Here is a 120,872-nt window from a genome sequence, read left to right on the forward strand (position 1 = left end):
ACTGTGGGGAGGGCACCCCACCTTGGCTCTTCATGATTATTTACATTTTTGTTTTCATTTATTTAAATGGTCAACGGCAACATAGATCACAGCACTGTTGGGTCAGGCACCTCTCTTAGATTCTTCAGCTGGAATATCAAGGGTATGGGCAATCCTGTTAAGAGATCTAAGGTTTTTACACATTTGAAACGTTTACACTCAGATTTAGTATTTTTACAAGAGACCCATCTTCGCATTAAAGATCACCGTCGGCTACATTGCCCATGGGTAGGCCAGGTTTTTCATTCCAACTTTAACTCAAAAGCGAGAGGAGTCGCCATTTTAATTAACAAAAGAGTTCAGTTTTCATCCACCGACGTTATCGCTGATAGGAATGGCAGATACCTTATAGTTGCTGGAACCCTAATGGGGAAAAAGGTTTTGTTGGTGAATGTTTATGCCCCAAACTTTGATGATGTGGAATTTGCAAATAGATTGTTGAGTAATATCCCATTTATGAATACCCATATGCTGATACTTGGAGGAGATTTCAATTGTGTGTTTGACCCGACCTTGGATCGGTCAAATCCTCGCAATCGGAATCGATCTGCTATGTCTAAAGTGTTTTCTGATTTTGTAAAACAGAATGGTCTTGTTGATCCTTGGAGATCTCGTAATCCCTCTGGTAGGAAATTTTCTTTTTTCTCTCAGGTTCATCATTCATATTCTAGGATTGATTATTTTTTTATTGACAGTAGGCTTAATTCAAGTGTTAAATCCTCTGATTATTTAGGTATTGTTATATCCGACCATTCACCTTTATTATTAGATATTCAAATGTCTACCCATAAACGCAGCCTTCCACATTGGAGATTTAATTCTCTTCTCTTGTCTGATAAAGAATTTTGCAGTCGCATTTCAAATTCTATTGATGAGTTTTTGTCTTTTAACCGAAATGAATCAACTTCATATTCGTTGTTATGGGAGACACTCAAATGTTACCTGAGAGGCCAAATTATTTCTTACTCTGCTGTTTTGAACAAAAGGATTAATACTAGACTTAATGAACTCACATCAGCAATTAGTAACCTGGATTTAAGGTATTCTCTGAACCCTTCTCCTGAACTATTTAAGCAGCGTTTTGATTTGCAAGCAGAATTTGATCGAATTTCAACCACAGAGGCTGAACGTTTGTTGTTACGCAGTCGTAGCTCGTACTATGAACATGGCGACAAAGCCAGTCGTTTACTAGCTCACCAGTTGCAGCGACAGGCAGCCTCCCGTTTGATTCCGAGTATTAAAGGGGACATATCATGCTAAATCCACTTTTTTAGCCCTTAAATGCATTTTGTTGTATATTTAGAGTGTTTAGAAGTACAGAAAAGTTCAAAGTAGTCTCTTCAGGTGCTCCGTTGATATCTTTATATTCTGTTTTGGTCATATTTTGCGATCGGTTTCGATTTTTCTATTCTCTATTACGTTTTTTGAACAATGACGTCACAGTATTCTCAGCGGAACTGCCAAATTAGGACATCGACATTTCGAGCAATCCGCCATTTTTGTTTCTCGCTGCGATTTTGTAGTCCAACCGAAGTTACGAGAGGATAAGTCGAAATGTTCGGTTGTTGGATGTAGTAACCCACAAGCTTCGTTACACCGTCTCCCAGCATCAGAACCTTTTCGAAGTGCCTGGTTGAGTTTTATTTTTCACAGAAATGTACCCACATCTGTGGGTAAGGTCATTTTTGTGTGCGCGAATCACTTTAAGGACGACTGCTTCAGCAACCTCCGCCAGTATAAAGAAGGATTTGCCGAAAGACTTCGTCTGATTGAGCGGTCAGTTCCTTCTATCTATGGAGACGACGAACAGAGCACTTCGGTAAGCTGTATATAACGCTAAAAAGTGTGATAAGACGTCCCTGTCATTGTTTTGTTAGCATTAGCAGTTGCACCGTCTTCATATGTTAGCGCTGTGTGCTCGTTTTAGATTATAATGTAACTTCTGTGTTAAATAGTCGTTGTAATACAGGCAGTATTGTAGTAGTGGGCATGGATGGAGAAGTTAGTGTAAATATAGTAACACACCATTGCGTTACATCCATATGAAGACGTTGTTCTGTAGGTGCATCATCGTCATTTTCATCTCGCTCCGCCGGGTCCGACTCTGGCTCCAACATGTATGGCTGGATGGACAAATCTTCCGTTGTTGACATTTTGTAAATAATGTGTGAATATAAAGTTTCTGCGCCGCTAGATAATTGTATCTGTTCTATCAAACTACAAAGATGGCCGAACAGGGTGACGTTGAACCGAGTGTCACCTCTGCAACCTGGAGAGGAGGCAGGGTATGAAGTGTGTCATTTGCATTTGAAGAGACCGCCCCAAAACGAGTTGCTCTCAGAAGCGCATCAGAAAAGGGGTTGAAAAGGGGCCTGTGGAGCTCTAATAATGAGGAATTCAGACCCAAGCATTGCAGTTTCGCGTTGTATAGACCACAACTGTATGATTTATATGTAAAAAGGAAGGATTTAAAAGCATGATATGTCTCCTTTAAGGACTCACATGGTAATACCATCACAGATTCCATGGAAATCAATGCTACTTGTAAATCGTTTTACGCTTCATTATATAAATCTGAATTCCCTAAAGACAAAACTAAAATGAACAAATTTCTGGTGAATCTTTTAAATCCTGTCATTGATACTCATATCACTGAGCAACTGGACTCTCCACTCTCCCTTGAGGAAATATTAAAAGCAATCAAAGCCATACAGTCATCCAAAGCCCCAGGCCCCGACGGGTTTCCTATTGAATTCTATAAAAAATTTATTGATAAACTTGCTCCACTTCTATTATCTGTATTTAATGAATCCTTTGATATTGGTTCCTTACCACCAACCATGACACAAGCTACCATTGCTCTTCTTTTAAAGACTAGTAAGAATCCAACCTCCTGTGGCTCTTACAGACCTTTATCGCTGCTCAATGTAGACGTTAAGGTGTTGGCTAAAGTCATTGCATTCCGTTTAGAGAATGTGCTTCCGCACATAATATCTGAGGAGCAGAATGGTTTTATTAAGGGACGTCAGTTGTTTTTCAATACACGTACACTTTTCAACATAATTTACTCAAAACATTCATCTGAATTTCCTGAATTGGTGATCTCTTTGGATGCTGAAAAGGCGTTTGATAGGGTTGAGTGGGAGTACCTGTTTGCAGTCTTGAAGAAATTTGGATTTGGTGATATATTTAGTTCCTGGATTCGTCTCCTTTATTCATCTCCCAAAGCCTGTGTTCATACCAACGATGTCTATTCAGATTATTTTACTCTTGAACGTGGAAGTCGCCAAGGATGTCCTTTGTCTCCTTTGCTATTTGCCATCGCTATCGAGCCACTCTCTATTTCATTAAGATCTTCCCCATTGTTTAAAGGAATCATCCGTAATGGAATTGAACATAAATTATCACTGTATGCGGATGACTTATTATTATATGTAACTGATCCCACGCTTTCGATCCCTGCTGTTTTGGATATTCTGGAGAACTTCAGCACCTTCTCAGGTTATAGATTGAATTTAAGTAAAAGTGAGTGCTTTCCCATTAATTCTACTGCATGTCTTCTTCAACAGTCGGACTTACCTTTTCAACTCAATCCTTCAGGGTTTAAATATCTGGGTATAAATGTGACCCGTTCACTATCTAGCCTTTTCTCAGCTAATTTCACTCCCCTTATCTCAAAGATCACATCTGATATTCAGAGATGGGGTAACCTCCCCCTCTCATTAATCGGCAAGATTAATGTGGTGAAGATGAATATTTTGCCGAAATTGTTATTTTTGTTTCAGTCAATTCCTCTTTTTCTGCCAATACATTTTTTTAATTCACTGGATAAGATAGTTAGTTCTTTTATTTGGGGTGGTAAACCACCTAGGGTTCGTAGAACTTTACTGCAGAGATGTAGACTAAGTGGAGGACTGGCACTACCTAATTTTCTGGCCTATTATTGGGCTTCTCATATCTCTAAACTTTGCCACTGGTTAAAATCTCCCGGTCTCTCCTGGTGTAATTTGGAACCATCTTCCTGTAGGGGTTCTTCTATTCCCGCTTTAATTTATTCCTCGCTTCCTATAAAACCCTCTCTATACACTGATAACCAAGTGGTTCTTAATACATTAAAGATCTGGTATCAATTCAGGCGGCACTTTAAATTTATAGCTACATCTTCCTCTGGTCCACTAAAAAACAATCACTTATTCCCTCCTTCGCTTTCAGATCCGACATTTACAGTGTGGCATGATAAGGGTATTACACAGTTAAAACATTTGTATGTTGATGGGATTTTTGATAGTTTTGTCAATCTTTCATCTCGCTACTCCCTACCTAATATTCATCTGTTTCGCTATTTTCAAGCCCGCAATTTTGTTTCTAAATGTTTTTCTGATTTCCCCTCTTTACCTCCGGATCACCAGTGGGAAACCATGCTTTCATTTGTTCCTAATCAAAGAGGAATTATTTCAAAGTTGTACAGTATTATTTTGGATTTGAACAACCATTCTACTGACAAACTTAAAGGTACATGGGAAAAAGAGTTAGGAATACAAATACAGGAGGAATCCTGGCAACAGGCAATAGAGAGGATACGATCTTCCACCTCTTGTGCTCGGCTTGGACTTATCCAATTTAAGGTGCTACACAGGGTGCATTTCTCCAAGTCTAAAATATCTGAAATGTATTCAGAAGTGGAAGACAAGTGTGATAAATGCCATGGCTCTCCTTGTCACCTCAGTCACATGTTTTTTCTTTGTCCTGACCTAAGGGCTTTCTGGGCAGGTTATTTTTCTATTTTGTCTGCTGTGCTTGGCTTAAATCTCCAACCTTCTCCGCTGATTGCGGTGTTTGGGATTCGTGACCCTTCACTTACACTTAATTCAATGCAAAAAGGCATAATAGCTTTTACATCTTTACTGGCAAGACGTTCCTTATTGTTGCACTGGAAATCTGCTAAGTATCCTTCCGTCTCCCAGTGGCTCAAGGATGTTGTGTTTTTTTTAAAGCTTGAAAAAATAAAATATACATTGGGTGGGAGTACGGGGAAATTTTTCCAAAAATGGCAACCATTTATCTCCTATTTCACAGACTTACAAGTATTGCCCAGCTGATACCCAAACTGTATGTGCCTGTTATAGCTTTCCGTTATTGTGTAAATAGGTAAAATATTCAATAGGAGGTGTGTTGTTGAGCCAAGGTGGGGGGGGGGGGGGGGGTGGGTGGGGGTGTTCATTGTTTGCACAGAAATCTGTAATCTAATATCATTTATTTGTTTTACTGTTTATATGACTGTTCGTGTGCACTCATGTTGTTGAAAAAGCAAAAAAAATCATTGAATTGTATTTTGTGATTAAAAATTGGTATTTTTCAATAAAAAATCATTAAAAAAAAAAAAAAAAAAGAAAAGTTTAGCATTCACAGAGCATTGTTTTTAAAATGACGTCTCTTTACACAGAAATGGCAGAAACACTGAAAATGATGTGGTTTTCCTGTGAACCACTAGTAAGTGCTGTTTGTTTTGTAATGAAACAGAGAACAATATGCAATAAACATTAACAACGGCAGCAAGTACACGGACATTCGCATGGACAGACCAGAAAGTTGAAGTGCTAATACAATGACTCTCAACTGTACAACTACCAAGTCCCAGGAGAATATTGACTGGGAGTAATGCCAGTCTGGAGGCAAACACTGTTGTTATTGTCCACCGACTCGCACATGTGCACAACTATTTACTATGGCCATGTTTTGCATGAGCAGTATCAGCATTTCCTCCATCTACACAGAGACGGAGTCAGCGCGTTTTCAGAAAGTTGCGTTTTTCTGTTTCCACAGAGGCACATTTTTCATCAAAATGCAATGAATGTCTTCGCTTCCATTTGAATATGTGTGGTATGCAGGCCACGTACTGCCCCCATTGCCAATTTCTGAACATTCTTACATTGTTTCACAAGTGTAAAGAGAAGATTACAACCTAAAAAAGAGATTTGATTGCATGTGAAAATTGTTTTTCCCCTGGCGTAAACATTTAATTATTGCCAACTGTTTCTTCATCCATAAGCTGCATTTCTGACATTATTCACTAAGAAATGGTATGGAAATAAACTAATGAAACAATTTCTGTTAATTCTTTTGATTCCCAATCAGCACAACACTTATAAATAATAAAGACCGTGTTGAAATTCCCATAAATTGCAATCATTACCTTATAGCCATGCAATACACTAGCGCAACTGTTTACATCCGCTTCCGGACTACAAAAGAACGGCGCATGGGCGAAGTTTCCGCTCAATGAAGCTGTCATGGCCAACTGGGATTTGTAGTCCTAGAGTCACTAGCAAAGTTTTGACTCACTTTTTTGTCTTCCAACGCATAATAACTTGTTCGTTTTTACACCATTTCTCAAAAAATAAACAATGTAGTAACAGGAGGTGTGCATACCCAGACCTGTTGTCTCCAAGTCGAAGAAAACTAGCAGTTTTCGGACGCTTTCTGCTCCCTCTGACTCAGTTTCCATAACTGCATACACACCGCCGAGAGAAACTTTGTTTTTCACACACAAAGCGGAAAGACGCTCATTCCAAAATAAAGAGACGAAGCAAAGCTACTATTAAGACGTATTTTGCTGAAACGATGCGTTAATTCGAGCGATAAATACCTTGACACTTCTCCCGCCGAGTTTTGGTATTTTCCAGGAGTGACCGGAAACTCAATAGTTTCTTCTTCTTCTCGTATTCCGGCTGGCTGTACGCCGTACTGCATAATGCTGCCCCTCACCGACCAAACAAGATATTACACCATCAACTCAAATCCTACTTATAACCCAGAGGAGTGGAAGAATTCTAACACAGCCTTCCCAATAGAATCAGATTTTTTCCCACACTATAAAACCATTTTCAGGGAAAACATCTCCAGATCCGACAGATTTACAAACAACTTCTGCCTATGGCAAGAGTATAACTTACAAACAAACAACACATGAACCACCGTCTCTGATTCCCCACACTCACACAAACCATTCAAATGTTTACCTATCACTTTTAAACTACTTGCCAGACAGCAATGCCCCAATCTGAGCCTGGTTGAAATAATGTCATCCCTCAGAACCGCTGTTAAATATACAAATAACATCAAATGGCTAATTTCTTTAGCACATTAACGTGTGCCTGGTCATTTTCCAAAACTACCAAACTGTTCTTGTGCTCAGCTGAAGCTGCAAAGAACTTAGAACTGTTAACTTGGATCTGCAGTCATTGCTCACAACAAATGTACTTTCAGTCACAATAAAATGAATGAATGAAAGATGGGAGAGGGAGTATCATTTTTTAAAGATTTTATTCCTGTTGTCTGAAGAGAGCTGTTGACCTGTTTTGACATCATTACTTAAAAAGTTAATGCAAGTTGAGGTGAGGAGTGGGCCACTGCTGTAATTTGTGTTTGACTGTTTACATTTTTCTGATACTAATAATGTTAATAATACAGAGCTGGTGGAGAGTCGGTAGTTACTTCAGTGCCTTTTCAAGCTTCAGAGAATTCTGTTTGTGTGTTTGCACCATTTTTTGTACGGGATTGCCAAATCTTTATTTGTATAAATATCTCTTTATTCATTTTTCTTTATTTTAACTTATTTGTCTTGTTCAACGTTGAATTAAAGTTCAGCTGTTGATGGCTGTTACACGTCTTGTGTTGCTTAAAATACATTTACATTTATTTAATGCATAATAATCATGATAACCTGCGTGATCATCAACTGCGTCGTTGTCATGGTAACGGGCCGCTGCTGAGTATAAAAGGCCAACGCGTCTTTCAGATTCACCTGTCTGCCCCCATACATTGACCCACTGCGGAGCCCAAACCTGCTGCGGAGGAAAAGTGCTGGAAAAGACATGATATCTACTAGATCGGTGAAGCCGGAGACTCGAGATGGATTTCAACGGAGCGCCGGAGGAGCCGCACCTGCTGAGAAGAGACGCTGCTGGTATGGAGCTCAACTTTTCCTCCACCCTTTAACTTTGACTCAACATCCCACTGACTAATAGAACACTGCCGAGTTGACTTTGTGCTCAGACAGTTAACGCCATGTGTCAAAGTGTCGGATTTGATGGAATCACACGTAAAGAAAAAACACAACAAAGTTTTGTACACAGGGATGTGCTACATGCAGTTTACAGCCCAATATTAATTTGAAAAATGTATTTTTATTGGTGTTTGAGTGAGTAAAAACGTTCCTAAAGCTGTTTATGATTTTATAGAATAAGTGGAGCGGGGTTAATCTAAACAATGCCAAACGGTTATTTGGTGCGCTGGAGGCGTTAAAACACGCAGGTCTAATCTCTGCAGCAGGTGGTCATCAGCCTCACACTGTTTCAGTGCATGAAGCCTTCAACTGAACTATTACAGACTGAATTATCAGGAAACAGCCGTCCTGGATGCGTCCTGGATGTCTCCGTCTGCCGCGCGCAACGTTTTAAACTAGAATGCCTGTTCACATCGCTTATTACGGTAAAGCCCACAGCTTCATGGTGCGTTCACGTGCACCTCAGTTGTAAGTTTACATAATACTGCACAGACTTATTGTGGCACATATTCTTTATTGGTTGTGATTGGTTGTGCAGCTGCCTGCAGGTGAACATGTTGCATTTTGTCTGTTGCTGTACAGGCAAAAAATAAATAAATAAATACAGGGGGAGCAAAATCAGACACCTGAAATTTGCTGTTTCTGTCTGGTTTCCAACACAATTTAAAAGAGGTAACGTTGACCTCAGACTCTTCCTGAACATCTGGAAAAACTAAAATGACATACGAGACATTCCACAAAAGTCTGACTTATAAAAAGAAACTGAAGTAGATGTGACGGGCTTGGCTGTAGATCATATGTCATTTAAAAATTCACTTGTTGAGCGTTTGATGTTCCAGACTCCAACAAACCAAAATAGCAACATGTCACCAATTTGTTGAATGAAGAATTGTTGGATGTGGGTTTGTTTAGTGCAGAGATGAGGCAGATCATTTCTCCATGTTTCACCAGTGACTCAACCAGGTTCTCCCTCGTTCACGTCTTCTCACCAACTCTTTTTGTCTCTTGCAGAGCAACCTGCCGACTTCAGCGCCAAGAGGAGTCGCGAGGAGAGCCCAGGGTCTCAGGTGAGTAAGAGAGCCAGGTGGGAGTCGGGCACTGGTCCAGATGGTGAAAGACCTTCATCTTGGGCCTCGGCTCTTTCATGGATGAGGAAGGAGGATGAGGATGAGGATGAGGAGGTTGATATTGAGATGATTGAGGAGGTTGAGGAGGAGGATGTTGAGACGGTTGAGGATGTTGAGAGGGAGAAGAAGGAGGATGAGGAGGATGAGGAGAAGGAGGAGGAGAAGGATGAGGAGGTTGATGTTGAGACAATTGAGGAGGTTGAGGAGGAGGAGGAGGAGGAGGTTGAGATTAAGATTGAGTTTGGGGTTGCGTTTGAGGATGCAGAGTGCTATCAAGCCTTCAAGACTTTCTTTTCAGTTTTATTTGGGGAATGAAGAGGAAGAACCAGACAGAGCTGTTGTTGTTATCTGGCATGATGCAGGTCAACCATGGCTGCCATGTCCTGAAGACTTGGAGGAGGAGGAGGAGGTTGAGGTTGAGGTTGAGGTTGAGGTTGAGGTTGAGGTTGAGGTTGAGGTTGAGGTTGAGGTTGAGGGGGAGGTTGAGGAGGAGGAGGAGGAGGAGGAGGAGGAGGAGGAGGAGGAGGAGGAGGAGGAGGGGGAGGGGGAGGTTGAGGAGGAGGAGGAGGAGGAGGAGGAGGAGGAGGAGGAGGAGGAGGAGGAGGAGGAGGAGGAGGAGGTTGAGGTTGAGGTTGAGGTTGAGGTTGAGGTTGAGGAGGAGGAGGAGGAGGAGGAGGGGGAGGTTGAGGTTGAGAAGGTGGAAGAGGAGGAGGAGGAGGAGGAGGAGGAGGAGAAGGAGGAGGAGGAGGAGGTTGATGTTGAGACGGTTGAGGAGGTTAAGGAGGAGGAGGAGGAGGAGGAGAATGCATTGGAGGAGGTTGAGGTTGAGACGGTGTAGGAGTAGAAGTAAGAGGAGGAGGAGGAGGATGAAGAGGCAGGCTGAGGGTTTGGGGAAGGAGAATTCCTGGTTATGAAAAATGAGCAATGGACTTTAGCTTGACGCTAAAGAAGGAGATTTGTTTTTCAATGATCTACAATGAATTGATTATTTGATTTGCAAACACTGATTTTCCAAACTGATCTAGTCTGTCCCAGTCTTCTGCTGTGCTTCTCCTGTGTTCCCCCTCCTGTGTTCCCCCTCTGTGTTCCCCCTCCTGTGTTCCCCCTCCTGTGTTCTCCCTCTGTGTTCTCCCTCCTGTGTTCCCCCTCTGTGTTCTCCCTCTGTGTTCTCCCTCTGTGTTCCCCCTCCTGTGTTCCCCCTCCTGTGTTCTCCCTCTGTGTTCCCCCTCCTGGGTTCCCCCTCACCTTGTGTGTCTTTGGTGGGCGGAGTCAACATGTGCTGCACTGGAGCTGAGCTGCACACCTGAGAGCTTCATCATCATCATCATCATCATCCTCCATAAAGTCTCTGGATCACTCTACTCTCGTCACCAGATCGTCCGTTCACCCAAGTGGTACTTTGCTCGACCAGCTCAGCGTTTTGGAAAATAAACTTTTGTGCCCTTTTGGACCTCGTTTTGCTGACTCATGTTTTCCCTCCTCTCTTCAGACTCAGTGTGTGCTGCTCCGTTTTTGGATCTCCGGTTCTCGACTCCAGCTGCCTGACCCCCGCCAGGCCTCTACCACTCTGGTGGAACCACCTGTTCCAATAAACTGTCTTTTATTCTCTGCAGTCCATCTCCTCGTCAGCTTTTGGGTCCGACACTCACCACAAACCGTAACACTGATTGAGGCTCAAATCAGCTCAATAAATTAGAACGCATTGCTGTAATTGCCTAAATAAATAGCTAAAACTACTCAAATGATAATGATTTCAAAAATACAATAAAAATAATTCAACTAAAATCATTAAAATTTCAACCAGAGGTTTTGTTTATGGAAAGAAAAAGGAAAATAGGTAAAGGAAGAATGAGGAAAAGAAAAGTCGAAGACAGAAAGAAGAATTAGAAAAGTATTGCTGGTTTAGTTAAAACTGCTCTGAAGCAGCTATAAAGAGTTAAATATCTAAAGCAGCTGGAATTGCCCCGCTGCTTACAGTTTTAATGTAAACAAACAAATATTCTCCTCCTTGAATGAGAGGCTGCCAGTGGGGAATCCAAATGGGCCGACAATATGGCGGCTCCCGAGAGATCGCCGCCATATTGTTCTGCCATTTTGTTCTGAATCACCACCACAGCGCCACTCTCGGTGGGAGGCGGTAGTACATGAAATATGGCCGCTTCCTGCAGGTCGCCGCCATTTTGTTCCAAAGCACAATCACAGCGCCACCGTCGGTGGGAGGCAAGAGTACATGATCCGCAGTGCGACCTTGCTTCTCCAGAATTGAAACTCCGCCAGTGCGGTATCAAGATGGTGGCTTACGGGCGCTGACATACTTGTTTGCGGGCGCTGACATAGTTGTTAGCGGTTGCCGCCATAATGGCACACGGTCAGCGCCATACTATTCTCAAAATTGAAACCCCGCCAGTGCGGTATCAAATAATGGCGGCGTAAGGGCGCCGTCATACTTGTTTGTGGTTGCCGACATGCTTGTTTACGGTCACCGCCATACTTGTATGTGGTCGCCGCCATATTTAAAAGGCAGAAGGACGTCAGTGGCTAAAGTTGCTTCATGGGTGATGTCCAGTTCTGGGAAGCACTGGGTGACAGTCTGAGCACTGTCACCCAGATCACATCGCACCAATTAAGAACCTTTCTGCAGCTGGTGAGCCCACGGGAAGGTGGCGCCTGGCGTGGGACACAAACCCACTACCTAGAGAACGTTAGTCTCATGCGCTACCAACTGAGCTAGCCGGGCAACCATCATATTCCACATTCAGCCTAGAAAGAAAAGATTCACTCTCATGATGAACGGGGAAGAATACTTAGAACCAAAAAGTATAGTGAAGGAGATCTTGAATTTCTTTAGATACCTGTAGGATTCTTCTTATTCTAAACGAAATGCTGAATTACTTTAAATCATTTATTACTGTAAATGATGAAACCTTTCTGTGAGGAGGATCTAAATTGAAGTATCAGCATGAAAACAGCCTCTGACTGATCTCCAGGCTCAGATGGAATCACTACAAACCTTCTGAAAAGAAATGAAAACATTGCTATTTGAGGCAAAAATGTATGACTAGAAATGAATTATTGACAATGAAACAAGGTAGAATTATTTCAGGATGTCTATTTGTCATATTTCCTTACCGTCAGGACAAAATAAGAAAAGTGTCACAACTAACTCCACTCTGCTCTATTCTAAATTCTGCTTTACATTTACATTTCACTTCACTGCACCGGTGTCATTTTATAGCCCAAATTGTTGGCGAGCCATGTAACATAAGTTTATTCTGTATACACCTGCTGCGTACATGATTGACTAAGTTGTCTAACTCTCTCTGAGCCTAATTCAGCAACACACTGCAGCTGTAACCACAGTGAAGCTCAGGGTCAGAGGTCAGAGGTCAGCTGTAACCACAGTGAAGCTCAGAGGTCAGCTACCAAACTGATCTGCCTCCTTCATTCATCCAGTGACAATGTGTGGCTGCATGAAGCAAAACAAACGACAAGAATGGAGAATAACTGTAGTTTCTTCAGCAGGAAAGGAGGAAATGTCCATGACAAACCTTCAACAAACACCTATGACACCTTTAAAAGAATAAAACCATCATAAAGCATGTCATTGTTCTTTATTATATATACAATCACTGGGCACTTTAACAGAGAAAACCCAACTAATCCACGTGAGCATGCATGAGCGACTGTGGAAAGGAAGAACTCCCTCTAACAGGAAGAGACCTGCAGAAACCAGACTCAGAGGTGGAGGCTTCCTGCTGGCCGGGTGGGGGGAGGGGACAGAGGAGAGGACAGACAGATAGATAAGAGAGAGATCCACTCTGTGAAGACTGATCAGGACAGGAGGCTTCAATCCACCTTCAGCTCCACTGTCAGACATCCGGCAGAGAGGTTGTGAGACAGACTACAGGAGAGAAAGGCAAATGTTAGTGACATGTAATAGTGGGGAATAAAAAAGGAAAGAAGCTCAGTTTAGGTCCTCCAGCAGTCTGAACCTCTGGCAGCTTAACTAGAAAATGGTCTCAGGTGTCCTGAAGCAGCTCTCACTGTAAACTTTCATAGAAAAGTCTTCATCCTAACCTTCAAATGAGAGGCTGTGTCAGACTCTTTAACTGAAACTGGGATCTGGTTCCACATCAGAGGAACCTGAAAGCTGAAAGCTCTGCCTCCATTCTACTTTTAGAAAACCTAGGAACCTCCAGTAAGCCAGCACTCTGAGAACCAAGTGTTCTGGGGAGATATGGGACTAGCAGTTCTTTAAGATCTTTTGATTTAGTTGAAGACTTTTTAAGCAGTGACTTGGACCCCCTGATAATAGGGAGTTACAATCGTTACTCTGGAAGTAAATGCATGGATTAGCTTTTCAGTGTCACTCTATCAATATATTCTTGATTTTAGAGACATTATGCAAATGTACAGATTCCAATAGATAAGATAGTGTTGAGCGACAGCAGTGCAGCTTCACGCTACTATCAGGTGAACACAGGATCGTATAGGATTACTACTACATCACCGGATGCGTTCAGACTCTTGTTCATCATGTACGGTTGGTTCCCCTGTGAGAACATGTTAGAACTTTCTCCCTCTGGCTATGATGACCTCTGCCTCAAGCCTTGTAGGACCTTCGGCCATCAGGATGTTGATGATCTGAAAAACATTGACAAGGTGTATGTAGATAGCTTTCCAAAAACTCAATATATTGAGCACTCTACTTCTATGATGTCCTCCATTCCATTGGTCATCTTACTTCAGGGAGCAAAACATCAAAACGTATCGGATGAGTCTCTGGTCCTCCTTCTGGATTCCTGTGACTTCCTCCATCTCCTTCAGCATCTCCGAGATCTGCTGCAATACAGAGGAATAAAAGTAAACAAATCAAGCTTATGTTATGTAAAAACTCTCAAAGTTGACTGATGAGATGTTTTCTTACCTGCTGGTCACTGAAAGGAAACCTCCTCAGTTTGAGCTGCTGCTTCAGGGAAAGTGATGCTGACGACATCTTCCAGAGGTTTATTCTGTCTGAACAGACCCTCGACTCCATGAGATCATCATGTAAGATCTGAAGACAAAGAGCAAAGAGAGAACATATAGCAGCACTAGAGAATAGAACCACTAACAGCACAGTTAGTTTCACTCACCTTGATCAGCTCTCTGGAGAATACAGTCAGGACCACCCCCCTTCAACACCTCAATGATCCTGCAGAAAAATAAAATGAGTTAAAATGAGATAAAAAGCAGCACCAACTGTGACATTTACACTTTGATTAAAGTCAAAACTACTGGAGTTTATTTGTTCCTGTCATTTAACAAAAGGAATCAGCACACTGTTGAATCAGCTGACATGTTGCTTTCACAACATGATCATCAAACTGTTCTATTCAACATAAAGGAGTGCAGCTAAATATGTCAGCCAGGTGTTTCACTCATTTCTGCCATACCACATGCATCTATTGAACTACTGAACCAACTATTGGAGTACCTGTACTCTCTTTTTGGGGGTTGCATCCACAGCTGAATGATGCTTTGGGAAAATTTGTGGATTTTCCAGCACAATGGACATGAAGCCAGCCTCTGCAAACTGTGACCTCCACCCATTCTCCACCCATTCCAGAATGTAAACATGTAGATATAAAATCCTGCAAAAAAATAATAAAAAAAAAAAAAATCATTTCCTTTATGTCTTGTAAATAAAGAATCAGAGAAAAAAAACCGTAATATGAATTATCTGAATCCTACACACACACACACACACACACACACACACACACACACACACACACACACACACAACACACACACACACACAATGAACCAATGGCTGAAGACAAAGCAATACTCTAACATCATTTCACGAGGCAGAGGCTGAGGAATCAGATGGATTAGGTGTGATCTTTTTATCAGTAGATATGTAGGTGGATGAGTGATGGTTCATGTGTGTTACATGTTGTTAGTTCAAACTAAAAGCCAACAAGGCTGAGCAGAGTCTGGCTCCATGCTGGCAGCCTGAGTGATGCTGTTGAAGGAGTGAGAAGGTCCTTTTGCCATTTCTTTTCATTTCAACAAACAGCTTTTCAACCCACATTTACTTCAGCAAGTTTTCTTGTGGTAATAAAACAGGTTTTTAATAAACCAACACATGGAACAAAGATCGAAAGAGCAACATAAACATTCGAGCTGATCTTACGTGCATTGCTCCTAACAAAACTATAAAACTATTCCTACTCTCATTAATACTGATATAACTACAGCTACCATTTCATTCTTATTAGTGCAGGCTGATATGTTCTACATAGACAAGAAAGCAATTGTTTACCTTAACAGAAGAAAATCCTTTACTCTGTTGAGCTTCGAGTACACGTGTGAAGAATCCAAAGACGAAAAAACAAATGTGCGCCGATTTAATTTAGGTCGAGTGGGTCTCACCACGTCACTTCCGGCATTTGCGTGTCGTCTACGTAACTTCCTGCATGTTTGGTCCGCACGTCACTTCCAGTGGGTCGGCTTTCCTGTACGTATCTTCCTTCACGTTAAGTCCATTTCGTCACATCCTGTGGGTCGGCTTCTACATACGTCACTTCCGGCGCGTCATTTTGCGTCATTTCCGTCCATGCTTCCGCATAGCACCATTTCAAGATGGCGGTGACCAAGAAATAAATATGGCGGCGCACGCAACACCGCCATCTTGGTTTTCCCCACTGGCATCTCTTGGGTCTGTTTGACAGAGCGCGCCAAAGAAATATCTGCGTTTGTCACACCCGATGACTTCCTTCAGTACAATGTGATGGCTTTTGGCATGTGCAACGCGCCAGCTACTTTTCAAAGGCTTATGAATGCGGTGTTGTCTGGTTTGCCTTTTTGTGAAGCCTACCTGGACGATGTAGTGATCTGCTCGTCATCTTGGGTGGAGCATTTGGAGCATTTGGGCGGAGTCTTCCAGCGGCTGCGGGAGGCCAACCTGACTGTGAACCTCTCGAAGTGTGAGTTTGGCAAGGCGACTGTCACTGACTTGGGGAAACAGGTGGGGGGAGGTCAGGTGCGACCGGTTCAGGTGAAGGTTGAGGCGATTTTAGCAATTCCGCCGCCTACTAATCGTACGGAGCTCCGCCGTTACTTGGCTATGATCGGTTATTACCGTGGCTTCTGCAAGAACTTTTCAGCGGTGGCGGCTCCTTTAACTGACCTTCTCAGCCCAAAAGTTGACTTCTGTTGGACTCAGGCCTGTCAATATGCCTTTGACCAGACCAAGATGCTGCTTGTTACCGCCCCTGTGCTTGCTGCACCTTGTTTTGACCGGCCCTTTAAGGTTGCTGTGGACGCATGTGACTTGGGCGTAGGTGCCGTGCTCCTGCAGGATGACTGTGATGGCGTCGAACATCCTGTTTCGTTCTTTTCAAAGAAGATGGATCGGCACCAGCGGTGGTATTCCACCATTGAGAAAGAAGCGCTGGCTTTGATCATGGCCTTGGAACATTTTGAGGTTTACGTCGGTGGTTCAAGTGTACCTGTGGTCATTTAGACGGACCACAATCCTCTGGTGTTTCTTGATCGGATGCGCAATAAGAACCGAAGGCTGATGAATTGGTCATTGCGCTTACAACAATTTAATCTTGTGATCACGCTCTGAATAAATTGAATGTGGCCGTTTTTTTTGGTTTCTTACGGCCAATATTCATACTTATTCAGTGACACTGGGTGGGGGTGTTAGGAATTAGTCAAGGTTTTTTGTATTATTATTCTACTTGCGTTGAGAGGTCAATTTATTTAGTTATATATATATATATATATAAAGTAATATTTTTCGGCGGGAAGTAAATTTATCTCTATATCCCCTTGTTGGTTTTCTTGAGGGATTATTTCAGTATTTGTTGATAGTTATTATTTTTGTAAGATTCGTTAAAGCTATAAATAGGCAGTGTCTAAGGGGTTGGGGGCTCCTCTCTCTCGATCACTCCCATTCGAACACGCAGCCAGGCGGCTGCCCTCTTCGGCTCTTCCGCCTTCGTTGTATGTGGGGGTTAGCGCAGATCCTTTTTCCCTGGTGGGACTGGTGGTCCTGTTTTCGTTTTTGTTCATCCTTCAAAAGTAGGTTGGGGTTTTCGTTTGTTAGATTGGGTGTTGGTACCGGCTCCTACGGCCCTGTACAGGGTTGGCCCGGTACCGCACCTGTTTGTTTGTTTGTTTTTGCCAGCCCACCAGGTACTTGTTCTTTTGATATTTTGTTAGTTTAGGACACGGGTTGGTAATGGGGTTTTGTCGGGTTCTAGTTTTTACATAACCCGCTTGCTTTTCAGGTTCAACACTTTTTTTTAAATTGAAAACCAACAAGCGTATTAAAAGAAATTTAAATAAAAATGGTAAAAATCCAACCGTTTCCCTGTGTCCTTCAAGGTATGTTCCGTCCCTCCTCGAGGTGTAACAGCAACCAAACAAAAGAGCAGAAGTCAGGAGAATTCAGTTCAAGTTTTCCTTTCTAAAAGTTCAATTCTCCAACAAACAAACATTTTTTGAGCTTTCTGACGACACCAGTTTCTTTTATTTGGATCTTTATGTTTTGTATGTTGTGTGATATTTGGGTGTGACATGCTTTTGAAAAGAACTTTTTGTCACTTTCCACCAAATAAAATCCACAAAACATGTTCATCTTTTTAGACTTTTAATAGTTTTTAGTAGATGTGACTGCTTTTTCAAAGCAGGATTTTCAACTGTTTGAACCATTTTGAGCCTTTTTAAGTGTTCCTCACTTTCCACATTTTCTCATGGATTTGAAGCAATTTTTGCAATTTTGAGCAGTGTTTTTCCATGCTGGGTTTAGAAGGTTTGCCCTTTTAGTGACAAGATAATTTTTGATAATTGGTGTCTAAATAAGAAAAGATAAAACTCTTTCGCACCATAATATGCAGTGAAAGCCACAAATGGTGGCTGTTTTACTTTACTCTTCATTTATCTGCGCCATTATTATTGATTCATACAGCTGGAGGTTATTTCCATTTGAAGAAACACGCTTTCTTGTGAACGAAAATAAATCCGGCTGGAACAGTTCCTTGATGTCTTGCGCCAGGAAAGACGGGCAATCTGAGCTAAACATCTGCAGTCTTAAGTCAAACAGTGAAACAACTGACTTTTAGGAAGAAGTTGATGAAATCTGATGAACTTAGACGGATGAGATTGCTCCGTGTTTGCCTGCGATGGACTGGTGAGCTCTCGAGGGTTAAATCATATGAAAAATGTGAGATTTCCACTGTATTGTAGTTTAGTGGAGATGTTTATTTCTCTCCCAACCGACTGAGGACACCAGACACTGCAGCTCAACACACCATGTCCCAGATCTTCTCAGGACTTCTGTTGAGTTGAATCAGTTTTCCCGTATAAATCCACATCCAGAGTGTTTCATACGACTGCCTCGTTGCTTTCAATCTGCAGGAGAACGTTTTCAATGTATTTGACTCGCTGCTGAAGCCTGATCTCTTTGACTGTGGACCGACGGTGTTCTGGTCTCTTTGTGCTTCAGGTTCGGACTCTGGAGTCCATCAAGCATCAGGCTCAGCAGCCTGACACGGCTCACCTGTCGGACACAGTCCAGAGGCTGGCGCTACAGTCCCGCACCTGAACACCGGCCGTCTGGCCGTTTGGAGAAATGTCGTGTCCATAAAAACACAAATTATCTTGAAGAAATGTTTCAGAGCCCTTTTAGGTTTGACAGATTCACACACTTAGTTGAGATTGTGATGAATAATAAACTAATTGCAGCCACAAAACGGCTGATTTTGTTCAACATTGAAGCATTTTGAAACCGTTTCCAGTCCCTTTCATTCTGGTCAAGAAATAAACTTTGATTAAAGAAACTAAGAATTGTTTGAAGTTGTTGGAGAGTCAATCTTTTCAAACTAGTTTTATGAAACTCCGAGTCGAGGGTTTGTCCTTGTGTGTTTCAGGAGAAAAGAGAAGAAGCTTTATGGCTCAACCAAGAAAACGTCATTGCTTTCTCACATCAAATGAGCTGAAAGATTAAATAACAACTAAGTGCTTTTTGATTAATGGAATTCAAGCTTCTGGTCATTTTCTTCACTCTTCAAACATTCCTTCATGTTTTCTGTCTAAACAACAACAATATATAGACTAATGTTAAAAAGTCAACGGTCTGGAAACACTTTTTTATTCAATCAGTGTTTGATCAATCAGTACAGAAAAGTACATTTCATCAACTATCATCAGACCTTCCTTATTGGACTTTTAGGAAATGATTCCAAAGATTTACAAATCACATTTATTAACCTTTATAAAAAGACTAATCAGGTTCTCTCTGAACAAGTTTATGAAAATTATATTCAATAATTCATTTTTCAAACAATTATGTTAATCCCTCACCCCGAGTCTCTCACACACACACACACACACACACACACACACACACACACACACACTACAGCCGAGGGAAAACACAGACACACTACAAGATATAAATCAAAGACATGATCACATGCAAATGTCATGAAAACAAACAAGAATCCAAATCATCCAGAGATCACAACAAAAATCTACTACCTGCATCAAAATAGAAATAATTGTAGTTTCAAATAAAGAAATAAAACTATGAAAATGACCAACTATTCCCCCATTTGTACATGTTGCTGCTTTCAGATTAACAGATTACACCTCACACAAGATGACTGACAAAACAAAAGCGGATTCAAACTTTAACAACAGAGCTCCACACTGCACCAACGTGACGCCTCCTCTGGAGTTTATCTGCATCAAACAACATCACAACTCAAAACAAAAACCCTCTTTGCATCCAGACTTGATGAAAAGTTTCTAAAACACAAAGAAATGAATCTCTGTTCATGTTTCTGTGACAAAGCTGTGAGAGACAACTTCAGTGTGGAGAAGCTGCAGAAACAAACATCAGCAGAAGAAGAAAAGATGAACAAGTGTTGATGATGGCTGTTTGATTGACACCTGATCTGTGTGCAGTGTAGAAAGAAAACTACAAAATAAAAGCAAATCACTGCACCTGTTGTGACCTCAGTCTATTTCAGTCTCATGAACTCTGCACTGCTTCCAGAGAAGAACCAATCATCAATCCGGACTCCAGCGAGGAGCGGCTGAGTGAATGTGGTCTGGACTCTGTGGAGGAGAGTCATGGTTTCAGAGACGCTGTAGAAGGACAGAATACCTGCTGTGTGATCCAGGTACACTCCCACTCTGGAGGAAGGACGGCCTGACACTGGAGTTTCAGCATTGTTGTGATAAAAACTAGAGCTGCTGTCAGAACAAAGTAAAGCCCATGATTTGTCATTATAACCAAATGAACTTTCAGCCCTGCCTTCTCTGCTGATATTTTTGTATGAGACTGCTACACTAATGTCTCCTCTCCTCTCCACCTCCCAGTAACAACGTCCAGTCAGACTCTCTCTACTCAGAACCTGATAATATAAAGTGAATCTGTCTGGATGTTGAGAAGAAGGCTGTTCATTCTTCATTAATGTGACTTTTCTGTTTCCCTCTGACAGTAGCAGCCAGGTGTTTACTGTGTTTGGATCCAGTGTGAGTTCACGAGAGTATTTGAGGAAAGCAGCTCTGGTCGTTGGCTCTGGTTGAGGCAGTAAAACATCCACTTCAGTCACTCTCAGTGAGATGTTTGTCCACGTCTCACTCAGGACGTCCTGTAGTTTCTTTGGGACTTCTGACACAGCTGCTGTCACGTCCTCAAAGTATCTGAGAGGAGCCGTCTGGAAGCTGGAGGAGTGTGTGGACTGACTGAGAGCAGACAGTGAGGGGAAGCTGAGCAGGAAGTGCTTGTGGTCCTCTGTGTGTTCCAGCTGCTCCAGCTGCTCGTCTTTCCTCTTCAGCTCAGCGATCTCCTGCTCCAGCTTCTCCTGAAGCTCTCGCACTCGACTCGCCTGTGTTTGCTGCTGGGATCTGACCTGCTGCTCCACATCTCTGCTTCTCTCCCGGATGAGACGGATCAGCTGGCTGAAGATCTTCTCACAGTCCTCCACTGTCTGATCAGCAGAGACGTCCAGGTTCTTCACCTCCTGTTCCAGCAGCTTCACGTCTTTCTCTGCGTCCTGGATCCTCTGCTGGATGATCTGTCGACTCTCCTCCAGCCCCCTCTGCCTCTCCCTCCTTTCTGCTGCAGCTGACACGATGTCGTGGCCTTTGTGTTCGTCCACGGAGCAGAGAAAACAGATACACTGCTGATCAGTGCGGCAGAACATCTTCATCACCTCATCGTGACGAGAGCACATGTTCTCCTGCAGCTTCTTGGAGGGATCCACCAGCTTGTGCTTCTTGAATGCAGCTGCATCATAATGAGGCTGAAGGTGCTGCTCACAGAAAGAGGCCACACACACCAAACAGGACTTGGAAGCTTTCAGTTTCCTTCCAGTGCAGACGTCACAGGCCACATCTTCAGCTCCAGCATAGCAGTGATCAGCAGGAGCAGCTTGAAGTCCGCTCCTCTTCAGCTCCTCCACTAAAACTGCCAACATGGTGTTTTTCACCAGGACAGGCCTGGCTGGGAACGTCTGCCTGCACTGAGGGCAGCTGTGGACTTTCTCCTCATCCTCGTCACCCCAGCAGCTTTGAATACACTTCATGCAGTAGCTGTGTCCACAGGGAATAGCCACCGGCTCCTTCAGGAGATCCAGACAGATGGAACAAGAGAAGCTCTCTCTGTCCAGCTCAACTCCTTTCTGCGCCATTTCTCCTCTCTGTGGCTCCGACTGTTAGTTTCACTTCCTGACAAGAGAAACTGCTTTGAGAAGTGATCTCCACGTCATGTGTTTGTTCAATGCCTGGAGCCTATCAGCTGCTGCTCCCCACCTCTGATGGTTCCGCCTTCCAAAGAGATCTGAAGGGGAGGGAACAAGGTTCTATGTGGAGGGGTGGAGCTCATTAGTTTAACTTCAGTCTGGATTGAATCATGTAATTACACAGAACAAACATGTATATAACTTCACAGTAACAATACATGATATAAATGATATTGCTCAATCAATTCAAAACTCTTTTTTTTTTAATTAAAGATGAAGCTGATCAAGTTGTAGATTTTTAGTTTTCAGTTCAAAAACTCAGCTGCAGCACCCTGCGACCCTGAACTGGATAAAGCTGTATAGAAGATGGATGGATGTCTGTTAGGTTATTTATAAAGGATTATCTCTATGATTTAGAACTACAAGCATTTAAAACAAAGCTTGTTTACATATTGTACATTTTGTTTGAGCTGCTTAAATGACATTGTTTAAATAATTAACTGTTTTTTTTTTGCTTTGCTTATTTTGGCAGTTTTCATTGATTTGTGCTCTGTTGCTTCGTGGCTGAAATAACTGCACAACATCTCAAACTTACGTTCCCTCTTTACTTATCTTAGTGAACAAGGTACAAGAACATTTCTAGAGTCCAGCTTCTTCTGTGTTTCTAACTCTGAACGTAGCTTTCAGTAGGTAACATTAGGGAAGGTCGCCCTCTACTGGGCAAACCTTGTAACATGTTTACATTATATTAACAGCCTTAATATTCAGTATTCCACATGCTCTTTGACTCATTTTTATCCAGTTGAGCTGTTTAGTCATTTCATAGTTTCAAACTACCGGTATTTATTTTTGTTCTTACTTTTTGGCATGGTCCTCATTTATTTGATCTTTTTACAAACTGTTTTTACATTCTCACATTATTTCCAGTGACACCTTTGACAACATTGGTAATATTTTGGTTTATTGTGCTGGACTTTTCTTTGGACTCCAGTGTTTCCTCAGTCGGAGCCCCCTGCACCGGGGAGGGGGCTCCTGGTTCTGTCCCGGGTGACGCTGGCTCGGGGTCCGCTCTGCCCTGGTGAGGTGGGAGGTCCTGGTCCTGCCATGGCCTTCTGGCGGTCTGGGCTCTTCCCCTGCACGGGTCTGACCAGGCTTCTTGTTTGGCCCCCGGGTGGTCCGGGGTTCTGTTACTGAGGGCCCCCATGGATTTGATCGTGTTTCCTCTCTGGTTCTGGTGCTCAGCCACATCTTTCCATTGATAATAATCATTTTTGTAATGAGCTTTGTAACACTTCTGGAGTCATTACAGTGCCTAAGTCAGTACTAGGGTCAGTGCTAGGTTCGACTACTTTAGCAGTAATGAGTACCACATACTTCAATGACCACAGACCAGAGAATAATTTTAATTTTTGCCGGCTTAAGTTTATAAAATTAAAACAGAAACAGTTGACATACAATTAACAACAGTTGACATGTAATTAACAGACAGTTGACATACAATGAACAAGTTCCACTTCCCTTTTTTAGAGGAATAGCCCTTTAGGGCTTTGAGATACTAGTTGCACTTGGATTAGGTTATTTAAATTCAAGGTTTGTCTTTCCCTTTTTATTATTCGAGTTAACTCATGGTTTATTTGGAATTTTAGTTCATTTCTTTAGTTCCAAAATTCTAATTCCAGTTGATTAAGGTTCGTTTCAATTATTAACCATTTCAGTTTTTGCACAGAAATTACAACCATAGTTCATTTAACACCATTTTGCATTTCATGTATGATTGAAAAAAAAACAACTATGAAAATCACAACTCAAACTAATTCAGCAAACGACTGAACAATCAATTGTCTCTTTTCCTTCATGCATGAATCCTGTGTTTCCCAGACCGCTGCAGGTTGCAGAGAAGTGTGGAGAAATACCAGGTTTTGATGAACCCACAGAACCTCCAGAAAAAGGGGGTTTGCTTTTCAGGACTCACACACAGTTCAATGGATCCTTAGGTGGCTCGCCATCGGGTTTCCTGTACCTGGAGTCCAAATTCTGACGGAATGTCAGTGTGACTGACCCTCGGCTCCCTTGTTGGGAGTCGTGGGCACTGTTTTCGTATTGGATGTTATTTGGACAATTGATTTTGTGTGTTTGAGACAACTCATCCCTGCAGTTACCTGTAGCTTCCACTGGGCATCAGGATTCCTTGTCGGAGCGCCTAAACTGCATGGGGTTGAGGACCCAGCGGCACTCTTACCTGTGCAGGCAGAATAAAGGGGGTGTCGAGCGGCGTTTTTTCCTGGTATGGAAAGTAATGGGAGGAGCAGCCAGCGCGAGCCTTCAGATCGAGCTGTCAGAGCGAGCTGTCAAACAAGAGCAGTGCGCTCAGAGGCAGCGTGATTCGTGAAAGTGGTGCATCTACAAGTCGTGGCGCTTTCAAATAGTGGTGCATCTACAAGTCCAAGACAAGTCCCCTACACTATGAAAGACTCCTTTTTTCTAACGCCCTTGGTGCGCGGAATGAGGTACGTAATGCAGTATCTTATTTGACCTCTTACTGCAGGTGAAGCGGGTTGTGTTGTCTCATCTTTAAATACAGTTGTTGCATTTATTTACTCCGTTTATTTATTTAATATTAAGGTTTAATGAATGGTACAATATTAAAGATTGACAGTTACTTGTGTCTGGTTTTACAAAATTGAAATGGTTAAATAAAGTATGTTTATGAATTGTTTGCACTGTATGAGAATTTTTAATTAAATAACTTGTATTTTGTATTGTCTTGTAGTTTTCACGGTGCTCAGCTATGCTCAACTGCGAAATAAAAGGGGCATTGAGAAGCATCAGTCGAGACTCCAGCGTCTTGTTCTTTTAACCCAAGGGCCGTTATAGGATTTAAATGTCACTTAATATCCAAGATGATAAAAGGCTACCAATTCCCCTGCACTCTGAAGAATCGTAGTTGTTTATTTTTGTAATAAAACCACAAACACATGCAATATGCTATAAAGACTAACAATGGCGAGCTGCACAAACATTCAACGAAGTTGGATCATTAATAAAGTTGATTTCTCTGACTCATTGTTGCTGAGATGGAGAGCCGGTGAAGCAACTGAAGAACGGATGTGATGTGTTCATATTTGCTGTCATCAGGATCCAGGCAGCTCTGTTCTGAATGTCGGGGCCTTTTTAATAGAAGTTTAATCTGGAGGAGGAAAAGGTGAGTGCCGCCAATGAGCTTTGTTAACTTTGCCAGTATTTGTCTTTATAATCCGATTTTTATGGTGGTAGGTGTGTGTGCACTTTGTGCTGCATTTTATTGTATATAAAGTACTCTGTACATAAAACTTGTTTTACTTCAGTTCATCTTACAGACTTAATAACCTAAACATGACATGAGGCCTTCATGTTTATCACTTTTACCTGCTGTGATTCTTCCCAACATCTTAAGATCTTCCCACCTGGATGCAGAAGATGCCTCTTTGCTGTAACTGCTCACAGTTCCGGGGGCTCCTATTAATATTCCTGGTGTTGTAAAGCTGCAGGTAGCAGCGATAGAAACACACAACATGATGGTAATAAACAAACAGGAGACGGTTTAGGTTTTTTTCCCAGACATTCTCAAACTCTTCACTGTTGTACTTTATTTACTCGGTTAGTGAATTGTTGCAGAGGCAAACACTCTGATTCTGTTCAGCACGTGATGATACAGTCTGCTTATCAATACACACAGAAGTGCCATTGGTCACCAGATACGACACAAACAGAGGTATGACAATACTGCTCCTACTTCTTAAGGCAGGGGTGTCAAACTCAGTTCCTGGGGAGGGCGAGCCCTGCATGTTCTCCATGTCTCCCTGCTTCAACACAGCTGATTGCAGTGAGCAGCTCGTTATCAGGCGTTCTGTTGAACTCGGTGATGGCACCATCATGACATTCACGTGTGTTGAAGAAGGGAGACATGGAAAACATGCAGGGCTTGGCCCTCCAGGACCTGAGTTGGACACCCCTGTCCTAAGGGCTCACCAGTCAAAGGAAGGAAGAAGCAAAGCTTATTTGATCCTACCTCTTCTTCTATATCTCAGATACAATTCAATATGTTCCTGAAGCTTATAAAGTCTGTTTGTTTCACTGCCTAGAATATTTAGTCAGCAGTTACATGTTGAAACCAAACTTCTGCTGGTATTTTATACTCGCAGGATAGAATCTTACACACCAACATGTGATCCAGATTTGATGGGTCAATTCTTCAGCTATGCAGTGAAACTGTGCTTCTTTGAGTCCTTTGCATGTTTTCCCCTCCGTCCTGCAGCAAAGCACACGGCGCCAAAGCGCCTTGGCCTTCTCCTTGTTCGGCGTCCTGCTGGCTCACGGTGAGCTGAGGAACAACAAGCTGAGCCAGCTGGTCGTCAACTTGTGGAACCTCAGCCACAAACACGGACACTGCGAGACTCCGATGTCTGTGAGTTGGTGTTTCACTTCTTCTGTCCAGCAGCTCAGCCATGCTTACCTCACTTATAGTCCAGAAAGTACCGTCCTCTCCACACGTCGGTCTGGTCCTGTAATGGCAACCTTTTTCCCCACATCCGGTAGTGCTGTTGAGTCGCTGCAGGGGGCTCCAGGTCTCATTAATGAATCGCTATGTTTTAAGAACAGTTCACAAAATGCAACCAAACAAAAGAGCAGAAGTGAGGAGAGTTCAGTTCAAGTTTTCCTTTCAAAAAGTTCAATTCTCCAACAAACAAACATTTTTTGAGCTTTCTGACGACACCAGTTTCTTTTATTTGGATCTTTATGTTTTGTATGTTGTGTGATATTTGGGTGTGACATGCTTTTGAAAAGTACTTTTTGTCACTTTCCACCAAATAAAATCCACAAAACATGTTCATCTTTTTCAACTTTTAATAGTTTTTAGTAGATGTGACTGCTTTTTCAAAGCAGGATTTTCAACTGTTTGAACCATTTTGAGCCTTTTTAAGTGTTCCTCACTTTCCACATTTTCTCATGGATTTGAAGCAATTTTTGCAATTTTGAGCAGTGTTTTTCCATGCTGGGTTTAGAAGGTTTGCCCTTTTAGTAACAAGATAATTTTTGATAATTGGTGTCTAAATAAGAGAAGATAAAACTCTTTCGCACCATAATATGCAGTGAAAGCCACAAATGGTGGCTGTTTTACTTTACTCTTCATTTATCTGCGCCATTATTATTGATTCATACAGCTGGAGGTTATTTCCATTTGAAGAAACACGCTTTCTTGTGAACGAAAAGAAATCCGGCTGGAACAGTTCCTTGATGTCTTGCGCCAGGAAAGACGGGCAATCTGAGCTAAACATCTGCAGTCTTAAGTCAAACAGTGAAACAACTGACTTTTAGGAAGAAGTTGATGAAATCTGATGAACTTAGACGGATGAGATTGCTCCGTGTTTGCCTGCGATGGACTGGTGAGCTCTCGAGGGTTAAATCATATGAAAAATGTGAGATTTCCACTGTATTGTAGTTTAGTGGAGATGTTTATTTCTCTCCCAACCGACTGAGGACACCAGACACTGCAGCTCAACACACCATGTCCCAGATCTTCTCAGGACTTCTGTTGAGTTGAATCAGTTTTCCCGTATAAATCCACATCCAGAGTGTTTCATACGACTGCCTCGTTGCTTTCAATCTGCAGGAGAACGTTTTCAATGTATTTGACTCGCTGCTGAAGCCTGATCTCTTTGACTGTGGACCGACGGTGTTCTGGTCTCTTTGTGCTTCAGGTTCGGACTCTGGAGTCCATCAAGCATCAGGCTCAGCAGCCTGACACGGCTCACCTGTCGGACACAGTCCAGAGGCTGGCGCTACAGTCCCGCACCTGAACACCGGCCGTCTGGCCGTTTGGAGAAATGTCGTGTCCATAAAAACACAAATTATCTTGAAGAAATGTTTCAGAGCCCTTTTAGGTTTGACAGATTCACACACTTAGTTGAGATTGTGATGAATAATAAACTAATTGCAGCCACAAAACGGCTGATTTTGTTCAACATTGAAGCATTTTGAAACCGTTTCCAGTCCCTTTCATTCTGGTCAAGAAATAAACTTTGATTAAAGAAACTAAGAATTGTTTGAAGTTGTTGGAGAGTCAATCTTTTCAAACTAGTTTTATGAAACTCCGAGTCGAGGGTTTGTCCTTGTGTGTTTCAGGAGAAAAGAGAAGAAGCTTTATGGCTCAACCAAGAAAACGTCATTGCTTTCTCACATTAAATGAGCTGAAAGATTAAATAACAACTAAGTGCTTTTTGATTAATGGAATTCAAGCTTCTGGTCATTTTCTTCACTCTTCAAACATTCCTTCATGTTTTCTGTCTAAACAACAACAATATATAGACTAATGTTAAAAAGTCAACGGTCTGGAAACACTTTTTTATTCAATCAGTGTTTGATCAATCAGTACAGAAAAGTACATTTCATCAACTATCATCAGACCTTCCTTATTGGACTTTTAGGAAATGATTCCAAAGATTTACAAATCACATTTATTAACCTTTATAAAAAGACTAATCAGTTTCTCTCTGAACAAGTTTATGAAAATTATATTCAATAATACATTTTTCAAACAATTATGTTAATCCCTCACCCCGAGTCTCTCACACACACACACACACACACACACACACACACACACACACACACACACACACACACACACACACACACACACACACACACACACTACAGCCGAGGGAAAACACAGACACACTTCAAGATATAAATCAAAGAAATGATCACATGCAAATGTCATGAAAACAAACCAGAATCCAAATCATCCAGAGATCACAACAAAAATCTACTACCTGCATCAAAATATAAATAATTGTAGTTTCAAATAAAGAAATAAAACTATGAAAATGACCAACTATTCCCCCATTTGTACATGTTGCTGCTTTCAGATTAACAGATTACACCTCACACAAGATGACTGACGAAACAAAAGCGGATTCAAACTTTAACAACAGAGCTCCACACTGCACCAACGTGACGCCTCCTCTGGAGTTTATCTGCATCAAACAACATCACAACTCAAAACAAAAACCCTCTTTGCATCCAGACTTGATGAAAAGTTTCTAAAACACAAAGAAATGAATCTCTGTTCATGTTTCTGTGACAAAGCTGTGAGAGACAACTTCAGTGTGGAGAAGCAGCAGAAACAAACATCAGCAGAAGAAGAAAAGATGAACAAGTGTTGATGATGGCTGTTTGATTGACACCTGATCTGTGTGCAGTGTAGAAAGAAAACTACAAAATAAAAGCAAATCACTGCACCTGTTGTGGCCTCAGTCTATTTCAGTCTCATGAACTCTGCAGAGGAGAACCAAGGATCAATCCGGACTCCAGCGAGGAGCGGCTGAGTGAATGTGGTCTGGACTCTGTGGAGGAGAGTCATGGTTTCAGAGACGCTGTAGAAGGACAGAATACCTGCTGTGTGATCCAGGTACACTCCCACTCTGGAGGAAGGACGGCCTGACACTGGAGTTTTAGCGTTGTTGTGATAAAAACTAGAGCCGCTGTCAAAACAAAGTAAAGCCCATGATTTGTCATTATAACCAAATAAAGTTTTACCCCAGCCTTCTCTGCTGATATTTTTGTATGAGACTGCTACACCAATGTCTCCTCTCCTCTCCACCTCCCAGTAACAACGTCCAGTCAGACTCTCTCTACTCAGAACCTGAAAATATAAAGTGAATCTGTCTGGATGTTGAGAATAAGGCTGTTCATTATCCATGAATGTGACTTTTCTGTTTCCCTCTGACAGTAGCAGCTGGGTGTTTGCTGTGTTTGGATCCAGTGTGAGTTCACGAGAGTATTTGAGGAAAGCAGCTCTGGTCGTTGGCTCTGGTTGAGGCGGTAAAACATCCACTTCAGTCACTCTCAGTGAGATGTTTGTCCACGTCTCACTCAGGACGTCCTGTAGTTTCTTTGGGACTTCTGACACAGCTGCTGTCACGTCCTCAAAGTATCTGAGAGGAGCCGTCTGGAAGCTGGAGGAGTGTGTGGACTGACTGAGAGCAGACAGTGAGGGGAAGCTGAGCAGGAAGTGCTTGTGGTCCTCTGTGTGTTCCAGCTGCTCCAGCTGCTCGTCTTTCCTCTTCAGCTCAGCGATCTCCTGCTCCAGCTTCTCCTGAAGCTCTCGCACTCGACTCGCCTGTGTTTGCTGCTGGGATCTGACCTGCTGCTCCACATCTCTGCTTCTCTCCTGGATGAGACGGATCAGCTGGCTGAAGATCTTCTCACAGTCCTCCACTGTCTGATCAGCAGAGACGTCCAGGTTCTTCACCTCCTGTTCCAGCAGCTTCACGTCTTTCTCTGCGTCCTGGATCCTCTGCTGGATGATCTGTCGACTCTCCTCCAGCCCCCTCTGCCTCTCCCTCCTTTCTGCTGCAGCTGACACGATGTCGTGGCCTTTGTGTTCGTCCACGGAGCAGAGAAAACAGATACACTGCTGATCAGTGCGGCAGAACATCTTCATCACCTCATCGTGACGAGAGCACATGTTCTCCTGCAGCTTCTTGGAGGGATCCACCAGCTTGTGCTTCTTGAATGCAGCTGCATCATAATGAGGCTGAAGGTGCTGCTCACAGAAAGAGGCCACACACACCAAACAGGACTTGGAAGCTTTCAGTTTCCTTCCAGTGCAGACGTCACAGGCCACATCTTCAGCTCCAGCATAGCAGTGATCAGCAGGAGCAGCTTGAAGTCCGCTCCTCTTCAGCTCCTCCACTAAAGCTGCCAACATGGTGCTTTTCACCAGGACAGGCCTGGCTGGGAACGTCTGCCTGCACTGAGGGCAGCTGTGGACTTTCTCCTCATCCTCGTCACCCCAGCAGCTTTGAATACACTTCATGCAGTAGCTGTGTCCACAGGGAATAGTCACCGGCTCCTTCAGGAGATCCAGACAGATGGAACAAGAGAAGCTCTCTCTGTCCAGCTCAACTCCTTTCTGCGCCATTTCTCCTCTCTGTGGCTCCGACTGTTAGTTTCACTTCCTGACAAGAGAAACTGCTTTGAGAAGTGATCTCCACGTCATGTGTTTGTTCAATACCTGGAGCCTATCAGCTGCTGCTCCCCACCTCTGATGGTTCCGCCTTCCAAAGAGATCTGAAGGGGAGGGAACAAGGTTCTATGTGGAGGGGTGGAGCTCATTAGTTTAACTTCAGTCTGGATTGAATCATGTAATTACACAGAACAAACATGTATATAACTTCACAGTAACAATACATGACATAAATGATATTGCTCAATCAATTCCAAAATCTTTTTTTTTAATTAAAGATGAAGCTGATCAAGTTGTAGATTTTTAGTTTTCAGTTCAAAGACTCAGCTGCAGCACCCTGCGACCCTGAACTGGATAAAGCTGTATAGAAGATGGATGGATGTCTGTTAGGTTATTTATAAAGGATCATCTCTACGATTTAGAACTACAAGCATTTAAAACAAAGCTTGTTTTCATATTGTACATTTTGTTTGAGCTGGTTAAATGACATTTTTTAAATAATTAGTTGGTTTTTTTTGCTTTGCTTATTTTGGCAGTTTTCATTGATTTGTGCTCTGTTGCTTCGTGGCTGAAATAACTGCACAACATCTCAAACTTACGTTCCCTCTTTACTTATCTTAGTGAACAAGGTACAAGAACATTTCTAGAGTCCAGCTTCTTCTGTGTTTCTAACTCTGAACGTAGCTTTCAGTAGGTAACATTAGGGAAGGTCGCCCTCTACTGGGCAAACCTTGTAACATGTTTACATTATATTAACAGCCTTAATATTCAGTATTCCAAATGCTCTTTGACTCATTTTTATCCAATTGAGCTGTTTAGTCATTTCATAGTTTCAAATTACCGGTATTTATTTTTGTTCTTACTTTTTGGCATGGTCCTCATTTATTTGATCTTTTTACAAACTGTTTTTACATTCTCACATTATTTCCAGTGACACCTTTGACAACATTGGTAATATTTTGGTTTATTGTGCTGGACTTTTCTTTGGACTCCAGTGTTTCCTCAGTCGGAGCCCCCTGCACCGGGGAGGGGGCTCCTGGTTCTGTCCCGGGTGACGCTGGCTCGGGGTCCGCTCTGCCCTGGTGAGGTGGGAGGTCCTGGTCCTGCCATGGCCTTCTGGCGGTCTGGGCTCTTCCCCTGCACGGGTCTGACCAGGCTTCTTGTTTGGCCCCCGGGTGGTCCGGGGTTCTGTTACTGAGGGCCCCCATGGATTTGATCGTGTTTCCTCTCTGGTTCTGGTGCTCAGCCACATCTTTCCATTGATAATAATCATTTTTGTAATGAGCTTTGTAACACTTCTGGAGTCATTACAGTGCCTAAGTCAGTACTAGGGTCAGTGCTAGGTTCGACTACTGGAGCAGTAATGAGTACCACATACTTCAATGACCACAGACCAGAGAATAATTTTAATTTTTGCCAGCTTAAGTTTATAAAATTAAAACAGAAACAGTTGACATACAATTAACAACAGTTGACATGTAATTAACAGACAGTTGACATACAATGAACAAGTTCCACTTCCCTTTTTTAGAGGAATAGCCCTTTAGGGCTTTGAGATACTAGTTGCACTTGGATTAGGTTATTTAAATTCAAGGTTTGTCTTTCCCTTTTTATTATTCGAGTTAACTCATGGTTTATTTGGAATTTTAGTTCATTTCTTTAGTTCCAAAATTCTAATTCCAGTTGATTAAGGTTCGTTTCAATTATTAACCATTTCAGTTTTTGCACAGAAATTACAACCATAGTTCATTTAACACCATTTTGCATTTCATGTATGATTGAAAAAAAAAAAAAATATGAAAATCACAACTCAAACTAATTCAGCAAACGACTGAACAATCAATTGTCTCTTTTCCTTCATGCATGAATCCTGTGTTTCCCAGACCGCTGCAGGTTGCAGAGAAGTGTGGATCAATACCAGGTTTTGATGAACCCACAGAACCTCCAGAAAAAGGGGGTTTGCTTTTCAGGACTCACACACAGTTCAATGGATCCTTAGGTGGCTCGCCATCGGGTTTCCTGTACCTGGAGTCCAAATTCTGACGGAATGTCAGTGTGACTGACCCTCGGCTCCCTTGTTGGGAGTCGTGGGCACTGTTTTCGTATTGGGTGTTATTTGGACAATTGATTTTGTGTGTTTGAGACAACTCATCCCTGCAGTTACCTGTAGCTTCCACTGGGCATCAGGATTCCTTGTCGGAGCGCCTAAACTGCATGGGGTTGAGGACCCAGCGGCACTCTTACCTGTGCAGGCAGAATAAAGGGGGTGTCGAGCGGCGTTTTTTCCTGGTATGGAAAGTAATGGGAGGAGCAGCCAGCGCGAGCCTTCAGATCGAGCTGTCAGAGCGAGCTGTCAAACAAGAGCAGTGCGCTCAGAGGCAGCGTGATTCGTGAAAGTGGTGCGTCTACAAGTCGTGGCGCTTTCAAATAGTGGTGCATCTACAAGTCCAAGACAAGTCCCCTACACTATGAAAGACTCCTTTTTTCTAACGCCCTTGGTGCGCGGAATGAGGTACGTAATGCAGTATCTTATTTGACCTCTTACTGCAGGTGAAGCGGGTTGTGTTGTCTCATCTTTAAATACAGTTGTTGCATTTATTTACTCCGTTTATTTATTTAATATTAAGGTTTAATGAATGGTACAATATTAAAGATTGACAGTTACTTGTGTCTGGTTTTACAAAATTGAAATGGTTAAATAAAGTATGTTTATGAATTGTTTGCACTGTATGAGAATTTTTAATTAAATCACTTGTATTTTGTATTGTCTTGTAGTTTTCACGGTGCTCAGCTATGCTCAACTGCGAAATAAAAGGGGCATTGAGAAGCATCAGTCGAGACTCCAGCGTCTTGTTCTTTCAACCCAAGGGCCGTTATAGGATTTAAATGTCACTTAATATCCAAGATGATAAAAGGCTGCCAATTCCCCTGCACTCTGAAGAATCGTAGTTGTTTATTTTTGTAATAAAACCACAAACACATGCAATATGCTATAAAGACTAACAATGGCGAGCTGCACGAACATTCAACGAAGTTGGATCATTAATAAAGTTGATTTCTCTGACTCATTGTTGCTGAGATGGAGAGCCGGTGAAGCAACTGAAGAACGGACGTGATGTGTTCAATTTGCACTTTGTGCTGCATTTTATTGTATATAAAGTACTCTGTACATAAAACTTGTTTTACTTCAGTTCATCTTACAGACTTAATAACCTAAACATGACATGAGGCCTTCATGTTTATCACTTTTACCTGCTGTGATTCTTCCCAACATCTTAAGATCTTCCCACCTGGATGCAGAAGATGCCTCTTTGCTGTAACTGCTCACAGTTCCGGGGGCTCCTATTAATATTTCTGGTGTTGTAAAGCTGCAGGTAGCAGCGATAGAAACACACAACATGATGGGAATAAACAAACAGGAGACGGTTTAGGTTTTTTTCCCAGACATTCTCAAACTCTTCACTGTTGTACTTTATTTACTTGGTTAGTGAATTGTTGCAGAGGCAAACACTCTGATTCTGTTCAGCACGTGATGATACAGTCTGCTTATCAATACACACAGAAGTGCCATTGGTCACCAGATACGACACAAACAGAGGTATGACAATACTGCTCCTACTTCTTAAGGCAGGGGTGTCAAACTCAGTTCCTGGGGAGGGCGAGCTCTGCATGTTCTCCATGTCTCCCTGCTTCAACACAGCTGATTGCAGTGAGCAGCTCGTTATCAGGCGTTCTGTTGAACTCGGTGATGGCACCATCATGACATTCACGTGTGTTGAAGAAGGGAGACATGGAAAACATGCAGGGCTTGGCCCTCCAGGACCTGAGTTGGACACCCCTGTCCTAAGGGCTCACCAGTCAAAGGAAGGAAGAAGCAAAGCTTATTTGATCCTACCTCTTCTTCTATATCTCAGATACAATTCAATATGTTCCTGAAGCTTATAAAGTCTGTTTGTTTCACTGCCTAGAATATTTAGTCAGCAGTTACATGTTGAAACCAAACTTCTGCTGGTATTTTATACTCGCAGGATAGAATCTTACACACCAACATGTGATCCAGATTTGATGGGTCAATTCTTCAGCGATGCAGTGAAACTGTGCTTCTTTGAGTCCTTTGCATGTTTTCTCCTCCGTCCTGCAGCAAAGCACACGGCGCCAAAGCGCCTTGGCCTTCTCCTTGTTCGGCGTCCTGCTGGCTCACGGTGAGCTGAGGAACAACAAGCTGAGCCAGCTGGTCGTCAAGTTGTGGAACCTCAGCCACAAACACGGACACTGCGAGACTCCGATGTCTGTGAGTTGGTGTTTCACTTCTTCTGTCCAGCAGCTCAGCCATGCTTACCTCACTTATAGTCCAGAAAGTACCGTCCTCTCCACACGTCGGTCTGGTCCTGTAATGGCAACCTTTTTCCCCCACATCCGGCAGTGCTGTTGAGTCGCTGCAGGGGGCTCCAGGTCTCATTAATGAATCGCTATGTTATAAGAACAGTTCACAAAATGCAACCAAACAAAAGAGCAGAAGTCAGGAGAGTTCAGTTCAAGTTTTCCTTTCAAAAAGTTCAATTCTCCAACAAACAAACATTGTTTGAGCTTTCTGACGACACCAGTTTCTTTTCTTTGGATCTTTATGTTTTGTATGTTGTGTGATATTTGGGTGTGACATGCTTTTGAAAAGTACTTTTTGTCACTTTCCACCAAATAAAATCCACAAAACATGTTCATCTTTTTCGACTTTTAATAGTTTTTAGTAGATGTGACTGCTTTTTCAAAGCAGGATTTTCAACTGTTTGAACCATTTTGAGCCTTTTTAAGTGTTCCTCACTTTCCACATTTTCTCATGGATTTGAAGCAATTTTTGCAATTTTGAGCAGTGTTTTTCCATGCTGGGTTTAGAAGGTTTGCCCTTTTAGTAACAAGATAATTTTTGATAATTGGTGTCTAAATAAGAGAAGATAAAACTCTTTTGCACCATAATATGCAGTGAAAGCCACAAATGGTGGCTGTTTTACTTTACTCTTCATTTATCTGCGCCATTATTATTGATTCATACAGCTGGAGGTTATTTCCATTTGAAGAAACACGCTTTCTTGTGAACGAAAATAAATCCGGCTGGAACAGTTCCTTGATGTCTTGCGCCAGGAAAGACGGGCAATCTGAGCTAAACATCTGCAGTCTTAAGTCAAACAGTGAAACAACTGACTTTTAGGAAGAAGTTGATGAAATCTGATGAACTTAGACGGATGAGATTGCTCCGTGTTTGCCTGCGATGGACTGGTGAGCTCTCGAGGGTTAAATCATATGAAAAATGTGAGATTTCCACTGTATTGTAGTTTAGTGGAGATGTTTATTTCTCTCCCAACCGACTGAGGACACCAGACACTGCAGCTCAACACACCATGTCCCAGATCTTCTCAGGACTTCTGTTGAGTTGAATCAGTTTTCCCGTATAAATCCACATCCAGAGTGTTTCATACGACTGCCTCGTTGCTTTCAATCTGCAGGAGAACGTTTTCAATGTATTTGACTCGCTGCTGAAGCCTGATCTCTTTGACTGTGGACCGACGGTGTTCTGGTCTCTTTGTGCTTCAGGTTCGGACTCTGGAGTCCATCAAGCATCAGGCTCAGCAGCCTGACACGGCTCACCTGTCGGACACAGTCCAGAGGCTGGCGCTACAGTCCCGCACCTGAACACCGACCGTCTGGCCGTTTGGAGAAATGTCGTGTCCATAAAAACACAAATTATCTTGAAGAAATGTTTCAGAGCCCTTTTAGGTTTGACAGATTCACACACTTAGTTGAGATTGTGATGAATAATAAACTAATTGCAGCCACAAAACGGCTGATTTTGTTCAACATTGAAGCATTTTGAAACCGTTTCCAGTCCCTTTCATTCTGGTCAAGAAATAAACTTTGATTAAAGAAACTAAGAATTGTTTGAAGTTGTTGGAGAGTCAATCTTTTCAAACTAGTTTTATGAAACTCCGAGTCGAGGGTTTGTCCTTGTGTGTTTCAGGAGAAAAGAGAAGAAGCTTTATGGCTCAACCAAGAAAACGTCATTGCTTTCTCACATTAAATGAGCTGAAAGATTAAATAACAACTAAGTGCTTTTTGATTAATGGAATTCAAGCTTCTGGTCATTTTCTTCACTCTTCAAACATTCCTTCATGTTTTCTGTCTAAACAACAACAATATATAGACTAATGTTAAAAAGTCAACGGTCTGGAAACACTTTTTTATTCAATCAGTGTTTGATCAATCAGTACAGAAAAGTACATTTCATCAACTATCATCAGACCTTCCTTATTGGACTTTTAGGAAATGATTCCAAAGATTTACAAATCACATTTATTAACCTTTATAAAAAGACTAATCAGTTTCTCTCTGAACAAGTTTATGAAAATTATATTCAATAATACATTTTTCAAACAATTATGTTAATCCCACACCCCGAGTCTCTCACACACACACACACACACACACACACACACACACACACACACACACACACACACACACACACACACACACACTACAGCTGAGGGAAAACACAGACACACTACAAGATATAAATCAAAGACATGATCACATGCAAATGTCATGAAAACAATCAAGAATCCAAATCATCCAGAGATCACAACAAAAATCTACTACCTGCATCAAAATAGAAATAATTGTAGTTTCAAATAAAGAAATAAAACTATGAAAATGACCAACTATTCCCCCATTTATACATGTTGCTGCTTTCAGATTAACAGATTACACCTCACACAAGATGACTGACAAAACAAAAGCGGATTCAAACTTTAACAACAGAGCTCCACACTGCACCAACGTGACGCCTCCTCTGGAGTTTATCTGCATCAAACAACATCACAACTCAAAACAAAAACCCTCTTTGCATCCAGACTTGATGAAAAGTTTCTAAAACACAAAGAAATGAATCTCTGTTCATGTTTCTGTGACAAAGCTGTGAGAGACAACTTCAGTGTGGAGAAGCTGCAGAAACAAACATCAGCAGAAGAAGAAAAGATGAACAAGTGTTGATGATGGCTGTTTGATTGACACCTGATCTGTGTGCAGTGTAGAAAGAAAACTACAAAATAAAAGCAAATCACTTGGCAGGATATTTATCAGGTGGATACAATTATTATACTGTCAACCAGAGGCCGCAGTTCAAACAAATGGATATATTTCTCCTTACTTTAGACTAAGCAGGGCAACCCGCCAAGGCTCACCACTCAGCCCGGGTTTGTTTAGCTTAGTATTAGAACCACTAGCAGCAGCGATCCCACAGGATGAGAACTTTTGCGGAATTGACATCGAGGGATCTATTCATAAATTGATGTTATACGCGGACGATATTTTGCTGTTTGTATCGGATCCTCGGGTATCTATTCCTTCAGTGCTTAATATAATTAACTCATTCTCCAAATTTTCAGGGTATAAAGTTAACTGGGCAAAATCAGAGGCCCTGCCACTGACAAAGTTTTGTCCCACAGCATTGTTTCAGGAGGGTAATTTCTCCCGGCCTAGGCGGGGTTTACAATATCTTGGCATTCTGTTTCCTCCTCATCTGGATGATCTTATTAAAGTGAACTTTGACCCACTGATGCAAAAAATCTCTGTCGATGTGAAACGCTGGTCATCATTGTCCTTGTCTCTCTGGGGTAAGGTTAATGCACTTAAAATGAATTCAATTCCAAAACTCAACTATCTGCTACATTCTCTCCCCCTACAGATCCCTCTAAGTTATTTCAATAAATTTGATATTATTTGTAAAGATTTTCTCTGGAATGGTAAGCGCCCACGAATGCATCTTGGGAAACTTCAACAGCCTGTAGAAAGAGGGGGCCTGGGACTTCCAAGACTACTCTTTTATTACTATGCATACAGCTTGAGACACCGTGCACATTGGGCATTGCCTCCAGAAAGGGCCCCGCCATGGCACTCCATAGAGCAATCTGCAGCAGCACCTTTACCACTAATAAACTGTCTGTCAAGCAAAATTAGGAAGGGTGACAAATTCCACCCTATTATATCACATCTTCAGGAGATGTGGAAAAAAATTCTAAAGATTGTAGATGTTGACCCTTATCTAAATTGTACATCGAGTATTTGGCTGAATCCAAAAGTTTGTATTAATAAAGTTTCCTTCTTATGGACCGAATGGTTGGATAAAGGGATTGGCACTATGGGGGACCTGTACAGTGGGAATATAATTAAATCATTCGAGGATCTATCACAACAATATGGGCTGGGCAGGAACCACATGTGGAAGTACTTTCAGATTTGTCATGCTTCGAAAGGAGTGTTTAGTTCACACTATCAGGCCCCACAGACTGCAGATCCAGTAAATGCAATTTTTAAGATATTTGGGGGGGGCTTCAAAATATTACAAGTTGTTGTTCAGCCTCTATGAGAATAAAAACATGGCCTCTCTGAAATGGGTATGGGAAAAAGATTTAGGGATTTCTTTTGATGACCAGGAATGGGCAAAAATATGTGCCAATGGTCGTACTTTATCCAGAGACCTAAGAGTGAGGCTAACGCAGTTTAAAATATTACACCGCTTTTATTGGACACCAAGTAGATTATTTAGAATGGGGTTGCTAGATTCAACTTATGTTGGAAATGTAAACACTTTGATGGTTCTTTGATACATGTGCTGTGGTCTTGTCCACAAATTCAATTGTTCTGGATGAGAATACATCATTTTATACAAAATGTATCAGGTGTACACTTGGATTTTGCTGAACTTGCCTAATGCACTGAAGGACTGGACACAGACTGTGATCATGATTGGAAAACAAATTCTGCTCAGACACTGGAAATCCCCAGGAACTCCCCCATTTGATGAATGGACTGCTGAACTGTCAAAGGTTGCTGCATATGAAAACATGTCTTACATGGGTTTGAAGAGTTTTATACAAGCATTGATATGTATATATAATTGTATTTTGTTTGTGGAAAAATAATAAAAAAATGTAAATAAAAAAAAAAATGATCTGAAAGATTAAATAACAACTAAGTGCTTTTTGATTAATGGAATTCAAGCTTCTGGTCATTTTCTTCACTCTTCAAACATTCCTTCATGTTTTCTGTCTAAACAACAACAATATATAGACTAATGTTAAAAAGTCTGGAAACACTTTTTTTATTCAATCAGTGTTTGATCAATCAGTACAGAAAAGTACATTTCATCAACTATCATCAGACCTTCCTTATTGGACTTTTAGGAAATGATTCCAAAGATTTACAAATCACATTTATTAACCTTTATAAAAAGACTAATCAGTTTCTCTCTGAACAAGTTTATGAAAATTATATTCAATAATACATTTTTCAAACAATTATGTTAATCCCTCACCCCGAGTCTCTCTCACACACACACACACACACACACACACACACACACACACACACACACACACACACACACACACACACACACACACACACACACACACACATACACACACACACACACACACACACACACACACACACACACACGCTACAGCTGAGGGAAAACACAGACACACTACAAGATATAAATCAAAGAAATGATCACATGCAAATGTCATGAAAACAAACAAGAATCCAAATCATCCAGAGATCACAACAAAAATCTACAAAATAAAAGCAAATCACTGCACCTGATGTGACCTCAGTCTATTTCAGTCTCATGAACTCTGCACTGCTTGCAGAGGAGAACCAATCATCAATCCGGACTCCAGCGAGGAGCGGCTGAGTGAATGTGGTCTGGACTCTGTGGAGGAGAGTCATGGTTTCAGAGACGCTGTAGAAGGACAGAATACCTGCTGTGTGATCCAGGTACACTCCCACTCTGGAGGAAGGACGGCCTGACACTGGAGTTTCAGCATTGTTGTGATAAAAACTAGAGCAGCTGTCAGAACAAAGTAAAGCCCATGATTTGTCATTATAACCAAATAAAGTTTCAGCCCAGCCTTCTCTGCTGATATTTTTGTATGAGACTGCTACACGAATGTCTTCTCTCCTCTCCACCTCCCAGTAACAACGTCCAGTCAGACTCTCTCTACTCAGAACCTGCCACTGTGAAGTGAATCTGTCTGGATGTTGAGAATAAGGCTGTTTATTCTTCATTAATGTGACTTTTCTGTTTCCCTCTGACAGTAGCAGCCGGGTGTTTACTGTGTTTGGATCCAGTGTGAGTTCACGAGAGTATTTGAGGAAAGCAGCTCTGGTCGTTGGCTCTGGTTGAGGCGGTAAAACATCCACTTCAGTCACTCTCAGTGAGATGTTTGTCCACGTCTCACTCAGGACGTCCTGTAGTTTCTTTGGGACTTCTGACACAGCTGCTGTCACGTCCTCAAAGTATCTGAGAGGAGCCGTCTTGAAGCTGGAGGAGTGTGTGGACTGACTGAGAGCAGACAGTGAGGGGAAGCTGAGCAGGAAGTGCTTGTGGTCCTCTGTGTGTTCCAGCTGCTCCAGCTGCTCGTCTTTCCTCTTCAGCTCAGCGATCTCCTGCTCCAGCTTCTCCTGAAGCTCTCGCACTCGACTCGCCTGTGTTTGCTGCTGGGATCTGACCTGCTGCTCCACATCTCTGCTTCTCTCCTGGATGAGACGGATCAGCTGGCTGAAGATCTTCTCACAGTCCTCCACTGTCTGATCAGCAGAGACGTCCAGGTTCTTCACCTCCTGTTCCAGCAGCTTCACGTCTTTCTCTGTGTCCTGGATCCTCTGCTGGATGATCTGTCGACTCTCCTCCAGCCCCCTCTGCCTCTCCCTCCTTTCTGCTGCAGCTGACACGATGTCGTGGCCTTTGTGTTCGTCCACGGAGCAGAGAAAACAGATACACTGCTGATCAGTGCGGCAGAACATCTTCATCACCTCATCGTGACGAGAGCACATGTTCTCCTGCAGCTTCTTGGAGGGATCCACCAGCTTGTGCTTCTTCAATGCAGCTGCATCATAATGAGGCTGAAGGTGCTGCTCACAGAAAGAGGCCACACACACCAAACAGGACTTGGAAGCTTTCAGTTTCCTTCCAGTGCAGACGTCACAGGCCACATCTTCAGCTCCAGCATAGCAGTGATCAGCAGGAGCAGCTTGAAGTCCGCTCCTCTTCAGCTCCTCCACTAAAACTGCCAACATGGTGTTTTTCACCAGGACAGGCCTGGCTGGGAACGTCTGCCTGCACTGAGGGCAGCTGTGGACTTTCTCCTCATCCTCGTCACCCCAGCAGCTTTGAATACACTTCATGCAGTAGCTGTGTCCACAGGGAATAGTCACCGGCTCCTTCAGGAGATCCAGACAGATGGAACAAGAGAAGCTCTCTCTGTCCAGCTCAACTCCTTTCTGCGCCATTTCTCCTCTCTGTGGCTCCGACTGTTAGTTTCACTTCCTGACAAGAGAAACTGCTTTGAGAAGTGATCTCCACGTCATGTGTTTGTTCAATGCCTGGAGCCTATCAGCTGCTGCTCCCCACCTCTGATGGTTCCGCCTTCCAAAGAGATCTGAAGGGGAGGGAACAAGGTTCTATGTGGAGGGGTGGAGCTCATTAGTTTAACTTCAGTCTGGATTGAATCATGTAATTACACAGAACAAACATGTATATAACTTCACAGTAACAATACATGACATAAATGATATTGCTCAATCAATTCAAAAAAAAAATTTTTTTAATTAAAGATGAAGCTGATCAAGTTGTAGATTTTTAGTTTTCAGTTCAAAAACTCAGCTGCAGCACCCTGCGACCCTGAACTGGATAAAGCTGTATAGAAGATGGATGGATGTCTGTTAGGTTATTTATAAAGGATTATCTCTACGATTTAGAACTACAAACATTTAAAACAAAGCTTGTTTACATATTGTACATTTTGTTTGAGCTGGTTAAATGACATTTATTAAATAATTAGTTGGTTTTTTTTGCTTTGCTTATTTTGGCAGTTTTCATTGATTTGTGCTCTGTTGCTTCGTGGCTGAAATAACTGCACAACATCTCAAACTTACGTTCCCTCTTTACTTATCTTAGTGAACAAGGTACAAGAACATTTCTAGAGTCCAGCTTCTTCTGTGTTTCTAACTCTGAACGTAGCTTTCAGTAGGTAACATTAGGGAAGGTCGCCCTCTACTGGGCAAACCTTGTAACATGTTTACATTATATTAACAGCCTTAATATTCAGTATACCACATGCTCTTTGACTCATTTTTATCCATTTGAGCTGTTTAGTCATTTCATAGTTTCAAACTACCGGTATTTATTTTTGTTCTTACTTTTTGGCATGGTCCTCATTTATTTGATCTTTTTACAAACTGTTTTTACATTCTCACATTATTTCCAGTGACACCTTTGACAACATTGGTAATATTTTGGTTTATTGTGCTGGACTTTTCTTTGGACTCCAGTGTTTCCTCAGTCGGAGCCCCCTGCACCGGGGAGGGGGCTGCTGGTTCTGTCCCGGGTGACGCTGGCTCGGGGTCCGCTCTGCCCTGGTGAGGTGGGAGGTCCTGGTCCTGCCATGGCCTTCTGGCGGTCTGGGCTCTTCCCCTGCACGGGTCTGACCAGGCTTCTTGTTTGGCCCCCGGGTGGTCCGGGGTTCTGTTACTGAGGGCCCCCATGGATTTGATCGTGTTTCCTCTCTGGTTCTGGTGCTCAGCCACATCTTTCCATTGATAATAATCATTTTTGTAATGAGCTTTGTAACACTTCTAGAGTGATCACAGTGCCTAAGTCATTACTAGGGTCAGTGCTAGGTTCGACTACTGGAGCAGTAATGAGTACCACATACTTCAATGACCACAGACCAGAGAATAATTTTAATTTTTGCCGGCTTAAGTTTATAAAATTAAAACAGAAACAGTTGACATACAATTAACAACAGTTGACATGTAATTAACAGACAGTTGACATACAATGAACAAGTTCCACTTCCCTTTTTTAGAGGAATAGCCCTTTAGGGCTTTGAGATACTAGTTGCACTTGGATTAGGTTATTTAAATTCAAGGTTTGTCTTTCCCTTTTTATTATTCGAGTTAACTCATGGTTTATTTGGAATTTTAGTTCATTTCTTTAGTTCCAAAATTCTAATTCCAGTTGATTAAGGTTCGTTTCAATTATTAACCATTTCAGTTTTTGCACAGAAATTACAACCATAGTTCATTTAACACCATTTTGCATTTCATGTATGATTGAAAAAAATTAAAAATATTTAAATCACAACTCAAACTAATTTTGCAAACGACTGAACAATCAATTGTCTCTTTTCCTTCATGCATGAATCCTGTGTTTCCCAGACCGCTGCAGGTTGCAGAGAAGTGTGGAGAAATACCAGTTTTTGATGAACCCACAGAACCTCCAGAAAAAGGGGGTTTGCTTTTCAGGACTCACACACAGTTCAATGGATCCTTAGGTGGCTCGCCATCGGGTTTCCTGTACCTGGAGTCCAAATTCTGACGGAATGTCAGTGTGACTGACCCTCGGCTCCCTTGTTGGGAGTCGTGGGCACTGTTTTCGTATTGGATGTTATTTGGACAATTGATTTTGTGTGTTTGAGACAACTCATCCCTGCAGTTACCTGTAGCTTCCACTGGGCATCAGGATTCCTTGTCGGAGCGCCTAAACTGCATGGGGTTGAGGACCCAGCGGCACTCTTACCTGTGCAGGCAGAATAAAGGGGGTGTCGAGCGGCGTTTTTTCCTGGTATGGAAAGTAATGGGAGGAGCAGCCAGCGCGAGCCTTCAGATCGAGCTGTCAGAGCGAGCTGTCAAACAAGAGCAGTGCGCTCAGAGGCAGCGTGATTCGTGAAAGTGGTGCATCTACAAGTCGTGGCGCTTTCAAATAGTGGTGCATCTACAAGTCCAAGACAAGTCCCCTACACTATGAAAGACTCCTTTTTTCTAACGCCCTTGGTGCGCGGAATGAGGTACGTAATGCAGTATCTTATTTGACCTCTTACTGCAGGTGAAGCGGGTTGTGTTGTCTCATCTTTAAATACAGTTGTTGCATTTATTTACTCCGTTTATTTATTTAATATTAAGGTTTAATGAATGGTACAATATTAAAGATTGACAGTTACTTGTGTCTGGTTTTACAAAATTGAAATGGTTAAATAAAATATGTTTATGAATTGTTTGCACTGTATGAGAATTTTTAATTAAATAACTTGTATTTTGTATTGTCTTGTAGTTTTCACGGTGCTCAGCTATGCTCAACTGCGAAATAAAAGGGGCATTGAGAAGCATCAGTCGAGACTCCAGCGTCTTGTTCTTTCAACCCAAGGGCCGTTATAGGATTTAAATGTCACTTAATATCCAAGATGATAAAAGGCTGCCAATTCCCCTGCACTCTGAAGAATCGTAGTTGTTTATTTTTGTAATAAAACCACAAACACATGCAATATGCTATAAAGACTAACAATGGCGAGCTGCACGAATATTCAACGAAGTTGGATCATTAATAAAGTTGATTTCTCTGACTCATTGTTGCTGAGATGGAGAGCCGGTGAAGCAACTGAAGAATGGACGTGAAGTGTTCATATTTGCTCTCATCAGGATCCAGGCAGCACTGTTCTGAATGTCTGGGCCTTTTTAATAGAAGTTTAATCTGGAGGAGGAAAAGGTGAGTGCCGCCAATGAGCTTTGTTAACTTTGCCAGTATTTGTCTTTATAATCCGATTTTTATGGTGGTAGGTGTGTGTGCACTTTGTGCTGCATTTTATTGTATATAAAGTACTCTGTACATAAAACTTGTTTTACTTCAGTTCATCTTACAGACTTAATAACCTAAACATGACATGAGGCCTTCATGTTTATCACTTTTACCTGCTGTGATTCTTCCCAACATCTTAAGATCTTCCCACCTGGATGCAGAAGATGCCTCTTTGCTGTAACTGCTCACAGTTCCGGGGGCTCCTATTAATATTTCTGGTGTTGTAAAGCTGCAGGTAGCAGCGATAGAAACACACAACATGATGGTAATAAACAAACAGGAGACGGTTTAGGTTTTTTTCCCAGACATTCTCAAACTCTTCACTGTTGTACTTTATTTACTCGGTTAGTGAATTGTTGCAGAGGCAAACACTCTGATTCTGTTCACAAAGGATTAACATTAAAAAATAAAAGTAAAGAAAACAGCTGTGGTGATGGTGATCGCTGACACACAAACGGTGAACTAAAGCCTTTGGTCTCACACTCATGAGGTTGACGAGAACCTTTCCCCTCCGGTTCTTGTTCCGGTGATCATTAACACTGGGTGGGAAATCGAACTCGTGAAAAGTTGAATTGAAATGTTGCTCAGCCATTAAAACAGAGGTTAACTGATCTCTGTTGACCAGCAGCAGTATTGATGAATGTTATAAGTGTTTAAACTACATTTCAATCAAATGAGGCAAATGCTGAGGCAAATTGAGCTGCGTCGCAGGAAATTTGAAAATCACTCAAAATTGGGTTTTGTCAGTTTTGTAAACTCACAAAATAGAAACAAAAAAAAAAAATATGAAGAAAATTATTTCGAGATACTCTTTTTAAATTTCATGACTTAAGACGCCAAAATGATTTTAAAAAGTTTCCATTTCAATTCAACCGTGAAGGAAAAATGTAACAGATTCTAATATTTTAATAAGCGCCTGTGTTGTTTTTAAATAATATATGATTCCATTTTGACCTAAATGATTTAGTTTATCGTTTCCCTTTTCGAAACATTTTTACCGTTGACCATTTAGGACTCCTGCAAGAGAAACGAGTAGATAAAAATAAGCACAATCAAGTAGTTACTTCAGGAGGACCTCTGAACATTTCTAACTTCTTGGTGTTTAGTGAAAGCTGGAACTTCGCATGTGGACTGGAAACCTTTCAAGAGACATCATGGAGCACAATGACGGCTTCAACTCGAGAAAAAGCCAACAAACTGCAGCCCGACGAGACACCGAGTGACCATCACTCCCGGGACCAGAAGAAACTGAGACACGCGGAGAAAAGAAAGCCGTGTTCCCGGAGGCCCCATGAATTTCACACCGATAAACTGATCAACTGAGCTTTATGATGACACTTTTTCTTTTTTAATGTAAGTGCACAGACTGAGCGGATGTTTGAAGAAAAACAGAAAAATGATAACTGCCACGAGATCTTCTCACTCTGCGGTGCTTCAAAGTGTTTGACTTTGTGTCAGAAGAGCCCAAATCTGGCTCACCCTCCCTGCGAAAGAGCTCAGGAAGTCGGACCACTGCAATGGAGCCAGTTGGACACCGTCACTGAACTGAGACGACGCCACAATCAACACGACCAAAGGCTTTCTGTGTTCCGGTCGATATCCGAGGTGCAGAAGGACCTCGGAGGACTCGCGCCTTTTTAAGTCCACCAAACTTAAGACAAGAAGCTGCGACGCGGCTTGTTTGATAATTTAATTTACCGCTGACCGAAGAAACTTTGAACGGAAAAACGTGAAGAGCCACGTTGTTGCGAGGCCGCCCGCCAAACGAGAAGTAGTGAGCCGACTGAACCCTCCTGCACGGACGTCACCACCATTACAGAGGAGGTTGAAACGTGCCGACCCTCCACACAGGGAGACGCCAACCACTTCCATCTCCCGTGGGCAGAGGACCGTTTTTCACCTCTCGTCTAAAGAAGAATTAGAGTCTCAATCTAAGTGATGAGTGGAAAATGAGGTACTCGGACAATGACTGGACACGGGAGGAGTTTGCCGTTTGGAGCAGTCAGTCCCGGCAGTGCTGACAGGCTTGTTTTTGGCAGATTCGTACTTGTTGGGGTTTTTTTCGACTTGGGGGGGAAAGTAGGGGGGAGTTGTTTATATTAAGTGGAACAGCACGCCTCTGAAAACACAGACCAATGCCTCCCACAGACCCCTGTCAAGAGGTGAAAGTTGGGGGCGGGGCGGGGGGAAGGTCTTCTCCCCTCTTATTTTTTTTGTTTTGTGATTTATTTTTTGTACGTGTGTTCATTTGCTCGTCGTCCTCATCCTGCCGGGGCGGAAGGCTCAGTCCAGTTCTATGGGGCTGCCGTCCTCCTGGGCTTCTTCGGCCCCGTCGTCATCCTCACCTGAACCCATCAGGCTGTTCAGCAGGTTTCCTGTCACACACACACAACACCGATCGAAGGGATGAATGAGTGAAGGTTGCAGGGAGTTAAATCAGACGGCCATTATACGAGGGAGGCACTTAGACAATGAACAGGAGTCTTTTCAGACATGATGGTGTGTGTACACACACACACACACACACACACACACACACACACACACACACACACACACACACACACACACACACACACACACACACACACACACACACACACACACACACACACACACACACACACACACACACACACACACACACACACACACACACACACACACACACACACACACACACACACACACACACACACACACACACACACACACACACACACACACACACACACACACACACACACTTTCATTCATAAAATACTTTAAGCGTTTTATTAATAACTACGGAGCCTGCAATATTTCTGCAGGAGCTCAGAGAGAAGACATTTACGGACTTGAACCATTATCCCGACCTGCATGTGTTGTTCAAATTATCCTTACAAATAAAGCCGAGCATGCATCGCACACATTGCTCAAAGACGTCTTCGTCCACTCACCTAGGAGACCACCGTATGACGGAGACTGCTTGGGTGGAACGCCAAAGAAAAGCTGTCCTATTCTGTCGAGATACTGAGGAGAACACGCATGTTGAAACAAACTGAAATGTGGACGAATCAAGTTTTGAGATGAGCTATAAACTGGTGCAACTCTCACATGGCGTTACAGGAGGGGCGTCAAACAATGAGGCTCGTGACACCGAGCTCTGTTGTTGTGTAAATGGGGACCCAAAACAATATGAAAGTTTTCCCATTTCACTTGAAAACATTGTGTGAACGGGGCCACGATGAGGTTAACTTGTATAGCGGATGTGTGGAAATGTCGACCAACATTCAACTGTCCAAATATAGTCAATTTCAGAATTAATAGCCTTCTTCTTTTCCCCTTACCAACATGTGTGCAACAGTTTTTTACACCAGAAGGTTTCATGAAAATTGTCTTTATGTTGAGATTAGAGTAATCTTTTTGTAAAAATAGAGGTGAAAATTGAATGTTATGTTACCAGCCCGACCAAATCGAGATGAAACCGGGCTGCTTGTGGCCCCTGAACTAAAACGTGTTTGACACCCCTGCGTTATATGAAGATGCACGATATTTTAAATGACACGTAATAAGGCGAGCCCGTCACACGCTGTGCGAGGACGCTTATCACATGATTTATCTGCAAAGACCAACAGACTTAACACTCACCTCATTATACATGGGGTCCTTCTTCAGAGAGGGTTGATATTGTTCACATAACACTGTGAAAACTGTTAATTTACCCCTGTAGAACAAAACATATTCAGTATTATCCTCCATCTTTTTCTCCCGTACATTTCTTTTATCGAGCATTAAAAACACAAGTTCCATCAGAGTTGAAACCTTAAGATTCTTCGTCATACAACAGAAAGAGGTATATTAATAAGAGTTGTTCTTTCCTCACCCGTCAACTGCCAGCAGCAGAAACCAGATAAAGTTTAGTAGAGGCTGGACGAAGGGAGGGCCTTTCTCTATGGACGGGTGTTTCGCCGTGTATGTGCTGAATACCACGGAAGCACTGTTTTTGTTCTTTAAGCAGAGGAACCTGGGAGGATTGAAGTTTAGAAAAGAAGGGAGAAACGAGGCGTGACGACAGGTACAACAATCTTCAGCACACGATGTCGAAGGAGAGGCCGTTCACTCACTGTAGGACGGCCTGCGCCACAAACATGTCGACTTCACTGCGGAAACCTCGAGACGCCGAATACTCCACCAACATCTGTGCGCAGCCCTCACCGTCGGACGAGTGGAGGAAGTGATAACGAGACTCGCTGTAGTTTTGCTCTGCACACAAATATCAGAAACATATTGATGACGAGAGTGAGGGAGGGGCGAGGTGTTTCATGATGTCAGAGGAGGGAGTCTGACCCCCGGCTTTACATAGGGGGGGAAAAAAAAGAAACCGGGGGTTTCAAACTATAATTGAGCCAGCACAACAAAATGGCGGAGTACACCTCTCTGAACCCAAAAGTCAGACTTTTTATAGTCCCTTTTCACACGGAGACTCCACGGTCTCATCTCAAACAGTGACGGTCTGACACACTTTTTACCCACCACCATCTTGCGATTATTTCAAACTTCAGTCACTGTGTGAGCTGTGTACGTTTTGAAGGTGTGATGTGAGGTAATTTCAAGTCGATTGTGATTTGTAAAGCAAAAGATAGTGTGCTCAGGCAGTCTCACAATCCTGGCTTCAGTTTGCCGTACAAAAAAAACTTTAGGCGGCTGGATCGCACACGAAAATCCAAATTATTAACGTATTACCTTTCCACAAGGTGACAGCCAGAAGCTGGTGTAATTTGGGGTGACCCAACTTTCCAGATCCTCCTGTAGACCACTTCAGGGCTCTGGACACAAACGCTACTCTCTCTGGAGAGTTCTGGTCCATCCGGCTGAACAGTTTAGCCAGGTGTTCTGCAGAGAAAGAACCAACCGAACCAGGCACAAACATCAGATGCAAACCTCTTGTGTCATGAAATGTCATACTGTACTGTCCTTTATAAAGAAACAAAACTGTTTTGTTGCTACAAACTATCCTGCATCCCCTGAACATCTTTACACAACACTGCTAAACTTCCACAGGAGCACATTTCCATAATACAAGAAGTCATTTAGAAGAGTTGGTCTTGGAAACCCACCTAATATTTCATCTTCAACTTTTGTATCAGATTTCTCCAAAACCTCCAGCACCAGCATGGACAGATCCGCTGCACTGTTTTGCTGCAAAGCAATGACAGAATTATGATGATGAGGCCGATCAACCTGTCCATCACAGAGAGAAGCTTAGGGATACACTGATAGGTATTGCACTCGATACTGGGATCGGTGCATCCCTTGAGAAATTGATGCACAAACTCAACGAGTAGCACACAAGACCTAAAAATCTAACATTTTACTGACAACTGATCTCCTGCTTCAGTTTGAAATCTGATCAGTACGCGCCATTATCAACTACCTACATGGCAACAAATAATGATTATATGGAAAAGTTGAACTTTGACTTCTACATGCACATGTTTGATGGAGAACTTTAACATCATGAGACCAATAATTAAATTACAGTCTTCAGGGCGGGTGTAGTTCTTACTGGATTGTACAGTGTTTCAAGACAAATGTTTCGGCTGTTTGTACCTGGTTATAGCTGAAGAAGAGCAGAGCGCCGTTGTACATCAGCTCCCTGGCCTCCGCATGTTTTGCTTGTGACATGTACCTGAGGGAAGATAGGAGTGTGGGGTGGGTGGGAGCACGTGATGATACAGTCTGCTTATCAATACACACAGAAGTGCCATTTGTCACCAGATACGACACAAACAGAGGTATGACAATACTGCTCCTACTTCTTAAGGCAGGGGTGTCAAACTCAGTTCCTGGGGAGGGCGAGCCCTGCATGTTTTCCATGTCTCCCTGCTTCAACACAGCTGATTGCAGTGAGCAGCTCGTTATCAGGCGTTCTGTTGAACTCGGTGATGGCACCATCATGACATTCACGTGTGTTGAAGACGGGAGACATGGAAAACATGCAGGGCTTGGCCCTCCAGGACCTGAGTTGGACACCCCTGTCCTAAGGGCTCACCAGTCAGCTGCGAAGATTTGCAACTTGACAGTTTGAGTCAGTAATAAGGCCAGTTTAACTTTAATGCGCTCGTATAGTGAGCTGATTACCTTATTTAATGAACTGTACAAGCCAGTTAGCCAAACAAGTTCACTGCAGGAGAAATATTTTCATCCTCCACACACAGTAGACACAATTTAGGCATATGGAAACTGCTGAGATTACATATTATAGACATAATGATTTCTGAAATGAGGTGTTGATAACTTCCAACCACTTAGTATGACACTGCAAGAGTTAAAACCACACATTTATTGGAAGCATGAGCATCGCAGCCCAGACTGCGGCACTGTGGCTATCGGGCTAAAGGCTAACACCGCTGGGGAGCTCCGATAAGAATGACGGCGGTGAACTCAACAATCGACCACTTTCGCCACTTAATTTGCTCGTTATGTACGTTATCCGGAAGGAATCAACCTGCTACCCTACCCATTAGCATACAAACGACATCTAACTGGAGTATCGTTTGGCTCCGCGGAGCTATTGTTGCTAAAGAAGTAGCTTGCTAACTAGCTGGAGTTAGAAGTTCCTCTTGATTGAAGCCAGGACTGGCCAATCAAATTGAAGAAACGCGAGAAGGGGCGTGTCCCCAGTAGAATCCAGCCAATGATTGAGAGTCAGGTATACCAGAAAGATCTGGAACAGGTAGGCCTCAAAGCCAAAGAGCGAACACAAGACGAGCTCTTACCTAAAAAATAAAGTCCTGTACATCTGGTGTGCTTCATAGTAATCCCCCTTTTCTACACTGGCTCGCAGTTTCCCTTCGACCCGCTGCACCCCTCCACGGTTCCTGGCGCTGGAGCACCTCAGAGTCTCCGGCTCCGACATTGTGGTTCCTCCGCAGCGGCTCTGTGGGAGTGTTGACACAACGAGCCCAGGGCGCTTAATGACGTTTGGACCCTCCTCGCTTGCCGTAGCCGGCTGGTTGTGACGTCATTTGTAGGGAAAGTAGAAATCACATGGATAAAGAGTCATTCAAATTTGAGTCTGGTGACTGTTTTTCCTCTGCTATAATACTTGTTCCATTAAATTTGCAGGTGACACATCCACACGGGTGTCAAACATTAGTCCTGTGGGCCAAAACCGAGCCATATATATGTACATATATATGTATATACTTTTTCGTATTTTAACAATTTCTGAATATCAGACACACTACCCTGAGGCCTTATTTTTACATAGATAGATAGATAGATAGATAGATAGATAGATAGGTAGAGAACGCACAGACTACAGAAGAAATTCAGTATGTTCGTGACATGTCTAAAACATTGTGAATGAGAAAGAAAAGATGCTCAGTGTAAATCTCCCAGCAGTCTTATGCATCTTATGCAGCGTCACTAGAAAATGCTCTCGGGTGGCCTAAACCAGCCCTATCCGTACCACAACACAATAGTTAACAAGGATAATGTTTTATAATGTATGCCATTTTTGTCAAAAGAAGGAAAAAAACACCACCCCAAAACAAACAAAAGATACTTCTTCTTGTTATTTAACCTCCTGAGACCCAAGAGAAAAAGTTTTTGGTATTCAGGATCATTAAGTCTTTGGGTTGCGTTTTGCTGCAAAATAATTGTGTTTGTTTTTTTAAAATCATTTGTTCCGTGAAGTGGGTCTTGGACATCACAGAATGAAATACATTAATAATGCATTGTCTTTGTTGTAGGGATTTTTGTTGAAAATGATTTAATTTCATTAAATTACAACCATGTCCTCATCTCAACGTTGTTCTACAGTCTGTCTCTAGTTTACATCATCTACTGAATCCAAATGTTAATCTCCTTCCAAAATACCTAACAAGGTTATTATCTACTTCACTCAGTCCTCTTCCGTTTTTTGTATGGAAATTAGTTAACAACTGCCTAAAACACCCTGCCATGCATTACACAGGCCATAGAATAAAAGCTGTCTTTTGTAAATTCCAAAAAACATTCTTTATCTTTTCCCCTTTCAACGCTGCGATTCCTCCTATTTCAGATAGAAAATACGCACACATTTTTAGCCAGGATGCCCTGTTAACAGCCCAGTGGGATTCAAGTGGATAGCATTAATGGTGCGTGAGGTCTCAGAATCAAAGTCCCCCACAGGTGACAGAAATGAATGGCTGAGTCCAAGGAGGTTATTGTTTACATTAATCAAAAACCTGTAGCTCGTGCAGTACACACATTTTGACACTAGATGGAGACAGTGGCCACAGTGCAGATGTAAACATCATCACAGGTGTAAAACTCTAAATTAGATTTTTTTATTTATTATTTCATGGTTCAGCATTTCTACTAGCGCGTGAATAACACCATTGTTGTGCCTGACGTGTTCTCCCAGGCTCCCTGCTATGACTTCTAGGCCGCCACGGAGGAGCAGGGAGCGGTGTTGTGGAGGAAGCGGGTGTCACGGAGCTTTTTCCGGCTAAAGTTTCCTTTGTGACTCGGAAGTGGCGGTGCGATGCCAGCGCTGTTTACCTCCTCAAACACGGCTCACACGCGGCGAACATGATCAGTAAGCACACGTGTATTTGTATTGGATTCCTCCAGAGTAGTTTTCGCCCAGCAAAGGGACGGGGGCCATGGGAGCGGAGCGTGGAGCCAGTTAGCGATTAGTGGCGGTGTCTGGTGGTTCTGCCCCGGCTAACATGCTAGCTAACCGGGGTCTCTGACACTCAGCCAAGGGGGGAACCGAGGTGCTTTCAGGGGGAGTCGGCTCGGAGAGTACATGTATAACTCCAGGCCGTGGCTTTTCTCGTCCCTTGAGTGATGTTTTAGACGTTAGTGGGACTTTTTGGGAATGTTTATGTAAACTCCCACACAGACGAGCTAACAATAGCTTAGCATGTGTGTGTGTGTTTTGGACAGTGACAGCTGGGAGCTGCGGCCCCTTGACGTCTGTGCTCAGGCCTTGTCAACCCTGCTCTGGATCAGGCGTTTTTCCTCTACTAAAGGAAACAAAGTATTTTTGAAGGAGATGTGTAAGGTTGTTGAGTCGAATTGATGTTGGATTTCCTCTCATTTCCCCTCCACAGAGTCCCTTTGAAGTTTTGTGGTGAAATGAGAAAACGTCCCTGAAAGGTTTTGGAACACAGGTAGGCAAAATCTGGTTTAATTAAAAAAAAACAACAACTCAGGAATCACATCCTCTGATGTTTAGTTTAGTGTTACTGCATCCCAGGGCTGCATACCACAACATAATGCTTGACAGACAAGGCGGCTGTGGCTCCAAAATTACTTGTGGGGTTCCTCAAGGCTCTATACTTGGGCCTCTTATGTTTAACATCTACCTGCTCTATCTGGCTCAGCTAATGGAACATTACAACATCTATCTCAATTATGAAGATGACACACAGTGCTATATATCAGTGAATGACTACAGCCCCTTATACTTGCTAGATATGTGTGCATAAATGTGATATGTCAGAAATGTTTACAACTTAACACAGAAAATATGGACATAATTGTTTTTGGCCCCAAAGAGGAAAGGTTAAAGGGTGTCGCTCATCTTGATTCCATGTCAGTCAAGAGAAGAAATCAAGCCAGAACTTTGGGTGTAATTATGGACCCATACTAGAAAATCACCAACCACATTAAGACAATTACAATGTCAGTTTACTTTTACCTGAAAAACATTGCAAGGATTAAAAGATTTCTGACTGAACAAGATTCAGAGAAACTTCATATTTTTATTTTCAAGCAGGCTGGATTATTGTAACGGTGTGTTTACAGGTCTGTAAAAAATCTGCAACCAGAGTTGTCACCAACACAAAGCGGGTGGAGCACATTACACCTGAGCTTCAATCTCTGCACTGGTTGCCTTCACTAAGCTGAGAAACTGTAGTAACTCTTGACTGGCTTGCCTGTGTTTCATAATCAAACAGGCATGGATATCAGTTTTAACACACATCTGAGAAGCCGGTGTGGGCTTGTACAGAGGAATGCTCGGGTGTTTTCCACCAGTGCATTGCACCAGAATGGTTCTTCCTGCATGTTCGAGTAGCATCCATGTGTTGGGAAATTTTTTTAGAAATTTTTTTTTTTACGATAAGATTACTGTGCCGTCGTCGATTCTAAAGCGATGCCCTATTGGTAGTGGTTCGCAACATGTGGAAATTGGACTTCTTCAGAACAGATATGACCTTGTGTGCTCTCCCTGTGATTGTTCGTAACAACCACCATCCCGCCCCTGCTGTAGTGTGAACTGCAATCTGGAAGATAAGCATCTCAAGGTGGAGTTATGTACTGAGACTGATCGCATGCTGGGCTCAGAATGTCACCACACACATCTCAACATTTCATCACAGTGGCATATATAGTTGGTGAGCCTACAGAGTGGAAGATGGTCATATAAAATGAAGAATAACCTCTCTGTGAATATACTTTAACTCATCTCTTAAGTTGATTTTATATTAAGACTGTTAACAGATATATGAGCTTTTTCTACTTGTAGTGCCAGGGCTCTGGGATTAGGTCAAAATACACAACAGTGAGAGTGCACTTGAAGGATAGTAGGCTTAAAAAATATTTCATATATCATTATTAAAGTGCAATCTTCTTTGAACCAAATATCTTGCTTTATTTGGTTGAGAAGCAGACTTATTTTCATGTGTACCATATTCTATTTTACTTTGATTTTTTTCCACTTAATTACAACTTGATCGCTGCGAAGATGTGCTCAGAGAAATGCTTGCATGCTATTTCCTTTTGCAAAATGAGACCAGACACTTATTATTATTTTGTCAAAAACATCAAGTGCAGTTTTAGCTTGTCATGTGGTCAGCATGCCGCTATTCATACGAGCGCGAGTCAGCGGTTGATTGTGTGACAGAGGAGGGGAATCTCAGACATTGTTTTCAGGCTGACTGTTGCCGTAATGACAGAACCCCCATTTGAACCTCACGGCTGCAAACGCACATTTGGATCGCAGGCTTTGTAGGCGCCTGCTAGCGATGGGCTGCCAGAGTTTCTGGACGTGCTCAGTCCAGACAAGTGAAACAAGTAAGTCGGGAATTTCTCTTGTTTCGTCCTGAGGCTCGGCTTCAGCTCAAGTTTAACCAGTTTGGATAGTCTGCTATTTTTTTCTTTTCTTTGCAATAATGACTATTGTTTCTTAGTGATTGAGTTTATAATTCTGTCCTGATTCCCCCAAAAAGTTTGAAATAATGGGTTGAATAAGAAACGGACTCTGTGGATCTCATGAACTGTATTTTGTTTCTAACAGGACATAAATAACATACTAATTGTGGAAAGTGAGACGTTTACATCCTTTTGACTTCCAACACTTGTTCTTGGACTGTGGGAAGTAACCAGAGTGCTCAAGCAGAACCAATTAACACATGGGGAAAACATGCAAACTCTAAACCGAAAAGGCTCCTGATCGCGAAATCGAAACGTTGGTCATTTTGTTGCAAGGCTTAAGTGCCAACCACTACATCAACGTGCACCTTTCCCTTATTATTATTTTTAGTACAGTATTTGTAATGTTTGAGAGTACTAAACATTGTAGTTTTCATGTTGGGCCACTAGTGGGTGCCGTTGTTTATATTTTAAATGAAGCCACACACATGTGCAGAGAACAAGACTGTAAACATTAACAATGTTGAGTACATGGACATTCATATGGACCGACAGCTAAGTTGGATTGCTGTAACGGTGACTATAAAACTTCCAGAGCCAGGAGAACATGGAGTGTTTCGGGGGTAGTCGGCTCGGAGAGTAAACTTCCACCTTGGGATCCTTTTTAAATATGTTGCGTCTTCAGCGGCTCCGAGAGCTTTTATTGTGTAAAGCAGACACTCCAAACACGGCGAAAGTTTTTCCACTTTCACCTGAAACGTTGTGTTAATGGGTCCTTAGATGGCAGCATTCAGAAGTGTTCTCCACTTCTGTGTTCATGTCCCTTGTAAGGTTCACTTAGAGATAAACACCTGGGCAGTTGAAAAGCCTCACCTGCAAAGTCTCCTTTGTTTCTCTTGGTTTTCTGTCAGATTAATCTCTAAGACTCGGATAGATTTTCTCCATCGAGTATCCACTGCAGGCTGGCTACACGGACTAATTCCAATTAGACTTGTTGGACCTGAGCTATTGGTTTTTATAATGCAAGACCTGCAACAAAGAACTCGGTTGTCTCTTGATTCTAGCTGTAGTTTGATTCAGTGGAACCACTTGCATAGAGCGTTTTACAGTAAGCCCTGATTCAAGTGTTACCCTCGCTTTAACTGTCTCAACAGGGAGCAACCCTAACCCCAACTCCACTGTGCCCTCATTATTATTCCAGCTTCCTTTTATGAGAGGCTTCCTGCGCCAAATGTTAGTTTTATCAATTGCATGCAAATCACACTGAGCTAGTTAAATAGATACACGTCCTCTCTAAAGACAGAAGCCACAGCAACAGTTGTGAAACTTTAAACATGCTGATTCTCCCGGGATGGCTCGTTTAATCCTCTGCCTCCAGCCATGAATTCTTCCTTCTTTTTTTCCCTCCCTGTTGTTTTCAGTCGTGCATTTGATACTCACACAGACCGACCTGTTAAAACCTGTAAAGGTTCCTGAGGTTGGAAATGTGTTTCTTTTTATAGCAGGCGATTTTTTGGAATGTTTGAACCAAATTGTTATTGAATTCCCGATTGGGTTTGTTCCTCACCTCCATCATTAAATCTGTATATACAACAAAGTTAAAGTTGCGCCGGTGTAAAGGTTGGGTGTTTTAAAGGCACTTCTCGAGAGACACTGAACTTATTTTTTGATTATTTCTAGGTGTCTCTCTCACCCGGGCAACAATGGACTCGCGCCAAGGGGAGGATCCAAGTCATGGCAGCATGGAGGTCGTCGGGGGGCCGGGCTCGGCCCACAGCCCTCAGAGTGAGGCGGTGACCACTGAGCTTCAGGAGCTGTCCATTCAGCCTGCTGCCAATCTGCTGCCTCTGCAGGAGCGCAAGAATGGTGAGAACACAACTTGGAAACATTTGGTAGTTGAGCCACCGCTGCTGCAGCCGCATGTATCGGGTGTTTCGGGTTTGGATGTTTGTCAAACAAGCCCGGAAATTTCATGCTCAGGAAAAAGCCCAGAACAGTTGTTCAAACATGGTCAGCTCATGACCTTAGATCAAATCCAAATAGACTATAACATCCCAGATCACTATCACGAGCAGTATATACAGTTAACGGATATCATAAAGAAAAATGTAATTCATAAACATCTCAACAGCCACATTTGCCCCCTCTATGCCAAAATGCAATCACTCAAACCACAAAAAATTATCACAAATATACAAACGACAGCACCACATCAATTCCCTGAGGTAGTTGATCTGGAGATTTCAGGAACCTCCCATTAGATATTAATTGGCAAAATATTTGCAGCATCACTTCCTCCACGACCTGCAATTCTAAAACACAACTCGTCCAGTATAAAATCTTACACAGAACACATATCACAGTTCACACACAAACTACAAGGCATGGGCTTTAGCCAAACCCAAAACTGTATTTACTGCCCCAAATCTGTTAACAATTATTCCAACTACATACCCAATGTCACGAGCCGGCCCTCAGAGATACTCGGCCTCAGCTTCCCTGTCTGCCCAACCACAGCACTATGAGGTGATACGTCTGCCTCATCATTTAAAACCCTTTTTATTACGAGCACTGACCATGAACAAAAACCGTAAAACGACCGCCTCACTTAGACTCAGGTTCCTGATGTAAAGCCAGATTTACGGCACTAATTATGAAGCTGCAACACATAAATTTGATTGATTTCTCTTTGGTACATAAGAAGGAATCAAGTATTGCTTTTTAGAATTGGTATATGTGGTCTAATGACCCTGTGGCATCAAGTTCATTACATTCAAGCTTACACATTTCCCTTCTCAACGGTGCCTGTATCTGTAAAGACCATGCATTCGTGGGATGAGGACTGGTAACATCCCAAGACTTTGTAAATGCAGTCTTATGGCTTCCAAAGCTGCACTGTCATGAACACAGCCTGAGGAATATGAACATATAATGGTCCACAGTGAAGTTCTTGAAAAAGCGTGCGCCTGATCACCCTGCACTACAACCTTTCATCAGTCTCCTGCTCGATGTAATGACTGACCTGCAGCCCTCCAGTGCATGTTCTGCTTTTTGGGTTTGTAAACACGGCGCGCGTTGGCGTGTCACCTTCGTTCCCTGCTGCCTCTCGTCCTGGGCCTCCTTGTTAAAACTCTTCCTTCTACTTAATTTGAATATTCAGACCTTGACAGCACTCATCCTCCTCATAAGCCAACATAAAGAGAATAGCTTTACATAAGTCAAGTGTAAGTAGAAAATGAAAAATACATTAATCTCAGAAATAAAATGTCAGATGTGTCTCTGCCCAGTTCACAACTGTGTCTGAAAGGGTGAAACTCTATGTTGATGCTTCTGCACCTGATCGACTTGTTCCTCTGCACTGACCTCCTGCTGCAGTCGATTCGTGCGCACGGCATGTTTGCTCCATGGAATGAACACTCTGTGGCACACTTCTGCGCCTGAAGTTAGCTCTGTGCTGAAAGTACTCGACACTGTGGACGGAGATATCTACAGCCACCTCTTTCGGTTTGATTCATGTTGAAATATTAGCTGTAAAAAATAATGAATCACTTAAAACGTGTCTAATAGGGATGTCCAAAGAATCGGCATGGTGTATTATTTAGGCTTGACGAAGAGGAAGCTGATCCTGTAAAGTTTTCTCATGTTGGGCTTCATTATATTTTACGACCTGGCGCGATAACAGTGTCTCCAGAGTGTGGCTAGCACCGCTAGCATCAGTTTATTAATGCTGCAGATATACTAATGCACATGTTGTGGACATGCGTTGCTCCAGTGGAGTGATTAATTGACAGTGATCATGGTGGTCATGATGAGAGATGTATTTCAGCAATGCACTTTACCTTTGTTTCATAATAAATGGTATATTTATTAATCTTGTATAAAACTGTACGACATCAAAGTCAAGTTGCTGTACTTTGGCTCGTATACAAACACAGACAGGCCGTCCTCGTCCAGAAGAAGTTCTCATTCAGACGGCAGCATTTTGATAATGACTAAGGTCCATATGGGAATTCTGGAAATACTGTGGTTTGTGTGTCACACTATATTAAACGGCCTTTCAGCTTTGTTTCTTCATCGTAGGAGCCTTCTCGGTATGTGGTGTATGTGAAAATTGTATCTCAGATGAACCTGTTGATGGTGTAGTAAATGCTCACTTTGTCAAAGATGCGCCGTTGAATTTACTAGTGAGCGGCACAAACATTCAAACATTGAATCTCACTGAGGATTCTGTCAGGATCGGAATCCAACGTTAAGATTTGTGCCCATTCCTGTATACTGATCACATTCGCAGAAGGGGTTAACGAAACGACCTTGGTCATGCAGCAGAGTTGCTGTAAACCAGGGGTGTCAATCACATTTTAGTTCAGGGCCCACATACAGCTCCATTTTCATCTTCATGGAAATAGTGCCAGAATAATCTTTAAATCTAAAATTGTATGTTTTTCTGTGTTGTGGCGCAGAATATATATGACATGAAAATGTCTATATTTTGGCAAAAGCCAAACAATTGCTATTAAAAATGACTGCAGTCTCAACATAAAGCAAATTTTAATGAAACCTTCTGGTGCAAAATACAGTGAAATGTATAGCTGTTGCATAATGCATGCTTTTACAAACTGACCCTGACAGCGTGGCTTTGAGGCAAGTTTTCTTGCAATGAGGTTGCTAGCTTTCATAGTAGCATCACTGATATCTCATCCTAGGCCTCAATGTTGTTTTGTATCCACTACTCTTAAGAAATGTGTTTTAAAAAACATCAATGTTTTCTTAAATTTTTTTCCAATTAGTTCAGTGGTTTATAGGTCTGATTACAGCCTCTTGCGGGCAGCTTTTGGTCCACGGACCTTATGTTTGACACCCCAAACCCACTACTCCCCTTAACTTACTACATTGCTTCATTCAATCCGGTCATGATACGTCTTGAAGAAACCTTAATTCTGTCCTCACAAGGAAGACGAGACGTCCTGAGTGTTATGTTTACATCATCTGAGAAATGTAAGATTGGTCTTGTGACTACTTGTCATGGGAGCGCAAACACGCACGCACGCTCTGTCACAGCCTGAGGCCGCCACTCCTAAATTAACCAAAACACTGCTCTTGATGGCCTTTTCTTTTTCATTTTCATTCTGCTCGCCAAAAGCAGACATGTTGCTGCAGGCACTCCTGCACATAACCTTGCATGGAAGCCCTTTCAGCGCTCTGAAATGCTCATTTTTACACTGCGATTGAATAGAGCAGCGTACCTGCGAAGCAGAGCTTATCGGCGCTTTATCTCTGTCTCCGGGTTATATAATGTGTTTACTGCGCTGGGTTCCTTCCTCCGGGAGATTTATTGTTTAACGTGTGTGTGTGTGTGTGTGTGTGTGTGTGTGTGTGTGTGTGTGTGTGTGTGTGTGTGTGTGTGTGTGTGTGTGTGTGTGTGTGTGTGTGTGTGTGTGTGTGTGTGTGTGTGTGTGTGTGTGTGTGTGTGTGTGTGTGTGTGTGTGTGTGTGTGTGTGTGTGTGTGTGTGTGTGGACAGAAGTGGCATATTCTTTCGGCAGAGAATCAGATGTTGAAATTAGTGTGTCCATTCTGAGATCAATTCTTAGATGAAGATCCATTGCGGGTTGAGGTTAGATGGTTTTGAGGCACATTCTAGTTACATCTGAGTGCAGACTAAGTCAGCACGGGATGAATGCAAGTAAATACAATGGCCCAGACAGGCGTAAAATCCCAGCGCCCGTGCGTGTGCGTGCGAACCTTGATCCAAGGCTGATGTAAACAGAGACGTGAAAGCAGTTGAAATATCCTGTTCTCCCAGTCGCCAAGTTGTTCTCCTGCAGACAAAAGCTGCTCCACACTGGGATTATGTGATTGAGATCATTCAGAAAGTTTGAGGTGGGGAAGCCAGTGTGAGTGTTGTTGGGGTGCTGCTGCATCAGGAGCAGAAGACAGACGAGGAAGTGCAGAGGAGGGGGCGGTCGGGTCTGAAATGGCAGTATTGCATAACACGAGGGAACAGAAGGAAAGAGAGGGAAAATGGAAAGCAAAGAAAAGAGGGAGTGTGTTACATGTATTTGAAGAGGTGAGGCTTGGCAACAACTTGTTTTTGTTCTTTTCCACTTTTCGTTTAACTTTTTTTTTTAACATTTCTGCACGAGCCGACAGTACAGAGGCGGGATTACAGTTTGAACTCTTCATTTGTCAGAGCTTTAAAGTTTACCTGAGCGAGAGATAACAAAGCTGGAACCTACGGGCGGACCGCGTTGTTCTCCGAAGGGCAGGAAGACGCATGCATGCTCACGCCCTCTCAGTCAGGACGTGCGTGCACTTGCAGCCCGGCAGTCCGGATAAGGGGAATGTTCTAAGTTGTGTCAATACCTGTGGAGTACCAGCTGCCAGTGAGAGGGGGAGAAAAAAAAAGAAGAAAAAAACTTCTGCTCAGCCCCTCTGCCACTGTTGTTGTTCTTGTGTCAGAGGAGAATGAGTTGCTGAGGAGGTCAGGATAGTGACGCTTCCTCGCGGCATGGTGCAGAGGGAAATGACCATCTTGACAGGTAAAGTTTATTCCAGTGCTCTTAAAGTGTTTGTTTTAATGAATGAAGCATGTGACGTGAGGCTCGTCAGTGTACATGTGAGGTGACCCTGCAGACACTTCACAATGCATTTGCATTGAAGCAACAGATGCAAAGTTCTCAGTTAGAGCAAAATAAACGTAACATTTACAAAAGTTACCGGATTATGCAAAACATTTGAAACAGTCGTCGCATTTCAAGACGTTGGTGGAAGAACAGACATTTCTTAAAAAGTTTCCGAAGTCTTTAAGGGTCGGTATCAGGCGTGGTTGTGAGGTCAGCTTCTCAGGGTCTCCCCTTCCTTCTCCAAGAGGACTGACTGCAGGCTCTGTCCGGGCCTGGGTCCAGACAGACGGAGCTGGGGAGTCGGCGGTTAGCTGATGGAGGAGGAAAGTCGCAAGACGCAGACGTAACCGCTCCTCATCGACAGAGGCTGGAACTTGGGGCGGAAAGTAGGCTAAAGGCATCACAGACTGTGCTCCAGATTTAAGCAGAAATGACCCGCTCGTGTCAGTCAGGACAGATTGTTCTAGATGATGTGACACAGAATGCATCTTCTACCAGAGAGGTTTTATGTGGCAAATCCAGCGAGGTATGGTGCCAGCATTTTTTGCAGAGACCACAAGCAGGGATTGGTACTCATGAGGTTTACTTCTTTTTTTTTTTTATTAATTTTATGCCTATACCACTAGGGGTTTGAAGCTAGGTTGGATACTTTTAAGGCTCTTTGCACCCTGGCCGTGCAGCAGAATAAATTGAGAAAAAAAGTAGAATACATAATCATAGCTCGTTTTCAATGAAACCAGTCATTTGAGAGGAAATGCAAATTTGTGCCAGACCTTCAGTGAAAAGTTGGGAAAAGATTTATGGCAGTTCAGGGATGTGTCTGCATTGTTCATAATCGATGGTCTTGGCTGCCTCTTCATCTCTGAGCGGGGTGATTTTAGGTCCATTGCATTTGAGAAGTTAGAGAAAAAGATAGTCCACTGGCACAAACTTTGCACAAGTTGGCATAATCGTATATGTGTTCAGGTGCATTTGGTGGGGTTTCTTTTTCTCTGAAAACTTCGCTTTGCATGAACGATTTCTCGGATCAAAAAAACCCACCACAGTTGTTCAGTTTTGATTGGAGTCATGTTTGAGATTTGGCTCAAAACGAGATCAGTCTCCCGTACCCAGTGATTGGCTCGCTCTCAAAAATAAAAAATGCTAGAGTGAATCCGCACAGACGGATACTCGTGCCGTTGGGCAATGTTTAAGATGCTCCGGCTTCATATGTAGCCGGGTCGAATGGAGCTCAGCCCAGCAGTGATTCAGGGAGGCCGACAGTGCAGTTATGTAACCGGCTGGGAGGCTGCCAGCAACAGCAGAGGCCCCAGAGCACGCTGTCAGGCTGAGAGTAGGAGGGGAGATAATAAGATGGAGGGACTGATAGATGGCAAGATAGACAAGAAATGAGCGTGGAGAGAAAGAAGAAATGTAGAGGGACGAGAAGAAGGCCAAAGATACAAATGCAGAAGAAAAGATTCATCAAGGAAGGAAGGAAGGAAGGAAGGAAGGAAGGAAGGAAGGAAGGAAGGAAGGAAGGAAGGAAGGAAGGAAGGAAGGAAGGAAGGAAGGAAGGAAGGAAGGAAGGAAGGAAGGAAGGAAGGAAGGAAGGAAGGAAGGAAGGAAGGAAGGAAGGAAGGAAGGAAGGAAGGAAGGAAGGAAGGAAGGAAGGAAGGAAGGATTTGTTTTATCCAAGCAAACAGCTGCAGCAGACAGCTGCATGTAGCCTTTTCTTTGAGCCTCTAACAAAGGCATGGTTTATAGTAATGCTCCCATCAACTTGTTTCCCTGTCAACTTAACAAAATGTCACATTAAGTCATAGTTGTTTAGTCTAAAAAAAAAAAAAAGGGGAAGAAATTTCTCAAAATGCAGAAGAAATTATAGAAAGGTATTTAGGCCCTGTTTACATGACGTGTTCAAGAGAGAGTGCAAAACCTTTGTTGCTTTTTCGGATGTCCGTTTCCATGACAACGGTGCTTGGAGCCAGTGAAAACGCAACTTTCTGACTCCCAAGGTGTCACTTTTTGAATACGCTTTGACTCCATCTCCACAGAAACGGAGGAAAACGGAACTTGTGGAACCAGTGGAGTTATTTTATGCTTTTTTTTAACTGACACAGCATTCATATTACCTTGTCTTCATTTTTTTTTATAAACTATGATGGTTTTGTGAGCGGGCGTTTCACCAACTTCTCACAGTTGAGTTTTGTCTGGTGGGTGGGCGGGGAGGCTGCATTGTACATGAATAAAACACTAATTGGTTTAAGTGAGGGTCAAGGAAGTGGACATTTAATCGTTTCGCTGACTAATCGCTAGTTTCAACTCAATCATTTTAGTCTTAGTGCACATTTTGCCAATTACGTGTTATTATTGATTGATTTCTGGCGTGTACAAGCACACGCAACAGTCTGAATATAAACACAGGAGACCAAATGTTGTAGCTATTGGTGAATGTAAACAGCTTTCTGTTTAATAAACATACGGATTTATGCAACTGAGGCAAGTTTTGTAAGAAGCTTAAATCTTGAACGTGTCCAGCGGACCACGCACACACCCACTGATGATGCATGAGTCACTAGCACTCGGAACACACAAACACTTCCCAACCCCAGTTGCTCTCAGGACCTGGACGTGCACTTACAGGATTTGGTAGCCTTCCATTTTCACTGGGTGTCCTGGCAGCACGGTATTTCGACAAGCACCGACACACTCGCATCTTTGATTTGTGATCCAGCGCATTCCTGTTAGGTAATAAGAACTGAGAAAGATGGAGAGAGAACAGCCTCACATCTGTTGCCTAAAGCTAAAGAAAAGCGCTTTATCAGCTCCGTAGGCCTGCTCGTAGCAACAGGAACACGATTCCTGTACACCCACAGGTACAAGCCCACTCATGTAGCTCGGTGAGCTTTAAAAACACGCATGCTCAGATGCACATGGACTGACACACATTCACTGTTTCTTACAATTTCAGGAGCCGTAGAGCAGACAGTGACTGATGGACACAGTAAACATAGTACGTCTTACCAAATGCAATGCAAAATATACACTTGAACGGTTTTTGTTGTTAATTTTTTTAATAATTCCATGGTTTATTTGTAGATGGCGTCGTGGGTAGAAAAGCTGAATATAATCCACAGTTGAGGTATTGGCTCACTAGATTTAAATGACTGCAGCCGTCCAGCATTCGATTGCATGTCGCTACTACATTTGCTACAGTAATAAACTGTGAGCTCACAATTCTTGTTTATTTTGTGATTTCAGTAGTCGGAACAAACTGTGATGCAACATTGTTCATACAATGTTTTGGAAAAGAAGTCAACAAAACATTCTAAACCTGACATCACCCACTTTCCTCTGACAACCTCCTGCTGTGGGAACACACAGCCACACAAATAAGAAAACATGGATCCCCTGTTTATGATTCTCCTTGACTCCAATTCAACTTGTGTTGTGTGTCTGAATAAGACAAAAGCCATCAGCCTGTGACTCGCCTGCAAACACACACTTAGTGTTAGCTGCTAACGGCTACCGAGGTCACTGTGAACTGACGGGACTCCTGTTTCGCCAGAGTGACTCAGACACGAGGCGTGATTGCCTGTGTCAATGACAGCAGCAATGGGAAATGAAGCGTTCAGTGTCGGCTCTGCGTGCGAGAAACCTTTACTATAGATGCCAGGACATTCATAGCGTGCTACCCGTAAAGCCATCACATTTACCTCACAAAGACGAGGAAAAGGGTACAGACAACACCTTGAAGATTTCACGTTTTGGGAGTTCTTCCAGGTTCTTCTTGACGCATCAGGGTAGAATCTTTGTCTCCTGTTGTGTATTAAATTATCCGGTATTCGACTGTGACGACATAATGCAGTTTGTAGGTTTATCTTTTTGAGTTTCTTGCATATGAAATGTTCCCTTTTTTTGCAAGTTTTGTTCCTGTTCCTCTCGCCTCAAAAAAGAACCAGCAATCAAGTGTCACCTTAGGGCGGGGCAGATTAAGGAGAATGAATCTGTCAAATAGCTGTTCTCGCTTTGTGAACTTGTTTGATGTAATATACTCCCATGTAGACTTAATTTTGCAACTGCGTGTCAAAAAAAAAGAAAGAAAAGAAAGCAGTGTCCCTGTTAGAGGTTGGTCTAATAAAAATCTAAAAAATAAAACCCTGACACTGGAGCAAATTAACAGCCAGGCTTTTATTAGATGTTTATATACAGTAACAGAAAGAAGAGAGGAGATCAGGAGGGGAAAAAAGCATGAAGCTTATAAAACTCCAAAGAGTGATCTGAAACCAGTTCTTATGGAAAAAATAATTCCTGACTTCACCTGTAAGTTAGGCAGGAGGTTTGGGGGTTCTTTACAATAAAATCATTTTCAGATGTTGTTATGGAAGAACGTTACAACTCCCATCTGCTTCTCTAGCCCCCCCAGTGTAAAATGTCATTTACTGAGTAAGACTTAAACTCCCCTCCTTCGTGGGTCCTTCCTGCTTTTCCTTGAACACTCAGTTTGCCAGCTGCTGCCAGCTGCTGCCAGCTGGCCTAGACACTTCATTCAACACCGTGATCTTGGAGGCACTTCGGTCACTGCGTTTTAATTGGGTTCATGTGTCGATAAAGGGAGGTACTGCAGCCTGGTCAACAAAGAACAGTTATAACTGCTGCCCACCTCACTAATTCCTCCACTGGACTCTATCTAGCAGCTGTGGATCTCACTGCCGCCATCACTGTCAAGGCTAGCTGTCAGTACAGGCGAACTGGCTCCCTATGTTTGCTTACAAGTTGTTGCTGCCCGGAGAGGCCTGATCAATGGTGTGTATCAGTGCAAATCACTTGACACAGCGGAGTAGTCCTTTAACTTTAAAAACACACCAGAGACTTTAATGTAACATGAACTTTCCCTCCTCAACTCGCTCTCTGTGCTCAAGGTAAACTAAAAGTAAAGTTCATGGCAGATGCTTTTGTATGATATTTCAAGCGGCCTGGCGTGTCTTCGACAGAACCTGTAAAACTCCCACACAGTCCAGTTCACACTTTTAGGGTGGTTGTGTGTCTTTCTCACCAGGGTCTCCCTCAAACATGTTTCAGTAGTGAACAGGAAGCCGCACTAATGTGGTGGTCAGTCACTTCTGTGTCGGTGAGGTAGGAGGAAGGTGCGTAAGAGGAGGAGGAAGAATGGAGGAATGTCTCATTTTCAAAAAATAGGATTTTGCACTTGTATCACAGTTTAAAAATCTCTGTTAAAGATAGGCCTGTCAACATAACAATTTTTTCTGGACATTATATTGACCTACAAAGTATTGCCAATAAACGACATAAATTTCAAAAAAGGAATTGAGACCGAAATAACCAGAAATATACGATAATATATCATAATAATGCAAATATACCCTTTCAAATGCAAGAAATTTTTATTTGCCAATGTCATTGGAATGTCAAGAACTTTTAAAAAATAGAAATAAATAAAACAATAAATTTAAAAAAAAAAAAAAAGTACTCTTTTCGCAAAAAGCAGCACTTGAGTAAAAATCCCAACCAAAAACAATAAAATAGACCTGGTCTCTGTTCAGAAAAGAACCCCACTCAAATATAAAACCACACACATACATAAAACGGTAAATAAAATGATCACTTATCAAGTTTGCAATAATCTTTTCCTCCTAATTTCTGCCTCGCGTTGCTCCTCACGAGCCTCCACTCTGTGTGTGTGTGTGCTAGTGGCCCCGCCTCCCTCCACAGAGACACAGATTACTGATAACAGCGTTCACTCCCTCCATTCTGCTATGAAACAAATGCTATGAAGTGCTGAGGCCAGTGCACGCAGTGAACCCTCTTGTCCGCCAGCCTGTTTGAAGGCGAGAAGAAGAAGAAGAAAAACAAAACATGCCGCATGCGTGTCAGTTTTCCTCGTGGTTATATGGCGACATATCAAGGCCAGCAAAATTATCGAGTTCATTTCATTTATTGTGCGAATAATTGATTTATTAATTATCGTGCCAGGCCTGGCTATAGAAGGTAAAAGTGCAAACTCCTTCAAAATAAACCCCCCCAAGACTTTTAACTGGGGATCTTCTCACTGTGAGCCAAAACACTTCCACCTTTAGCGCCAGTGCTATCCCAGACGACTTTGTGTTCGGATGTTTGCAGATTTGAATTTCACTATTATCAGGACAACCCACAGGTCAACACTGTGGGTTCCCGAGTAAGGTTCCCGAGTAAGGTCCTCGACTGCGAGCAGCTCCCCAGGCGATGCGCCGAAGCAGCCCACTGCTCCCAGCATGTGTAGTTAAGGTTAACTATAAATAGGATGGGGTAAATGCGGAGAAGTCATTTCGGGAATATGCAGTTTCTTTCTTCATACCCTGACTTTAAAAGTAGCGGTGGTAACGCTGCTACTTTCCATGCTCGCCATGGCCGTAGTAAATGCTTCTTCTGCACATGAGTGAGTAGAGGGACTATGGCGGGCTCCAGACTGGCATGACTCCCAGTCTATGTTCTGCTGGGACTTGGTAGTTTCATTATCGAGAGTTACCCATATTAGCAATTCAATTCCGTCGGTCCGACATAGTTTTCCAAATGTTGGCGTATGAATGCGAAAACTTTCCGAGACAAAAACGCAAAGTGATTCGTTTTTCAGTAGAAATGTTGTGGAAACGGGGTCTTAGACATGCATAATTTGCAAGAACACCAGCATAAGCACAGTGAGGCACTTGACATAGACTATTCTGTTTGTTGTGATGAAGCAATGTCCCAGAAAGCTCGTGTAGTCTCACTCGCCACTTGTTAAGAACAAGGTGCATGGGATTTGAGGAAATCTTATGATCCGTGCCTCTGCGGCGTCGTTTTTTTCATTGGTGACAACAGAATCTCTCCAATGTCTCATCATGAATAATGCTATCTCATCAGTAGCCTTGGTTTGGATATCTGTTACAGCATTCCTCAGACTGCCTCTCTACAGTTCAAAAATGCCACTGGATCAACACTGAGAAATCCCGGGCCTGATGTCAGTGCTGAGTTCCAGCCAAAGTGCAAACAGGGCTGGTGAATTCCTGAGTGGTGGTGGTGAGGGGGGGGGGCCAGGAAGTTTAAAAAAAAGAAAAACACCTTCTGTTTTCCCTCCTGGAATGTTAATGACTGGTGTGACCTGCAGTAGACTGACGCTTGCCCAAGTTTAGTGCTTTTTAGTGTTTAGCTGCAAAATTGATTGTCTGGGACGTCTTGGGCATATACAAGGGAAAACTATTGCCAGATCAATGTTCTCATGCCTTAAAATTCCTCTTTAGTAATAGTACCACGCACATATTGAAGCTCATTTATCAGTCCACAAATGCCACTGTTTGATTTATCGGCTTGACAGCAGTATTTGCCAGAACTAAAACAGCCTAAAATCAATGATTATCTCTCTCAGATAAGAATAATATCAAGTCCAAGTCACACACGTACATACTGGAGATTATTCGATGCCAACTTTGGCTACGAAACACTGGCTATGAATTGTGAAAAGTCACATTGTTCTAGGTAGGGATCCAGTACTTAATGATGAAATTACAAATACTGGAACTATTAGGTTTTCTATACATCAGACACTGTAACAATGCTTTATTGCTGCCATTTGAATGTTGTTGTTTTTCAAACTCGTAACCCATTGAAACATAGCTGAACTACCAAACAGCCATGACATGACAGTATTTCTAGCAGTATGAAGAGCTATTGACGGAGGGATTTCTTCCAGTAGAAGTAGTACGTGATTCTTAGGAATCAGTCTGGATGGAACTGCGTCATGTTGCCTGTTTTGGACAGAAACCCTGTCGAGTATTTACTCTGCTGCTGAAACAGAGCTTTTTAGAAACAGCCGAGGGAGAAGAGAAGGGCTTTTCCATAGACTGCTTGTTGTTATGGGAAAGCTTTAATGTCTGATGGACACGTGCTCTATTCCAGGAAACACAGGCTGTCCGACAATCAAGATGTGGAGTTAAGAGTGCTGGTTAATGCCGATGTATCCCCACCTCTCAAGTTTCTGTCATTTTAAAAGCATCATGACGTTAATGTTTTTAGTTCAATTGATTTTTGAAACCAAAACATGTCAATGCGCTGCTGTACACATGGATGTTAAGTACCTAAGTAGCTTGGAATGTATTGTAAAGCAATATACAAAAAAAATAGCTGAGCGAGAAAAGAGCAGGCTGTTTTTCTTTTTCCTCCCCTGTCCTGGGTTGTTCACTACTCTCATTTCTTTATAAAGAACATGCTTAATTCTAGTTTATTCCACAATAGTATTATTTTTTGGTGCACCTCTAAACTTTAAGAACCTTCTTCTGGAGGAGATTCACTACCTAATGTTGGCACGCTTTACTGTGATCCCGCTACATTCAAGAGTTATGCACTATTAACCGATTACACTTATGAAATGAATAATGCAGTTACATCTACTGAGGCTTCATGTGATCTGACTGTTTGCCACACCTTTTCACTTAACTCCATATAAATCCTGAACTAAGGCCCCGTTTACACAACGTTTCCAGTGACAACGTGTCATTTTCATTTCAGAAAAGTCTACACACGAGCCCAGAGAACAATGTGCTATAAACATCAACAATGGCGAATAAACGGACATTTATATGGACAAACAACAACGTTGGATTGCTATTACGGGCGACTCTTAACTCTGAAACTACCAAGTCTCAGGAGAATATGGACTGGGAGTCGAGCCACTCTGGGAGAACGACATTCTCATTATAGTCCATCTACTGGCATGCACAGTAGCGGCGTTTTCAAAAAGTTGGGTTTTCCTCTGTTTACATGGAGACCTTGGGAGCACTTTTTTTAAAAAGTTGAATGTCATATTTCTTTCTCAAATGTTTATTGTTGCTTTTTTAAAATGTCTTTCATTTATAGATCTAATTCTTTAAACAAAGTAAAGTGTTCTCCCGATGTCAACGTGACCTCAACACAGAGCTGATGGCAACAATAATAAAGATTATGCACTTTATGACAAATAGACAAGTGAAGTAATTCAAGTTACTTTTCCAAATAACCTTACTTTTTATTTCCAGTACTGATTTCAGTTCCCAAAACTTTTTTACAAAAGGGACTTTTCAAAAGGTGGTGCTCAGGGCTGCTGGGGGATTGTTCACTTCAATCTTTTGTACACCCACAGAAGTCTTTTCAATCACAAGTTCTAGTGAAATAACTGTCTGCCTGCAGGAAATAACATTTTTTTTTATTTATATTAGTTCTTTCCAGTGAGAGATTAAAAAAAACCAAAAAGCAGTGATAAGACTTCCAAGGCCAGATAACTTCACTGGAATGTTCCGACACACAGAACTATGTCTTTTCACGAGCAAATATTTCAAACCAGTACTCGCTTGATCCCCAGCAAATAGCATTTGTTCTGAGTGGCCACCAGAGCCATTATGTCTGCCGTGACAGCTGATAAGAATAAGTATTTATCCATAGAAATAACTTTGTACTTTGTCACACACTTGACTTTTTAAATCTCGAACTAATCAGACAATTTCAGCATTTCTGCTTTGTACACCATCACTTTTTCATTTTTGTGCCTTTTACCTTTTTAAGTGACCACAAAGTAATGGGACAAACAGATTTGATCATGCTGTTGTTTTTTTTTTTAATTGTTTAATATTTCGACCCCTCAACATCCCTCGTGATGATTTCGCAGGCTCACAGTGCAGCCATCATTCTCATCTTGGTCGTTTCATTATAAAAGCATTTTTCCATTTTCTTCTATGACCACATTTTTAGGGACCTGACCGCAACCCACCAAAACAATTGAGTCATTCTTGGGATTGTAGATGTACTTTCACAAATGGATTTTCACACCCATTTCAAAATGTTACTGATAGTTTAAAAAAAATGGTGGGACCATCCTCAAGAATATACACAGTTTTGTCAACACTAGGTTCACAATCGAAAAGGGAAAATAATGACGAGGAGGTGTATTCTGTACATCAACAAGACCCTACGACTTTGGAAGTTCTCCTCTAAACAACATTCTTCCCCCGATTGAGGTGACCCTGACAGGCATCAAATTACACAGAATTTATATGTTCCTGTGGCATTTATTGAAACGTTTATGACTAAGAGGACTGGTAGTAGATGAAAATAGAGCCGAGGGATGCTGTGATTTCAGCCTATAAAAACAATACGGGATGTTTGCTTGAAGGATTTGCGATTTTGTGCCACTAAGATGAAAATAAACAGGCATGTGAGGCATCCTGCGGGTCAGTTTATGTTGAGTGTGATTGGTCCGACTCACACAGCGACATCTTAATCCCCAGCGTGTATCGTCATCCCCGCGTTTCCTGGCCAGACTGTGAATCACGGCGGCAGGTGGACTTTAATCTCGCACTGGTAACAGACCGCCATTGTCGTGGCCAGACACCGTTTGCTCAAGGTGTCGCCTCTGTTTTCAGGTGCGCTGCCGTGACCGTGTGCGTCACCGTTTGCACCAGCGTTCTACGAAGCTTTCTTGATCCCTACTCTCAGACCGCTGCTTTATTAATAGCTCAACTTCTCATCATACGTGCGATGAAAGGAAAGTCATGAGAGCCACGTGTCTTCCTCCCGTGTTATGTGTCATAAAACTTTGATTTAGTCCAGCGAAATGGGGCTCAGAGTTATCTAGTGTGTGTTTGCAGACTGCGATGCGTGTGTGTGTTTGTGTGTTAGTGTGTGTGCCCCTCAGAGTAACCTTACCCTGCCAGCGCACAGGTGATACCGAGCTGCATATAGCCTCTTTATGGCCAGCTGGCCCTGCTATTTAAAACAGAGTTGGATAGAGAGGAAGGGAGGTGCGGTGGTGGCCACTGATGGCGGTCACCATCAGCATTCTGCAGGAGCCACAGACCGTTCAAATCAATCTGGACATCTTTTGACAGATTGGGACCGGGAAGTTCATTATCCATCTTGTACTTAACAAAAATCTGTTTCCCTTTGTAAGTTTGTATATAGGTGAGTTGCTTTTCTTTAAGGGCAGACTGTATGTAGAAAAATATCTGAATTGGATGAAGATTGAATATCAATCAATCATTCTAGAAGTAAGTGTGTGATTCATTCCAGTATCAGATTTACAGATTTACACAAGCATCTTTTGAGTGAATGCGATTGTTGGATGAGGTCATCACTGAACCGTTTCTCCTCGCCCAGTAACAAAACAAAAAACAATTTGAAGGTTCACTGAGTCATCGTTTTTCAGGACGAGCCTGCGTAGCTGAGAAAGTGTTCAGGAACGGAGAGACTCTGCGGCGTGGCCAGGATTTCTGATCGTTGTGTCCTGTTTGTGTGTTAAACAGAGAGGTTTTGTGTGTGGCGGCCCCCCCTGAGCTTGTAACTGTGAATGAATGGCAACAGCTGAGCTGGAGAACTTTATCGGCTGGGCTCACCACTTGTATATGTGTGTATGTGAGAGAGTGTGTGTGTGTGTGTATGCGTGCGTGCGCGCCAGAGAGAAGAGATTCAGGAGGGGCTGCAACCAGAGCAGTCTCACTGGGGACTCCTCTACGCCGAGCTCACTGCTGTCCTCTCTTCCTCAGCCGCTGGCCTCTTTTTTAGCTTCCTCCCCTCGGCTTTCTTGTTCTTCTGCTCCATGACTCGCCCTGTGGATTTCTCTACCCGTGGCTCTCTGACAAACCGCAGAACAGTGCTGTCGTGACTCGCCGGCGGCCACTGCAACAAGAGGAGAAAGCAGGAGGAAGAAGCGAGAGAGAGAGAGGGGCTGAGACGGAGCAATCGATCACGCCGACACAGAGGAGAGGCTCTCAGTGCCGAGACATTAAGCTGGACATTTATTTTTCCTTCTCATTTTAGTTTTAAAGGCGATTCTGTCCGACTGGTGTGGGAGCTTTGCAAAGCATTTTAAAATCCGTCTTTCCCGTGGAGAAGAGCAGACCTCCAACTGACCAGACAGTTTCTAAGAGACCAAGGACTCTTCTTTCCTTGATTTCTGGAGGGTGACGGCATTTGAGCAAGAAGTTCAATGTTTACCAAATAATCGATCTGCATTCTGAATGATAATGCTGGACACCAACCATTGCCTGTCCTTCGAACCCTCCCCCCTGGGCTCTCCTCCAATGGCGGATGACTTGGAGAAGGCAGGACTGAAGATGGATGATGACAGACTTGTCTATCACAGCCTGAAAGAAGGTGGGCAATCTCAAGTCACACACGCAGCAGAGAGAGGCAAGATATATGACATGATCTGTGTTAATCTGCTTCAGTCTGCGTTTTCAAACCTTTACGACTTCATATCAATAGTTAATAGGCTTCGATAAAGAAAAGTGATTCCGTTTACTGCCTTGGAGAACCAAATGAATAGTCAGGCATCCAACATTTGCTTCAAAACATTCGCCAAGATAGTTTTTTCTGATCTTTAAAAATCTACATTCACCACATGTACAAGCCTACAAGCTTTTAGTCTTTTAAAAATAAATTGTTATCACATGATTGCATTTGTGGGGAAGTCGTCACTCACTGCAGGTCAGAGTAATACAGTAGAAGCCATGTGTAGGACAAGGACAAATGAAAAAGTGCAGCCCTCTGAATCCTTGACATGCATCATAACAATCAAGCAACAAGTCGTGAAATCAAAGCTCTGCAGTGCTTCTGGTGCACAAATTTGACAGGGTCAACTCGAGGTAAAAACCAAAACTCGACCGAGAAATGTGTAGGAATGTTTTAGCTGCTCTTGTTTGCTTTTCAGTTAAAAAGTTCAAAAAGAGAACAAGGTTCTCTAATGTTAGAAAAGTCTCGCGGTGCAAAAAAAGCAGACACAGACTATAAGAGGAATCTTCTGAAAATATGTAAGTCTACTAAAATAATCCTTCCTTTGCTCTAGATACTTCATGTCTCTTGTGTGTTATTAAGGAGTTCTCATTAGTAACCCATGTGAAGTTGGACAGAGATACTTTTTATTGTGTAAATTGTACACGAAGAGTGGAATTAATAAGAAGTAAATACATTACTCCAGTGCAAGCTCTGGTACAACTCGGGCCCCGTTTACACGACAACATTTTCAAGCAAAAGGGAAACCTGTGTTTTTGGATGTCCATTTACACAACAAGGATACTCGGAGCTGCTGGAAACACAACTTTTTGAAAACGGCTCCCTCTGTGGAACTTTTAGAGAAAGATTTCAACTCCGTTTCCATGGAAACGGGGGGGAAATGCTGCAACTGTGCACCACGGCCACAGTAAACAGTCCTTCTGCACATGCACAAGTAGATGGACTATAACAACAATGGCGCCCTCCGGAGTGACATTACCCGTGTGTGTGTGTGTGTGTGTGTGTGTGGGTGTGTGTGTGTGTGTGTGTGTGTGTGTGTGTGTGTGTGTGTGTGTGTGTGTGTGTGTGTGTGTGTGTGTGTGTGTGTGTGTGTGTGTGTGTGTGTGTGTGTGTGTGTGTGTGTGTGTGTGTGTGTGTGTGTGTGTGTGTGTGTGTGTGTGTGTGTGTGTGTGTGTGTGTGTGTGTGTGTGTGTGTGTGTGTGTGTGTGTGTGTGTGTGTGTGTGTGTGTGTGCGTGCGTTTACAATTACAAGAACAACCTGGCATTCTAAATACATTGTTTTCAGTGTTTCTGCCATTTCTGTGTAAATGGACGTCGTGTGCGAAACGTTGCCTTGTAAACGTTTCATTTTTCTGAAACGAAAATGCATAAAGGATGCGTTTTCTCTTGAAATGTCATAAAACATTCTCTGGTTATAATTCGGTAACATCTATCAAAATTACTGAGTGACCAGTTTAATCTTTCAATGGCCTTCATCTTGTTATGTTTATCTGATTCTGCTCACGGTGTGTTTTTTTCACTCGTAACTGTTTTTTAGTGCGTATGTAGTGAGTGTGAAGTGAAAATGTCATCTGTCGTCATGCTGTCAATGTTGTGCTGAGTTCAGTATTTTCTAGTGTTTCACTTATTGCCACTGTTCACGTTTGGCATCAGTAGTGATTTATGTGAAGCTTACAAAAACATGTTCTGTAAAAATGGAAAAGAAGAGTTGGCCAACAATGACATAATAACGAAAATTGTTGGATACAGCCTAATTTGGTATCGTCTGTGGTGAGAGCACGAGTAAGTAGGAAAAAAAATTTTTTTGTTTATAACCAGCGTTACAAGCACTGGCCAGAGTCACAGATGACTGGCTGCAGATGAAAACAAACATTCCTGTGAGGTCAGAATGATTGAGGATACAGGGAAGCGAATGCATGTGGAAGAGAGACGTGATCAGGCAAGGAGTAGGAGCTTGTGCTCGCCGTGTGTACCTGACCTGCAGCTGTCAGTGAAACACTGTAAGTCCTCCAGGTCAATGCGAAGCTGTCCCAAAGTCACAGCTCACATGCAGGGAAACTGTGAGCGACACCAGCTGCCCGGTGCAGTTTGATTCATGTTCCTTGAACTTTAAGAAAATCAGTATGCGCGGCGCCTCGTGTCGTTGTCGTCTGGCTCCCCGGCGCAGTGCGCAGGCGGTGCAGGACGGCCTTCACCTGGTATCGCCCCCTGCTCGCCAGCTTCTTTCCACCGATGTGTGAACAATGAGCTCATGAGGCACGTCGTCGTTGGACGCCGACATTTCCAACGCCACCGCCAAAAGTGTGACGTCAGTTCAAAGGGGAGACTTTCATGTTACGTGGGTATGCAGCAATGTGCGTTTCCATCTTTGTGTGCCCACTTGTTTGTTTGGGGTTTTTTTGGGCTTCATGTGTGTCCCCGTGGAGGGTGTGCGAGGGGCTTAGCTGTGCCAAGCCAGGGGTCTTTGGGGACAGTGACGGACTCAGACATGTTTAATCAGATCCACTGACACATGAGCGCAGCAGGATTAGCCCAGTTGGCCGCCGCCGCGCCGGCTCATCCTCACCGGCCTCCTGCTCTAATGCTCCTTACAGCTAAGTCCTCCAACCCTTTCCTCAATCGTTTGACTTTATTTACTGGTCTTTTTCTTAAAACGGACAATTAATTTCAAGCTTTGTGTTCAACTCTCTCGACAGTTATGCATTAGCTTTACATCCATCAAACTATATAAAGATAAAATAGACAACAGCATGAACACCTCACAAACGAGCTGGAAACTTTTCAAAGGGGAAAATATTACAAATTTATTGTATTGACAGTGGATTAAACTGAGAAGGTGTCAGATTATGTTGGAATACTGGTGTTAAGGATGATACAACAAAACAATACCACATACAGTCCAATTTCATCTTGCGTGCAACGGACTGCTAGAACAGCGCCATAATAACCCTTGAAATTAAACTTTCAAGTTCTGTTTTTTTCTGTCTACATGTTTGCGAAACCAAACATTTCCTCCAGAAATGACTACAGTCTCAACATAAAGCCATTTTCATCGATACCTTCTGATGCAAAATACAGCGAAATGTCAAAAAAAGTGTTGATTGTACAGCTTCTTTGTAAAGACATCCCCACAGAAAAGTCACTGCAAGCTTCACGGTCGACTGGGCTGGTTCGCCAGATTGAGACCAAACCTGATAAGCCAGTAAAACAATAAGTCTGTTATTGTAAGAGCTGATGAGAAGGAGAAATAACAGGGAAAAAAAGTTGCAATGTCTTTCCACCCCCGCTTAAATTACTCTTCTGACTTTCACTGTGACTCTGTGGCTGGCAGGTTGACACAGTGGTGGGAAGAGGCCACCATGTGTAAGAGAAATTCAGTGTCCTCATGTAAACCAGCACCACTTCACTCAAAACTATGGCTTTACTCATTCAATTCATCTTGATTTTCTAAAAATAAAATACATTTTTTTTAAAAATCCTTTTTCATCCATTGTTTTTTGGATACATTTTAAAAATGTCAAACATTTTTTCCCCATTTAAAATACAAAACAAAAAAAAAAACAACAACCTACAAACATGTACTGTATGTGTATGGATTCCATTATCATAACTGAAAAAGATGAGTTATAAACTAACTGTACATTGTTTCACAATAATAATCAATGAATCAACAGTTTCATTCTCTCTCTCTCTCTCTCTCTCTCTCTCTCTCTCTCTCTCTCTCTCTCTCTCTCTCTCTCTCTCTCTCTCTCTCTCTCTCTCTCTCTCTCTCTATTCCTGTGCTCAAATCATTCCTGACTATGGATGCATGTGTCTGCTCTGGCCTAGTATCCCAATAAAAGTCGCCTTTCCTTCTTTTTTTTTTGTATCCTTTTCTTAAATTAACTGAAATGGCCTTCAAACCTGATTTCAGTGTCGGAGCCCTGAGCTCCAGAAGACAAAGAGGCTTCTTTTATTTTCACATTCCACGAAACTCTTTTACTTTTAATTCCTGTCATGAAACCCAAGTTCTTGTGTTTCTTTGTTAAAGCTTCGATAGGTGAGATTTAGAGTCACTGTACAGTTCCGCTTCTAAAAATTTGTGTTTGCTGTGTCATCTTCCTCTTTTAAGTCTCACCGTAAAACTCATTTTCCATGTTTTTGTTGTTTGTTAATATAGTTTTAATGCTTACAAGTTGCATCTTGTCTATTGAATGTGTTTTATCCCCACAGTCTAGTTCTTGTGCTTTCTTGTAAAGCCTTTGTCATTGTGGCTGCACTGTGGTGTGATTTGCTTTCCTCACATGAACCTTTATTTCAACACTGCTGCAGATTTTCACACGTCGCACCATCACTAGAATGTAGGAGGTGTCGCTGCGAGACTTCTGCAATTTATTTAAAAGCAGTTGAAATAGTGGATAAGTTATCGTCATTGCAATGAGACATTTGGTTTAAACATGCAATACGTGTAGTGCAAAGTCGACCACCATCTGCTGTAAGGATTGATGAGAGGGCATGCAGGAGTAAATAAGTGAACTTGGCTGAAGATGAGGAGGGGGCACAGAGATGTGAGGCAGGAATAGAGAGAATGTGTAAGATTCACGTTCCCAGAATAAACCTCCCTGGAAGTGCCAAGCAGCGTGGCATCCCATCCTGCATGCCTTGATCCGGGGGGGGGGGGGGGTTGTATTAACACGTGAGGAGTTTTCCTGCAAAATTTACACCAAAGGGAAAATCAATCAATCTGCAAACTGCTGCAACAGTGGAAATAAGATACGCTTGAGTTTAAGGTCTGAAGATGTGGAAAATATGCACTCACCATATCAAATAAGGCGCTGAGAGGGATCTGAGGCAAAGCAGCAACTATAGGCCCATTTACATTTTCAAATAAGAATGGAAATCTTTTGCTGTGTTTTGGGCCGACACAGAAGCAGCAGCTTGGTCAGCGAGCCTTTGGGCACTAATGATGTCAGTTTGTCTGCAGGAAGGAACAGGTGCTGCCTGTCCTCAAACTAGCAGACATAACCCTGGCCAGATATGCTTGGGAATCTACAGCGGTGTGTTCCACTTAATAAACACACACACACACACACACACACACACACACACACACACACACACACACACACACACACACAGCACATATAAACCAAGGAGCCTCCTCTTGAGTGGAGCAGAAATGAATGTTTATCTCGGGATGGGGCGGGGGGGGGGGGGGGGCAGTATTTAGTATAACAAACTCGCTCCTTCTCTGTTTATGACATTCTCTAAACTTAAACCCGAGGTATACAGTCTGTTCGTGTCCCCTCTTCGGTTTTAAAATGGAAGCACAGTGGAAGTGGTGCGGTATCAGTTACTCAACAAGCTAGAAGAAAAAAAATAAAGTAAAAATACACCCACCAACCATCACAACAACCCTGTGGCCTCTGCGTACATTTCTGTGTTGTCTGTGTGGCTGGCCCAACAGTTCGGGTCACTTCCCCAAATTGTCATCATGCCGCAATGAAACTGAAGCTCGTGATGAAATACCGTGCACTGGCAGGACGCTGCAGCACCCTGCATCAAGTTGTTGTGTAAATTCGAGCCCATGTCCATCTTTTCTTATTCTTAACTGAGGGTAGAGGTTTGCAATTATCACTTTTTTAAATGTCTAATCAAACAAATGTATCAGTCCGTTACCACTTCCATTCATTTGTGTGTTCCTTGTTCCTTAGAGCCTTATCGACGAGATGTGAAACCAGCGGCTCTTTCAGTTGAAAGGTTGCGGGTTTGATTCGCCATGTCCCCCTTGAGCAAGACACTGAGTCCCCAAATTGATTACTCTAAAAGTTGTTGACAGACTTTGATAAGATTCAAATCCAACTTAAGAATTAATTTTCGTTCAAATGTGAAAGCCTGATTGGTGATGTGCTGAGACAGAATCGATTGCATTTTGAGAGATCGGTTGGTAGAGTGGTCCTCTCTCAGTTGCAAGGTTGCACGTTCCATTCCCCATCTTCTTCATCCCCTTGTCCACATGTTGAAGTGTCCTTGAGCAAGACTCTGAACCTGCTCTCTTTCGATGGATTTAGCACCTTTCACAGCAGCCACATCCATTGGTTTAAAGAATTTTCCTCTGGGATTAATAAAGTATTTCTATTCTATTCCATTTGTTTCTATAATCTACATAAATGTGTATATTAAATTGTAGAAGAGGATGGGGACAGCCGGAAGGTTATCTTCTTGTTTTTGTTTTTACTATTATTACATGCTTGTTCTTCTACTTAAGGGAATAAAGTTTTTACATTTGCCGTCCTCGTTGAGAGGCTAGAATAAAGTCTAATGAGCTCTCGATGTTTCTTTTGAGATTTTTAAATCTTAGTTTTACTTCAAAGTGTGCTGAAACCCCTTCTGCATGCTGCAAGGTCAAACGTGGTACAGTTTTGTACTTCTCGGTGTTCCTTAAAACTCTCACCAGCCTCTCCGTTATGTAACGAGCCACTTCCTGTTTTGAAATGATGGTGCAAGCTGCCAATTTCTTTTCTGCTCCACTTCAAAATGTACTGCATTTAAATTTTGAATATTTCTAATTCTTGAATGTTTTTTAGGCTGTGATCCAGTCACTTCTGTCACTGATTCTTGACTTGATCCATTTTTCTCACACTGCTCTTTTAGCACAGTTTAAAAAAACAAAACAGGAAGAGTGTGGTCGTCTGCACACACCCTAAAACTCTTGGGCCCGCCTCCGTGTAACTTAAAAAAAAAAAAAAAAAAAAAGTATGAAAGAAGTGAAATGGGATAAAGAACCAGATGTCGGAGAACTCTGCTCCTCTGACATGTCACCGCCGCATCAATGTTTTTATTGACCTAAATATGGAAGACGAGCTGCTCTTCACAAGCCTTTAAGAGCGCCACAGTTTGTGATCGTCGCCGGCCGTCACTGACTCTCTGTTCCCGCTCTGTGTCCCCCCTCACCTCCTCTGTCTCCATGCAGTCCTCCAGCTCAAGCTTCAGCAGAGACGAACTCGAGAAGAGCTGGTCAGCCAAGGGATCATGCCACGTAAGTCTCAGTCTTTGTTCTCAGAGTTGAAACAGCGACACACACACAGCCATTCAAATGCTGTGCTGTTAGAGCATCTGCCAGTGGAGCAGGTACTCTACATACCAAGAAGTCAGACCGACCTCACCAACTGATCATTTATATTTCATGGATGGAAAATCATGCTATTGTGGCATTTTATAGAAACGCAAGCAGACAATTGATCCCATTTCAAAGAGTTGACCTTCATGCAGCATAGCAGATACTGTCACATACCGAGTAGTTACACAATACTAATGCTGGGCTATATGTGTAGGCTCTATGCGCCATGTGGGATTTGCTTGTGAACCGTTTTGTCTCATAGTTTTGATACCCTGAGAAGCAACTTCAGGAAGGACTGTCTTCTACGGAAGTGTTGATATGTATCTGCTTTACCAGTATGAGTATTTATGTTGTGCATGTGTCACATTTAGCAACGTCTGTGCACCACTTTGAGTTATCAAATAGGGCAGCTTCCTCTTCTTCTAAATCCACTTCCTGATTCTGAGTTCCGCACATCACAAGGTGCAGAGAAATGGGTTTTTTTGTCGATCGGGACTGCGTGGAACAAGAGAGTATCTTTTTTTTTTTTTTACACTTTAAAGCACTTTTGTCCTGTAAACAAACACCCAAAGCGCAAAGAAAGGTTTGCATTTTCAGTTGAAAACATTGTGGCGTAAACAGAGCCTCATTATAAGGAAACGCTAACCTCAGTCATGTAATTGGAAACAAAAAGAAAAACGCGTTGAGGCCACAGCGGCGTGAATCCCACAACATGCTGATCAAAAATTAGAATTACCAGCAGAAATTTGCCTTTTTGACTTACTGAAAGTGTGAAGCTCACATTTTTTTAAACCTCATTAGCAGACCCAACCGATAACCGAGTCCAGTTCATCCTTAATCCAGCTTTTATTTGAGAAAGTAATTGCAGATTTCCTCTCAACTAGATTTCCCCGACATGCTGATGAGCACCATGAAATGCACATTCATCCATTCATCTTTTATACGGCTTGTTCCACCTTAAAGTTGAAGACAACTATGAGCAAAGGCAGGGTAAACTGGAGAGATCACCAGTCTCCTCCAGAGCAAGCAGAATTTTGCTGTCTTGCCTATTGACACTTCGAAGCGACGCCATGGGGGATCAGACCGTCAGCATTTAGATTGCACGACTCCTCGCAATAAATTCTACTAGTAATCAATCGAGCACATTTTCATGGAATGAAGATACAAGTTACAGCATCGAGAAGGGAAGTGAGGGAAACACGCTCCTCAGATGTAGATTAGATACTAGATTACATGCCAAAGTGGGCAATGAATTGTCCTGAGGGGTCACTTTAAAAACCAGGGCTTCTTTGGAGGGCTGATCACGTTGTTCACAGTAAAGACTTGGATGTTCACCACTTGTTAAAAACTCACCAGGCACTACTTTTCTGCCATAAGCTGACATTCCTGAAGGAAAATAGGAACAATCATTGAGGGAAAAGAAACAAAACGGCATTATGGATGATGTATTTTTTCTCCTTGACCTCACACAGGCTGCTCAGTGAAGGGTGACTGAAAACGTTGATCACCTAACACTCTATTGGCCATTACTAATACCCAACCTGCAGAGAATTAACGGGCAAATCAGCCCCCCGAAGCACCCCTGATGCCATTCATTTGTTTTGGGAGGGCAGGAAGGTGCTTCTCATTTAGCACTTACAGCGTTTCACTCTCAAGCTGCTTCTCTGCAGATAAAAAAGAAATCAAAAGACATGCCATTTCTCTGGAAGCCTTTGACCACACCGCCTTTACTTTGGGCTGTTGCTTTGAGACACGGTGAAGCAGAGCAAAGGCCGTTCACATGTCAAGACGGTCCAGAACGGGACGGATCATCTGAACCACTTAAGTGCGAGGACTCGTCTTCTCACTCACCTTTTATTGACTCTCTGGGTTTTTATCAAGACGACATGAACTAATGTAGCTTTTGTTGTACACACGACTGGGAAGACTGTCCTTTTTAAATACTCGTTGAATCCATTTGTTCACATGCTGATGTTGCTCTAATTATAATAATGAAATTATAAACTATTTAGGATATTGATAACCATCATCCCTGCAAATATTAACAGGTTAAAAAAAGTTATCTTTTTGTGGAGTATAAAAACTTCAGCGGGGTTTTTTTTTTTTTTTTTTATAGAATTGTTCTCCTGTTTTGTATCTAACGACTGCATAGTGTGTTGTCCCTCGTGTAGAAGAGACGAGTGATGCTGGGAGCTGACTGGGTCAGTTTCTGCTGAACAAAAAAAATCCTCACACTGGTTTTGCAGCTTGAAGGCGGTGTGAACAAGCAACTTTCCACCTTCCCTCTGTCACTAAACACTCAACGCTCACCTTCCTGTAGACTGCAGTGACTTTGAATCAATACCAGTGTTTTGTATTCATCCCGAAGTTGAAAAACTCTCTCGTATTTCTTAATCTTTCCATTTTTGCATGATTTCCATTGCCTGCTAAATTCGACGAGTGTCAGATGAACTTTTAGAAAAGGTCAAATTCACAGAGCATTGGGCCCACTTCCAAAGACAGATTTTGCAAATCATGTGAAAGTGGTAAAAGATTTCACTTCCTTTTTGGCATGTTCGGATAATGTCAAAAGAATCGTCTGTCTACGTCACATGTGCTTTAACATACTTATATCCTCATCAGTTGCTGTGTTATTAGATGGTGCGTCAGGATACAGATGAGACGAGAACAGAGGAACTTAAAATCAGCCGAAGCTTACATGTGACAGCGGCAATAATGCATCTCTATTTTGTAAAATTGGTTTATTTTTACAAAAGTAATTTTAGTGTGGTAAGGTTCTGTGGTCAGGACCAAAGTTTGCGCTCTTGACATTTGACACATGACAAAGCATCTGCATCGATCTGTTTGGCAGTATATTATCTTCACTTGATTCTTCCTCAAAAACATGAATGTAGACTGTGTACAAAAGAGCACGGGAAGGTCAATATTTAAACATTTCTTTACATTCAAATTAAGAAAATTCAAGCTTTTATAGGTTTTGTAATACTCAGTTCAAGTTGTCCAAATTTTGTAAAATCTTTTTTTTTCGACTTGGAAATTCTCATTTTCTTTCCATCACACATATTTCTCATACGATGTCTTTCCAGTTATCAGTAGTTGGTGTACAAATTTTAAGCCACTTCCTTGTCATGGACGTTTTATCATTATTGCTCCATCCATCAAAGGAATAAATACATGCTGTCACATCTAAATAGGATGTTAACTCCAGATATATGTTGAGTGGGTTTCCTGCCAATAAGGAATAATGAGTGGACACTGCCAGTAATGGTTGGCTTGCTTTTCACCTCAAAGCCTCCAACTGCAGCTCCCTCCGCCCGCTCTCTTTAATGTAGAAGTGAAATAAAAACGCACAGCTCTTTAGTTTGCACTGTGTTCACAACTCCATCAAACTTGAATCAAAGAAAGCCAGGCTTTGTTCACTGGCGGACCGAGCTCTACTTTTCAAGTGTCATTTGGTCAATCCTTGTTGCGCTGTGCGGTGCGGATAGTGGAGATGACACGTCCACAAGTGGACCACAAACTGAATTGATTTGTGACCTTTAACGTTGGAGACCGGGCTTTGATTCCCACTCGCAGCACGAAGGGCTTCAATCCTAAAAACACAAGGGGGCTGCAGAACATGCGCTTCTACATCTGTATTTGCTCTCCTTCAAACAAGTCTGAACTGAAACCAGGCTACCAACCAGGCTGCCATCCTGGCAAAGACCAGGATGGCGTTTGTGGAATTTGGTGCAGTTTTAGTTCAAGTCATAGCACAACTGGTACGTAGATCTTCTCTAAACAACAGAGGGTTACAGTCAGGAATGCCCCCCCCCCCCCCCCCACCCCAACCTGTCAGCTGTGGCACACACACACACACACACACACACACACACACACACACACACACACACACACACACACACACACACACACACACACACACACACACACACACACACACACACACACACACACACACACACACACACACACACACACACAAAGATTTCATCTGGTCTTGACCAATTACACGATCTCTCTCCGTTGCATCATAACTGCCATTGTCCTCCCAATATCCTTCCGCTAATACAGACTGGAAGTCATTGTTTATCTGAAAATCTATCTGTTCAGAGGCAAGTGGTGTCAAATTGGAGGAATATTAAACATTCTCCATTTGTGCTCAAGTACGTAAAAGAGACAGAGATTAAAGTTTGGTGAACATTTTCCTTTTGATTCTCATCACTGAGCTAGATTAAAAAAAATGTTGATAAATTATGTGAGTTTTGTTTTGTTTACATTTTGTTTTACCAGCTGTGATGTGTTTTTTTTTTTTCTCTCTCTCTTCCTGAATACATATAACTCAAAGTGTGATTCTCGTCGTTTAACGTCTCTCTGGTTCACAGTCTGGTTTTACAGTTTGGGCAGTGTGTTTTTGGTCTAAATTAGTAAGTGATTATGGTATAATGACGGCTCTATGGTTTACACTTAGGATTCAGGCGTTTACATGTTCTTCTCCTGCATGTGCACTGAAAGAGTCCCCTTGTTTTTCTTACTCTGACATTTTTACATTTGGTGGTTTGGTGGCCCGCTTTGGAGCCTCTTGTGGGCCGGTTTTGGCCCATGAGCCTTGTGTTTGACATCCCTGGGTTAAGGATTGCAATAATGACATATGTTACAGAAATATGTGAGCACACAGCATTTTCACACGGGTCGTCCGACCTATTATATTTAGGGTGTAACCTTCTTGTGTGTTGTCACAGACCACAGAGTTTCACCCCCCCAGCCATGTTCAACAGGTACTCTAAAAGCAGTCACAGCCCAGAGTGACGATGCTCGTGCACGCTGTCTATCCATCAGTGCACAAGTTCCTCTATTTCCACAGTTGAAATAGTTTGTCACATTTGTCCGACCCCCCAAAAAAAACAGTGAACTTTGCATGTCAGTCTGTTTGAAATAACCACAAAGTGTAGAAACACCAATCAGCTTTGTTTAGTATATTTATGGTGACATCTACACCATATTTAATCCCACCAATATGTGGAAATCGTCGTGGTTAAATAAGCGGATCAAAATAGAGTTTTTTTGTAGCTTTTTTTTATTATTTTTTTTTTATTTCACAGTTCTAAAACAAACGTTGTTTTTCCCTCTACTCTCCCTGAAAGGAGCAATGTGTAGCATGTAGCCTCAGAGTGCCAAGGCCGACGCATTGGCTGTGTGTAATTTGACATCAGCTTCACCGCCTTGACAGATGGCTAAACTAAAGTTGCAGCGTTCTCGTGGTAACAAAGTCAGCGGAGACGCATCGCCCTGCCACGCCGGGCGGTTTAGAAGAGCACTTGTGACCTTCTCTCTATTGCTGTGTCTGCTCTCACACTGATACTCGCTCAAAGGAGCATCACAACTCCCATCAGAATCAGTCTGAGCTGCATTCATCCATCTGCTCCCCTCTCTCCTCCCCACCCCTCACTCTCTCTCTCTCGCTCTCTCTCTCTCTCTCCCTCTCTCTCTCTCTCTCCGTGCAGCACTGAAAAGCCCGGCAGCCTTTCACGAACAGCGGAGGAGTCTGGAGCGAGCGCGGGTGAGTGTTCAGAGCAATGAGCTCTCTCTTTGAGGAGCATGATGCTTTTGCAAACATCCACATCTTAGCGTGCAAAGGCAAGTTTCAGCATCATCTACACTTTATTTAATTTCTCAAATGTAGATGTAGCTGTCAATTTCAAGTTACTTTATTACATTAGATTTGAAATATGATGCATCATGCCTGATATTGGGCAATTGCTTGAGGTTCTGCAGTGGTAACACAACCACTTCCTGTATAGTTTTTAGAGTTTCATGACAAAATGGCAAGAGCAGCATACAACGAAAGAACTGTCCCCCCCAAAAAGACATGAATAATGTCACTTTTTAGCTGAAAAGGTGTTTTGCAGCAACACTGAGGTCATGTATGTTATAGTTAGTCTTCGGTGCAGTCGAGTGCATTGGTGGCCTTTGAGGCTGATTTTGGATACAGGAGTTTGCTGTTTTGAGCCATGCAGCGGACGGGTCACTACTGTAGGTCCTTGAGCACGACCCTAAACCCATATCATCTCCCCAGAGCACCATAGTGCATAAAGGGGAATTTCCCCTAAGGATGAATAAAGTAGTATGATGATGATGAATGTATGAATAGAATTGCTACAAGTTGTAGGTCGTAAGATCAAAGGTATGCCACTTCCATGCATTAGGTGGCAGCAGTGAGTCACTGTACAGTAAAATTCAGTATTTTCAGTTTCTGTCAGAGGTTTTTAGTTATTAATCAGCTGCACATTTCCTCATTAGACCGAGGACCGGATTTACCAGACCGGCTAGGGCTCACTGTTAGCTTACAAAACTAAAGACTATTTCACTTATTATTGGTTTAGCTTTGAATTAAAGTATTTGTTTAAATGTTTAGTGTTTTTCTCGATTGCATAAGTTAGTGTAGAAGCCTCTGCAGTAGCTTGTGTATTTATTATTTGTCACTCTCTGCCCACCAGACCGAGGACTACCTGAAGAGGAAGATCCGGAGTCGTCCCGAGCGCTCTGAGCTGGTCAGGATGCACATTCTGGAGGGTGAGTTTCAATATTCCCTCTAACTGCTGATTATACCCCGTTTACACAAGGACAATGAGTGAAAACACAAGAGTTTTGACAATTTGCATACGGTCTGTTCTTCAGTCTGAACACAAATTAAGGAAGTCGCAAAAACAGCCCACAAATTTTCAGAAAGCGAACTTCTGATTAGTATGCCTTTCTGAGTAGATCCGCAGCAACAGGCACTCATGGGAAGTGTTTGTCAAACCTTTTTTCGGATTCGGACTCAACAAGGTGTGCAAACTCACTTTCGCGATGTTATCCAGTTTCTGTTAGAATAATAAAAAAAAAAATCACCTCATGATTATTCTCATGCTTGTCGTCTCGCCACGTCCTCCGTCCTCCACAGAGACATCGGCAGAGCCGTCTCTGCAAGCCAAGCAGCTGCAGCTCAAACGTGCACGTCTGGCGGACGACCTCAACGACAAGATTTCCCACCGACCGGGTCCCATTGAGCTGGTGCACAAGAACATCCTGTCTGTCGGCTGCCCTACGCAGCACTCACCGCTGGGTAAGAACTCTCTCCTCACAACAGCTAACCGCTCATCCTCAGTACAGTCATGCGATTTTATATTAAGAAGCGACTTGTGCATAAAAATATAGAGTGGTTCATACCAAATGAACCACTGACAAGATGTCAGTGTATGACAACAGAGACCTGGACAATAAAGGCGACTTCTACACCACTCCGTTTTACATGTTTTCTTTTCCCCTCGTCATGGTACAAATAGGGTAAAGATTCTTTTTTAGTTATATACTATATACTATAGTATACTACTATACTATACATACTATAATGTAAGAAAGCCACATTACAAGACACTTCCTGTTTGTTTGTTTTTCTATAGAAAGTGTCCCTATTTCATCAATTTACAGAGGGATACTGCAAATCAGCTATAGAAAACTCAAATACTGCACACAACCTGGTGCAGGTGTGCTTAAAAACACACACTCGGCTGGACTCATATTCACAAACACGCCCAGGTTTCAAAGCATGCAAACAACATCTGGGTGTATTAGCACGGACATTACTGAGCAGTAACCATCACATCCATTAACACCAGATCAAGCGAGAGTTCCATAGATTACACAGCAGCTTCGTTTAGACATAGTCCTGTTTTGAAACACGAGATACAGAACATACAGAGTTGTATAACTTATCTAAAATTAGTCACAGCAGATTGCTAAACAGAAAGTGACTTTGTTTGACTGTTACACATTATGAGGAACGCAGAGACCGAGCTGTTGCTTCGTCTGACCCGGCTGCTGCAGGGAAGATTCTGTTGGGTTTGTATCGAGTGCGTTGTCCGACGGAAAGTGTGAACATTTCTGCTCCGTCACAGATTCCCCGAAGGGCGCCGGGGGAGAGAGCTCGTCTTTAGACGAGGACAGCAGCGACGCTCTCTCACCAGACCAGCTGACCAATCACGACTCTCCGCTTAGTGCCGTCCCCCAGCTGTCCCCCTCCGACGTGCTCTCCCCGAACGGGGACATTTCACCCCCACAGGTATTATGGCAGCGTGTAATTCCAATGCAATTGTGGGGATAAATGGATGATTCCACACCAAAGTGAATGAGTGATAAACGTCATTACACGGTTAACTCTAATGTTGTCTGCTGATCAGTTCGTCACACAGCCTCCTCCACCACCGCCTCCACCGCCGGCTCCCCCCCAACTGAAAGGGTCTGACTCCTCTCCGCTCCCCAAAATGACAAATGGGACAATTGTGACCACCCGGCTTTCTGGACAGGTCAAGGTGAGCTGATTTTTGAACAGAATCCTCCATAATTTCTGAAACATTGAAGTCCTAATCTCCGTTTGTGGAACAGCTGGAACAGACTAACCCTTCCTCATCTATCATTTCCTCGTTGTCCTCCTCCCTAACCTCATTTCTTACGGCCTTCTGTCTGCAGTCTCAGGCTAAGACGAGCTCAGACCGTCCTCCACACAGATCGAAGAAAGCAAAGGACAACAAACCCAAGGTCAGCCACGTTCTCCTCTCATTTCCATTTCAGCCCACACTGATACTGGATTTACTGCTTCAACTGTGAGCGGGCATAAATTATGAAGAGCTGCCCCATGGAGGCAGCCGTCGCCATCGTTGTCAGACAGCACTTTAGTTTTAAAGAATTTAGATCGCTCCCAATACAGATTGAGAAAAAAATGCTTTTTTTATTTGTTTGTTTGTTTTAATGTGTCTTCTTTTAAAATTGAAAGCTTGGGCCTGTTCCCCTCTCTCGCTTTTAGGTTTCATTCTGACATTTGAGAATCGCTTAAGAAGTGTGGAGTGAAAGAGGAATAGACACAGTTTGAGCTTCAGTCCAGACCAGAGTAATGGAAGTTATTGTTTTTCATGTCATTAGTAGGATTTCTACATTTACCGACAATAAAGTCACTTCACAATCTTATATAAGAAAACATTTATGTGCTGTTTTTCATGTCTGGCCTCATTTGTCTGAGGACGTGGTGTGATTTTGGCTTGTCAGTGTGTATTTTAACAGATTTACTTTCCCTGGAGGTTCTTGGAAATTAAAGTAGCGTCTGAAAAGCACTCACGTCACCTCTGGCCCTTACAGCAGAGGCATGCAGCTCCAGGGCTTAATGCATTTTGAATGCCTGTCATTAACTTGTGTAAACCGAGACAGGATAAAATCCTTCATCCTGGAGGACATCCTTGTCGGTCTGCGGACAAGTGCTTAAGTCACCTCTTGAACCGTGTCTCCTTCTGGCTGCAGGTGAAGAAGCTGAAATATCATCAGTACATCCCTCCGGACCAGAAGGCCGACAAGGAGCGTCCGCCTCAGATGGACTCGTCCTACGCCAAGCTCCTCCAGCAGCAGCAGCTCTTCCTGCAGCTGCAGATTCTCAGTCAGCAGCAGCAGCACTACAACTACCACACCATCCTGCCCGCCCCGCCCAAGTGAGTGTCGAGCATGGCAGCACGAGAGTGTGTGGGCCTTATTGTGGAATCGACTGGGGTTGACATCTTTCTTGCTCCTCCACACGTCAAGCAATCAGTCACTGGGCAAGAAGCACTCGGTTCCCGCAGGCAGTTTTCACGATGACTTCTTCTCTGCTACCCAGATCCTGTCTGCAGCTGCTTGTTCTTTCAATAGTCAAGCTGTTGCAAAGTGTGTGTAGTGTTTGCTGCTCAAAGCAGAATTCTAAGAATGACAGTTGCTCCCCGTTCAGTGTGGTTTGTCAGCACACGTAAACAGAAAATGAGGAGATGAAAAGTTTAATTGCCACAGATCTCAGCTGACTGTAGGTGGATCGGGTGACTTTAATTTAATCGTTTTGGTGTGTGGGGACCTGCCTGTAGCACACACTCTAGCATTTCCTCTTCTAATGCCCTGAAGATACAACAAAAACACAGCTGTTAGAATAAATTAGGAACCTGCCTGTGTTACATTGTCATTAAAGGTAATAAAATGCATTCCACTGGCTAATGTACACGGACAGCTTCACCACAGCGCCACGAGTCAAGTCGGCACCGCAAGTTCAATAACATTATAGACATTATATTGAAATCAGAAGCTACTTACTACCCCGACATGTTGTTGGGGCAGTTCTTGTACCACAAAATGACTGACAGTGAGTCACTGTCAGTCTGTAGAGAGGGACTCTTTCTTGAAGATCTTTGCACTTGATGAAAATAAATAATGTGAGGAAAGAAGAAGTCTTCATTGGTGTTGCAAGCTTGTTTTGCCAGTTGAGCTAATGTCCGACAACGAGTTGGTTTAATGAGTTTGTAAACTGCTCGTGAAGTGAATCAGCATATGACTGTATTATGTCCAAAAATTAACTGAAACAAATCTGAGAATCAAAAAATAAGAGAACTCCAGTCATGACATCCAAAGTCTTGATATCTTGTTGTACACTTTTGTACCACAAGACGGCGTCATGAGTTACTCAGTCTTTTAAAAAAAAAATTGGGGATATACATGGAAGGCATAGAGCTGATGGAAGTAATCTCAGGGCCCGTTTAACACAACATTTTCAAGTGCATACAGAAAATGTATGTTTCTTCTTTGGTGTCCGTTTACACACGTTTAGAAATCGTTCCAACTCCATCTCTGAAAACAAGGGACTCGTATTTGTGCTATTATCACTTGTCATAATAATGTTCAGCTTGAAGTAGGAGGAATATATTGATCACAAATCACTGGTTTGTCTTTCCAGGCCACAAACAGAACAGCCCCCCACGACCAACTCTGGCCCCTCCCCCTCCCGCAGCATCCACACCCCCAGCACGCCCACCACCCCCACCGGTCAGAGTGGGACCGCCCGTCAGAACCAAACAGCCCCTGGAGGAGCCAAGCCAACCTCTCTGCCAGCCAACCTGGATGAGTTCAAAGTAATTTACTCGGACAGCTTCACCACAGTGTCGCGATTCCAGTTGGCAAAATGTTTAAAGCAATTGTTGTTTCATTCATGATCATTTTACCTTATAGAGCCTTGAAAAAAACGATTTCTCCAAATACTAGAAAAGTTCACATATCGATGTTTTCTGTATTTCCAGAAGTCACAATTATTGCCACAAGACAAAAAGCTTTTTCTTTCCAATGAAAGTTTTCAGATGCACCTCTATATTTGATCAAACCTTTTTTTTTATATTTAGGAATGATTTTACATTTCAAAATGAACAAGAATAAATCAAAGCACTTAATTTCAGTTCGCAGTTACCCCCCCAGGAAGCAGTAAATCATTTTACCACTAGCGTTTTTCCATATCAATAATGTGAGCCTTGTAAAGTTCAGCTCAGCCTCCTTGCACTCACACGAACCTCCATGTTATTCTGCTGTGTGAGTACTGAAGCGGTTTCTCATCCTCCAGGTCGCTGAGTTGAAACAAGAACTGAAACTGCGTGGCTTGACCGTCTCGGGCACCAAGAACGACCTCATCGAGAGGCTCCGCAACTACCAAGAGCAAAATGGCGGCACGGCAGCGGTAGTGAGGAGCGGGACGGGTCAGCCGGGCGCTGCCGCCGCAGCCACTGGCATCGGTGCGTCTTCCCCAACCTCGGTTTCAGGACACGACCAGCAGTCGGTCGAGAGCGGGTTCAAGTTGACTCTGTCCTCGTTGGGTCAAGCGGTGCCGGGGCGGGTGATGCGGTTTGGAAGCACCAGCTCCAGCCCTCCAGTGTCACCAACTCCATCCGAGAGGTCGTTGGCGGGGATGAGCCCGGACGAGACCAGCTGTAACGGAGACATGTTTGGAGAAATGGTGAGACCTGCATGTTAAATCCTTGTGGCTTTAATAAACCATCTCGTCCACTCAATCAGTGCAATGTCTTTGACCTGGAAACTGGAGGAAATCTTGATCGGGTCTCCTGATTTGATTATTTGAGCATCAGACTTGTGTCTTGATTTTTAAACATTCTGGATTTGATATTTAGAGTGTGGCAAATAAGGCATTTTATGTCACTATAATGGTGAGAAATGTGTAATTTTATTTGTTTTTCTACTGTTCTTGAAATATCTGGTTAGAAATGCTTGAGACTAACCTGCCCCCTCCTTGTTGGTGTTGTTCTGCAGGTGAGCTCCCCTCTGACTCAGCTCACCCTCCATCCGTCTCCTCAGCAATCCCCTCGCTCGCAGCCGCTGTCTGTGGTGAAAGAGGAGAGCCAGAGCTCTTGCAGTCTGTCCAGGTCTTCACCGGCGTCTGTCCAGCCCGCAGAGTGTGGCTTAGCCATGGATACATCCTGCATGGACAAGGATCAGATGCTCCAGCAGAAAGACAAACAGATTGAGGAGTTGACAAGGATGCTAAGGCAGAAACAGAGGCTGGTGGAGACCCTCCGGTCCCAGCTGGAGCAGGGCAAGATGGCCAGTGGAGTGGTGGTGAAGAAGGAAGGCAGCGAGAAGAGCAGAACGTCCTCAGAGCTGAAGCTTCAGACGCTAATAAAAGCCTCAGCCATTCAACACGCATCGCTCCCGAATGGCATCGTACTGAAGGTGAAGAAAGAAGTGGAGCCTGAGGAAGACATGGAGGGAATAGTGGAGGAGACCCCGGCGAAGAAGGCGGCCCAGCCCATGCAGTGCTCACAGGAGACCCTGCTCAGGCTGCAGCAGATTCATCGGTTGCAGGTCCAACAGGCCGAACAACAGAAGGAGCAGTCGAAGCCACAACAGCAGAAAGCCTCGGAGGCCAAGATGACTCCTCAAAAGCAGCAGCAGCAGCAAAAGAAACAGGCTCAGATCCTGCTGCAGCAGCAGCAGCAGCTGCAGCAGCTCATCATACAGCAGACGCAGCAGAAACAGCTGCTGGCCCAGCAGAAGTTAGCCCAGCAGAAACTGGCCCAGCAGAAACTGGCGCAGCAGAACCAGCTCAAACAGAGCCCGGCCCAGCTTCAGCAGAAGAGCCAGGTCCAGCTGAAGCAGGTTCAGGTGCAGATCCAGAGCCAGACGAATCTGAAGCCTGCAGCAACCCTGAGCCAGCAGAGGAGGCAGCCGAGGCAGCAGCAGAAACAGCAGCCGGCCGCCGCCACCACGCAACCGGTGAGGAGATGTTGATCAGATGTTGTTCAACCACAAAAGAAATGATCTAGAATCGGTTTAGAAGATAAGAGCAAATAGAAGGAACCAGCAGATCACCTGTGCAATCAGATCTCGAGCTGACTTCTAGTACTTCCCCTAAAATAACAGGTAAATGAAAATTGCAATTTGAGGTTGAAGCTGATCCCAACTGACTCTGTGAAAAAGCAGGATACAAAGCACTCGCATCCACACCGACAGACAATTTCAAACTACAAATTAACCTCAAATGCATGTTTTTGGACTGAGGTAGAAAACTCACATACGCCGAGAGAACATGCAAACCTAACCCACACAGAAAAGACAAAGCTAAAAGTGAAGAAATTCAAATCGGAAAAGACTGAAAGAACTAATTTCCTTTGCTCTCAATGTGAATTATCTGTTTTTTTTTAAATAGAAGAATTGACAAATGTTTATAGTTGAAATAATTAATAGCAAAACTGATAATATTCCCTCAGGGAGTGTTGAAAGGTCCTACTGATCCCTTCTAACATGGTTTGTGCCATACAGTAAAAAAGGAAATCTCCATATCAGTCAAATAGTGACACCTACTGTTTGCTGTTTGCATTTCCAGGTGACTCCAGTCGTCATCAACCAACAGAACAGCACTTCTCTCCACACGCAAGCCATCTCGTTAGACCTACTCAAGGCCAACGGCACGCCCACCCTGGTGACCGACAGCAACGGAAACCACTACCTGATCGCTCTCACCAGTCACACGCCAGACGGACACAACGGAGTGTCGTCATTGGCCAAAACCAACGGACGCATCACCCTGCAGGTACAGCCGATGTGGATGACAGTGTTTATGTAGCAACAACGAAAGACAAAATATTAATAAGCAGTTGTTTGTTTTGTTTGTTTTTTAAAGAGGTTACAGTCGACTCCCAGTAAACTCCCCAGCGCCGTCAGCCAATCCAAAGAGCAGCCAGAGGCCGAGCCGGTGAGCCAACCAATCAAAAAGGTACAACACACACTCAGAACATTTCACCACGAGAGGTATCAACTCACAACAATGCCAAATGTTGGCAAGTTTCCCACTTTTTTTTTTTTTCTTCCCCAATTGTAAACAGGTGTGGTTATTGTACATCAGTCGGGTCCGTCCGGAATGAATGGTTTATTTTTTCTGGTCATAATTCAACACATAGAAAATACAAATACTGTTCACTATACCAGACCAAGAAAAAGAACAGGCTGAAGCCAGTAGCTTGTTTATGTCAATCCTGTAACTTCTATGAATAAACTACAATATGTACAACTTGCAAACAAAAGATCTAAAGGACATATAAGAACAGAAACACATCTATACTTATATTAGTTGTCACTTTACATGATTCAAAAATAAACTATCCTCTTAAATGATATTTGCCATCTCTTAACTTAGAAAAATCAAACAAACAGTTGAATACAAACAGCAACCCGATAGTCGACCTCCTGCTGCTTCAACACATCAATCTCTTGATTGTAAAGCAGCAACATCGTTCTGCCACAAGAGGTCCCCACTGATGTAAAATCAACATGAGTTGAGTCATGAAATGCTTAAAAAGTCTGATTTTGCTCTCATCTTGCCCCCCCCCCCAGGGGCAGAAGACGAGACTCCACCTGGAGACAAACGGCAGCCCGCCGCCCAGCCAGCCCGTCACGGCTCCGCCCAGCCTGCAGCCGTTCTTCCACGACGCCTCGGACACGGAGAGCCAGAGCAGCTTGATGTCGTCCCTCAAGGTAACGGCGGCGACGCGTCCTCTCCGCTCCGCCAGCATGTGACCTCCACCTCATTAAACTGTTTCTCCTTGTTTCTTCTCTCCTCTTGCTTCACCTCTTCATCACGCCACTCGGCAGAGAGAGGCGGTGTGTCTGTCGTACGACCGGCACACACTCTTCACCCCTCCCTCTCCCAAACCCACCACCTCCCCTCCTCCTCAGCGCTCCACAGTACGTCCTCCTTTCTCGCCATCCCTCCTGCAGTATCCATCTTCGTCTTCCCGCTGTCTGTGCCTCCATTCTTCACCTCCTCCTCACACTTCTGCCGTGTTTATGCCTGACGGACTGACTTCCCAGAATGCATTGCATGACTGTACCCACATGACATTCAGAAGTGAAGGTTCAGTCAAAGCATAGATTAATTTCTACATGATTAAAGGCTTTTTTGGTTTTCAGGCAGCTCTTCACAACACACTGGAATCCCATGAATGAATGGATGAATCCGTACATGAGTGAAGGGTTTTTATTTTGGTTGAAACGGTGTCAAGAATAAAAATGAAATCGTGATTTAAAAGAAAAAGTCATAGGAAATTAAGATTAGTCTGCAGTATTGAGTACACAGCCATGTTAAAAATAAAGATTAGATTAAGAAATGATGGAGAAATTATATATAAGAAACCTCAAGATGAGGAAACAAATATAATGAAAACGAATAATATATAAAAAAGTTAGATTAAGAATATGTTTAACAAAATAACTAAAGAAAAGAAACTAAATAAAATGAAAAATAGCAAATAAAATAACCCCCCAAAAAAAAAAAAATTTGCAGATATGAAAAAAAAATTGGAAATGAAGAAGGAATGTTGAGTATTAGAACAAAGAGTTTTGATGTTTATTATTTACAAGAAAATTTCAAGGAGAACATGATAAATGAACAAACAATGTCGAGGAGATGAAGAAAACAAACAAATTGAAAGTAAAAGTTGGGAATAAAGTAGAAACGCTGTTAAAGGAAGTGATAAAAGTAAAGGGGATAAAACGGAAGCAAAAAAACTTTAGTGCAATGTGTGTGTGTGTGTGTGTGTGTGTGTGTGTGTGTGTGTGTGTGTGTGTGTGTGTGTGTGTGTGTGTGTGTGTGTGTGTGTGTGTGTGTGTGTGTGTGTGTGTGTGTGTGTGTGTGTGTGTGTGTGTGTGTGTGCGCGTGTGCGTGCGTGCGTGCGTGCGTGCGTGCGTGCGTGCGTGCGTGCGTGCGTGCGTGCGTGCGTGCGTGCGTGCGTGCGTGCGTGCGTGCGTGCGTGCGTGCCCACCTCACTGTGGACATGAGAGCTGAAATGTTTCTCTGTCAGCAGGAGAACGGAGTGAACAGCCAGCAGATGGACGACCTGTTCGACATCCTGCTGAAGAGTGGAGGTAACGAACTCCGTCACTCAAACTGAGCCGAGACGCTTCGTGTGTTTTCTTGTCGCTCGTCGTTCATGTCCTCTGTCTCTTCCCAGAAATCCCCAGCTTCAAGGCCAACCCGGACCCTTCGCTCGCCCCGCTTCACTCGGACCCCCCGTCCCCGTCTAGCGCCCCGTCCCCCCTCCACCTCTCTCCCCCCACCCCCACGGAGCCCCTCATCTCACCCCAGCCCGCCGCGGCGTCGCCTGGCGTTGGCGGCGGCCACCTGGAGGACTTCCTGGAGGGCACGACGGGCCCGCTGGGGATGGATCCCAACGGCGGCCTGACGCTGTTCGACACCCTCCACAGCCAGATGCTGAGCACGCCCAGCATCCTGGACCACCCCCCCTCCCCCATGGACACGTCCGACCTGGGCTTCTCCGACCACTCGGAGGGGCTGGACTTCGGCGACCCCACCCTGGACAGCATGGACTGGCTGGACATCTCCATGGTGGGCAGTGCCAGCGGAGGGGGCGGGAGCAGCGAGGCCTCCAGAGGAGGGGGGAGCGGCGGCGGAGGAGCACCCGGCGACGGAGACGGCGGCACGAGTTTAGGTCCGCTGGCGCCACACACGCCGCCGAGCGTCTTCTCGGCCGACTTCCTGGACGGCACGGACCTGCAGCTGCACTGGGAGCTGTGTCTGTAGCTCCCGGCGCTCACTCGGACATGCGGTCGCTCACACTGTGTACAGGCTCTGTCTCTATCCACTGCACACAAACCTTCTCTATGCTGTCTACGCCACTGCAGGGGGTCTCCAGCACATGCAATCACACGCACACTCGCATGTATTTCACCCCGTCTTTGGCTGTTACTGCAGGCGAGGCCGGGAGGGAGAAGCAGCAGACGGGAGAAGCTCGGTTCAGAGAAAGAACTTGAACGTGGTGGAAGTGAAGCGGACTCTTTGAATATGGCCTCCGAGGGGAATCCTCCCAGCGGGGCTGCTTCTCCCTCGTCTCCTCTGTCCGGGCCTGCGTTATATAACCGGGGTGAATTAATAGCTGTAGGTCACCTCAACATATTTCAGTGCGACTGGTTCGAGTCCCTCTCGGGCTCGAGTGTCGGCGCCTCCTGAACTTTGCACTTATGCTGAATCTGATTGGTTTGAAAAGAGGGCGTTCAGGTCCCCGGCCCCCATCTCAGCACCGAGCCGTCGACGGTGTGTTGGACAGAAACAAAGGCAGCTGACTGAACCCCGCCCACGCTAATCCAGAAAAAGATCAACACAACCTCAGTGGTTTAGTGTTGCTGTTGAAATGAACCATATCAGTGGCAACAGTTGGAATAGAAGCCTCATTGGAGGCTGCGTATTATTGGTAACATTATGGTAGACCACTATGTATTGCTGTATATGGGGTGTATATTATCAATTGTCCATATGATTATTTTTCTTTGCTGGCTGCTTTTGAGTCGAGCTCGCCAGCGGGAGAACGCGGGCTGAGGGCGGGGCTTCCAAAACACTTGGACCTTGTCTTTTTTTTTTTAAAAAGAAAATGGAAAAAAAAAAAAATAAATAGACATACTGTAAAATCTCACAAATATGCGTTTGGTTTTCTTTGACGGCACTAGAACGTGATGGAAATGTCCCCCAAACGTCAAGGAAACAGCAATTTTATCTGGTTACGCAGGCTTTCACTCAATTTATGGTTAAAGTTGTCCTGGTTATTCAGAGAAACAGCCACCAGAGGGCGCCATTGTGAGGGAAACGGCAGGCTTCACCTGGACTTGAATTGAAAATAATACCAAAATCATGCTGGGAATGTGAAACTGGGGCGTCTTATCTTTTAAAATATCTTGATTTTATCTTTATATTTATTGTCTACATTCATCAATCATCTATCTACAGCAGTTTATTTTTGATAATGCAGAAATACATTTACATTTTTTGGAGGGAAGTCCTGCATACACAGAGACAACAAGTCCAACCTGGACTGTTCGCCTCTGCTCGGCCCCGCTCTTCATCATCTCTTTTTTTTTTTTCAGCTTACCACTGTACTGAATCCAGCTCCACTGCCCAGTTTGATTCACTCACTCCCTCCTTTTTCACTTTGATAGATGGAGGGACACTTAATTCATCCCCGTGGGGAGAATCTCCTAGATGGACGTCAATAAGCCCCTGTGTGGTTCTCAAGCACATACGTGCATACACAGACTTCAGCACATAAAGATATTTCATGCACAGCATGCAACCAGCTCCTACAAATCCCCCTCACACACACACTCTCAGGTTCCCAGCAGCGTCGCCACCGTCTCGCACTCACTCATACACAGAGCAGATTTAAGTCCCGAGGCCACGACACTAATTGACTACAGTGAGCACCAAAGGGCTGCAGCACCGTGCCGGGCCGAAGATCTCCTCTGTATCCCACATCCCACTGACAGCAGCCTGCCACCCTGCAGCCAGCAGTCACGCAGGATCTTTAGACACTCAGAAAAACCTTCACAGCAAGAATGTCAACGTCGGAAGAACAAATAAAACGTGGTGTTTGTTTAGAATCCTGCCAAAAGGGGCTCGATTGACATTGACATTTTTTTAGTATTTCCTGTATACGATAATTGATTTCATCATTTATGTCTTGAAGAACTGTGGTTGGGACATCCATCCATCTTCTTTATTTATTTTTTTTATGAATTTTTATTGGTACGTAAGGCAGAGCAATACAGCATCACTATTTGACATCAATGTTATCAATAAATGTTTATAGATGTTTATGGGCCAAAGAAAACAAATTGAAAGTAATAATAATGAGAAAAATAATAGAAAATAATCCGAATTAACGAACCACTCAAAGGTAAACACGATAATAATAATAATGAACAAATGTGAAAATATCTACACAATGTACATTGTGTCCACCAAATGTACACCAAAAATACTAATGAAAAAAATCTGTTTTTTTGTGGTTTTTTTAAAGGGACATCCATCTGTCTTCTTGGTGAACAGTTTCCTGTCCATCAGAAGGAAAACACATTCACTTTGTACTGGAACACCTGGACAAAAGCCACAGTCACTGGGAGAACATGCAAAGCGAATTACTAAACTTGTCCGATCTCTTCAATGGGATTCTTTGCTTTGATAAAAACGTATAAAACTGATCCATTCCTGTTGACAAGATAATCTTGATAAGATCATCAAGATTGGATGGAGAATATGTGAAGGGTAACTTTCTATCGGATGGAGGTTTGGACTTTGACTTGTCTATTCTAACACTTGAACATGTTTTGATGTCATCATTCCATTGTAGCTGTGGCTGGGTGTTTTGGCTCGTCCTGCTTTACTTGCAGAGATTTACGGTTTAAAGAAATATGATAATTACTTGGTGGCTCTTCTCTTTGGTTTGTCCTTTTGCTACTTTATTGAAAATGTATTGAACGTTCTTTCAAACAGTCTCTTTCTCTCGTCACCTCATCATTTCCTCGTGTTACACTTAAACAAGCAGAACATGTGAACCCATGGTCTTCTTCTGTTGAGTTTCAGGTCACATAATGACTGAACACATCCAATCTCATCTTTGTTTGGGAAGTTCCTCACTTTAATTTGCTTGTAAATATCGGATGTATACAATGAATTACATCTACCGGTCATAATTAGGCTTTAAATGACGAGGAGCTGCATGATGTCCCTTATAATCTGGATCAGAGACGTTGTGTTGAAGGAATGAAGTTTGTGAAGTTTACAAGGAGGCAGGTGTGGGGCCATTCACATCTGTACTGTGCAAAAAGTCTTTGTGAAGCCAAACACACACACACACACACACACACACACACACACACACGCACACACACACACAGAGTGCAGATGTTTCTCATGGCGTCTCCGTCTTGTGTGAGGCGGCATGATGTGAAAGGAGCAGTCAGGTTATGTGGATCCTGCTGCGGCTGCTGAGCCTTTGATAGCAGACGATGTGAAGGCTGACATTTGCACGGACGGGCGATGGGGGAGACGGAGAGGAGGATCAGGGAGGAGAGCGGGAGAGCTTTGCTCTGTTTGGAAGGAGTCAGTAAACACGGGAAAAGGAGCGGCATAGTGCACATTAAATACTTTTACTGTGAACAAGAAAGCTGATTGCACGGCCATCTTATTCTGTTAAACTCTAAATCCACTTTGAGGTAATGATTGGGTGGATTTGTGGTAAAAAAAAAAAAAAAGCAGCACTGGCATATAAATACAGATCAATGAGACATTTTAGAAAACCATAAACAATAGAACTAATGTTTCTCTTAACGTACAAAGTTTTCAACCAGGATCCATCATTAAAGAACTGCTAGTCCCATATTACCTCAACAGAACACTTTTTTCTCCTCAGGGTGTCAGGGTGCTGACTGAAGAGTTCTGCAGTTTCTCAAATTAGAATGACGATAAGATTTCAGGTTTCAGGCTCATCTAAAGTTAGCAAAAGCCACAGTATGACAACAAAACGGCAAAAGTCACAACAAATCCCAGGCTGTTTCCAGCATAACATCAAGAAGCATCTGACACAGAATGAGGCCTTCCACCTGGGCTGGTTCGGTTTAATGGCTGAATGTGTGGCATGTCAGCATGGAGTGTGAAAGAAGAGACACGCCGTGGACAGTGAAGCATGAATGTCGAGCGGAGCACAATCACTCGCCACTGTGTCAGTTCCCGTCCGAATCAATGGCCCTTGATTAGCACACATGAGGTGTCAGACTGTTCGATGGGAAACGTGATCGGCTTGTTCAGATTTTTCACTTTGTTATGAAATCTCCCTTCATTTTTTTTTTAATGTGTGTGTGTGTGCGTGCGTGCGTGCGTGTGTGTGTGTGATCTGATAAGGCATCAGTGTGTAATGCAGAGTAGGAATGATGGGAGGACACTATGAAAGTGGGTCCATCTCATTGAAAGCATGAATTAATTGGCTGGTCCAGTCCAAACAGCCCTGAGCTCTCGGTTTAACTGGGAAGACGCGGTTGGTTCAGATGCCTGATAAGAGTGAGAGAACAGAGAATTAATCGGACCGATTGTACCGGGAGTCAGTTACAATAATGACCTCACTGATATGACGGGGATGCCGGGAACAGTAGCAAATAACCCTAATATTTGTATAAGGTTTGCAGAGGGTCTAAAATAATGTGCGACTAAAGCGTGTCTGGAAGACGGTTCAAAGCTGGAGGGAGGTTCATGTGATCAGAGGTGATTTTAAGGTGGAATAAACACACATGGGAGATGGCTACAACTCCAGACAGAACGTCTGACCAAAGAGAACTTCAGTATCATTAGTGGAGGTGTATCCGCACGCTGGCAGCCACATCATGACAAGAAATGTAAAAAAAAAAATGGTTCAAATCAATGAGATCAAGGAGAATACAGCATGTACACAAACACAATCACTAATGGTATATTGGTCATTTTAGAGGATTGACAGTAGAACTGCGTTAGTAGAATTAAAAAGGGGTTTCAACCATCAATTTGTAGAATAGTGTTGAAAAGCTTTTGCTACTTTTAGAATAATTGAAATGTAACATTAATACTTGGTAATATTAGTACGTATTCAGGGTTAAAGGTGCGGACGAGACAAGTTTAAAATTCCTTTTCTTCATGTGGAAACAAATGTCGTTGTTTTTCTTTGTTTGCAGGCCTGTTGTTTTTTTTCTCCTTTTTTTCACTCCTTTCTGTGGGGCTGATAGATAGATAGATAGATAGATAGATAGATAGATAGATAGATAGTAGTCATCAGGAGACACGTACAGCTGTGTATCATCTGCATAATAGTGACTGTTGACGCCATGTCTCCAGAGGACGCCCCCCCAAGGGGGAACATGTATAAATCAAAAAGCCAGAAGCCTGGGATTGACCCCTGGGGCACATTTCCTCTCATAGAGTTTTGATTAACATGTATCCATAAATCTGTGAGATAGTAGGAGCTCCTTTCAATCCTTTTTATTATGAATACATATAATTTCACGGCATAACAGTAAAGAATATATCACTCGTGTTTTTGGTAGTATTGCAATGGACTGTCTGTTATTTCTATTCATATTGTGCTAATCGATTGAGATATGAATTATGGAAGTGAGAGTATAAGAAAAACAATGCTTGTATTTGAATTGATGCACTTCAACGCACTTGATAGGACTTGATGGATCAATAAAGATAATGCATGTTCTAATTTTGGTTGTTTGGTTAAAAACAATCTTTCACTTTATAGGACTGATAAACAGAAATATTCGCACTAATCTGTGAATCAATCAGTGAATTTTCCTGTTTAGCTGAAGTCTGCATAAAAGATGAATTAATGGGTTTTTGCCTGTGTGTCGGTCTGGATTGAAACTGGCTTTCACCCTCAACACCTCGGAGAGACTCGGAGTGATTAACTGAGACAAAAATAAGATGAAGACGATACAAGTAAAAAAAAACAAAACCAAAGCTAGTTAAATGAGGGAGAACAGTGGAGGCCCCAGAGAGGAGAGCAGCAGACCTGTGATGTTTTGCGTTGTTCGGTGTGATTAAAAAGCCTGCTGGAGGACCGACAGAAATAGCTGCTCCCCATTAGAGTCAACTACTGCGACTGCCACTCACCTGCCGCTGCTGCTCAGCAATGCAAATTGACCCATAAGATGTTTCACTCCAGCTTCTACAGGAGGTCTGATCCACAGTCGGGACGAGTGACTGCAGAAATCAAAGACCCTTATCTACATGTGTCCACGAGATGAAAAAAGTTTTTTACTCGTGTCTCTGGGCATTTATCTCTTGGTGTCGCTGTGGGTGCTCAGAGTTTCACCTGTAAAAGGTTTGTTGTGTGTTTCCAATACATCAGCAGTGGCTCTTTGGCCCTTTCGATGTGGCTCCATTAAGCTTTCACTAAATTATATCGAAATAAACATTTAAAAAAAGAAAAATGACAAGAATTTCTAAACGGAAAAACAAAACAAACAAAAAAAAGCAATACTGCTGGAAAAGAGATAAAATTGCAGACCTGTTTTGGCCCACGGGCCTCATGTTTGTCACCCCTGATTTATAATATAATATACTACGTATCCATAAAGACCAACACAGTGAATGGACAGGGTATATTACTTTACATTTCGGTCAGACGCGAGCCTCGGTGTGAGCCGTTGATCGATCAGCTTCCATGTTTGAGAGCAATAAAAACTCCAGCTTCCCTGAATGTGATGAAGCAGGTCTAGAGGATGGATGAATTCATACTGGTGTCCTTTACTGTATTAAGACGGAGGATTCAGGCCCTTTGACGTTCCCCATCTGCAAAGAAGGCTAATGTTTTGTGTCTAATTAAAAGTTGAATTTCCAAACACACACACAATCCAGTCAAATACCAAAGGCTGTGTTATTACATTGTGATCAATAAAACTGTCTCTGCTCGCACCCAGTACCCGTGACTGATCTCACTTAACTGGATTTACTTTGGGTCTTTTTGGCAAAGGTCAATTTGAATGAATTTTCATAATTTCCTAATGTTCTTTCTAAACAGGTGTCATTTAAACGTGTAAACTGTTTCATGTCTCCTCTGTTCAGTCAGAACTAACTGACTCCATGATATTTTTCACACAGGATCCCATTGTTTTGGGAGTTTTTAGGCAGAAGCAGCAAATCTTTGCTGGAATTTCATAAGATTTTAAGGTTCCTGCCTCCTCGCTGTCTCCCTCCTCGTCACAATGCGCCCTGTCACAGATATCAAAGCTTTGCACTCATCCACTAAGCCAGCCCTCATTCTTGGGCTATATTTTCTCTCGTACACTCATTTTTCCTCATATTCCTCCCACGAGTCACATCCAGTGTGTTTGTGTGTGTTTATGATTCTCTTGCTTCTGTTCCTTTGAGAATCACATTCTAAGATCGTCCAAAGGAGGACTCGATATGAAAAGACAAAAAAACTGATCCGTGGTTAAAGGCGGTTCAGACGGTGGTGTTATGTGGTTTCGATGAGATAAATTTGGATTTTCTTGAAATATTTTCCTTTCATGCAATTTCGTCCTCTCAGACTCTGCTGAAAGATATTTTCATCTTGCAGGTAAAAATGAAGGGAGAAATAACTTGAAGATATCATTATTTTCATGCTCTACGGAACTCCTCAATTCTTCTTCTGCTAGAAATTCATTTCAATATGAGAGCTGATTGGCCAGATTCAAGGAAGATCAACAGAATATAACAATCAGGCAGCAATGTTTCAAATATTACCACTGTACTCACAGAAATGCTATTGGAGGCTGTATTTTTATGCCAGGCCACAAGGTGGTGCTGTTATAGTAATACAAATGAACAGCAACTTTATGCAAATGAGGCACTGGGAGCTGAGCTCTGACGCATTGTGAATTTCTCTTAACAGGTCTAATTTATTTCTCAAATGTTTCCGAACAGACGTTTCGCTGAACAGCTTAAGTCATAAAACAAAAAGTTTGTGAACGAGCCGTCATGTCGGTCCAGTTTGAACTCCAGGATCTAGACACCACCTAGTGGCCCGCAAGTGACACGCCCACCAAGAGTGCGATTTTCAGATGTGGTGCGTTTCCAATGAGAGAGAGAGAGAGAGAAAAAAACTAAACACTTCCGGTGGACACGTACCATTAATCCACCCACTATCTGCTGTATGTACTCTACATGTAATCCAGATGATGGTTAGGTAAAGGTGCACTCTGTTTTAGAAGTGATGTGGAATTTAAAGCTATTTGCTATTTGCAATGCCTGTAAACACAACAATTCCCATATTATCAACACATACAAAATGAATACTGACCAAGCACACAGTTCCTTCTTACTGTGACTTGTTTGTAACTCCACGCCAAGTAACTGTAATCGAGGACTGACATTCAGGAACATACAACGCGAGCATTACAGTTTACATGTGACCGATTACTGAAAAGTACTGGTACATGAGCATAGGCAGCAGCTTTCTCTTGTAGTTTAACTCAGTTCAAAGGCGCCACGTCACACAGGCAAAGCTCTGTGATTGGCTGGTGACCTTTCACAGCCACAGGTCAGAAAAGTCCACGGCTGAGTGGAAATCGATGGCTTGACTTCATTAATGGATTTTACGTCGCGTGTGTTCAGCGGTTGGACGTAAACAGCTAAACTTCACTCGATGCGGAAGCCCCCCCCCCCCCCCCCCACACACACACACACACACACACACACACACAATATGCACAATAATCTTGTACCGAACAATTTGCACAGCTGCTACACTCCCTTCTGCACTACTTTGTAAATGCCTCCGTTTGCTACTCCCAGACTTGGTTGTACATATTTTAATATTTATATTTTACCTCTGCTGGATTGTATTTTCTACCATGGTGTGTTTTTACTGCTTTCACTGAGGTTGCTGTCACAACATGTCACTGCTGCTAACACTGAGTTTTAACATTGCGACAGTGAAAATAAAGGAGTATTCTATTGTATTCTATTCTAGAACCGGTGTCTTATCAGCCCTAAAGTTCTTTCTGACCCCAAAAGTGCCTTTTTCTTGTGTAGCTCTGTGAACACAATGCCATGATGTTTCTTTAGGATGCAGGAGCTGATCTCTGCCATCAACTCTCCTGTATAGAACTCGATCCTCATTTACATGCAATCTGCTCCACTGTCGCAGCATGATTCTGACGTCAGGCGGTTCCCGTCTCAGGGCGCGACCTTTTGCCTTCTTTCAGCTGATATGACACAGCCTCCAGGCCCTCTTGTGAGGCATCGCATTCTTGTGAGAGTGAATGGCTCAGCAAAATCAGGGTGGCCCAAAGTAGGTGGTTCTGTTAGGCAGCCAATCGACTTGTTTAAAGCCTCCTGGCGGCTCTGAGTCCAGATGATTGGCGTGCTGGGCGGTGGCCGAATTTTCTGTTTTGTACTGATGACCCGCCCTACTGCACCTCTGATTGGCTCTGAGCGGGAACGAGTGACCAAACAGAAAGGAGGGGGATTACGAGGCCGTCTATGTTGCCCACAAAGTGTCAAAACTCAACCTCACCGCACGCAGAGAGATCACAGAATTCACAGCGAGCGCACAGTCCGAGGCAGCGCGTGCGCAGAAAGTGGTCTAACTGTGCACGACTACAGTTTCTATGAGCTCGGGTTTTTGGCACTAAAATGACGCCATAGCGGGTGGGGGGGTGGGGTTATGCACACGGGGATCGGTCCTCTCTAGACTTTTTATATTTATGTATTCTGTAGATGTCAAGAAATGCCACAATCAGAAAACGAAAGAAAAAAACATTTACTATTTTAAATGCGGCTGTAACTTATGTGTATGGGTGAATGTGACAAATGATGTGAAGTGTTTTGAGGTCTCACCCTGAAGATCTTTGGGATCTTGCCGATGTCGAAGTTATTCCAGTTTTTTTGTCACAGGCACACGGTTATAGGCCTCATTGTCCCGCTCGCTCTGCCTGCGAGAAACTAGTGAAAACATATCACACAGTGAGAAATTAGCTTTTTAACCCAGCCTGGGAAACTTCACGGTGTTGTGCGGTTGGTCAGTCACCTGCACCTTCAACTGGGAACCACAGACAGAGGTTGTGGTTAGGAGAAGAAGTAAATCGCTAAAAATGTTTTAATATTAAATATCACCCCACACTGGTGTTTAGAGTGCTGTTCCCCACAGTGTGGCACAAAGTAGACATATCTAGATTTGTCTAATAATTACGACATTGTTCACTCAGCCATCTTCTTATTTAAAAGGATATTTTGACCTTCATACCATTAGAAATACTGTAAAAACAAAGGTTTTTTTGACAGAATTATTCACATTGGTAGATGACTACTTCATGTTTCTCTAATAGAAGTCTAATCCCAACAGAAACTACACTTTTTCAACATTCATTCCCAAATTAACGGGCCCCCAAAACAACAGATTAACACACCCAGCGCTTTTAATATCGATTAATTTGATTTATCCTGTGAGTTTAACACATATCTTAAAGCAGACAACTGGTCTCAAAATGGATTTTTTTTTTTTTACGATTCTCTCCAGAAATGACACCATTAATGGACGAGGCCACGCCAGGGCTGATTTGTATCTGCTGAGGAGAGTCGGGGGCCGGGGGGGCCGAGGCCTTTCAAATTACTAATCGAAGCTGGCCATGAAGACTGACAGCTATCCTCGCCGGGCGTCTGCACGAGGAGCCCAATCCACCTGGAGAATCGCTGTGCGTGGAGTTGTAATGCCCCCAAATGAAGCCGCATATTTGCATCTCCTTTGATTTGGTAAAGGTCAGCACTGACAGGAAGGTCCATGATGGGGAGGGAGGGGGCGAGCGGAATCGGTGTCCTGATTGGAAACAATGGGCTTACACTCTATTATCTCTGCTTTGTGTCTAAATCACCCAAACTGAAGCGTGTCCCATCTTCCTTTTTTCTTCTTTTGTCCTCTTTGTGTTCTCCCAAACCACATGAAGTCCCTTCAAACAGCACATCAGTATATTATATAACATTTATTCTGTATTTATATTCTATTCTCCTAATATTCTGGGTCTTCGTTGTTCTCGATATCCAGTCTATTCATGTCAAAAAGACCTTGACGTCTCATTCTTTCTTCCGTGTATTTCTGGAACTGAGAAAAAAGAACGGACAAACATGTTTATTTTTGTGAATTCCCAAAAGTGCCTGCTGGAAAAGAAAAAATCTGAAAACAAACCTTGTGTCACCCTCAAGAGTGTTTTTATTATCGTGAAGTGGGTGAATCTGAGCGCCTGTAACTTTTTCTTTATTAACTGTGGTGGCCACGAAACGATCCATCCGCCCATGCATCGAGCTATCCTCCCATCTGTTCGTAATCTCATCATTGATGTTTATAGTTTATTGTTTTCTGTACACATGTGTGTGTGGTTTCATTCCGAAAACAACCAACAGCGCCAACGCATGGCCTGGCGACCCAACTGCATTGTTTTCAGCGTTTCTGCTGTTTCCTTGTAAGCAGACATCATTTTCAAAACATTGCCATATAAAGGCAACACTTTAAAGAGTACCCAAAGAAAAGGAATGCAGACATAGAGAGCATTCAGAAAGTCTGGAATCGAAGCAGAGTTATTCCTACTGAGAGATGACTGTGGGAAGCCGGGCAGCAGGTTGACAAGACTGAAACAGATGACATTTGTTTGGTTGTGTGACGGCGTCGGGGGGGAATGTTATCGGTGGGAGCATTGCACTCTGGTTCAGGCCCTCCGGGCTCTGCTGCCCTCTTTGCCTTTGCTTTACTAATTGGCAGACTGAGTGCAGTCCAACAGTCAGAGGAACATCACTAATCATTCACCTAAGTGACTCTAATAACTGCCCCGGCTCTGCCTGTCATCCCACGTCTCTCCGTCCTTCAGGACACGGACGGGACGCCGCTGTTGGGAAAACCTGACCTTGCTCCTGAGCCCCCGATCTGGAGCACAATCGGATCGGAGCACGACTGTGACGACGTTATACTTAAACTTTCAGTTTTTATTGGTAAGTCAGATGTGTTGCAACGCCAAAGCCAAGAAAACCACTGTGAATGTTTAAGTGTGAGTTGAATGTTATCTGAAATATGAAAGCGTCAGATGGAAATAAACCATTTTGAAAACAATTGCAATGGCATTTAATAAGTTCTCGTATCGATGCTTGGTATCGGCAAGTAACTAAAGGTTAGTACTCGTCATGTAAAAGGTGGTATCCTTGCTTTCTAGTAGCGATTGTTAAATACTGTAGCTGTTGTGAGGAATCATCTTTGTTAACTTGATATTTCTATGCTATTTAGAGGATGTGATTCTGGTCGCACGTCATCTTATAAATCGAAGACCACAGCAGAAACAAGGCTATTCAATTTCATTTGAAAGCGTATATAAATCGCCGATGGTGAGGGGGCGCCAAATAAAATCTGGCCTCGGGCGCCACAATGGGCTCAGGCACTCAGCAAAACTCATCAATTTTAACAGTTGTTTAATGGATCGCATGCAGTTGTGCTCTTTAATTTACTAACCGATGGCTGGTCAGTTAGTAAACAACACGAAGCGGGGGAACTCTAAACTTTACAGACTCCATGTTGATGGTCTGTTTGTGAAAAAATCCTCAGTGAACATGGAAACTCTCAGAAATTCTTGAGTAAGTTGTTACATTCACGTTTTTAGGAATATGCAGACTGAAAGCGTCCACGATGCCTATTTAGAGAACTGCACAAAATCTGCAGAAAATTCTTTCATTTGCCAAAAAATGCAGTCTCAATTTTATAGGATTTCAATATCGGCTGCAATTATTACATTTTAGATACATTTTTTTCAGGGTTCATTATTTGTGTAATGAAAATCTCAAGAGGTATGAATACTTTTGTTATACTAATCAGCAATAAAAGGATCTTAATAGCTTAATAACTTCTAACTTCAATGAAAAAGCCCTCATTTATCTAAAAATAGTAACTGAATCGATTCAAAAACCGACATAATAATTCATTCACTGTGATTATCCCTCCAAGTTTTAGCTTGATAATATGAATAGATACTGTATATCTTCACTTTTGAATTGTACATCCAACAACATGCTTTGTTGCAATCCCATGTAAAATGTGCCAACAAGAACAGAGACTATAGTGACATTTTGTAAGATGAGCAAAACATCAATCGTATTTCAATATGTCACTAAAAGTTCCTTATTTGAAGCATCGGTGACCTGTGACCTCACATGAACTGTGAATGAGTGGGGGAACAGAGATTTAAACTAAATGATTCTCCCGGCGAGCCAAATGGACACAGAGCAAATAAATCCACATGTCACATCTCATATAAACAAACCGGGGCCCCGCCACCCCGAGGAGAGCTTGTGAAGTCAGCAGCGTTTACTCCCATCAAAACATGCAGAGAGCTAAACGCATCCGACTCCAAGTCGGCTGTCAGACTCTCGGCTGAGCCGTCGATGTTCGGTCCTGCAGCAACGCGAGCATCAGACTCACTCATTAGCTTTGTGCTGTGAACTCCAGGCGCCAGCTGTCAGGGTGCACATGCACCTACGCACGCACGCACGCATGCACGCACGCACGCACACACACACACACACACACACACACACACGCAAATGCAGACTGTACAAGCAGATATGGGAGCGGTGATTGACAGCTGACGCCTCAAAATCAAGCATTAGAAGTTAGATGAAAGAGGAAATCACACACCCTTCAAACAGAAACTCTACAAAGCAGCATCTCACCACACTGTAAGTAATCCCATTAAATAGAGTAACAAAGTGTGTGTGTGTGTGTGTGTGTGTGTGTGTGTGTGTGTGTGTGTGTGTTTGCACATGAATGCGTCATCAACGTCATGTAAAACAAATGACAATCTTCACTCACACACTGCACTCACAAGGTGATTTTAATTTGTAATTAAAATAGGACAATGTGGTCTTGAACAAATGTGACCATATAAATGCAGACAATGCTCTGCCTGAATTAACTATTGTAATTATTGTTCATTAAAAGACTTTTTTTTTTTTTACATGAGTGAAGGTTTTATCATACCGAGCTCATTAGAGTGACCAGACTCCACAGAAGCGTTTGGATGATTTTGTTAGTATTTCACATTAAATGTTCTTTTGAATGTGTCGAAGGTATAATCTTATGTTTGTAAACTTCTGAATATAAAACTTGTACTTTGATAATAATGGGGTCAGAGTTCAACAAGATGTAAACCAGCTGAATAAGACTTATTATCAATCATTATCCGGATCTATAGATCAACACAAAACTATGAAATGGCACTTTAAGTTGAGCAATACATCAAAACCTGCAGCCCAAGGTCATTTAGTCACACATAAACATATGAACACCATTTAAAATCTATAAAGCTATAGAGTACTAGTAATCCCTACCTATTCTATCATTTTACATTGTTTTGATTACAATCACATTAACTCCCAATGGATGTGATGTGACTACGTCCTGATTTTCTGTGAGAAACAGATGTTGAATGTAACCAAAACATAGCAAGAAAAAGCCCCCACAGCGTGTATTCATCAGGTTTTATGAGTGATGCCGTTTACTACCACATTTTAAGACTTTAAGTTCACTGCGGTCCCATAAGTTTGCCGTCATTTTTATGTAATAACACATATGCTCCAGTCTGCCTATAGAGTTCATCCATGTGCACAGAGACACGTGGATGCACACATGCGGGGCTGCCATCCAGACGCGCTCGCATGACATTACGTCCTATAAGCGATGATCAATAGGCTGATGTTTGTGATCGATCGAGCTTCCTGTGTGAAGTGGGCAGTCGGGGCCGTCCCGAACGAGCTGACCTTTCAGTTGCCTGACCCAAACAACTGTGGAGCAGCTGAGAGACGCTTCGCCCACAGGCGTGACTGCAACTCCGGTTTGAAAATACACTTCTTACATGAACCTAAAAATCAAATATATCGAGAGCTACAGAGAGTGCAGTATCATAATAGAAGACATCATTTTCTTGCACAAAAAATCTCAGGCAACACATTTGCAGGACGTGTGCGGCAACTTCTGAGTAACAGCAGATCAATCAATGTGGCTCAACGGTGGCCAACCCTCTGAATGGCCTTTAATTTCCATGTTCATGCATATACATGGAGATTCTGCGCCACTCGTCACCTGCAGCTTTAGAACAGCTGCTTCCTGAGACGCTCACAGAGAAAGGTTCACGCAGTCGCTGCTGTGACCTGTGACCCGGAGCAGAGCAAAACAACAACCTTTGATACGAGCAGAAAACAGACAAGTCGTCTCCCGTTTTTTATGAAATTGGAAATCAATCAGAACAGTGGAAAGTCTCCACCTGTGTTTTGTTTGGCGCTATAGAAATAAAATTGAATTCAATTGCAAATATATTGTCAAAACTCCCGATGACAGATGGAAAATAATCTCAAGTCAGTGCAGTATTTGGTCTGTGCTTTAATGGAAACATTGGAATGTTTTTGTCCGATATTTTTTATCTAGGGAAACTAGGGAATAATTCTGCGTTCATGCAGTTGGCAACTACAACTTCAGAATGTCCAAATTCCCAGTTTGCAGCATCTGAGGAGTCTGAAATGACGTGTGAAATTCGCAGCAACATCCATCAGAGCTAGTTTTCTGGGGCATATTGTACGCCATTGTATCTCAAGTCTTTGTATTGTAGCCCTGCAGCGAGAGTTTATCTAGTGGCTGTAAAAGTTTAAAGGTCATTCCTCCATCCCACCTCCTCTCTTTTATTTCCACCACCCCCACCCCCTTGAGCGGAGCGGCATCAAAGCCTTGCCTGGATCAACTCATTAAGGGGCTTCCCTCTGATCACAGGCCTGCACGACTCCGCAGTGGAGTACTCGGTCTCTTTCATGTACATACCCTGGAAACAGTTACTACACACACACGCACACACACGCAAAAATGTATGTAAGCAGACACAACTTGCAACCTTTAACAGTGATCAGGAGCTCCGATTTAGAAACATCAAATCTGAGTGAAAAGCGAAAGCTGTCCCGGGAGCAGAACTTTGCCTCTTATGTCAAAGACGGTAGTTATCTGCAGCATCTTCTGTGCTTTAGAAACAATCACAGGCCTGACAAATGTCTTCAAAAGAAACAAGAAATCGTAAAACGAACAGGAGCACATGCCAAACAGTCAGTATTAAAGGCTAAAAGTACAAAGTAAAGCCAGCTCATGTTTTAGCTTTGCACGTTGACTACATGTAAGGTGAATTTCATCAAGGAAGTCATCACAAAAGTAGTTGGAGGTCTGCATTATTAAAACTGAGCATCAGTCTCAAAGACTTTGCTTTCAGTCCTGAAGACGTGGCGTCACAGAGTCCTGTTCAACCTGCATGACAAACCTTTGGAGGCCACACATGAGTTATAATTATGCTGCACTTTTGTTGACAAGCCAGTAATGAATACATGAAAGGTTGCTGAATTGGTAAATGCATGCAGCAAGAAATTAACAAGGCACGTTACCTAATCATTATAATGTTTCCTCTGGTGGTGGCACTTTTGAGGGTATTTGAACCTACGAGGCAAAAGTGCTATGTCTGCTCTAATACAGCCCTTAATGACTTTATTAACTTTATCTTTCACAGGATAACAAGAAACCAGCAAAACGTGGCTATATGTACTTATGTACAAGTGTTTCTTGCTTTATATTTCAATGCAAATTATTCTGGGAGCACAAAATGGTGCTCTGGTGTACATCATATTAGTTCTGAATTACTTCTGTTACTCTTATTTTTTCACACAGCTTTTAATTTGTGACCAATCTTCTCTAATATTCAGATTTATTTGCTCCATGTGATAGTTTCCAGAGTAAACGGGGTCTGTGTTACATAAAACCTTCATCTGATTACTCTTGTTTACACATGATCTCACTCTAGCTATTAGTTTTAATTCATCACCAGTAAATGAAACGTGCAAACTACTTGTGGGAGCCGTCCAGATGTGTTTTACCCGCACCTACATTAACACACACACACCGTTTTACAATTTCCTTTTTCAATATTTCCATTCTACGCCACACAAAAGGTCACATTGCTGTCACTGACCTCTATTTTCTCCGACGCTGGGAGAAACAGCAATCGGAGGAAAGTTGTGTTTTCGTATTTTTTTAAGGTGGAAATACAAATTTTAACATTAATAGTTCCAAAGAATTTATTTCTCCTAAGTAGGATGTCACTCGCACACATCGTCCATAACTATAAATCCTGAAAAGTTGTGGTCCGTTGTCACATGTTTATTTCTATTTACATTTGGTGAGTGTGGAGTTGTAGATAAGGGTTCCTCCGCTAAAGAAAAAAGATAAAGAGAAGAAGATGTGAACCAAGGGGTGACTCAGACACAGTGGTGCGTCGAGCTCAGCACCTTCACTGACAATGGCCGTAAACAATTTTCAGAACCTTGGGCAATAAACTCCAAAACACTCTCACTCTTTTCTGGTATTTCCAAATAATAGCGTTTGGATCTATCTTTTGTTTCTTTATAACGCATCTTTTAGTTTATTATAAATGTTACCTTTGGTACCTCAAACTTCAAGAAAAAAACGTGTCTGTTGTGCAAGATGATTAATAATAATAACTCTTTGTTTTCTGAAAAAGCTTTAGAAAGCTAAAAAAAAAAAAAAAAAAACAGCTGAGAAGCAGCATACAGTGTTGCCAGATCCTGCGAGAGAAACAAGCGACTTTTAATCATAATTGAATAAAAGTTGAAATACAAATAAATAAATATAGAAACTTGCTTGGGGTGTTAAACGATTAAAATGTTAAATATTTACTGAATAAGATTAAAACAGACGGCAGAAAATCTCATTTTGAAAATAACTACAAACCAGAAACTGGACAAACTGCTAATAATTTGCAGCAACGGAATTAGAATGAAAATCAAATCAGTGAGTAAGAAAGGTCCCATATATTTTAAAATAGTGTACATTTTTCCTGTATTTCGAGCACTTTGGATCTCGCATTTCTTTTAAATAAAATCCTTGTCATCCTCGTCTTTCCATCTAAATTTGTCTCACTCAGATAGATTCAGTGTCATTATCTGTCACTGTTTCCCATCAAATTCAGAGCCAATCAGAAGCAGGTTGCAGGTTGTTCAGCCCTCCTCCATTGCCTGTGTCAAGAATGTTACTTCTCTCTGAGTTTCAGTCTCAAATCAAACAAACTTCATTCTAACTCGAATCGTCATGGCTTCCAGTAGTTGTCAAGACATTTCACTCAGAACTCTCAAATGTCAGCTTCGAGGCTGTTAAGTTTGAAAAAGTGGGCATGAAAATCAGGGGGATTAATCGTAAAAGCAGAAATGCAAATTGTGATTCTGGGTAGTGGTGATATCTTTAATCGTGGTTTTGTGTCGTACAGTGAGATTCCTTCTTCAGACAGTCGTCACAACCATGTGACCGGAGACGACCTCATGGATTTCACATCTCACCAAAATGCAGTGCCACTGCTGCTAAGAGCTCTAAGTAATAACAAACAATAGAAATTGATGTGACGATCAAAGACACACTGAATTCATACTTTACAGTTTTCCAGGGAAGTGAAATGGGAACAGCATGCAACAAGTTTTCCGTTTTCACTTGCAAATTGGGCCTAAATCACTAACTCTAACAACAAAAACACTTTTTGAGTCACGTAATTCTTCTGATGTGCGTTACAGTTTCCATGAGCCCTCCTGCCCTATGAACAACACTTGTGTGTGTGTGTGTGTGTGTGTGTGTGTGTGTGTGTGTGTGTGTGTGTGTGTGTGTGTGTGTGTGTGTGTGTGTGTGTGTGTGTGTGTGTGTGTGTGTGTGTGTGTGTGTGTGTGTTCTTTCTTTCTTTGATTCTTTTTCTTCTTTCTTTTTTTAACAGTGGGAATGGTTTGGACGAGCTGGAACCAGCAGACGCCAGTAGTGCAACTTCACGGATGCCAACTGCCGTTGAACCCAGAAGAAGAAGAAGAAGAAGAAGAAGAAGAAGAAGAAGAAGAAGAAGAAGAAGAAGAAGAAGAAGAAGAAGAAGAAGAAGAAGAAGAAGAAGAAGAAGAAGAAGAAGAAGAAGAAGAAGAAGAAGAAGAAGAAGAAGAAGAAGGAAACAGTCATCAGGGACGAAAAAGCTGGATATAAGAGAGAGCGGGAAACAGTCATCAGAGACGACGAGAGCGGTGGGAAACAATGTAGATAGATAGAACCAGCAGGTGGCAGTAATGCAACTTTATGGATGCAAACTGCCGTTAAACCTAAAAGAATAAGAAAAAAAACAACAACAACAACAACAACACTTCAATTCTTGGTTCATTTTGTGTTTCTTATTTCTAATGACCTACAGGATAAGGTGGCAATTCTTATATTAGTTGTTGTATTTGTTACCTTTGATTCGGAGGAACTTATTAACCCAAGTTTGAAATCCACGCGGCACAGTGGAGCAGCGAATAAACGTATAAGCCTGCTAAAATCACGCAGCTTGTTTGAGGCTTAAATGCGCCTAACTGTCACACCGACGTTCCCATGTGCGGAGCCATGCCTCTGGCGTGGATAAAAGATGTGCAGCATTCGGAGATTATCACCCAGCTTCAACATGTCTTCAATAGTGATAATTAGTCTTAATCACACATGTCAGGCATACAGTGTGATTAATCTTTCCACATGCTTGCGGGGTTTGTTCTCAGACTGACAGCAATTCACAAACAGGCAAAGAACCTAGATAACCCCTTCCTTCAGCCGGAAACAGTGGGGTGTTCCTATAAAGAACTATTTGTCGCGCTGTGAGATCACACTCATCCTGGCTGTCATTTGGGTTTTGCCGTCAGCCTCTTGGCTTGGTGACCTTCTGTGCATCCCGGTCCAATCAATGCTCTCTGTTTGTCCTTACGTAACATGCATCTGTGTGTCCGTTCTGTATGAATTCAGCGTCGTCAAGAGTCAGCATGAGGCGGAGGAGAAAGTGGGTCCAGTTCTTCATTAATTGATAAAGTCCCACCAGTCAGTTGCTCTGAACCTCGTAATGTCGCCCATCCTCTGATCCCGTACCTGCCACCTTAATCCCAAAACTCTCTAAAATCAACTCGCCTTCCCTCTTTTTCTCAGCTTCTTTGGTCTTCAGCCAGTCGCTTCCCCTCCGCCGTCCCACCTCTCCCTCCCCCACTTCCTTCCTTTCTCTCCCTCTTTCTTCCTTTCTTTCGATTCTGTCAGCCTCCTCCCCACTGCCCTACATTAACTCTCCTCTTTTCATTCTCTCTGTCACCACCCCCCCTCACCCCCCCTCTGATATCCAGCACGCAATACAGTGAAAATCTGAGGGAAACTGCAGGAAACGATGAGTTTGCTCCGGATTGACGAGACATAAAGGAGAGGATTTTGGGAGAGGCGATTAGCGGAAAGCAAAACAAAAAGCTCCTTGTCAATCTGGCTTATAATTCCATTAAAAATTGTACATGTGGTCGTTTACTTTGAGAAAAGCTCTTCTAATTGGCCTCAGCGGTGGCATCCGGGTGTGTGTGAGTGGGTTTGAGTACATACAAGCACATGTTGATGTGCACTTTCATGCTTTTAAAAAAACAAACATTTTTATTAATGCACTAGTGATTTTTGTCTCCGTGACCTCTCATGTGTGCGTGTGTGTGTGTGTGTGTGTGTGTGTGTGTGTGTGTGTGTGTGTGTGTGTGTGTGTGTGTGTGTGTGTGTGTGTGTGTGTGCTCGGGCAAACTCTAGCAGTGTGTGTTTGTGTGCCCCTCTAAGCTCCTGGTTTTTGGCATCTGCTGCACAGGTTGGGATTTAAACAAAACAATAGGCAAAGATGGAGTTGGACCGTGCTGACTCCTGAATCCCTCTGACACAAACTGATGCTCACAACACACACCGACACACACACCAACACACACACCGACACACACACCGGCACACAAATTTGCAAGCAAGTGCGTTATCTATGCCTACGGAGTGAGGGAAGAGCAGGGAAGAGAGACACCGCAGGACACAGTGAAGAAAGAAGGAGGAAATGGGAGATGGGCGAGGGATCAGGAGGTGATGATGATTGTGTGTATGAATTCTCTGACCTACGTATATCTGAACTTTCTTGTGGGAACCAAAATGACTCACAAGGTTGGGGTTCGCATTACACCAAGCGCATATTTATATGATTGGGCGCATTAATATGGAGGTAGGGGTTCAGGAAAAGCAGGAGCCAGACGGGGATGGGGTGAGCCATGAGTAGATGATAAACGGGGCTGACCGCACCAGATGTTGACTGTCCTCTGTGGGCCATGCCAACATATTCGACATTTAGTGACCACACATGCACACATACACACGCACACAGTTTTGCCTTCATTGCTGCAGGGGATTTTTCATTGACCCAAATTAATTTGAAGGAGACTTACGTACTTGATCTTTAAGTGTAAACACTATTCTGCTGAAATTAAAT

At 42.9% G+C, this 120,872-nt stretch overlaps 6 protein-coding genes across 12 annotated transcripts; 2 read left to right on the forward strand and 4 right to left on the reverse strand.

Moving 5' to 3' along the window:
- Nucleotides 1-19,366: 19,366 nt before the first annotated feature.
- On the reverse strand, nucleotides 19,367-21,963 carry LOC308113494 (tripartite motif-containing protein 16-like). Its single transcript, XM_080469845.1, has one exon. The coding sequence runs from the start codon at nucleotides 21,930-21,932 to the stop codon at nucleotides 20,256-20,258; it is 1,677 nt and encodes a 558-aa protein (XP_080325971.1). The 5' UTR covers nucleotides 21,933-21,963; the 3' UTR covers nucleotides 19,367-20,255.
- Nucleotides 21,964-24,485: 2,522 nt separating this feature from the next.
- On the forward strand, nucleotides 24,486-27,917 carry LOC308120949 (VPS35 endosomal protein-sorting factor-like; the record flags this gene model as incomplete). The annotated part of the gene is made up of 4 exons (XM_080481911.1): nucleotides 24,486-24,490; nucleotides 25,119-25,125; nucleotides 26,278-26,427; nucleotides 27,722-27,917. The coding sequence occupies 4 exons, from the start codon at nucleotides 24,486-24,488 to the stop codon at nucleotides 27,818-27,820; spliced, it is 261 nt and encodes an 86-aa protein (XP_080338037.1). The 3' UTR covers nucleotides 27,821-27,917.
- A 1,345-nt stretch (nucleotides 27,918-29,262) lies between these two features.
- On the reverse strand, nucleotides 29,263-30,955 carry LOC308113502 (E3 ubiquitin/ISG15 ligase TRIM25-like). Its single transcript, XM_080469856.1, has 2 exons — nucleotides 29,602-30,955; nucleotides 29,263-29,473 (listed from the first exon to the last, which is right to left on the reverse strand). Exons 1-2 carry the CDS (start codon nucleotides 30,946-30,948, stop codon nucleotides 29,390-29,392), a joined length of 1,431 nt encoding a protein of 476 aa, XP_080325982.1. The 5' UTR covers nucleotides 30,949-30,955; the 3' UTR covers nucleotides 29,263-29,389.
- A 9,690-nt stretch (nucleotides 30,956-40,645) lies between these two features.
- LOC308113521 (tripartite motif-containing protein 16-like) lies at nucleotides 40,646-42,345 on the reverse strand. Its single transcript, XM_080469884.1, is given in 3 exon segments — nucleotides 40,646-40,859; nucleotides 40,993-40,998; nucleotides 41,000-42,345. Coding segments are annotated over 3 exon segments (1,425 nt in total). The 5' UTR covers nucleotides 42,340-42,345; the 3' UTR covers nucleotides 40,646-40,780.
- Nucleotides 42,346-45,982: 3,637 nt separating this feature from the next.
- Nucleotides 45,983-52,605, reverse strand: get4 (guided entry of tail-anchored proteins factor 4). Its single transcript, XM_080469868.1, has 9 exons — nucleotides 52,444-52,605; nucleotides 51,275-51,353; nucleotides 50,782-50,863; nucleotides 50,408-50,557; nucleotides 49,789-49,927; nucleotides 49,548-49,688; nucleotides 49,313-49,388; nucleotides 48,622-48,694; nucleotides 45,983-48,057 (listed from the first exon to the last, which is right to left on the reverse strand). The coding sequence occupies exons 1-9, from the start codon at nucleotides 52,581-52,583 to the stop codon at nucleotides 47,966-47,968; spliced, it is 972 nt and encodes a 323-aa protein (XP_080325994.1). The 5' UTR covers nucleotides 52,584-52,605; the 3' UTR covers nucleotides 45,983-47,965.
- Nucleotides 52,606-54,156: 1,551 nt separating this feature from the next.
- Nucleotides 54,157-100,616, forward strand: mrtfab (myocardin related transcription factor Ab). Of its 7 annotated transcripts, XM_080469779.1 has the most exons (20): nucleotides 54,157-54,251; nucleotides 54,772-54,831; nucleotides 58,496-58,681; nucleotides 82,665-82,730; nucleotides 88,316-88,371; nucleotides 89,309-89,384; nucleotides 89,755-89,916; nucleotides 90,749-90,912; nucleotides 91,031-91,162; nucleotides 91,320-91,388; nucleotides 92,142-92,326; nucleotides 93,589-93,763; nucleotides 94,243-94,632; nucleotides 94,944-95,906; nucleotides 96,517-96,723; nucleotides 96,814-96,906; nucleotides 97,524-97,664; nucleotides 97,782-97,874; nucleotides 98,990-99,053; nucleotides 99,140-100,610. In XM_080469779.1, exons 3-20 carry the CDS (start codon nucleotides 58,519-58,521, stop codon nucleotides 99,727-99,729), a joined length of 3,789 nt encoding a protein of 1,262 aa, XP_080325905.1. In that variant the 5' UTR covers nucleotides 54,157-54,251; nucleotides 54,772-54,831; nucleotides 58,496-58,518; the 3' UTR covers nucleotides 99,730-100,610. The 7 variants fall into 7 exon arrangements, with proteins under 7 accessions (XP_080325905.1, XP_080325903.1, XP_080325904.1 ...); XM_080469777.1 differs by lacking the exon at nucleotides 54,772-54,831 and having other exon boundaries at nucleotides 54,182-54,251; XM_080469778.1 differs by lacking the exon at nucleotides 54,772-54,831 and having other exon boundaries at nucleotides 54,182-54,251; nucleotides 98,993-99,053.
- Nucleotides 100,617-120,872: the final 20,256 nt, after the last annotated feature.

Source organism: Lipophrys pholis, assembly GCF_963383615.2.
Source record: "Lipophrys pholis genome assembly, chromosome: 1".
NCBI lineage: Eukaryota > Metazoa > Chordata > Actinopteri > Blenniiformes > Blenniidae > Lipophrys > Lipophrys pholis.

Coding starts and splice junctions, on each gene's coding strand:
- LOC308113494 (XM_080469845.1), bottom strand. CDS start 21,932: ATGGCGCAGAAAGGAGTTGAGCTGGACAGAGAGAGCTTCTCTTGTTCC.
- LOC308113502 (XM_080469856.1), bottom strand. CDS start 30,948: ATGGCGCAGAAAGGAGTTGAGCTGGACAGAGAGAGCTTCTCTTGTTCC. Junction 29,474..29,601: donor AGAGGAGAGGAGACATTGGT/GTAGCAGTCTCA, acceptor CAACGCTAAAAC/TCCAGTGTCAGGCCGTCCTT.
- get4 (XM_080469868.1), bottom strand. CDS start 52,583: ATGTCGGAGCCGGAGACTCTGAGGTGCTCCAGCGCCAGGAACCGTGGA. Junction 51,354..52,443: donor TACAGGACTTTATTTTTTAG/GTAAGAGCTCGT, acceptor ATCTTCCCTCAG/GTACATGTCACAAGCAAAAC. Junction 49,928..50,407: donor GGCTGTCACCTTGTGGAAAG/GTAATACGTTAA, acceptor ATTTGTGTGCAG/AGCAAAACTACAGCGAGTCT.
- mrtfab (XM_080469777.1), top strand. Junction 58,682..82,664: donor TCTGCAGGAGCGCAAGAATG/GTGAGAACACAA, acceptor GTCTCCATGCAG/TCCTCCAGCTCAAGCTTCAG. Junction 93,764..94,242: donor CCAACCTGGATGAGTTCAAA/GTAATTTACTCG, acceptor CTCATCCTCCAG/GTCGCTGAGTTGAAACAAGA.